The sequence below is a fragment of the Carassius gibelio genome, chromosome B4 (assembly GCF_023724105.1).
Source record: "Carassius gibelio isolate Cgi1373 ecotype wild population from Czech Republic chromosome B4, carGib1.2-hapl.c, whole genome shotgun sequence".
In the NCBI taxonomy this organism is placed as follows: domain Eukaryota; kingdom Metazoa; phylum Chordata; class Actinopteri; order Cypriniformes; family Cyprinidae; genus Carassius; species Carassius gibelio.
In genome coordinates, this window is record NC_068399.1 from 521,903 (window position 1) to 644,005 (window position 122,103).

The window sequence follows — 122,103 nt, forward strand, 5'->3', positions numbered from 1 at the left end:
CCTAGTATATTTTGCCTGGAAACGCTTCCAACATGCACGCGTGTCGCGTGAAAAATAGGCGTTGGTTCTATTTCTAGCATGCACGGGTTTTCCGCGCGTCTCACGCAGGCAGTTTGCAAGATCTAACCTGTTAACACGGGAGCCGAATTAAAAACAGACACGCCACGCAGTGTGTTGCTGGCCTAACGTCTCACGTCAAAAGAAAATCACCAGTCATTGGATGTGTCAATCATACATCAATTTAAATAAACATTAACATACAGTAATAATCATGAAATATTTGGATTGGGACTCGAGTGGACTCGGGCATAAGTCCGATTCCTAATATGTTCGAGTCCAAGTCAATACCGAGTCAAAATGCACACGAGTCCATGACAAGACTGAGACCATTAAAATACGGTCTCGAGACCGAGTCCAAGACCGAGTCCGAGTCTCGAGTACTCAACACTGATTTTTAGAACTATATCTCTATCGTTATCTTTATAGTTATCGTGCTTGGTGTGAACGGGCCTTTAGACAGCTGTTGATAAGTAACTCTGCAACTACATATCAACAAGCGGTCATTAGATTATAAGTATGTATGATACTGTAAATATATGCTAACACTTTATTTTGATGGTCAACCAACAGATAAACTGACTATAAGTGTCTCTGCAAGTACGTCAGCTTATTCTACCGTACTAGATTCTACCATTCTTGAGCATATTAATACTCTAATGAGAGTTAGTTGGCATGTAGTGGCAAAATTGCTTATAGTTGATTGATTAAGAGGACCATCAAAATAAAATGTAACCATATAAAACATTACATTTTTTTCAGTTGGAGTATTAAGCTCACATCAATTATTTAACATTAGCTCCACAGAAATACCCAAATAAGACATGATACAGTCCATTATACTGTAAATTAAGTAGATTTAATATGGTGTTCATTGTGTTATAAATAATCATAGTCTTAAACTTATAAACACGAATACATCATTTTTATGATGCATTATAATTGTTGTTATGATTATTCATGAGTTGATAGAATAAATTGTTAGATTTTTTAATAATGCATTATACATTCATTATAATGCCTTAAGAGTACCCTTATAATGTATTATAAAAAATGACAATGTTTTCTGACCTTAGATGCATTTAAACCTGTTGTAGGGGACTCCAACACAATATTAGGACACTTTACATAACATATGACCTGCTCTTTAATAACTCTTGTCTAAAGAAAAGTACACTGCAGAAAAATGTTCATCTTCAGAACCAGTTAAACCAGAATGATCTCAGGAAAACAAATGAAACCTGTTTGACAACTGGGTGGTTTCCAGAAAGCATATTTAAGCCAGCAAATCAGGTTTCAGGGTAACCTTAATTCAGATAAACTTCTCTGTGCTTCAGAGGTTTTCAGCCTATGTCACACATAGATTGTGTGCATTCATTCTAAATAATAATTATGATATAAAGCTATTCAGCCAAACTTTTTCAACCTCATATTTCACAGATATATATATATATTCAGAAGTACACAAACTACATGCATTGGACACTTTAGCGATGAGTTTTTGTTTAACACTTACAGTAAACTGAGGTAACAGAGTGTTCATGAAGTGATATTTCTCTCTCAAAGAGAGAGCACAAAGAAATACTGTTTGAGAATCAGACTCTGTGATATACAGTATAATGAGAAGAGCAGAGAATTCACACCATATGATAACAGCATCAGAATAAGAAGCTTTCTGTGATTGACTGAAAAAGACACACTTGATCATCTGTTTGATCACAATAAAGAGGTTTCAGTAAAATCATCAAAATGACTTTAGCACAGCATTAAAAAAGGACAAACTGACCAAATGACAATCATAAGACAACACACATACATAAAAACAACTAAAGAAAGATGAAACGCTCACCTAAAATTATATTTGCAGATCTTTCTTTCTCCTCTGAACTGTAACGTTGAATAGCAGCTCTGAAAATTCTTTCACTTCTAGCAGGAAGAGACGTGAGAATGAGAAGAACTCAGTCATCTAGACTCTCATTTGCTTTGTTATTCATCAGTTAAAATTTTTCATTCTCCTGAAACCATCCTGTACTTTGAACAAGTTGTTTGTGAATGTGCTTTGAATGTCAGAAGTGTTTCAAGTGCCATTCCAAAATATGTATAGCGTTGTGTAATGTTTGACTGGTGTTGGGTTTTCACAACAAAGGTGAATTTGTGATAGAAAAAAAGTATTTTTATCATTCAAAACATTTTGCTTTTCTCTAGATTTAGCTTATTTGATTTTAGAAATGACTTTGGCTCAGTTTGTGTAGTATCAGTGGTATAATAACTGGTATACCTATAAAATATATTGTATTTTAGCAAATAAAACTGATTTACAGTATCACGTGTAGAGTTCAGGGGCTGGATTCACAAAACATTCTTAAGAAGAAATTTCTTCTTAACTGCTGTTTTCTTCTTATTTTTTAACTTTAGAAAAAAGTTAAGAATATTTTGTGTTCCCAAAAATCTTATATATATCTTAAGAATATTCTTATCTTTTTTTCTTAAGATTGTTCTTAAGACAAAACCTAAGAATAATTCAAATTCTTGAAAAGAATCTTCTTAAAAATCATTGTAAAAAACTTCTAAATCTTAGGACAGCCACAGACTTATCTTAAACTCCAAACAATAATAATAATTTAATTAATTTATTGGGTTATTTCAAATTAATTCTCATATTTAATCATTATTACAACAGCTACGCGATGACTTGATTTAAATGTAAACATTTTCGGTCATGATTAGCCTGTGTGTGACGCTGCTTTTTGCTGGCTTCAAAACTCATTAGCAACTCTAAAATGAGTCAGATAGGGAGCTTCAATTGAATGAAATTAATTTTAGCATTGGCAGTATTCAGCGCATATGAATGCACAGGATGCAAATGGGCTTAAAGGGGGGGTGAAATGCTCATTTTCACTCAATATCCTGTTAATCTTGAGTACCTATAGAGTAGTACTGCATCCTTCGTATCTCCAAAAAGTCTTTAGTTTTATTATATTTATAAGAGAAAAATAGTCTGTGCCGATTTTTTACGGAAAAACACGACCGGCTGGAGGCGTGACGTGTGGGCGGAGCTAAAGAATCACGAGCGCCAGTAGGCTTTTGCGTTGAGAGCATGTGGAAGCTGTGACATTACCGTGAGGAAAAACCATCATCCAAAACAAACCATGGCTTACAGTCAGATTCAGCCGTTTATTTATGATCCAGAATCAGATCCAGAGGCTGAAACTGAACGAGAGCAGCAGCAGCAACGACTCGCTCCGAGCGGGGCTCGAACCCGGGTCTCCGGCATGGGAGGGGATGCACTAACAAGGAGGCAGAGATATTTGAAGCAGTTTTACTCACCACCTGCCGTTCCAACACACGATCGTGACCCTTTTTCGTTGGGATTGCATCATCCTTAAGAAATAAACGATACGCAAATCCGTCGTCAAACTGGGCCTTGTTTGTAAAACAAGCATCTTTGAAATGCAGGGAACAAACACAAACACTTTTTTTTTTTGGTAATCTGTGCAGGGTTGTCTTGCCCTCGCAACCAAAAACACACTTCTTTTGTGACATTTCGCTCTCGCTCTGAACAGTGAATGTCTCTGCTCTGCTATATATAAAATTCACAATGGTTTTGCTGTAATTATATAATAGACTGTAGTGTGACGCCCTACATGTCTGCTGTTACAGTACTGTTTTTAGTTGTGATTCACCTTTGCTGTCAAGGATCGTCAACGGCCCCAGTTTATTACTGTTTCACTTTCACAGCACGTTAAACATCCCTCTCTTACTTTATCTGGAGAAATTGTGCATCAGTTGAAAGTTTAAAGACTCTAGCTTCGATATTTGACCAATGTTTTGATAAAACATTGTTTCAGTGACAGTTAAATAGTAATTTATGTCAGGAATACAAAATAATAAATATGTTTGAGTAATTTTTAGAATAGAAAAAGCAGCGGTTTATTTGTGTTCACATAGACTCACTGAACAGCGTCAATCAGGGTTTATAGACCAAAGATGCATATCTGCGGAGATATATGGATATCCCTGCTAACACACGATGTAACAGTTACGTAATGAATTGGTAATTTTTGGTATTTCCTTAACTTACCAATTGACAACGTAACTACGACGTCGCATGCCCGTAATTTTATTACCATCACATTACTAACTCACAACGTCGTCGGCACTTCCTTCAAACGTAATAAGATAACCAAGAACGTCCCAGACAGGTCCTCTCTTCATAATATATTGGTAACTTCATGACTTACTGGCAATGTAACTACAACGCCATATGCATGTAATTTCATTACCATAATTTTTGTACGTTCTTTAAAAGTGTAATTAAACTTCAGACACAAGATTAAATGTTCCCTGTGAGATAAAATGTTTCTTTTCACCAAGTCAGAATATGGACATGCTATGACATACAGCGCGCACGCTTCCACAACTGACGCACCGCGCGCACAGTATTGACAAGAAGGGAAATACATTTTTCTGAGTTGTGAACTCCGTAAAGAGGCTAAAACCACTGATCTATAATATAGAACTGGATTGCTCATGACGTCATTAAAGTGAAGCTATATTGGTAATCCCTAGTGTGCATAAACGTTCCATTTAATTAATAGAAAATTGTATGATTTTAATGAAAAAACATCACCTAACAAGTCAGCGTTTATAAATCTGAAGTATTTCTGTACATTATTACAATGCAAACACACTAGGCATGTAAACACTTATTTTTTTTAAATGTCGGGAATTTCTCATACTTATTAAAAAGCTACGTTCATTACAGTAGTGATCATGAACACGATAAACATCAGACAGACATGACCTCAACATATAAAACAAATGACAAAGTGCTTATTCTGAAATCTGAATTTATTCAGAGAAATAACTGACTAACGTTATATACAGCATGGATTTAAAGACATAAAGCTTTATTTCCAAGATAGTATGTTAAGCTTTTAATTTCATTATAGAGCAATATTAACAACATAATTGTATTATTCATTGTATATATTCAAATTCATTTCCCATACTAATACGTTCATGTTTAATTATTCCTGAGAAATTATGTTCATAAAGAAATGTTCATAAAGAAAAATGATCAGTACTATTTCAGTTGGGTCTGTTCAAGGTCGGATCACATTCTCACCACAAACGAACCGCTCCAGAGTTCGTTTGAAAGCGTACCGAGACCACCTCTTCAAGCAGGTCTCGGTACGCTTGTTTGGTCCGCTTTTAGTCCACACCCGAGTGTGATTGCTGCTTTCTCACCTGCCCAATCGAACCGCACCAAAGGGGGAAACGAACTCTGGTATGATTCAAACGAACTAAATGAGGCAGGTGTGAAAGCACCCTAACATTTTGGAGAATCTTGTACAGACTCAACATATTTGGACCAAGTTAAACCTTCGTCAATCAGGACACCGAGAAATTTTGTTGAAGCCACTTGAGTAACTGGAGCTCCATCAATTTCCATACAAGCACGTTCTTTGGGGTAGAATTTATTAATATTATGAAATATCATAAAATTAAACCGCCCATTTATTTGGCTACATGGATCATTATACGTTTTCTGAATATTGTGTGCTAAATCAGAACCAATTTTGGTAAAGAAATTATTGAAGCCATTAGCTATATCAATAGGGTCTGATTGACACCTATCATAGTCCCTTATCTCTGTGGGTGCAGATGAAGCCTTCCTATTATGACTCAGTACCTGATTTATAATGTTCCAGGTTGATTTAATGTCATTTATAGCGGCAACCTATAGCTGCTGAGAGGCTAAGCAGCAGGAATAATCCTTGACGCGTTTTCGATCATTGCAAATCCCACAACATTTATTGGCTTGATAACAGACCAAGTAGAAACAATCAATGATAAACGGTCAACAGAAAGTGAGCATTCCCCGCTACTCACCCCCTCTCTACTACACCTAAACCAAACAGGAAACGCTACCAGGTATATACCCACTGATCCCACGTGACCAAACCACCTGGAAACATACACGCAAAATACAAAATAAAAGACAAGCGTTTTTCTGCACTTACATTCCAGCCCCTGATTATTATACATAAATCTCTAATAATCACAGACACAATCGAAATATGAACAATATTAACATACATTACATAATTAATTGTTATACATGATTTTCTTTTTTTGTTTTTTGTTTTTACAAAAAGGAAATGTGAGAAAATGTATGTGTGAAAATGTCCAGATCACTCAAAATGTTCATCATTGTAGCCGCATCAAGCAAAAAGTTGCACATTTCCTCAATGCAAAACTTGAGCAACTAGGTGATAAATGAACCCCGAATAAATGAACCACCATTCTGTATTCCTCCAGACTGCTGTTTACATTACCTTCTGGCCACCACAGAAATCTCAAGAGATCACAATCTTCTGGGTGAACTCTGATTTGATGGAACATGGCTTTAATGTCGGCCATTAGGGCAATAGATTCCAGTCTAAATCGTATAATCAGAATCAGAATCAGAATGAGTTTTATTGCCAGGTATGTTTACACATACGAGGAATTTGTTTTCGTGACAGAAGCTTCGCAGTACAACAGAATGACAGCGACAGAACATAAAACACATAATAAAATAATAAAAAATACAAATAAGTAGATAGTGAATGACAATATACAAATTGACAATTGTAGGTAGGTATATTACAAAATGCAGTTATGTATGTACATGTATATTATGTGCAAAATTTAAGAGTATACTAAGTATGTGTGTTAGATAAATAAGTGTATGTGTATATAAATATAAAGTGTAGTGTGTTCGCAGTTATTATCAGCTGTTCATAAGATGGATTGCCTGAGGGAAGAAACTGGTCCTGTGTCTGGTCGTTCTGGTGCTCAGTGCTCTGTAGCGTTGACCAGATGGCAACAGTTCAAAGAGGGAGTGTGCTGGATGTGAGGGGTCCAGAGTGATTTTGACAGCCCTTTTTCTCACTCTGGATAAGTACAGTTCTTGAATAGAAGAGAGGGTTGTACCGATGATTCTCTCAGCAGTCCGGACTACCCTCTGTAGTCTTCTGAGGTCAGATTTAGAAGCTGAGCTGAACCAGACAGTTACTGAAGTGCAGAGGATGGATTCAATGATGGTGGAGTAGAACTGTTTCAGCAGCTCCTGTGGCAGGTTAAACTTCCTCAGCTGGCGAAGGAAGTACAACCTCTGCTGGGCCTTTTTTACAATGGAGTCAATGTGAATGTCCCACTTCAGGTCCTGAGAGATAGTGGTGCCCAGGAACCTGAATGACTCCACTGCAGTCACAGTGCTGTCCATGATGGTGAGTGGGGGGAGTACAGGGGGGTCTCTCCTGAAGTCCACGATCATCTCCACTGTTTTGAGCGTGTTAAGCTCCAGGTTGTTGAGAGTGCACCAGACAGCCAGCTCTTTTACCTCCTGTCTGTAAGCAGACTCGTCACCGTCCTGAATGAGGCCGATGAGTGTGGTGTCGTCTGCAAACTTCAGGAGCTTGACAGCGGGGTCCATAGATGTGCAATCATTAGTGTACAGAGAGAAGAGCAGTGGGGAGAGAACGCAGCCCTGGGGAGCTCCGGTGCTGATTGTACCGGTGCTGGATGTGTATTTTCCCAGCCTCACTAGCTGTTGCCTGTGTCAGGAAGCTGTTGATCCACTGACAGATGGAGGTGGGCACGGAGAGCTGATTTAGTTTGGGCAGGAGGAGGTTTGGGATGATCGTGTTAAAGGCCGAGCTGAAGTCCACAAACAGGATCCTCACATAAGTCCCCGGTCTGTCTAGGTGTTGCAGAACATAATCCAGTCCAATGTTTACTGCATCGTCCACAGACCTGTTTGCTCTGTAGGCAAACTGAAGAGGATCCAGCAAGGGTCCAGTGATGTCCTTCAGGTGGCCCAGCACCAGTTTTTCAAATGACTTCATGACTACAGACGTTAGAGCCACAGGCCTGTAGTCATTTAGTCCTGTAATTTTGGGTTTTTAGGGATGGGGATGCTGATGGAGCGTTTGAGGCATGAAGGGACTTCGCACAGCTCCAGCGATCTGTTGAAGATCTGTGTGAAGATGGGGGCCAGCTGGTCAGCACAGGATTTCAGACAGGCTGGTGTAACACAATCTGGGCTTGGTACTTTTTTCCTTTTCTGCTTCCGGAAGACCTGGCGCACCGCATCCTCGCTGATCTGAATTGCAGGTGTGGGGGAGAGGGGGGATGCAGGAGGTGAGAATGGTGAGAGTGCTTGATTGGAGAGGTGTTCAGGATGGGTTGCAGGAGCTGTTAATGGTGTGAACGGTTGTTTGGAGAGGCATTCAGGGCTGGTTGCAGGAGTTGTGAATGGTGTGAATGGTTGTGTGGGGAGGCGTTCAGGGCAGGTGATGGGTGTTCTTTCAAACCTGCAGTAAAACTCGTTCAGATCGTCTGCCAGTCGTTGATTCTCCACAGTGCTGGGGGGTGGTGTCTTGTAGATGGTAATCTGTTTCAGACTTTTCCACACTGATGCGGAGTCGTTGGAAGTGAACTGAGTCCTTATTTTTTCAGAATAATTCCTCTTTGCCACTTTGATCTCTTTTTCCAGTGTGTATTTAGCCTGTTTATACAGGACATTGTCCCCCTTCACGTAAGCATCTTCTTTGGCCTGACGGAGCTGTCTGAGTTTTGCAGTGAACCACGGTTTGTCATTGTTGTAAGTTAGTTGAGTCTCGGTAGGAATACACATATCCTCACAGAAACTGATATATGATGTTACGGTCTCTGTGAGTTCATCCAGATCGGTGGCAGCAGCTTCAAAAACACTCCAATCAGTGAGGTCAAAACAAGATTGTAAATCCTGCTCTGCTTCATTAGTCCATCTTTTTACAGTCCTTGATACAGGTTTAGCTGATTTTAGTTTCTGCCTGTAAGACAGTATAAGATGAACCAGAAGGTGATCAGAACGTCCCCAAGCTGCTCGTGGAACAGAGTGAAATGCATCCTTTATTGTGGTGTAACAGTGATCCAATATATTACTGTCTCTGTTTGAACATGTAACATGCTGTCTGTATTTTGGCAGTTCACGGGAGAGATTGGCTTTATTAAAGTCCCCGAGAATGATTAAAACAGAGTCCGGGTGATGTTGTTCTGTCTCTGTGATCTGATCAGCAAGTTTCTGTAAAGCTGAGCTCACATGCGCTTGAGGATGGATGTAAACACTGACCAGAATGAACGAGTGAAACTCCCGCGGCGAATAGAACGGCTTGCAGTTAATGAAGAGTGTTTTGAGATTTGAGCAGCACGTCTTCTTTAACACAGTTACATCTGTACACCACCGTTCATTGATGTAAAAGCATGTCCCGCCGCCGCGCGATTTCCCAGTTGATTCTGCGTCGCGATCCGCTCTAAACAGCTGAAAGCCCGGCAGATGGAGCGCGCTGTCCGGTATGGTGTCATTCAGCCAGGTTTCCGTGAAACACAGAGCAGCAGAGCGTGTGAAATCCTTATTTGTCCGAGAAAGCAGAAGGAGTTCGTCCGTTTTGTTGGGTAGAGAGCGGAGATTTGCCAGATGGATGCTAGGCAACGGCATTCGAAATCTGCGCTTCCTGAGTCTGACGAGCGCTCCCGCTCACTTCCCCCTTCTGCGCGTCCTGAAGCATTTGATCAGCGCCACTGCTCCTCCGATAACAACGTTCACTAAGACGTCTGAATAATTGAAATCCGGAAAAACATCTTGTGGTGCGTTCTGCCGAATGTTCAGCAGTTCATCCCTGGTGAAAATGATGGCAGGAATATAACTAAAGACAGGACAAACTAACAAAAACCCAAAAACATATGCAGAGCACGTCACGGAGGCAGCCATCCTGTATCAACGCCAAGTACACTCACCAGTGAAAAGGTTAAGTCTGGACCTTGTAGAAGCTTGCTATTCAGTGATGTAACCTGATAAGAAGCTCCACAATCGAACACAACCCTAATCTTGTTTTTTTTTTTAGATGACATACACCGTGATGGGGTAAATACCACAGACGTCCATCACGTCTCTCCAGTTCAACCGCAGGTACCCTTTCTGCATAACCCTTACGGATCACATCCTCCATAAAGACAGTGTAATCTGCATGAAAGGAAGAATTCACTTTAAACCTTTTTTGAAGAGTTAAAGCACGTTATTCTGCAATTCTCCTGTTCATAGGCATGGCTACTTCAGCATTTATTAATGGTAGACCGATGTAATAATGACCATTAATCAGTCTTGCGGAATTGGACACAAAATTCATAAAATGCTGATCTTCTTTAGATGTTCCTACCATTTCTACATGAGCAGTCTCTGGAAAATCGGCCTTAATTTGCTGCTTCCACAGCTCTTCCAACTTCATTACTGCAATCCTATTCACAGTCACAGGAAGTCGGTTGGCAGCATCGTCTCTATTCATGCCTACTCCTTTAAGTGGTCCATTAACGGTCCATCCGAACAGGGTCCTTACAGCATATGGGCCATTATGTTGACTATGTATGAGCTCCCAAGGCTCCAATGCTTCTGGAACATTAGCTCCAATCAAAAGCTCAATCCCAGCATTAATCATAGGTAAACACATATGACTCAGATAAGGCCAACACTCAAGATCTTTCTGTGAGGCGATGTTTACTGTCGTCACGGGCATGATCTTCTGTGTATACACTTAAGGCAATGCACAGTAGTATTCTTGACTCAAGCCAGAAACCTCCAAGTCTTTCAGAACGTAGCTACCAACTGATTTATCTTGACTCATAGTTCTGAGAAGAATATTAATTCTCTTTCCAGGGAGGTTGAGCTTGTTCATCAAACTTTCCATACAGAAAGAAGGGGAACTTCCAGAATCAAGAAAAGCATACTTCATCACCACGCTGTTTCCCTTTTTTGATTTAACACACACTGGAACGATAGGTAATGCACAGTTGTCATTACCAGCCCCAGTAAGACCACTAGTTTGGAGAGAGACCATAGCACTAGCAAACACGCTGACTTGAATTCGTCTTTCTTCTCATTCAAAGTATCTACCTTCTCATGAGGATAAATGTGAAGATGACTAGGATGTTTAAGACTACATATATTACAGATACTTCTCTTTTTGCAGTCCCTGCTGAGGTGTCCTGTGTGCAAGCAGCCAAAACAAATTCCTCTCGTCATCAGAAAGTTCATTTGTTCTCTGTGACTTTTTCTGGTAAGTTTATTACAGACATCCAGTATGTGTTCACCGCTACAGAAGAGACAGATTCTGTTGGTTGACATCTTATGGTGTTCTTTTATTTCAGGCATAGCCGTGATAGTGGTTGCAAAACTGCTTCTAGTTTTTGGCTGACTTGCTTTGACGTTCATCTTCCTACCTCTAGTAGGCGACACATCCTGAATATTACCAAACACAGGGTCAGATAGAATTTTTACTTGTCTCTTGATGAAGTCCACAACATCAGAGAAGGTGGTTTGATTGTGGCGTCGCTCCTTTAACTCATATGCAACGACTCTCCATCTGTCTTTGAGTTTATAAGGAAGCTTTGAGAGGATAATTTGCATGTTAGTGGTGAGATTCAGCTCATTCATATAGTGAATGTCTTGCATAGCGTTGCAAGAACTCCTTACGAAAAGACCATACTCTTGCAGAGACTTAGCATCCTCTGATTTTATAGCTTTCCATGAAAGAGCCTTTTCCATATATGATGAAGCTATTTTTACTTCGTTGCCAAAGTTTTCCTTAAGCAATGCCTTAGCCTTTAAGTAACCTTGTGAAGGGGTCATGAGCTGGCAACTTCTAACAAATTCTTTCGGTTGTCCTCGTGTATATTGTTCCAGGAAGTGCAGACAGTCTCCTGGGTTGTCTGCCTTCTTTTCCACCACTTCCTCAAACGTGCGCATAAACTCATGAAAGAGCAATGGATCTCCATCAAAGTACTGTATTTCTCTTGGTGGAAGTGAAGACAAGTTATGCTGTTTAACTAATAAAGTAGCTATTTCATTCTGCTTACCCATAAGCCGAAGCATGCTTGCATGGCTCACATCATTATGAAAACTTAACCTTGGCCCGTGAGCATATTCAATATTCTGATTATCCAATGATGACATGTTTGGCAATGTAGATTGTGAAGGTTTCATTTTAGATCTTGTTGATGGTTGTTGTCCTGACTGAGATGGAGAATAATTTGAAATCCTTTGTGGGTAATTGACATGTGATGTATGCGTTACAGGCATGGACTCTGATGCCACTGGCACACTAGCTGAAGGAACAAATGGTTCCACCGTCGCATGAAGGGGTTTAAACGCAATCCTATCAACGGATAAATGAGATGCAGAATGAACGTCTTGATACACCTTTACTTTTGCCATTGACTCTGCTAATTTAGTTTCCAGTTCCAGTTTTTCCCTCCTTCTCCTCAACAGTTCCTCCTGTTCCTCTAAATCATGTTTCCTTTGCAGCATTTGTTGGGAAGCCAATAAAGCAGCCAGTTCTGCCTCAGCCTTAAGACGAATGGAGGATCGGCTTGATCGAGACCCATGTGATGTCGCTACCCAAGATCTTTTACGTCTTACAGTTGAAGCACTATCCATTGGTTGAATTTCATTTTCAAAGTTCCCAGAATCCATTCCTGCTTGTACATTAGAGGGCTGAGTCGTGGACACCACGTCAACAGAGGGTGAAATATCAGATGCACAAACCCCTTCAGATGTTGCATATATGGCTTCCCCATCACAGGCTCACAGATATTAGAAAGATCAGTGCAGGGATTCAATTTCCCAGTTTCAGTCGTCCATTGTTGAACGTCATCCACAAAGCCATTATAATGTTTCAAAATGGAGTCAAACCATTCATTTTGTTTATTTTGCCCCTCAAAAGGTAGTAGAGACAATACTCTTTTATGTAACACAGATGCATCATCCATCAGCAACTGTATCGTTTTCAACATTGAACAAGCTTGAGACGCATTGTCATCACATATCAGCTCTTTCATTGACCCAATCAAATTCTTCACTTTATTCACTTTACTCTTGCGATCCCTTTGCAAGGTTTCAATTTCAGCCACCAAGGCCTTTGCCATTGGTTTACGCTCTCGTTTGCTGCTATCAGCAGTGTGCTCCATATCCTCAGAATTCATTCTCGAACACTACGGACAATGTGAGCTCCGTTTCAAACAGCGTGCTCACAAAACCAAACAATGAATGAAGGTAGCGAGGTGGCACGCGAGAGCCCATAAACATGCAAGAGCAACACAAAGCTCGTTCAATCCAATGCCAATCCAACTTCAATCCAATGTAACAACTACAACAGCGTCTTCCACAACATCAATACAGCGCAATCCATTATAACCGCTGACATACCTCGTTTGCTGTTTGTATGTGCGTCGTGTCCGTCGATCCATTTCACGGTGTACGTCCGCCACAACATGCTGTATGCAGAAACAGCCGTTTCCAAGTTGCGTCCATAATCCAAAAGTTGTGTAGCCTTTCTGTTGACTAAGTATAGCGGCAACCTATAGCCGCTGAGAGGCTAAGCAGCAGGAATAATCCTTGACGCATTTTCGTTCATTGCAAATCAATCAATCAATCAATCAATCAATCACCTTTATTTATATAGTGCTTTAAACAAAATACATTGCGCCAAAGCACTGAACAACATTCATTTGGAAAACAGTGTCTCAATAATGCAAAATGATAGTTAAAGGCAGTTCATCATTGAATTCATTGATGTCATCTCTGTTCAGTTGAAATAGTGTCTGTTTTAATTTGCAATCAAGTCAACGATATGGCTGTAGATGAAGTGACCCCAACTAAGCAAGCCAGAGGCGACAGCGGCAAGGAACCGAAACTCCATCGGTGACAGAATGGAGAAAAAAACCTTGGGAGAAACCAGGCTCAGTTGGGGGGCCAGTTCTCCTCTGACCAGACGAAACCAGTAGTTCAATTCCAGGCTGCAGCAAAGTCAGATTGTGCAGAAGAATCATCTGTTTCCTGTGGTCTTGTCCTGGTGCTCCTCTGAGACAAGGTCTTTACAGGGGATCTGTATCTGGGGCTTTAGTTGTCCTGGTCTCCGCTGTCTTTCAGGGCAGTAGAGGTCCTTTCTAGGTGCTGATCCACCATCTGGTCTGGATACGTACTGGATCCGGGTGACTGCAGTGACCCTCTGATCTGGACACAGACTGGATCCGGTGGCCACGGTGACCTCGGAACAAGAGAGAAACAGACAATTATTAGCGTAGATGCCATTCTTCTAATGATGTAGAAAGTACGGTGTTATGTGAAGTGTTCCGGTTCCAGTTTACCTAATTAATGCAGCCTAAAAATCCTTTAACGGATTTGGATATTAAAAGCATATTAGTATGTTATGTGTATGCCAGGTTAAAGAGATGGGTCTTTAATCTAGATTTAAACTGCAAGAGTGTGTCTGCCTCCCGAACAATGTTAGGTAGGTTATTCCAGAGTTTAGGCGCCAAATAGGAAAAGGATCTGCCGCCCGCAGTTGATTTTGATATTCTAGGTATTATCAAATTGCCTGAGTTTTGAGAACGTAGCGGACGTAGAGGAGTATAATGTAAAAGGAGCTCATTCAAATACTGAGGTGCTAAACCATTCAGGGCTTTATAAGTAATAAGCAATATTTTAAAATCTATACGATGTTTGATAGGGAGCCAGTGCAGTGTGGACAGGACCGGGCTAATATGGTCATACTTCCTGGTTCTAGTAAGAACTCTTGCTGCTGCATTTTGGACTAGCTGTAGTTTGTTTACCAAGCGTGCAGAACAACCACCCAATAAAGCATTACAGTAGTCTAACCTTGAAGTCATAAATGCATGGATTAACATTTCTGCATTTGACATTGAGAGCATAGGCCGTAATTTAGATATATTTTTGAGATGGAAAAATGCAGTTTTACAAATGCTAGAAACGTGGCTTTCTAAGGAAAGATTGCGATCAAGTAGCACACCTAGGTTCCTAACTGATGACGAAGAATTGACAGAGCAACCATCAAGTCTTAGACAGTGTTCTAGGTTATTACAAGTAGAGTTTTTAGGCCCTATGATTAACACCTCTGTTTTTTCTGAATTTAGCAGTAAGAAATTACTCGTCATCCAATTTTTTATATCGACTATGCATTCCATTAGTTTTTCAAATTGGTGTGTTTCACCGGGCTGCGAGGAAATATAGAGCTGCGTATCATCAGCATAACAGTGAAAGCTAACACCATGTTTCCTGATGATATCTCCCAAGGGTAACATATAAAGCGTGAAGAGTAGCGGCCCTAGAACTGAGCCTTGAGGTACTCCATACTGCACTTGTGATCGATATGATACATCTTCATTCACTGCTACGAACTGATGGCGGTCATACAAGTACGACTTAAACCATGCTAATGCACTTCCACTGATGCCAACAAAGTGTTCAAGTCTATCCAAAAGAATGTTGTGGTCAATTGTGTCAAACGCAGCACTAAGATCCAATAAAACTAATAGAGAGATACACCCACGATCAGATGATAAGAGCAGATCATTTGTAACTCTAAGGAGAGCAGTTTCAGTACTATGATACGGTCTAAATCCTGACTGGAAATCCTCACATATACCATTTTTCTCTAAGAAGGAATATAATTGTGAGGATACCACCTTTTCTAGTATCTTGGACAGAAAAGGGAGATTCGAGATTGGTCTATAATTAACTAGTTCTCTGGGGTCAAGTTGTGGCTTTTTTATGAGAGGCTTAATAACAGCCAGTTTGAAGGTTTTGGGGACATGTCCTAATAACAATGAGGAATTAATAATAGTCAGAAGAGGACCTATGACTTCTGGAAGCACCTCTTTTAAGAGCTTAGATGGTATAGGGTCTAACATACATGTTGTAAGTTTAGATGATTTAACAAGTTTATACAATTCTTCCTCTCCTATAGTAGAGAATGAGTGGAACTGTTCCTCAGGGGGTCTATAGTGCACTGTCTGATGTGATACTGTAGCTGATGGCTGAATGGTTGCAATTTTATCTCTAATAGTATCGATTTTAGAAGTAAAGTAGTTCATAAAGTCATTACTGCTGTGGTGTTGGGAAATGTCAACACTTGTTGAGGCTTTATTTTTCGTTAATTTAGCCACTGTATTGAATAAATACCTGGGGTTATGTTTGTTTTCTTCTAAAAGAGAAGAAAAGTAATCAGATCTAGCAGTTTTTAATGCTTTTCGGTAGGATATGCTACTTTCCCGCCAAGCAATACGAAATACCTCTAGTTTTGTTTTCCTCCAGCTGCGCTCCATTTTTCGGGCTGCTCTCTTTAGGGTGCGAGTATGCTCATTATACCATGGTGTCAAACTGTTTTCCTTAACCTTTCTTAAGCGTAAAGGAGCAACTGTATTTAAAGTGCTAGAAAAGAGAGAGTCCATAGTTTCTGTTACATCATCAAGTTGTTCTGAGGTTTTGGATATGCTAAGGAATTCGGATACATCAGGAAGATAACTTAAAAAGCAGTCTTTTGTGGTAGAAGTGATGGTTCTTCGAGACTTGTAACAAGAAGTAGAATTTACAATTTTGGCTATATGAAGTTTACACAGAACTAAATAATGATCTGAGATATCATTACTTGGCTGAATAATTTCAACACTATCAACATCAATTCCATGTGACAGTATTAAATCTAGAGTATGATTTCGACAATGAGTAGGTCCTGAAACGTGTTGTCTAACACCAATAGAGTTCAGAATGTCTATAAATGCTGATCCCAATACATCTTTTTCATTATCGACATGGATATTAAAATCACCAACTATTAAGACTTTATCTGCAGCCAGAACTAACTCGGATGTAAAATCACCAAACTCTTTAATAAAGTCTGTATGGTGCCCTGGTGGCCTGTATACAGTAGCCAGTACAAACATAACAGGGGATTTATCATTAACATTGGTTTCTCTGGATAATGTTATATGAAGCACCATTACTTCAAACGAGTTATACTTGAAGCCTGCCCTCTGAGAAATCCTGAAAACGTTATTATAAATTGAAGCAACACCTCCCCCTTTGCCTTTTAGACGCGGCTCGTGTTTATAACAATAATCTTGGGGGGTGGACTCATTTAAAATAATGTAATCATCAGGTTTTAGCCAGGTTTCTGTCAAGCAGAGCACATCTATATTATGATCAGTTATCATATTATTTACAAAAAGTGTTTTCGTAGAAATGGATCTGATATTCAATAAGCCAATCTTTATCATTGGTTTATCCATATTGCATTTGTTTTTTATTTGTTGAACCTCAATTAAATTGTTAACCTTAACTTGGTTTGGACGTTTTTTGTATTTTCTAGTTCGTGGAACAGACACAGTCTCTATAGTGTGATATCTAGGTGAAAGAGTCTCTATGTGCTGAGAATTAACTGACCTCTGTGACGGGAGGCAGCTAGCAGACGGTCGGTTTAGCCAGTCTGTCTGCTTCCTGACCTGGGCCCCAGTTAGTCAAGTATAAACACTAAGACTATTTGCCATATTTCTAGACAGAAGAGTGGCGCCACCCCAGGAGGGATGAAGACCATCTCTTTTAAACAGGTCAGGTCTGCCCCAAAAGCTCGTCCAATTGTCTATATAACCTATGTTATTCTGTGGGCACCACTTAGACATCCAGCCATTGAGTGATGACAATCTGCTATGCATCTCATCACCACGGTAAGCAGGGAGGGGACCAGAGCATATTACAGTGTCTGACATCGTGCTTGCAAGTTCACACACCTCTTTAAAGTTATTTTTAGTGATCTCCGACTGGCGAAGTCGAACATCATTAGCGCCGGCATGAATAACAATCTTACTGTATTTACGTTTAGCATTAGCCAGCACTTTTAAATTTGCCAAGATGTCAGGCGCTCTGGCTCCCGGTAAACATTTGACTATGGTGGCTGGTGTCTCTATATAAACGTTCCATACAATAGAATCGCCAATAACTAGAGCACTTTCATCAGGTTTCTCAGTGGGTGCATCACTGAGTGGGGAGAACCTGTTTAATGTTTTGATCGGAACAGAAGAGCGGTGTTTTGACCCACGACTACGCTGCCTCACCGTCACCCAGTTGCCCTGCTGCAGGGGCTCTGCTGGAACCGGACAATGTACAGGAATCCCTGAGCTAGACGCATCCAAAGCCATATCTAGAGCCCTAACATTCTTACTGTCCTCAATTAAAGTTTGGATGCGTGTCTCTAATTCTGAAATCTTCTCTGTCAGCCTAACTGTTTCCCTGCATTTATCACATGTGAATCCCTCATCAGCGACAGAGATAGATAAACTGTACATGTGGCAAGAGGTGCAAATAACAATTGTAGGAGAAGCCATTACTCACCGTGCTTGATCAAATATTCTTACTGCGGTTGTTTGATGAACTTGTGGAAAACTGCAGCGTGAGAGAGGAGAGGAGAGGAGAAAAGAAAACGCTAATGACAACCTAACGAGTGCTAACGCTTTGCAGGTGTGCTGCAGTCACGGAAGATCCCACAACATTTATTGGCTTGATAACAGACCAAGTAGAAACAATCGATGATAAATGGTCAACAGAAAGTGAGCACTCCCCGCTACTCATCCTCTCCCTACTAAACCTAAACCAAACATGAAACGCTACCAGGTATATATCGACCGATCCCACGTGACCAAACCACCTGGAAACATACACGCAAAATACAAAATAAAAGACAAGCGTTTTTCTGCACTTACATCATTAGAGACTCGAATAAACTGGACGGCATTAGACTTTTTTTTAGTCGCCTTAATTAAGCTTGTGAATTGGTTCCTATATTTTTTGTATGTTTCTAGGTTATGAGAAGTAGGCTTGGTGACAGACTTGCAATACAACCGATTTTTCTTTCTAGATAATTTCCTCAGTTCACCGGTAAACCAGGGTTTGTCTCTAGCTACTTTGGATTTCACAGCTATCAGAGGAAAACTGGATTCCAGAGCAGAATTAAAGAGAGTCAAAAATAAATCATAGGCTTTAGCAGCATCCTGCAATAACATGATATTTTTAAGGGTGAAATTTCAATATTTTACATGCACATTATTAGTAATACAAGCTCCAAAGACAGAATGTATCATTTGAAAGACTGGTAAATGGTCAGACACGTCACACCATAACAGCCCTGATGACACTTATAGTCACTATAGTCACAGGAGAAAATATTATCTATGAGAGAGGCTGAGTGTGTGGTAACCCTGGTAGGTTTTGTAATTAAAGGGTAGAAATTTACAGAGTAAAGGGAATTAAGAAAATCATGTGTAGCAGTGTGATCAGCATGTAAGATATTCAAATTTAAGTCTCCGTGTAACAGACAGAGCTTATGTTCCTTTGAAATAATATCTAAGGTTGAATCAAGTGCATCAATATATCTGAAGCAGGTGGTCTGTAAATGCATCCAATCACAATGCTTTTCCCTTTAAATAAATAACATGAGGGTATTTCAACAAATAGAGATTCTACTAATGTTAGGTTGAAGTCATTACTTAAATCCTTTCTGAGAATAAAATTAAATGAATCTGACAAGTACAGAGAGACTCCTCCTCCTCTTTTCATTTCTCTACAAGAGTATATAGCATTATAGTGTGATAGAATATAGAGGTGTGATGTGTCATTATGAAGCCATGTTTCCGTAAATGCTAGAGCTGACAAGGAGTGTGATAAGGTAGATAAGGTTTTAAAGTGATCAAAGATTTCTCTGAAGCTACGTGCATTTACATGAATCGTGGAGAACGAGGTTTGATCAGAATGTGTAGGAGACAAGCAAGGCAAGAAATTAAACTGCTGTTCGGTATAATATTCACACGACAAATGAACAGAGTTCAGATAATTGTTATTGGAGTCAGGATTAAAAAAGGTTTCATAAATTCCAGAGTTGTTGTCCATGTTTAGATCAAATGGGTTCAGAGTCCATGAATCTATTACAGGTGCTGCGTGTTTCCAGTCACTTGTTATGAGACTAGAGTCAATTGATGTCATAATAAGGAAATGTTAAGATAGTACCTTGTAAGAACGACATCACTCCAAAAAGACTCACGTTCCACCAACACATCAGGGTTAATCCTTTCACTCAAGAAACCCTGAACAATCACCGTCAAGTTTTCCTGTTTAGTTACGTCTCTCAGCGTTTAGCTGATCAGTTCCAATTGTTCCTCCACTCTTTGCATCTGTGCAATTGTGGGCCCCCCAATACTTGCTTAGGTTGTTTTCAAAAGTTTAATTATTACGATAGATTAATGTGGTGAAATACCAACAAAGCCAGAGCTCCATTAAACAGCTGAGCTGCGTGCCGCCATCTTGGTTCCCACATCACATTTAGCTGTCATGTATAATAGCCTAATGTGAATGGTTTTTCCCCTCTGAAATTCTGTTTATTTAAAAAAAATTCGGGTTATCTAATGCAGGGGTTCCCAAACTTTTTAGCCCGCGACCCCATGATAAATGCGCTGCTGCCCCCCCCCCCCCCAAAAAAAAACCACCTCTCGTCGCGTGAAATGTACAGCAAATCGATTTTATGCCCAGTCTCAAAGCACACGAAGTTATATTTTATTGTTCTGCGTGCAAAATCAGTGTTACAATTCTGCATGAGCTGCTCGATATCCACCTGTTCTCTCTCGGAAAGTAACTGTGCAGCTATGTTGGGTTGGGTTGGGTTGGGTTGAACTCGTTCATTACTGGAACCAGTCGAGTAAGTCTGAGCTGCTCACACGCGTGCTCACACCCGTGCGCGCCACACACACACTAATGCTAATCCGCTAGATGTGTCACTTTATGCTTTCCATGGTGACGCGTCTTTGCTTGTCACGTGACATACCGCAGCAACAACAGAGCTGAATGAATGATCTGCTTTTGTCATTTTTCCTTTTTTATTCAAAATATTAACAAATTTGTTAGATATGGCATGAAATAGCTGATATTCCGATTGTCAAATATATGCAATGTAAGTGTTTTGTTGTTTAGACACCTTTATAACGATCGCGTTAGTTGAGCTGTATGCGCGATGGGCGCCGCCATCTTAGTTTGTGCCGCAGACGCAGTTCAGAGAATCAGATCTGTTGGATTTACAACACGTGAATTCATCCACTTCTCCCGAAATACATAAAAGTAAGTGGCTGGTGAACTGGGAGAATAATGGAGTAAACTTTAAAGTTACTTACACAATGTGTATCTGATATGAATAAAATGTGTCTAATTATAATGAAAAAGATTATTATTGCCTCTTCCTTTGACATCAGTGTGTATTTTACAAACTCTAAATGTATTGTTTTTTCTAGTACTTATATGTCTGAAACCTAAAATAAACATTATGTGGTTGAAAATACTGAAAAGTTGTGATGACAGCTCTGAGCGCACTTGTCTCTGGCTCAGCGCCAGCCAACTCGCGAGAGCACATTTGAATTTCACGTCATGCACTGACCGGTGTGGTCGTAACAGTTACACTCCAGGGACTAGCCTAGACTGATCACAACGGTGTGATCGTACGTGCGATGCGAAAGAGTTAAATTAATCGAAACAAAAATATATAAAGCCTATATCGAAATCATCTCGCGACCCCTGCGCCGGGTCGCGACCCCTACTTTGGGAACCACTGATCTAATGAAGGCATAAAACATTCATTAAATTTATCTTTTTATTAATGAAAATTAAGCAAACTTTATCTTTTGGTAAACAAAGGGGATTTACTATTAAAAATAAAACATGGAAGAAATGTTGTGTGATTATTCCTTAAATTTCATTTTAATAGTAGTAGTAGTAGTGGGCTATGTACATTCTGCTAAACAATAGTAATAGATTTTTGGCAAATACTTGTCTTTAAACTAAACCAGACTTTTATTTTGACGGGTTTACCTTTAGAATCAGAATCAGAATCAGAATCAGAATGAGCTTTATTGCCAGGTATGTTTACACATACGAGGAATTTGTTTTCGTGACAGAAGCTCCGCAGTACAACAGAATGGCAGCGACAGAACATAAAACACATAATAAAAGAATAAAAAATAAAAATAAGTAGATAGTGAATGACAATATACAAATTGACAATTGTAGGCAGGTATATTACAAAATGCAGTTATGTATGTACATGTGTATTATGTGCAAAATTTAAGTGTATACTAAGTATTGTGTTACATAAATAAGTGTATGTGTATATAAATATAAAGTGTAGTGTGTTCGCAGTTATTATCAGCTGTTCATAAGATGGATTGCCTGAGGGAAGAAACTGTTCCTGTGTCTGGTCGTTCTAGTGCTCAGTGCTCTGTAGCGTCGACCAGATGGCAACAGTTCTGTGTATGTGATACTACAGTCTATGATGTGATATGACGCTAGTTTTACTCAAATCAAACGGTCATATGCTCATGAAGTGACTCTCAGTGCAGTTCTGGAGATGTTCCTCATGTGTTCACATCCTCATTTAGTGAGATGACAGAAGCTGAAATCACCGCGAGCGTCACGCGCGCTTCTGTGTGTGTAATGAATGAAGCCACGCTACTGCGCCATTCATTAACACAGACGCGCAGAACATGCAGGATTCATATTTAAATAGACTTTTCTGGCTTAATATTTACAGATATTAGTCCATATCACAATTTGATGTGAGTGCAATGACCTACTTTTGATTAATTTATTCAAAATTCCACGTTAAACTGTAAATTCCGCGATTCCGTCCGCGTTTTGTGCATCGCGGAAATCATGCCTGCTGTTTCATGCACAGCACAGAGAAGGCAGACAAGGAAAGTGGCAGAATCAGAATTAAATATAAACAATATATCAATATGTACGATATGTCAAAATCCATATTGTGTTTAAAAAATATATCTATTTTAAATATCGAGATATCGCCCACCCCTACTAAATACATTTAAATTGATTTCAGTTGGTTATGTGTTTCAGGTCATCCTTACCATTCTGCTGTCCTGGATGTAAGGCCATGCTGGAACGGCATTTCTCGTTGTTGAAAGATTTGTGCAGCAGTATCCAGACATATAATGCCCTATTCACACGTGGAGTCAACGCCTCTCATTTACTTTGAATGGAGTGACGTCAAGCGTTGCCGAAATTAATCGTGGGTCCGTTGCTCATGGCAGAAGATGAAAACTTTTCCGTGCCAGAATCAGTCCGAACTAACGTCCTACAGTGGGGTCACTCATCTGTACTAGCTTGCCACCCAGGAGCGACTCGTACCTGTATTTTAATCAAGCAACACGGTAGTCCTTACTGTGGTGGACAGGTTCTCAAAGGCCGCACATTTTATACCCCTCCCCAAATTGCCCTCAGCGAGGGAGACAGCGACTATTGTCCTGGATCACATTTTCCGTATTCATGGCCTTCCGGCGAACGTGGTTTCTGATAGGGGTCCCCAATTTGTGTCTAAGTTTTGGGCAGAGTTCTGTCAACAGCTGGGGGTGACTGCTAGTCTTTCCTCCGGGTATCACCTGCAGACAAACGTTCAGGCTAAGCGTGCTAACCAGGATCTGGAGAGAGTCTTGCATTGTGTGGCGTTCGTAGAACCGTCATCTTGGAGTTCGAGATTAACAATGGTGGAGTATGCTCATAACTCAGTCTCATCTACGGGTTTGTCTCCCTTCCAGTGCTGTTTAGGCTACCAGCCACCCTTATACCACTCCCAAGAATCTCAAGAATATATATGGACTCCCAATCGAAGGGTTGTGGGTTCTAGTCTCGGGCCGGACGGAATTGTGGGTGGGGGGTAGTGCATGTACAGTTCTCTCTCCACCTTCAATACCACGACTTAGGTGCCCTTGAGCAAGGCATTGAACCCCCAACTGCTCCCCGGGCGCCGCAGCATAAATGGCTGCCCACTGCTCCGGGTGTGTGCTCACAGTGTGTGTGTGTGTTCACTGCTCTGTGTGTGTGCACTTCGGATGGGTTAAATGCAGAGCACAAATTCTGAGTATGGGTCACCATACTTGGCTGAATGTCACTTCACTTTTTTTCACTTTCATATATATATATATATATATATATATATATATATATATATATATATAAATAAACGTAAAAATTTCATACTAGCGCAAACACTTGTGTTCATGATCATATTAATAACTGTTTTTACTGTTTTAGAGCATATGTTCTGGTCGGCTCAAAGTTTGTTGCTTGTATGAATTCGATTTTGAAGAGTGAAGATGATCATGCTTTTCCTTTAATATATGCTTTCCGCAAGTTATTTTAATTAGGCTTAGGCTACTTTTAAAAAAAAAGTGGGGACAACAATATCGACCCTGACAAAAATGCCAAAAAAATCCACCCGCAAATCACGCATCTGTACCGTAAGTACATAAGTTAAAATACATTTTATATAAAAATTGAGAAATGACAAAAACATAGAAATGATGCAAAAACATCCGTACAAACGTGCGTTTATTTTAGAACCTCTGTGAATGAATCAACACAATACAGCCTAAAAATATCAAATAACAAAATGTACTGCTTGTAACATGACAATAATAATTAAACTTTAAATATTGAAGATCTTCTCGAACAGTAACAGTGGGCCTAATAGCGGCTGCAGCCTTTTGAATGAAAAATATTAAAGACGTAATCAGTTACAATATAAATAGTAATGAATAATAAGAAGAACTGATAATAAAACTAGCTACAATAAGTCAGATGCTAAGAGAAAAAAAAGCTTATATACCAACTATTAAAGCAGGTTTAAATCCACCTTGGTTTTCTAAGATTTTAAATTCTTTGCCAGAAAAACTAGCATGTTGACTTTTTCCGGTTTAAGCGAAGACCTAATTGGGGTTACAATGTTTCCAGCAGTGCTAAATATGCGTTCAGAAGGTGTGCTTGTTGCGCAAATGCACAGATATTTTTTTGCAATCGTAGCCAAGAGAGGATATCTGGACTCATTGTTGCGCCACCAAGCAAGTGGGTCATCGCAGGTATCGATAGTCTCTTCCTGCAAATAGCGCGTCAGCTCCTCACCGGCACGCGCTCTCTTTGGAAGAATAGTGGCCTTCGCTTTTCTTTTGCCGAGTAGCTGTGCGAGATTCATTTTCTTGGCAGCAGGTGCTGCGCTGGTTCCTTCCCCTGCATTCAGTTTGAGTGTTTTCTGGCTGATCTTCATGCATTATTTCTTCGATGAGTTCTTCTGTAACGTCTTCCTCCTCAAAATTATTCCTGTATCTAGGATCCAACGTAGTTGCTTTTGCTAGCATTTTTTGCCTTTCTAGATCTTTGTATTTGTCCTCCAAGATAGCGATCATCTTTGTTTTTAGTTTTTTTGTTAACTCGCTGTCTTCAGGAGAAGGGTCGAGGAGATCACAGGTCAGCAGTCTCAGCACAGGTCTAACTGATGACGCAGTAACAATCTTCTCGTTCGATAAGACATTGGTAAATTCCGCAACTGGTTTAAGTGCTGCGTTTATCGACTCGAGCACTGCAATGTCCTGCCGTGTCAGATTCAGGTGTTGGTGCTTTCGGTCATCCAGCACTCTTTTAATTGTGTGGGCTTGCTCCAGTACTCTCTCTATCATTTTTTGTTTGCTTCCCCATCGTGTGGGACAATCCTGTTGGCACGGATGAATAAGAGAAAACAAAATTATGATATATTATAGTGCTAGAGGTTGTTTCTGTAAATTTTCAAACAGACAGCCGACGCTCAACCTTAACTGACAAATTAACTGTTAAATTACGTTGGATAAATGTAGGCTATGTGAATGTGACCCCTTTAAAAATTCCAAAATTGTTTTCAATATTTTTTCAGTGGTTTAGTTTTACATATGATAAAACGAATTAAATAAATAATTATTTATTATAGGCCGACAGGAAACAAATTGTGGCTACTTAGGCCTAGTTATTGACATATTAACAATACCAAAGAAAAAAAAAAGTGGCACAAGTCTTTGCTTCATTTCATTTTTGTGACCATAAAAATTCTGGATCATTTAAATATTTTTTGCATAAACAGTTAAAATATAGACAAAATACGCGATGTCTCAAGCGCACACACATCATATCATATTGCTTTGAGAAATTGACATAACCTGATAATATTAATCAAATTGATTTTATAGCTAGTCATATTTTCAGAGATCTTGTTCCGGCAGGTAAAAAGAAAAAAAGGATTTACCAAGATATGACATAAGTGACCGTTTTGGTTTATAACGTCATTATCACCGGCATTCAGAATAGAGCGATTTAAATCCGAAAATATAATATAAAAGTATACTATAAAATTATATATAGGCTACAATTATAATATATAAATAATAACTATTGCTACCTAAATTATTTCAACTCACCAGTATCAAACTGTGCGTTGGTAGGTTTAAGGCCTCTAGTTCTTTTCTTTCAAGACCAGCAGTGGGCGAATGCAGTCACCAAATTTCGGCACAAACCCATAGCCCTGGATGTCCTCTCCTTCTCGGCTGACATTGAGTTTGTAACTGCCAGGTTAAGATTGTGGCCGAAACAATTCAGCCATGGCCATTCTAATTTCCTAACAGCAGCAACTATGTTGGCCCCGTTATCTGTCATGATGCATGCAAGATTTCTTTCATTTAATCTCCACTCTTTGAATGCGCTGCGGAGAGATTCTGCCAAATTATCCGCCGTATGACTTTCTTGTGTGAACGCAGTCTGCAAGCACCTGCTCTTCAACTCCCAATTTTTGTTAATGAAATGTACAGTCAGGCTCATAAACGGAGTCATATTAACGCTGGACCACATATCGGTCGTGGCGGAAAAGAAATTAAGGTCGTCTAGTTCCGCGATTATTTTCTCCTTGGTTTCATTTAATATTTGAGGAATGACAGTATTTGAAAAGTATTTTTTGCTCGGAAGTTCGTACTGTTTATCAAACGACTGAAGCATTTTAAGCTGACTAGCTGGGCGTTTGCGTTCAGAAGACATAAGTTGGGTATATGCGGCTGGGTGACATGACCGGAGATAGCTCTGGAGATTCGAAGTATTTCCCCTTTTAACACTTATTTTTTTCTCACAAAGCCTACAAATGGCTTCATCTAAATTGTTTGGTTCCCCTTTCTCGTTCTGCACGAATCCAAAATATTCCCAGATCGGCGATGTAACATTTGGTTTTCCAACGAGATCCATGGCTGAACTCGAATTTGATGAATTAACGTATACCAAAACGCGCCAGTATAAAGGAAACGCCATATATGGCAATGTAACGGAAAAGTGTGTATTAACATAAAAAAAAACATTTAAATCTGTAGGGAAGGGTATAAATTATCATTTCAACTGTAATTATTTTTATTAGCCTACACATGTACAAAAAACTGCACTTTATACTTATTATTTTGTTCAAACATTAACGTGTCTGTGACGTCACACTACCGCCAGCGACACTCCACCACCGCGGTGGTGCGGTTGTCATGTAGACCGTCACAGCCCTAATAGTAGCTATTTAACTTCCCTTCATAAGCGAATGATGATTCTGAGACAAAATGCACCCGTTGTCTATTTGCTAAAGCTTCAAATGCTACAAGGTCGTTGATAATGATGTGGTTATGTGGTTTCTAATAGCAAGGATGCTTAAAATTGAATAGCAGTGCAGTGGTAGAAAATACTTTTGTCATTTTACAAAAGATTACCTTTTTTTTCAATGTTTTGAACTTTGTATTTATAAAATAATCATGAAGGAAAAATTTGGCTCTCCAGAAATGCAAAGTTTTCTTCCCCATCATTTCTAATCTGGGGAGCGTTTCCCAAAACCAACTATGGTCACAAGTGCCATCATTACCAATAGAGTTCAGTGGAACTAACGACCGTAGTAAGCTAACTGCAGATGTGATTCACATCATTCATGTAGTCATGAGCAGAAGCACACTTTGGTCAGAGCGGCAATAATGTGATTAGGTGCATGTAAGTGTTTCCCAAGCAGCAAAAGCTTTGGTGAGCAGAAGAGACTTCTCTTGAAAACCATAAAGAAAAGATTCCAGATTGTAACTGGTTGTGAACATACATGAGCAACATTAACAAGATGATCCTCCCTTTCAGCTGCCAGAGAAGTATGTTGACAGTGCAGGCCCAGGATGAAGAAGAGGAGGAGGAACACATTTAACCATTTTCTCATAAGCTTGCCATGTGTTATAATAAAAACAATGAACATGACTACAGTAATATGCTAAATGTTATTAAAAGATTCCAGTTTGCAAGAAATCTGAGTTTCTGACTCTACACTAGAGGAACTCTTTTCTGAAGAAGATCAGGTGCTGAGAAGGAGCCTTGTTCTACAGCAAAACACTGCATCAAGCCTCCTGTCCTTCCCTCAGAAGAGCCTGTCTTCTGCTGCTGGGGTAAGAAACACCCTCTTCCTCTTCTCTATCAGCTGTCCAGCACCTAACTCTGCCTCCTCAGCACTGTCTGAAAGAGTCATCTCCACAGTCAGTAATCACAGATCACAGATTCTTCTGAGAAAGTCAGTACGCTCATTTTCTTTAAAACTGTTTGTTTTTTGGGGTGGGACAAACAATATAGGAGAGATGCTAGAAATCTCTATATTTTTAATTTTTCATATATTTACTCTTTATGAATGTTATTTTCTTTAATCTTCTAAGAAGCTCAAGAATTATGGTTCTTTGGTAATTGCAGTATTATTTAGGTTTTCTTCTGATAGTGAAGCAGTATTAAATACACATGACATGCAAGGAAAAAAAATTATAAATTGTGTGCATGATTTACTAATTCATTCCCTCGATAAAATGTGCAAATTGATCTGCTAAATCGTATGCACAATTTACTAATTCGTTCTCTTGATTTATAAATAGTGTACACGATTTAGTAAATCGAGGGATTTAAATAGAAAATCGTGCGCATGAATTAGCCTAAATTTTTTCCTGCATGCCGTGTAATTAAAACACATCACCACCAGACATTTATACCAGGAGCCTCAAATACGACGCTCAGGAAACAGTTTTACAATGTTGATTTGTGAATGAATGCAGTGTGTTTTTGTCTATTTTATATTAGAATTTAATGTTTTTGTATTGGTTTGCATTTCATGTATGTAATGAATGTATTTACTTTGAATCCCCTATAATTAGATTACAATTAGATTTCATAAGGTTTATTTTTTGCACCAGAGATGGATTGAGTTTGTTAGTTCTTTATGTATTTCAAGGTAATGGTGAGGTGAAAATACGTTGCTGCGACCAGTATGATCCGGTAATGTCAGGTCCTCATAATGTGCCAGTTTGGTCGTTAGGTTGTACTCATCACGTTCCACTATAACGTCGCCAAGACGGATATGGGAATCACAAAGTTTCGTCACTGGAACGTTATTTGGTATGTCGCTGCAACGAATATAGTCTGGTCCAGTTACGTCGTCACAACGTAACTGTAGGCTTGTTTGAGATGTGCCTCGTCTGAAATGTAGGCGAGAGTAGGCGACTGCAGTAAGGGGAGGGGTCAAAAAAGACCTCTGAAGTTGGACACTTCCTGAATCTCGCTCTTTTGTCACCTGCAAACATCAGCAATGGAGGAGATCGCGTTTTTTATCGCAGACGAAGTGGATGTAATCGAAATACCACTGTTTTGTCATCATGTGCAGATCACGTCCATAATATTTTCTGCAAACTATGCAAGTCAAAACTGTTTTGTAACAAACATTCTTCAGAATTTCTTCCCTTGTTTTAAGCCAGACCCTGACACTTCTCAGATTAAACCACACAAAGATGAGACATAATGGCTTAACAGTCCATTTAGATATGTATGTGTGCATTTATATTTTTAATGGGTTGATTGATTAATTCATACAAACATACAATAGAATAAAGTTAAAAAATTACAAGGAAGAATTCAAATTAAAAGAAAAATGTAATAAAATAAACGCATGTCCTAATTCTTAACTTGACTAGGCGTGTTTTGTTTTTGTTTAGTTTGCATGTAAATATAAATAAATGGGTAATCTAATTCTTAGAATAAAGAGAAATTGTATCAGTTGACACTCTCAGCCAATGAGCATGAAGCTGTGTCGTCAGTCAGTCGTTTTCCATCATGCTTTTGATCAGCGCAGTCGCTGGAGAGCAACTGCCCTCGACTGCTCAATCCGACACAGCCGCCTCGCCGTCGCCAGAGTTTTTTGGCACACGTCAGCATGACATCAGAGCAAGGAGCATGTAACTCAGACACTTTTCCAACCAGAAGGCATCTCGTGGTGATCACCAGTTATCGGTTCTGCGCAGATTTTGCTCATCTCAAACGAGCCTTGTGTTAGCTGGGAGCTTGTTGCTGTGGCGGCAGGCCTTCCCGGAGTCACTCATTAAACACAAGGCTGCCAACTCTATCGCATTCAGCGTGAGACTCACGCAATTGACCCAATTTTCATGCTCTCACGCCACAACCCATATTCTCACGCAGACTCGTGCAGCAGTGAGGGAAAAAAAAATCAAGCCACATGATCTCGCAAAGCAACGCGCAGAGAGACCACACACAGTGAAGTGAGTTTTTTGTGAGGGAAATACACAATTAATTCCATAATCTGTAGTCAGCCGTTCTCCCTCCCATCTGCACGTGTGAACGCAGGCAGGTCAGTGAGTTACAGGGCATCCAGTTTACACTAGTAACTAATAGGTCAATGCTTATATATAGTTTATATAGAATTAAGTTAGCATTAGCAGAGTTGTTTGTTTTGTAGCACTGAGCAGTTATTTTACATAACTTTATCATAAAAAAACAGTACAAAAGCATTTCCAGATGACAAATATCTGGACATGCTTAGTAGTTAATGTTAATTATTGTTTTCTAAAAACAGAATGTCAAGTCAACGACATCCCATATTAAAATGATTTTTATCAATCACAACTCATCAATCACGTCCAGATATTTGACTGGTGGTGGTGTCGGTGTTACCCCAAATGCTGTGACCATCGTATTCTGTGAACTGAACTCGATCACACAGCAGAATTGGGAACGCGAACAGCGTAATGTACAGGTTCATGGCACACGTTAACATTAAATGATATATACACAGAGCTGGTTAGATTACTTATAAATTGTAATCAGTAATATAATCTCTTAGATTACAAATTTTTGGTAATGTTATCTGATTACTTTTGGATTACATTTCTGCTTATTTGATATCACATATATTAAGTTTAGCCTAATCTTGTACTTTTTTGAAAATATGCTTAAAATATATATATGATGATGATGACTGGCGCCGATACAGGATGGCTGCCTCCGTGACGTGCTCTGCATATGTTTTTGTGTTTTTGTTAGTTTGTCCTGTCTTTAGTTATATTCCTGCCATCAGTTTCACCAGGGAAGAACTGCTGAACATTCGGCAGAACGCACCACAAGATGTTTTTCCGGATTTCAATTATTCAGACGTCTTAGTGAACGTTGTTATCGGAGGAGCGGCGGCGCTGATCAAGCGCTTCAGGACGCGCAGACGGGGGAAGCGAGCGGGAGCGCTCGTCAGACTCAGGAAGCGCGGATTTCGAACGCCGTTGCCTAGCATCCATCTGGCAAATCTCCGCTCTCTACCCAACAAAACGGACGAACTCCTTCTGCTTTCTCGGACAAATAAGGATTTCACACACTCTGCTGCTCTGTGTTTCACGGAAACCTGGCTGAATGACACCATACCAGACAGCGCGCTCCATCTGCCGGACTTTCAGCTGTTTAGATCGGATCGCGACACAGAATCAACTGGGAAATCGCGCGGCGGCGGGACATGCTTTTACATCAATGAACGGTGGTGTACAGATGTAACTGTGTTAAAGAAGACGTGCTGCTCAAATCTCGAAACACTCTTCATTAACTGCAAGCCGTTCTATTCGCCGCGGGAGTTTCACTCGTTCATTCTGGTCAGTGTTTACATCCATCCTCAAGCGCATGTGAGCTCAGCTTTGCAGAAACTTGCTGATCAGATCACAGAGACAGAACAACAACACCCGGACTCTGTTTTAATCATTCTCGGGGACTTTAATAAAGCCAATCTCTCCCGTGAACTGCCAAAATACAGACAGCATGTTACTTGTCCCACAAGAGACAGTAATATATTGGATCACTGTTACACCACAATAAAGGATGCATTTCACTCTGTTCCACGAGCAGCTTGGGGACGTTCTGATCACCTTCTGGTTCATCTTATACCATCCTACAGGCAGAAACTAAAATCAGCTAAACCTGTATCAAGGACTGTAAAAAGATGGACTAATGAAGCAGAGCAGGATTTACAATCTTGTTTTGACCTCACTGATTGGAGTGTTTTTGAAGCTGCTGCCACCGATCTGGATGAACTCACAGAGACCGTAACCTCATATATCAGTTTCTGTGTGGATATGTGTATTCCTACAAAGACTCAACTAACTTACAACAATGAAAAACCGTGGTTCACTGCAAAACTCAGACAGCTCCGTCAGGCCAAAGAAGATGCTTACGTGAAGGGGGACAATGTCTTGTATAAACAGGCTAAATACACATTGGAAAAGGAGATCAAAGTGGCAAAGAGGAATTATTCTGAAAAAATAAGGACTCAGTTCACTTCCAACGACTCCGCATCAGTGTGGAAAAGTCTAAAGAAGATCACCAATTACAAGACACCACCCCCCAGCACCGTAGAGAATCAACGACTGGCAGACGATCTGAACGAGTTTTACTGCAGGTTTGAAAGAACACCCATCACCTGCCCTGAACGCCTCCCCACACAACCATTCACACCCTTCACAACTCCTGCAACCAGCCCTGAATGCCTCTCCAAACTACCGTTCACACCATTAACAGCTCCTGCAACCCATCCTGAACACCTCTCCAATCAAGCACTCTCACCATTCACACCTCCTGCATCCCCCCTCTCCCACACACCTGCAATTCAGATCAGTGAGGATGCGGTGCGCCAGGTCTTCCGGAAGCAGAAAAGGAAAAAAGCACCAGGCCCAGATTGTGTAACCCCAGCCTGTCTGAAATCCTGTGCTGACCAGCTGGCCCCCATCTTCACACAGATCTTCAACAGATCGCTGGAGCTGTGCGAAGTCCCTTCATGCTTCAAACGTTCCACCATCATCCCCATCCCTAAGAAACCCAAAACTACAGGACTAAATGACTACAGGCCTGTGGCTCTAACGTCTGTAGTCATGAAGTCATTTGAAAAACTGGTGCTGGCCCACCTGAAGGACATCACTGGGCCCTTGCTGGATCCTCTTCAGTTTGCCTACAGAGCAAACAGGTCTGTGGACGATGCAGTAAACATTGGACTGCATTATGTTCTGCAACACCTAGACAGACCGGGGACTTATGTGAGGATCCTGTTTGTGGACTTCAGCTCGGCCTTCAACACGATCATCCCAAACATCCTCCTGCCCAAACTAAATCAGCTCTCCGTGCCCACCTCCGTCTGTCAGTGGATCAACAGCTTCCTGACACAGGCAGCAGCTAGTGAGGTTGGGAAAATACACATCCAGCACCGGTACAATCAGCACCGGAGCTCCCCAGGGCTGTGTTCTCTCCCCACTGCTCTTCTCCCTGTACACTAATGATTGCACGTCTAAGGACCCCGCTGTCAAGCTCCTGAAGTTTGCAGACGACACCACACTCATCGGCCTCATTCAGGGCGGTGACGAGTCTGCTTACAGACAGGAGGTAAAAGAGCTGGCTGTCTGGTGCACTCTCAACAACCTGGAGCTTAACACCCTCAAAACAGTGGAGATGATCATGGACTTCAGGAGAAACCCCCCTGCACTTTCCCCACTCACCATCATGAACAGCACTGTGACTGCAGTGGAGTCATTCAGGTTCCTGGGCACCACCATCTCTCAGGACCTGAAGTGGGACATTCACATTGACTCCATTGTAAAAAAGGCCCAGCAGAGGTTGTACTTCCTTCGCCAGCTGAGGAAGTTTAACCTGCCACAGGAGCTGCTGAAACAGTTCTACTCCACCATCATTGAATCCATCCTCTGCACTTCAGTAACTGTCTGGTTCAGCTCAGCTTCTAAATCTGACCTCAGAAGACTACAGAGGGTAGTCCGGACTGCTGAGCGAATCATCGGTACAACCCTCCCTTCTATTCAAGAACTGTACTTATCCAGAGTGAGAAAAAGGGCTGTCAAAATCACTCTGGACCCCTCACATCCAGCACACTCCCTCTTTGAACTGTTGCCATCTGGTCGACGCTACAGAGCACTGAACACCAGAACAACCAGACACAGGTCCAGTTTCTTCCCTCAGGCAATCCATCTTATGAACAGCTGATAATAACTGCGAACACACTACACTTTATATTTATATACACATACACTTTATTTATCTAACACACATACTTAGTATACACTTAAATTTTGCACATAATACACATGTACATACATAACTGCATTTTTAATATACCTACCTACAATTGTCATTTGTATATTGTCATTCACTATCTACTTATTTGTATTTTTTATTCTTTTATTATGTGTTTTATGTTCTGTCGCTGTCATTCTGTTGTACTGCGGAGCTTCTGTCACGAAAACAAATTCCTTGTATGTGTAAACATACCTGGCAATAAAACTCATTCTGATTCTGATTCTGATTCTGATTCTATATTAGGTAAAAGGTAAAAGAACTCACACAGCGATGACATTTCGATCCATCTCAAGCGAGTATTATGAGTATTTCAAAAAGTAGTTTACTCTAATAACAAATACTTGAGTATTGGAATCTGATTATGTAATCTATGTGACGAGTGGGGCAGGGTCGAGAGCCGGTGGAGATGAGCGACACCTGCTCGACCCACCGGTCTGGAGTCCCACGGAGGAGATGGAAGGATATAAAACAGGAGCGACAACAGTGAAGGACAAGAGAGGACCAGGCCTGGCAGTCGTCCGTGAGGGGCTGATGCGCTGTTTTGTGTTTATTTTGATTATTAAAGTTTGAATTGATTGTCTGGCGGTTCCCGCCTCCTCCTTCCCGAAGATTATGAAGTTTGTACATCGTTACAATCCAGATTACATGTAATCCGTTACTACCCAGCTCTGTATATATATATATATATATATATATATATATATATTAGTCTAAGTGTTATTTCACACAGAAAATATATATGCATGTGTGTGTTGATGTAAAGAAATCTTTTTTGAACAGTTAATTTGCCGCACATGATCAGACTGTAGAGACACGCTCATACAATGTGCACGGGCGTCAGGAACCTGTACACTGTTTACATACCCAGTTCTGAGTTCAAGCCAAACAGTGACAACAGCGCCTACTATGGTCACAGAATACGATTGGTGTAACATCAGTGTGGATAAATTCAAATTTTCTGTTATAGCATGTTATCTAAAGTGTCAGGGTCAGCCAAGACAGCCACTTGTTTTAATATGGGCAGCTTATCAGCCCTCCAAGAAGTTCTGTGACCCTGAGAAGCAGCAGGAAAAGACACAGGAGGAACATGAAGGTCTATCTGAGACTTTAGAGCAGGAGACAGTTGAGTCCTCGGATAAAAGAAGAGAGACGAGGGCAAAAGATTAAAGCCCAGAGCGGAGCTGCATCCTATCAATGCTCCTTTACAAATTAAGTGTCAGAAAAAGGGCCCTTCATAACAAAGGGGACACTAAGTACACATTATTGGTGCTCTGTATGTAGGATAGAAAATACCTGCTGTCACCAGGGAAGAGCAGATGTTACTAGGCACACTTCTTCTGTCGGGGCAATGACTGCTCAAGAAATAAAGGTTTGTAATGCACAGTGGTGTTATGTCTGTATTGTGGAGGGTCATTTCCTAATGAGTTTTGGATTTTTATATGGCATGTGTCTATTGAATTCTACTTGACATCAATGCAACTGTATTTTGCAGACAAGGCAGAATTAAAAATTGCTGTGATGCTTGCAAACCATAACATACCACTGGCTGTCACAGATCATCTGGGGCCACAGTGTTTTTCTAAGATTCTACTGCACAGGAGTACAAATGTGCAAGAACCAAGACCGTCTGTATAATAAATCAATCAGTTGCTGCACATTTCAAAAACGCTCTGGTAATGCTGAAAGAGAATCCATACACCCTCATTACAGATGGCTCAAAAGACGCAGGTAGGAAAGAAATGCATTTACATCATGGTATCCACGGAGTTATAGCCATATTTTTGAAGAATCTGAGTTGCCTTTACTATGTTTGTTTGGTTTTCCTTAAGATAATGAGCAAATTATTTTGTCAATGGAAGAGAGAAGATGAACCCCCTTACTGTGCGTAAACACAGGGGGTTCATCTTCTCTCTTCCATGATGATGTGAACAAGGTAGGCCATCGGTTCCTTGATATGTGCACAACAAGTGGGACGAGATGTGGCACAGCAGACCTTACCTTCCAAAAGATTGATGGACAATTACAAGAAAATTATATTCCATGCTCAAGAATTCTACAGAAAAACAGTAGTGTTTATGTACATGGCTGCATGTGTCATATTCTACACAACACTGCAAAGCAAGCAGGTTTTTCCTTTGCTAAGGTAAGAGAGTAGACTGAATATATGTTTAATATATGAGTGATGTACAGATGATGGATTTATTAAAATTATTTTGTTATTATACTTAATACTCTTCTGCTAATGCAAGGATTTTGTGTTTGTATTTTTTTCCACACCAAGCCACACCCCTCCATAAGCCCCGCCCCCAAAATCTCACTCTAAGCTGAACTCAAAAGTTGGCAGCCCTGTTAAACATGGAGGAACGACTGATGTTGTCAGTGAGCAGACACCCGGAGCTATACTGACACAAGTATAATACACAAGTTCATATTTTTTGAGTCGTTTATCGACCGGCTGCCTTCCCACCATTTTTTTACAACTATTTTCCCCCTAATATAGCCTACAGCTACTCTTCGCTAACAAGATAATGTGTTTATTCAGAGGATGTGTTCAGGAAAAAGTGGAAAAGCCTCGAATGCTCGATCAACATCAGCCATCTTGCTAACAGACAACCGCCTAGCACTTGCATTCAGAATGTTCAAGCAGCAAACAAGTCACGGTAGACGCTTCCACAGCAGCAGAACTGTACAGATGCTGGACATCCACACACCATAGCACAGTATTATCAGACAGCACTACACCTCCATAACAATGTGCATGACTCAATACTACTCAAATAATAAAGCACTCACCTGTCACTTGTATATAAAGTCTGTGCTTCTCATTCCATGACCCTTTACTCGTATTAAAATAACTTGTGCTCGGTGCCAGCTGTCAGCCAATCATAAATGCAATCTTTGAATTGGTGCACAAAACCATTGTTCGTCAATTCAGTTTAAGTAGTTATCCTTCAGTTATTCCTCTTTTGATCATTTCAAAACCACCTCTTGATGTACTGTGCACTGTGGGTTTAATTCTGGGCGTGATTGTATTGTACAATAGTAGGTTATTAATGTGTGCAATATGCATTTTTATTAAACACTGACAAATAATATTTACAATTTTATGTGGTGTGTAGTATGTAACTTTTTTTAATATTTACAATTAATGTATGAATTTACTTTAATACGAATGTGGGAAGAATAAAAAACAATGTGCAATGCAATGTATCAAATCCATTGTGAAATAAAACTGCAAGTAATTCTACAATTTATGAAAATGTTATTAGATTTGTGTTGGTAAATTATATAAAGAATTAAAAAGTTAAGTACTTGTGTTCATATATTAAACACTGTAGGCTATAATACAATAAACAGACATAGATGTCTGTATATATTGTATGGCCTGTTTAATATGAATCCTGCAGGAATGTCTCTGTCCTCCATGATCCCTGCACAGCACGCAGCTTTCCTTCAGGAATCCCTGCAGGATTTATTTTATTTTATTTATTTTGTAAGAGCGGGACTTTTATTTTGATGGGGTGTCGTGACGTCACAGGACTGTGCCGCGCTCCTGTGATTTGGCTAAAGAAAGGTTTGTTTTTAATCGTGTAACCTGTTTTTATATACAGTCTATGCGTGTAACTTAAAGAGTTTAAATCAGTGCAGCTCGTTTGTGTTATAATAAGCTTTTTAATGAATACGTTATTTTCTATTGTTAGATTATATCTACTAGCGACAATGAACAGCTGTTAAGAGTTAAGCACGGAAAAGAAGCGGTTGATCATGAACACTGTTTGGATCGAAACATTTAATGGATTTAAAAACATTTACTCAAAATATGCAGAAAAGAGCTGTCCGTGACTAGAGTACAACATCTTTTCATATCTGTTGTTAATTTACATGATTGATAATAAACTGTTTTTACAGAGATGCATATAATAATAATCATGTTTAATGCTTTATCTACTGATTCTATAGTTTATTACAGATTATGTCTGTTGTTTTCTGAATTTGCTAGTTTTGAGTGTTTAGACGCACACAGAGATCTGTCTGTTAATTATTCTCATCTCAAACACAGATAAACTCATGATACTGTTATAAAGATGGAGTTCATTAAAGAGGAGAGTGAAGACGTGAAGATTGAAGAAACAGTCAAACATGAAGATACTGAGGAACAAACAGGTCTGTTTCATTCTCATAGTCTCATCATGTTTACTGCATGTAACTCATGATGAAATGAATGAGGTTGCAAAAACAATAACAGAAATAACATTAGAAACTGGGAGAAGAAGCACTTACTGGCAGAATAGTAGCAAACAAGCAATTACTGAAAGAGAAAAACTGGAACGCCTGAAATTTGCAAAAGAACACAAGAAATTGACAAATTTCAATTTTTCAATTAATTTATAGAGCGCTACTGAAGATGGATACCGTCGTAGACCAAATGTGCTGTACAAAATAACCATTAACAGAACTGAGACATAGACAAGATCATAAATAAACAGCAAGACCTAAAGCACAACGAATACAGATCATGAATAATAAAATAGATCAGATAAAAACGATTAACCTAGATTTAAAAAAAAATGTACAGTGTCACGGATGATTGGGTATTCACTCAGACTCTAAAAAGCACTGTGGACCGATCAGGGCTCTGTAGTGAGACCATTTCATTTGCTGAGCCAGAGCCGATCCGCATAATTGTGTTTGTGTTCAGGGAGCATCAAAGGCAACTTAAAACCTGTTTGTGTAGCGCTGAGTAATAATACATCACTGACATATCTGTTGAGTCCCTGAATACTTTCATTATAGCCTTATAAACGAAGAGTAGACTGTGCAGTGTAGTGAGCTTTACTATGATGGACCTTTGAGAGATTGTGATGAGCTAAGATGAGTGACAGCTTTCAAAGATTATTAGCCTGAGAGCTTGCCAATGTGATTTAAACTGATTAAATACAACAGCTCAATAACAAGAAGTTAATATTAAGTAACTTACACTGAATACTTCAATTTATAATTGTTTTAAGTATGACAACTGAAAAAAAAAACAGCTTCATATTGGGCTCCTGCATGACCCTACATTAAACACTGCGATCATACTTTTAAACTGGGGCTGTGAATCTTTCGGTAGACAGCGATTAGATTCGATTCAGCATTCATAGGCGAGTGCAATCCTGTAATAGTGGAGCGTGTGAAAGAGAAGCATGATTCAAGAACACTGGTCAAGGTCTCCATTAATTTGTGCGTGTATTAATTTAATGTGTATATATTTTGAAAGCATTGAATTGCTATAGAAATCGCGATTCATTCAAGATATGTCTAATCAATTGTTATTATTATTTTTTATTTTTAGCATTAAAATAATGCCAAATTCATAAGGGAATTCAAATAGTAAATATGTAATGCGGCAGACACGATCACTTCAGTGCCTCTGTTCAAGCGGCATGTGAACCCATTATATCTTTCTCTTTACTTCTATAGTATGATGAAATATAAATGAACATCAAAAGGTAGACTATTTTATAAGAGAGCCTACAGGGGCCCACAACTTATTGAAATGCTTCATGTAAAAGCTCATTCAGTGTTTCAAACTACAATAAACGTGTAAAGCTTGTAAACATTGCGACGTAACAATACATTTACCTTAGAATAACCATTTAGTGTCCATAAGTTCATCAGTCAGCTAGAAAAATAAATATTAAGAGCATTTTTCTGTATTTTTGTGCTATTGCACATTAATATTTTTACTTAAGCTTTTGTCTACGTGATATAAAAGAAATGCAAGCTAAAGACAAAATCCAACTCCTATAAAATATAATTTTTCTAATAAAGAAAAACCTACTCGTTGTGTGAAAGACACAACGTTTATAGGATGCACTGAGGAGGAGCTCAAACTACACTCAGTGACCAAGTGATACTTGGTACAGTTCTGTGTAATAAATAATTCTTGTGTGACTGTGACTGTATATTTCTATTTGGAAAAGATGTTTAGTTCCCACTTAAACCTTTTAACCTGCACCTGGATGCCGGCCTGAACACTCTTTGTTTGCAAGTGTCAATGTTTACAAATAGATTAAATGAAACGGGACAAAATTAATCTTGACAAACTATGTATCATTATACTGGGGAACTGGACTGTTTCCCAGTGGTACAAATTCCTCTTTTCAGATGAGAGCTAGTTTCGTATTTCGTTTGGAAACCAAGGTCCTAGAGTCTGGAGGAAGGGTGGAGAAGCTCATAGCACAAGTTGCTTGAAGTCCAGTGTTAAGTTTACACAGTCTGTGATGATTTGGGGTGCAATGTCATCTGCTGGTGTTGGTTTATTGTAGGGTGACCACCTGCTAATAAGCCCAAGGGGGGACAAGGGGTATGTTTCTGAGGGACAATGTGAGACACTGCCTTGGGCCCCCACCCCACGGGCAGACTCACTGATAGTGGTTAACCCATTTCTAGCACATACCACCTTACATGGTATATTAATAATGCCCTATTCCTCTAAACATGTGTAACTGCTGATGTATGCTCATGACAGAATTGACATATGCACTTCCACTTACAATTTACTTTAGCTCATATAAAGCATTCACGTTGAACAAGAGTGAATGAATTGTCCAGTTTTTTTTTCTCATGTTTTTGTAATATCTGGGAAGCCAGAATGTGCATGCATCAACAGAAACGTTTTTTTTTTTTTAAGCGAACCGTGCAATCCCTATTACCTCAATAATCAATCAATTACAGGCCTAAAACAATCATGCCCGAGCAGACGGATATTAGTACATCTCATCACACCGGCACCTGCGTCTAAATCAGTTGTATGGTCTGGTTTTCAGTCTAAAACAGCTGCGTCAAGTATAAATGTCCCGTCTGTTTCGGGAGGTGCGCGCGCAGTCAGCGGAGGCTCACACCTGTTTTTCTCAGTTTTTGAAAAATCTTCGCGATCGACTTAAAATGCTTCCAAGATTGACTTGTTGACCGTGATCGACGGGTGGCTGACTCCAGATATAGATGAGTGACCAACTTTTTTTGAGCAAGCATTGATAATGCGTGACAGTCTCTCAATTTGTGGGACACATGAATTGGGATTCAAACGCTGTGCGCGCATGCGCTACGCTGGACGGGTGGTCACCCTAGTTTGTGTTTTTTGAAACAGAAATCTTGGAGCACTTCATGCTTCCTTCTGCTGACCAGCTTTTTGAAGATGCTGATTTCATTTTCCAGCAGGATTTGGCGCATGCCCACACTGCCAGAAGCACCAAAAGTTGGTTGAATGACCATGGTGTTGGTGTGCTTGACTGACCAGCAAACTCACCAGACCTGAACCCCAGAGGGAATCTATGGGCTATTGTCAAGAGGACAATACAAAACAATGCAGATGAGCTGAAGGCCACTGTCAAAGAAACTGGGCTTCCAGACCACCTAAGAAGTGCCACAAACTGATCACTTCCATGCCACGCCAAACCAAGACAGTAATTCAAGCAAAAAGAGCCCCTACCAAGTATTGAGTACATGTACAGTAAATGAACAAACTTTCCAGAAGGCCAAAAATTCATTTAAATGTTTTTTTTTTATTGTGTGAAATATGAGTCCCGATAGTTTTTTCATGTACGTACAGTAAGGGAGGGATTGGCAAAATCACACATGTAGTAAATCAACCTGGACACTAGAAACATACAACAACCTTTAGGAACATGAAAAAAAGCCTTTTGGGGAGTTTTTATAGCCATAATTGTGTACTGTGTTTGTGTATAGGGGTATATATACAAACCCGATTCCAAAAAAGTTGGGACACAGTAAAAATTGTGAGTAAAAAAGGAATGGAATACTTTACAAATCTCAAACTTATATTCTATTCACAATAGAATACAGATAACATATCAAATGTAGAAAGTGAGACATTTTGAAATGTCATGCGAAATTCTGGCTAATTTTGGATTTCCAGAGAGCTACACATTCCAAAAAAGTTGGGACAGGTAGAAATAAGAGGCCAGAAAAGTTAAATGTGTATATAAGGAACAGCTGGAGGACCAATTTGCAACTTATTAGGTCATTGGGAACATGATTGGGTATAAAAAGAGCCTCTCAGAGTTGCAGTGTCTCTCAGAAGTCAAGATGGGCAGAGGATCACCAATTCCCTGAGTTTCTCAGAGAAAAATTGCAAAGAGTTTGAAGTTATCATCATCTACAGTGCATAATATCATCCAAAGATTCAGAGAATCTGGAACAATCTCTGTGTGTAAGGGTCAAGGCTGGAAAACCATACTGGATCCCCACGATCTTCAGCTCTTAGACAGCACTGCATCACATACAGGAACATGATCCAGAAGCGCAGATGTTTTCTCTGGGCCAAAGCTCGTTTAAAATGGACTGTGGCAAAGTGGAAAACTGTTCTGTGGTCAGACAAATCAAAATCTGAAGTTCTTTTTGGAAAACTGGGACGCCATGTCATCCGGACTAAAGAGGACAAGGACAACCCAAGTTGTTATCAGCGCTCAGTTCAGAAGCTGCATCTCTGATGGTATGGGGTTGCATGAGTGTGTGTGGCATGGGCAGCTTACACATCTGGAAAGGCACCATCAATGCTGAAAGATGTATCCAAGCTCTAGAACAACACATGCTCCCATCCAGACATCGTCTCTTTCAGGGAAGACCTTGCATTATCCAATATGACAATGCCAGACCACACACTGCATCAATTACAACATCAAGGCTGCGTAAAAGAAGGATCCGGGTACTGAAATGGCCAGCCTACAGTCCAGATCTTTCACCCATGGAAAACATTTGGTGCATCATAAAGCGGAAGATGTGACAGAGAAGACCTAAAACAGTTGAGCAACTAGAAGCCTGTATTAGACAAGAATGGGACAACATTCCTATTCCTAAACTTGAGCAACTTGTCTCAGTCCCCAGACATTTGCAGACTGTTATAACAAGAAGAGGGGATGCCACACAGTGGGAAACATGGCCTTGTCCCAACTTTTTTGAGATGTGTTGATGCCATGAAATGTATTTTTATTACTTATTTTTCCCTTAAAATGATACATTTTCTCAGTTTAAACATTTGATATGTCATTTATGTTGTATTCTGAATAAAATATTGAAATTTGAAACTTCCTCATCATTGCATTCAATTTTTATTCACAATTTGTACACTGTTCCAACTTTTTTGGAATCTGGTTTGTATAATGCGATGCACTTGCCTCAGATGGGGCCATTCTATTGACAGACCACCTCATTCACCGACAAAAACCTTGTTAACTCCACTTGAGCTTGTTTTTCATATCGCCTAATATTAAGTGCAAGTGTCTGATACAATACCGACACTGACGACACAGCGTTGTTTAATTATTGTTTCCCCCTTTTTCTTTTTCCCCATTTTAGTAGTGCGCCATGAAATAGTTTTATTTGTCAACATCCACAACAGACATCATATTGTGTGTATTTGGTTGCTTAGGATCAACAAACTAGGGATGCAACGATACCACTTTTTCAAAACCATCTGATCCGATACCAAACATTCTAAGTATCTGCCGATACCGATACCAATCCGATTTCAGTGTTTGTTTATTTGTTTATTTTTTTACCTTCAAAACTAAGGACTGTTCATATATCACTTATTCATTAAAATGTATTTGTTTTAGGTTAAGAAAGAAATACCAAATCTGACCGCACATTACTTGATGAAAAAGGGGAAAACATAAGAGATATATGATGCAATCTACAGTATGGCAGACAAATTTATTAAGAAAAGATGATGCAATAACAAAATTTATTTATTTCCCTCATTATAAACTTGAAAGCTGCGAGCATTTTTAAACCATGCAATATAGCTACACACAGTCCCCCGCCGAAATTTAGGACCTGATTAAATATAACTATTATACAGAGATTTGTAAAATAAAATTCTAAATATTTTTAGGCCTGAAAAATGGTTGTTTTAAAATTGCATGCCATTACCATATTATTCATGACCTTACAGACCCTAAAAGCAACTGATGCACGCTCTTAATCACTTAAACTAGTCCACCAATGTGATTGTGCGAATGCTCCGTTACCGTAATCACATGCCGAATCACATACCCCACTTTTTTCCGGGACCTCAAAATTTACAAATTAAGCACTGCTTTGTACATACAGTAAGGGAGGTATTGGCAAAATCTCACTTGTAGTAAATCAACCTGGACACTAGAAACATACTACAACCTTTTAGGAACATAAAAAAAATCATTTTGAGGACTTTTTATAATCATAATTGTGTACTCTGTTTGTGTAAAGGGGTATATATATTTATATAAAAATTCACCTATAGTAAGAATTGTCCCTTCAGCAGCCTTGATGAATGTGTAGCGAATATCTTGTGTAACTTGCATTAATACTCTGGGTTCATCTGCCTGTCTATAGTTTGCTTCATTAGATTTTGTTTTTTTAATACATATGACGGAAACAGCATGAAACCTTGCACGTTACGTTTATATTCGACATAACTGGATATAGTTTGCATCATTAGTAAGGTGTAAGTTTGGACTTCTTATATCACTGCATTAGTTCACTGAGGCGCGTTATGCACTTTTCACGTTACGCGTCTATGGGAATCCTGGAGTGGGACGTATGAGGGGAACCCCTAGTATTACAACCCAGCATCACACAAGCCATACAAAGTTAAGGAAACTAAGCACTAGGGTCGGGAACTGAGAACCAGTTCTTATTAAAATGGTTCTGGTGTGGCACGTGATCAAGCGCTGTGAGCAGCCTTGAGCTGGTTTTCTGACAATTCGTCATTTCCCATAAAGGAAACCAAACCAAATAACAGAAACGCCACCTCTTCAATTACTGAGCACATTTATCTAATAACGTACACTCCACATACGTGCATGCTGTGTCGTGTCTTTAACTGCCAAACATATGTTTCCAATGACTGTATGCACGCTCGCGCCTTTGATCACTGTGTACGTTGTTTTGTTTAACCGTACGTGTACTGGCAGCGCACAGCACCTGCCTCCACTAAATTACATTATATTTTCCCCCAAACTGTCATTAATATACATACTGACGTCAACTTGGACCACTAAATAAATAGAGTGCTATTGTTATGTAAGTATGAGTGTTAAATTATTTAGTGTACAGGTCAAAATAAGGGCTTTATGGAGTGTGTGTATTCATGTTTTTAAGTATAACAGTTTATATTTCATTAATTTAGGGAAATGAACAAGTGTCTTAGCCCTCAAGGGACTATTTGGCCAACCAGCTTAATCCTGTTTAAAAAGCAAAACGTTACTGATATTGTAAAAAACATAAACTTTGAAGCAAATGCTAGTTGATGGACTAGCATTACTCAACATTACTTACTACCTTCCAGCAGCACTACATTCAATGAAGGTAAAATAGTAATAGCATAATAGTTTTGTATAATTTGTATAGTGTAATATATATGGTGAAGTTTAACATTGCCAACCTTTAAATTAAGTTGACAATAAGTAATAAACAGTATTGAGTAGTTGAGCAATGTGATTTTTTCTCTTACCACTATTTTTTTAAATAGTCGTTTAATGATTGTAACTGAAATGGAATCGGAACCATAACCGTTAGGCAGAACCAGAACCGGAAAATTTCTAATGATTCCCAACTAAGCACAAATGTAAACATCAGCTTTTCCTCATATACAGTACATACTTGCCCTGATTATCATAATTTCTATTTACCACCTCCTCCATTCCTGCAAATCAGTTTTTATAAATGACTGCTGGAGATAGGCAGTAGAGCACCGATGCATGTTCCTGCAGCTCCTGGATGTGAAATGCTGAATTTTCTGCCGAATTTGAACCACTGAATTTGTGGAAGTGAATTTGTAAAGTAAAATAAAATGGACTGAAAATTCCTTGTCGAATAGTATACCTCATATTTTTAAACCGACTGAATATTGTGGAAGCACAGATGTGACGTGACATTCAGCCAAGTATGGTGACCCATGCTCAGAATTTGTGCTCTGCATTTAACCCATCCGAAGTGCACACACACAGAGCAGTGAACACACACACACACACTGTGAGCACACACCCGGAGCAGTGGGCAGCCATTTATGCTGCGGCGCCCGGGGAGCAGTTGGGGGTTCGATGCCTTGCTCAAGGGCATCTAAGTCGTAGTATTGAAGGTGGAGAGAGAACTGTTCATTCACTCCCCCCACCCACAATTCCGTCCGGCCCGAGACTAGAACCCACAACCCTTCGATTGGGAGTCCGACTCTCTAACCATTAGGCCACGACTTCCCTAAACAGAGCTGTGGCTGTGAGAGGGGTCGTTCAGTGGAGACCACTCCAAACCCAGCTCTTCAACCACCTTCGAGAGGAGATGGGATAAGTTGGTGATCCATCTTGGCTTCGGAGCACTGGGCGCAAACGACGGCAAGGGGGCGAGATCGGAAAACCAAACCCAACAATCTCCTCTGTGTCCAAAGCTGCCTATGACATACTGTCATCTGACAGCTTGTCGTCGCTTACCCCAAATTAAACCAGGTCTCTTGAGCTGGCAGAGGGACACAGGTCAGGCTGGGAAAGAGCCTCTGCTGCCGAGCCAATGGTTAGTTTTTTAATACACTGCATGAACCAGTGGCCCTGCACTGTGTGATTGAAAAAGGCTTCAGTTCAGGAGAAAAAAAAGGCTTTTTTCCATAGCATCTTTAGTAACATGGAGAAAAAGTGAACTATTGACAAGGAACTTTTGATTACTTAATGATATCACCACATTTAATTTAATTCAGATACAGCATGTTAAAATCTACATAATCAACTTTAGAACATAATCGACTGAATGTCAAATAAGACAGATATGAATAATGTTCCTTGAGCAAATTTTATTCCGTTAATTTTTATCATTAATAGCTCAGGAGAATTTCCAATTAAAAACTTTTTTCCCCCTGAAAGTTCAGAAAGTTTTCTTTCAAACTATACCAACCTTTTTAATCGCCTTGCTTGTTACTTGTGTGTATGTCACTTAGAGAAAAAAAACCTTCAGTGAGGCAAAATACCTTTAGGGCTTAAATGATTAATAATTTTATCTAGAGTTTCAAATGTGTCTGGTTTTGATTTAACGTTGTGACCTTACAGCTGCGAGTATATGCAGTGGTAATAGTCATTTTGGTACCCACTGAACTTTTGGCATTTGATGTTTTACAAGTTTGTCTAAAAGAATTCATATCTTTGTGCCAAGGTGATAACTTGTATTCCTTTCTGTTCACTCTAGACCTGATGGCGCTGAAAGAGGAGAGTCAAGACCTGAATGAAATGGAAGAGAAATATCATGACCTCAGGGCTGGAGAAAAATCTTTTAGTTACTCACAGACTCATAAAACAGAAACTACAAACCTTAAAGTCCAGATGAGAGTTCACACTGGAGACAGTCCTTTCATCTGCCAACACTGTGGAAGGAGTTTCGATCTAAAAGAAAGCCTTAAAAGTCACTTTAAAATCCACACTGAAGGGAATTTGTTCATGTGTTCTCAATGTGGAAAGAGTTTTACACAGAAAAAAACACTCAATGTCCACATGAGGATTCATACTGGAGAGAAGCCTTACTCCTGCAAACTGTGTGAGATGAGCTTCAGACGAGGAGAAAGTTTTAGGTCTCACATGAGAGTTCACACTGGACAGAGCCCTTTCACCTGCCAACAGTGTGGGAATGGCTTTAATCGAAAACAAAGTCTTAAAGTTCACTTAAAAATCCATGCTGGAGAGAAGCCATTCATATGCTCTCAGTGTGGAAAGAGTTTTACACAGAAATCAACCCTTAATATCCACATGAGGATTCACACTGGAGAGAAGCCGTACTCCTGCAAACTGTGTGGGAAGAGTTTCTCAGTAAAAGGAAGTCTTAAAATTCACATGAGAATTCACACCGGAGAGAAACCTTTCATTTGCTCTCAGTGTGGAAAGAGTTTCAAACAGAAAAAAGAACTTGAAGGCCACATGAGAGTTCACACTGGAGAGAAACCTTTTGATTGTGATCAGTGTGGAAAGAGTTTCGGACATAAATCACACCTCAATAAACACATAAGGATTCACACTGGAGAGAAGCCTTTTACTTGCCAAGAGTGTGGAAAGTGCTTCGCAGTTAAAGAAAACCTTAAGACTCACATGAGATTTCACAGTGGAGAGAAGCCTTACAAGTGTCCTCAGTGTGGAAAGTGCTTCACAGTTAAAGGAAACCTTAAGACTCACAGCAGAGTTCACACTGGAGAGAGAGGCCTTACAAGTGTGTTCAGTGTGAAAAGTGTTTCAAAAATAACACATGCCTGAAACGGCATTTGCAAACGCATTCTGATAATAAACTTCCGTTGTCCTCAGTTAGGGCTGTAGCGATAACTGCAATATTGTAATACCGCGCTATTGACAATCAAACCGCAGAGGAAAGATAGCAACCGCAGTGTTCAGTTTTTTTTTTTTTTTTTTTTTTCTTTTTTCACTGTGCATTCAATGTTAAATAAATTAATGATACTATATGGTTCCGACTGTAATTTTCTCGCGAGCCGTTGTAGCTTTATGGTGCTTCGTTTGTTTGGAATAGGCCGGCTGAAACGATGGGAGGCGCTCAATCTCGTCCCAAAACCTAATGTCATGTCACCAGTTTGGAAACATTTTTGCTTTCAACCCAATGAAAAGGGCGAGCCAGCGAATATAGATGAGCCGATATGCAAAATTTGCAAAAAGGTTCCTGTGACGCGGCAATACATCTAATTTGAGGTCATCGGGACATTCTAAAACGCTTAACGTGAAAAACGCTTTACGTGGTGTAATGTAACAATACAGTGATATTAACAGACCGAACTCACTAAACATCATATTAATAAAGTATATTATCTACAAAAAATCAGATGATCCCTGAATATGAATGCAAGTCGTTTAATAACACGTTAAGCCTTTTCCTCTCATAGAAAACCATCATAAGGCTTAACGTGTTATTAAACATCTTATTTTTTTTATAGATAGTATACTTTATTAGTATGATTTTTAGTGAGTTTGGTATGTTAATATCACTGTCTTAGTACATTAAGCCATGTTAAGCGTTTCTCACGGTAAGCGTTTTAGAGTGTCCCCGGTCATCCAGCGCAGCTGCCCCCTCAAGCATCAGGTCACGGAGCAACATCAAACAGAACAGCTGAGACCGGCCGACAGTAAGAAGTAGCTGAAGCCTTTGCGAAATCTGTAAAATACAGGCGTGAAAGTAACAGGCATACCTGCTGAAGTCACGGACAACCTCCGCGTCAGTGCCCATACCCAAGAGAGCGTGAGCAGATAACGAGCTCACACACTATCTGCATGAGGAGTGCATCGACTCCTGAGCGAATCAAGTGTCCTGGTGGGCCAGTGGTGACGTGATAATCAGTCTAGATTTCCGCTGCTGTCCAATGTCGCGCGCAAATACGTGTAATACATGTTAGAACTCTTTGATTTCTTTAAAAATTTTACTGGAAAACGCATGTTTTTGTTGCTGTTTGGCGTTTAACAATAAACAAAAATGTTTTAAAACGTGTCTCTCTGTCAGTTAAAAAAAGCAACAATATATGCTACATAACTCAACGATAGAGCTTTGTTTGCAGAAAAATCAGGATAAATTAGGTATGTAAAAAAAAAAAAAATTACAGTACATTTATAATAAGTGATTATTTTTGAAATATTGTAGCTTGTTCAGGTCATCACTTTTGCGAGGAAACACATACCTATTCACATGCATGAATAGCCATAGACAAACTTGGAGAAGTAGCTCTGGTTAGAATGTTTTTCCGTGTAATGCATGCAGTTTTGTTTATTAACCGCTAGAGCGCCAAAATGTTGCTTTAAAAGAGCACTAATTGGATTCAAGTGTGATTAACATACATTTAAACTAAAAATAGGTGTATGCTGCTGTTTGGGAACTAGTTCTGGGAGGCAGTTATACATAAATACTTTGACAGACTTTGCTTGGGCATTTCCGAATGACCACAACAAAATTTCAGATGCTGTGGAACAAGATAAGTCTGCTGATTTGTCAGGATTTACAGTCTCATAGCGCAAACCTCACATGTCTTTTCTGATGTGCTTGAGGAAATTTATTTGCAAAATGAATTTCCATCTCCCATTATTCACATTAACCCTATAGCTGATCATCAAGCATAAATCCAAGGTTTCTGGCTGTTTTTGAAGGAGTTATGGTTGATGTGCCTAACTTGATGGTGAAGTTGTGATGAAACAACGGGTTTGCTGGAATCACAAGCAGTTCTGTCTTGGCAAGGTTGAGTCGAAGGTGATGGTCCATCATCCAGGAAGAAATGTCTGTTAGACAAGCTGAGATGCGAATAGCTACCGTCGGATCATCAGGATGGAATGAGAGGTAGAGTTGAGTGTCATCAGCATAGCAGTGGTATGAAAAGCCATATTTCTGGATGACAGAACCTAATGATGCCATGTAGACAGAGAAGAGAAGTGGTCCAAGAACTGAGCCCTGAGGCACCCCAGTAGTTAGTTGTTGTGACTTGGACACCTCACCTCTCAAGGACCTATCTGATAGGTTAGACTCAAACCACTGGAGTGTGGTTCCTGAGATGCCCTTTGCCAGTAGGGTTGATAGGAGGATCTGGTGGTTAACCATGTCAAAAGTAGCTGACAGATCAAGCAGGATAAGTACTGAAGATTTGGATTCTGCTCTTGCCAGTCTCAGTTGAATGTCCACTTCTGAAGCCTGATTGGTTGCTGTCAAGGAGGTTGTTCTGTGTGAGAAAGAAAGAAACTTGGTTGAACACAGCTAGATCAAAGTGTTTTGCAATGAAAGGAAGAAGAGAAACTGAACTGTAGTTCTCTAAAAGAGATGGCTTGAGGGTGGGTTTCTTAAGTAGTAGAATTATACACGCCTGTCTAAATTAGGGAAAAAAGGGAAAAACACCAGTGTGGAGGGAAGTGTTGATGATGTGAGTGAGTGCAGGTACAACTGCAGGAGAAATGGCTCGAAGGAGATGAGATGGAATAGGATAGTAGGATGTAGTAGTAGTAGTATTAGGATGATTAGAAAGGATGAGTTTGGAGACTTCTGCCTCAGAGAGTAAAGAGAAGGACGTAAATGAGTGTATGTTTGCTGATTATATGTGCTTGACAGGTTGTGGTGTGGAAAATTGTGGACTGATGTTTTTAATTTTATTAATGAAAAACATGGCAAAGTTGTCAGCTATTAGAGATGAAGCACGAGGGGAAGGAGGACAAAAAAGTGAGGAAAATGTTTTAAAAAGCATGTGAGAGTAATACGAATTGTTAATTTTGTTATGGCAGTATGTCGTTTTAGCAATGGAGACATTAGCAGAGAAAGAAGATAGGAGTGACTGATACACAATAAGGTCAGTAGTATTTTTGGACTTGCGCCACACCCTTTCAGAAGCTCTAAGCTTAGAACGGTGTTGGCGTAGAACATCAGATAACCAAGGGGCAGAAGGGGTGTTACGGGCTGGCCTGGAAGATAAGGGGCAAACAGTGTCTAAACAAGATGTAAGAGTGGAGCAGAAAGTATCAGTAGCACTGTTAGCATCCAAAGATGCAAACAGTTTAGGTGAAAGAAGTGAAGATGAAACCATTGCAGATAGCCGGGAGGGTGAAAGTGTGCGTAGGTTACGTCGAAAGATGACATGTGGAGGGGTAAGTGATGTGTCAGGGATCATGTTGAGGTTAAGAGTGAGGAGGAAGTGATCCGACGTGTGCAGTGGAGTAACCAGAACATGATCAGTAGAGCAGTTTCGTGTATAAATAAGGTCCAGATGGTTGCCTGATTTGTGAATAGCAGTAGTTGACCCTCAATTAAGATCAGAAGAGCCAAGCAGAGTATCTAGGTGGATGTTGAAATCTCCAAGCATAACTAGGGGAGTACCATCCTCAGGAAAGGTTGAGAGCAACACATCTAATTCATCTAAAAAGTTACCTAGTGGTCCTGGGGGTCGATAGACAACTACAAAATGTATTTTAAGAGGATAGGTAACAGTAACTGAATGAGATTCAAAGGAGCTGTTGATACCCAAAGATTAAATTTCCAATTATTAGAGATGAGCAGACCAGTACCTCCACCTAGTATTCACATGCTTGTTTATATTTTGTTTGTACTGCAACAAAAAAATAAAATAAAATAAAATAACTTGTTAAAATTTCACATAGACCTCAAAAATGGACTGGACAAAATTATTGGCTTCTTGTCAGAATTGTAAGAAATAATTGCTTTTCAAGCATGTAATGGTCCTGTCATTTGTATGTAGACACGTGGCAAGTAACTGGTGTGGGCAATATAGCAATCACACTTGCAACCAGTTAAGATTGAGAAAAGTTGACTCAACCTTTGTGTTGTGTATTACACTGAGCATGGAGAAAAAATAAAAAAAGTTGTCTATGGGTTTACAAGTCAATCTATAGAGACCTTAATGTAACTGTGTCCAATGTGCACAATATCATCAAGAGGTTTACAGCCCATGGCAACAAGTCAATGTAATCGGAAAGGATGACCTGTAGTGGGAATTGGACGGAAGTCTATGGACTGGAATCATGACCCTTAACCAAGGAGCTGCTGCTTTTCTGTCAACTCTGTTTTGGACATAGAGGACCTCTTGAACCACATGACCCCTGCTCTGGTTAGGGCTGCCTATATATCAATGGAAGCAATTTTGTACATTTTCTGTGCTGCTAGATTCAACGTATGTAGCAACATCTATATTGCCATCATTATAAACCGTCACTGCTAAAATCTTGCTTAGCTGTATGTCAAACTCTTCTACAAGGTAAAAGATCTCCTCTGCCACTATTTAACAGTTTGGGATTGGTACACTGTCCTGGTGTGGGGGACCTTCTGTTTTACACTGCCCTGCCTTGTGTAGAGCTCTGTAACAGTAAGATAGTGGTCCTGGCTGAGGCTGGTCCATCCATCTGATGTGATGGCCAGATTTGCCACGCCCTTCAACTCACTGAACATATTGGCCTTTTCAACATCTTACCAAGACAATCCAATTGAAATCAACACAATTTCAAATAAGTTGAGCGTAACAATTAGGGTGATTCTAAATTTTTTTTTAATTGCATGAATAACATTGATTCAGCATGACTTCGATGATGCCCTACACTGCACAGTCTAGTTTAGTTTAGTTTAGTTTAGTTTATTTGTTTAGCACATGTTTAGTACAAGTACAAAACTATGCAAGGAGGGAACGAAGCCACTCTAGGCTTGTACAGAGTTCCACTCCTGTTCATATTAACTCATGAGACATGCAGACTAAACACTCAAACAAAACAAAACAAACAACAAACGAAACAAAGCAAGAGCATAAGCAAAAAACAACAACAACAAAACAACAATACAAAACAATAGTTCAATAACATAAAAGATTTTATCTAGCAAGTCTAGATAAAAATACAATAGAAAAACAAAAAAAAAGCAAGCACTACCTGGAAAGGACTACATAAAAGCATCAGGCTAGCAATAGAAGTCTCTTCAGATGCTTTTTGAAAACCGAATAAGAGGACATTGATCGCAACGATGGGCTTAACTCACTCCAGAGCTTAGGACCTCTAAAAGAAATATTAAATTGATGTCTTGTAGTTCGTGTGTAAGGTAAGACAAAAGTATTATTGCTATGTCTAGTTTGAAATGAGTGTACATGTGAAATAGGGATAAACAAACTCTGAAAGGAGTCTGGTAGATCTTGTTTCCTATATATAGACTTATGCATAAATATACATGTTTGATAAATATTTACCTTATCAATAGGGAGAATTTTAAATTTATTGTAAAGGGGTGCCGAGGGAGCATATCTATTTGAATGAGAAATAAGTCTAAGATATTTCTTCTGTATGACTATTAATTTCTTCAGATAAGTAGGATAGGTAGCTGCCCAGACAATATTGCAATAATTAATGAATGGAAACAAAAAGCTATAATATAAGGTTAAAAAAGCTGAGGAATGAACTAAAGGACAAACCCTCCTCAATATACCCAACATTTTAGCTGACCTCTTAGATACGAAGTTAATATGGTTAGACCATTTAAGACCACTATCTATAATGACTCCCAAAAACTTGGTATGCTGAACCAATTCGATTTGAGTGTTATTAATAAAGATTTTAGATAATTCTATAGGATAATGTTTGTTAGTATTACAAAAAATCATAAAGTTGCATTTTTTTATATTGAGAGTAAGTTTATTCCATTGAAACCATTCCACAATGGAAGATAGTTCCTCATTGACCGTTTTGATTAAAATATTAAAGTCTTGGTGAGAAGCTACAAGATTTGTATCATCTGCAAATAGTACTGGAAGGAGTTTGGTACAAATCGTGGCCATATCATTAATATAAATTAAGAATGGAAGAGGCCCCAAAATTGATCCTTGTGGAACCCCAATCATAATTTGTGACTTCATGGAGGTATAGCCTTCCAGGTATACATATTGCTCTCTATTAGCTAAGTAGCTTCTAAACCATCTCAAGGCAACATCCTCCACTCCGTATCTACTAAGTTTAGCAATCAAAATGTTGTGATTGACCGTATCGAATGCCTTACTCAGGTCCAGGAAGACTCCAAGAGCAAATTTTTTATTGTCAAGAGCTGAAGAGATATAGTTCACAAGTTGAATGAGGGCATGCTCAGTGGAGTGTCGCTTCCGAAAACCATATTGATGTTTATATAAAATATTATTGGCATCCAGGTGATTTAATAATCTAGAGAAGACAAGTCTTTCCAAGATTTTCGATATACATGGGAGAATTGATATTGGCCTATAATTACCAAATTCCTTGGGGTCACCGGTCTTAAAAATTGGTATAACCCTAGCAACTTTCAAATCCCGAGGGACAATTCCAGTTTTCAAAGACAATGAGAGAATATGAGTGAGAGGTTTAATAATATAGTCAACTGTCTCTTTAATAAGAAGACTTTTAATGCCATCATGACCATGGGCTGCATTTTTAAGTGATAAAATAATATTACGAACTTCTTGAACAGTTGGTGGGTCAAAATTATGGAATGGAGGATACTGACCTTTAATTAAAGAACAGGGATGTATATCTGAGCCATTAATATTAGATGTTAGTTCAGAACCAATCGATATAAAAAACTCATTAAAACCATTAGCAATATCAACAGGGTTGGAGAGAACCCCCTTCTTACTGTTCATTACTACAGGGGCAGTAAATGGGGATTTAGTACGGTTCAGTAAGTGATTAATGAGGTGCCATGTTGTCTTAATGTTTTTAGACAATGCACTATTATATGCACTATTGTATGCACTATTATATGCACTATGTATGCACTATTAATGTCTTAATGTTTTTAGAAGCTTGTGCAAATTGATTTGAATAATAAGCTTTCTTTGCTTTTCTTACTAAAGATGTGAAGTGGTTTTTACATTTCTTATAATTTTCAGTATTAATGGAAGAAGGATTAAAAATAGACCTCCTATAAAGTTTATTTTTTTTCCGGGAAAGCTTTTTTAGCTCATCAGATATCCACGGCTTCCCCTTACAATATTTATTTCTGGATTTTATACTCATCAGCGGAAATGATAAATCTAAGGCCTTATTAAAAGACTTTAAGAATAAACTGTATGCACTATTAATGTCTTGTGACATAAGTACCTCATCCCATATGATATTGCCAGTGGCAGACTTAAAATGATCTATGTCTTTTCTTGAGAATTTACGATATTTATTTGGCCCATTCTTAGGATAACTAGACATTAATTGGCTGGATTGGATAAACTGAAAGACAGGAAGGTGATCAGAGATATCACACATCAGGAGGCCTGAAGTGACCTCAAAATTATAAGAATTAAACAAAATATTATCAATCAGAGTAGCAGATGAGGAAGTGATTCTAGATGGTTTTGTAATAAGAGGGAAAAAATTAAAAGAATGGAGTGCATTTAAAAAATCAACTGTTTGTGTTAAATCACATTTAAGTAAGTTAATATTATAGTCACCGAGTAAAAAACATAATTTGCTTTCTTTGGTTATTAACTCAAGTGTTGATTGAAGTGCATCAATAAATGTATTATGGTCTGAGTCTGGTGGTCTATAGATGCATCCGATCAGAATACTCTTACCATTGAATTGTTGACAAGATGGAATTTCAATAAATATAGACTCTGTATTAGTGGTGTCAAATTCTGCACTAAGATCATCTCTAGCACCAGCAACAAAGGAATTCAAAACATATAGAGAGACACCCCCTCCTCTTTTATTTTTTCTACAAGAATGAAATGATACATAATTAGGTAGGGGGAATAAAGAAAATACGTCATCAGTCAGCCAAGTCTCAGAAAAGGCCAGGACTGAGAAGGAAAAACTTAAGGTAGACAGAAAAGTTCTCAATTCGTCATGATTTTTAGACATACTACGAATATTCCAATGGAAAGTAGAGAAAAGATTTTTAGGAAATTTTATGGTTTGATGCAGTGAGTTTACTTGCCCTTCAGAGTAATAGTTACAAGACAGTTTTAATAAGTTTAAATTAGGTTGATTTACATCAGGATTAAAGAAACTATCATAGATGCCACAACTGTCTATGTTCTGCTCAAACGGGTTGAAAATAAGAGAATTATCATCAAAGATGGTCAAGTCAATAGAAGCCATAGAGCTTAAACTGGCGAGAGAATAGACACAGACTCACGTGAAAAAAACTGGTTGTCCCGTTTGAGATGGCCTCCTACTTCAAAAAAACTAATAGCTAAAGTTATCTGAATATTCCATCTGTCCCAGAGAATTGGATAATCATCGTCCACAATCGCTGACACACACAAAAAAATAAATAAATTAGTAGGTCCGCACATCCAAAGCTGATATTGTAACTCAACTCTAATCATCATTTGTAGAGGTTCAATTCGTCCATTTCCTTCACCATCACTGCTCTTTCCTCTTCTGGTGTTGCTCCAATCGTTCGGATATAAACTTTACCATTTCGAGACCAGGTTGCTTTGATCTTTTTAGCCTTTTTCAGTTGCCGCGCTGCATAAGCAATATTTCCGTTCTTCCTCGTTAAATGTTCATTCACAAACACTCCCGTACCTTTTAACTTGAACCCTTGTTGTAGCAAGGCGATCTTATCCTTTCTGTTGATAAAACGGATTATGATTGCCGGTGGGGTAGGTCTATTTTTGTTATTCCGAGGGAGTGTATGACAGGCTGAGATCTGATTTCTTTGAATGGGAATATCCTTACTACCGAAGAATTGGATAACCTGGACTTCCAGGGTCTCCGTCTCAGCAGTTGTGTCATCAGCATTGTTTCCCGCAGCGACATTGGAATAGGCACGGTGTCGTGTTTTCAATCCAGAGATAATCAGATCATCCAAACGGTAATATTGCTCTACATCATCCAGTCTCTTTTCCAATTCTTTGATCTGCTCGTCTTTCTTCTTTAGTTTAACTTCATAACCGCTCACCTGAGCTTGTAGTAGATTCACCTGTTTCGTGAGCTGCAGGATCTCCGTTTGTTGCGTTGCTATTTTGCCGACCTCTAGTTGGATTGAGGCCAGAGTCTTTATAATATCTTCCATATTGGCGATAATCGTAAACTTTGTCGTTGTTGTAATACTAAAGTATGCATATAAAGATGAGCTCAAGAGCCTCGGTTACATGGCTCTTTCTCACGGCTGCTCCCCATCTGGAGACAGTCTCTCAGTACACACCCAGAAATGTTGTCAGGACCCGGAGCTTTGCGTGCGTTGATCTTGCTGAGGGCTCTCCTCATGCTGTCTGGGGACCGCGTCATCACCTGGTCGCCGGGAGAAGGTGGAGTCTTCTGTGCAGTGGTGCTGTTTTGTTCCTCAAAGCGAGCTAAGGAATGCGTTCAACTGTGTTGTGTACAAACATTGTGTACAAACAGTAAAAGAGTCTATATAAACGTGGACAGATCAATGAAGAAGATTAATGTAAATGCTGAAAAACTCCATTCTAATATAATACAAATATTTTATTGTGTGATTCCCCCCACCCCACTTTGTAATTTTAATCTGTAAAGGTTATTATTTTAAATTTATCCTTAGACAAGCTGACTGGAAGCCCAGTGTCCAATCTCGCATCTGCAGCTGTCATTTTCCTGCAGGGGAAATGTTTTGTTTTTATCCATAAACGATGTTCCCACTGGACACGCATAAATTTTTTTCTAACATTTTTGAAAAAACGAATGGGCAATATTTCTCATGGAAAAGTGGATAAGTGTTCATACACAGCGCAGATCATAATGAGCGAGCATGGTTTTTTAAATAAACTTTGAGGAAGCTTGATGATGACGTTGATCTGCGACCATGGTGTGCTGTAGTCCGTTGATAGCCTCCCGTTAACATTTTATATCTGATGGCTTTATTTAAAATGTATACATTTTGGAGTAGTTTGTAAAGATTATCTTGATAGAAAAAACGTGTAAGGGTCTTAACTCTTTGTTGAACACAGATCTTATTTTTTGCAATTTTCCAAAAGTCTATGGGAAAAATGCATGGCTTTTCGATCGAGGAAACCCATGTGCCGCTAACTTCCGGGTTGTCCTACAAAGTGATGTCATAACTTAGGCACTCTATAGACATAATTTTGTCTATAACGTTAGTAACAAACTTTATTTAACCACTGTACAAGGTCAGTATCAGATTTGCAACAATGCTAATAGGCTATTCAGGGACAAAAGAGTCTTGCCCATATGACATTGATTTTTTTATATCCTTATAATTCCTCTTGTGCTGATGAACTGCCTTCAGCAACTAGTCTTTTAACAGGAACCAGGTTGCAGGCCAGTGATTTCCCAGTGCTAGCCTCACTGCATTGGATCCCAGTTAATCTGCAGTTTAAGGTTTTAATGTTAATGATAATAATGAATCTCTTAAGCTCCCAGATTCACAAACATTAAATAAATTTACAATTAAAATTTTACTCCTGATTGCTCTCTATGGAATATCAGATGCTCAAGAGGTACATTGTTTGTAGTAAACTCATTAATTTATCTTGCATCTAGAAACTGAACACATTCACTCTTAATGAGTGTGGACAAGGACTAACAGTCAAATGTGCTATTATAATTTTACCAATTAAAGGAAATCATTAGGTACAGCTTTAATCAGTTAAATATACTACATTTTATTATAAACAAAATTGCTCATATACAAGCGTATTGAAATCTGTAAGATCAAATACATATGTTCTTTATAAAATATTCAATATGTAACTTTTATTTCCTAAATCTGCAATTTATTTTTTCAATTAATCCTTGATTTTGTATAGAAATCTCTTGAATATGTTTTCTGTATGTTAACTCATTATTTTGAGCGGGACTTTTATTTTGATGGGGTGCCGTGACGTCACAGGTCTGCGCCGTGCTTCTGCATCTATGATTTGGCTGAAGAGAGGTTTGTTTTTAATCATGTAAAGCATTTAAATCAAGGCAGCCCATTTGTCGAACTTTTAAATTAATGAATTATTTTCGGATGTAACATTGTGATGTATCTAATACTGTCACTGAAAGTATTTAATTGACAGAAAAGCTGTGACTCCACACAGTTTGGATTTAAAATATTAATTATTTAAATAAATGTACAAATCTTGTCATATCAGTGCAAGTGAAAGTTGTTATATGATTGACAATAAATATAGGTATATAGAGACTTATGTTGTCATGTTTAATGCTATATCTATTGATTCTAAAGCTTATTTATACTGAAGATAATTTATTAACATTTAGGGGATCTGGGGAGTGACTTCAGTCTCTTTGGTCAAATGTTGTTTTTTCTTGAGGTTTATCATAGTTTTAATATCTGTGATAACAGCAGACTGAAGACACATCAGTGTAAATACAAGAACAGCACACACACATCATAGTACATATGTACATAGGACCGAGCGTAATACATAAATATTTTAATTGTATCTCTGCTCTTTATGATTTGCTAGTTTTGTGAGTTATTGTCTAATCGGGTCTTTAACTCTGACTACTGAACTAATCTGCTGACTACTGAACTAGTGTACTGACTACTGAACTAGTGCGCTGACTACTGACCTAGTGCGCTGACTACTGACCCAGTGCGCTGACTACTGACCCAGTGCGCTGACTACTGACCCAGTGCGCTGACTACTGACCTAGTGCGCTGACTACTGAACTAGTGCGTTGACTACTGACCTAGTGCGCTGACTACTGAACTAGTGTGCTGACTACTGAACTAGTGCGCTGACTACTGACCTAGTGCGCTGACTAGTGCGCTGACCACTGAGCTAGTGCGCTGACTACTGAACTAGTGCGCTGACCACTGAGCTAGTGCGCTGACTACTGAACTAGTGCGCTTACTACTGAACTAGTGCGCTGACTACTGACCTAGTGCGCTGACTACTGACCTAGTGCGCTGACTACTGAACTAGTGCGCTGATTATTGACCTAGTGCGCTGACTACTGACCTAGTGTGCTGACTACTGACCTAGTGCGCTGACTACTGACCTAGTGCGCTGACTACTGAACTAGTGCGTTGAGTACTGAACTAGTGTGCTGACTACTGAACTAGTGCGCTGACTACTGAGCTATTGTGCTGACTACTGAACTAGTGAGTGCGCTGACTACTGACCTAGTGCGCTGACTACTGAACTAGGTCGCTGACTACTGATCTAGTGCGCTGACTACTGAGCTATTGCGCTGACTACTGAACTAGTGAGTGCGCTGACTACTGACCTAGTGCGCTGACTACTGAACAAGTGCGTGCGCTGATTACTGAGCTAGTGCGCTGACTACTGAACTAGTGCGCTGAGCTAGTGTGCTGACTACTGATCTAGTGCGTTGACTACTGAGCTAGTGCGCTGACTACTGATCTAGTGTGCTGACTACTGAACTAGTGCGTTGACTACTGAACTAGTGCGCTGACTTCTGACCTAGTGTGCTGACTACTGAACTAGTGCGTTGACTACTGAGCTAGTGCGCTGACTACTGAACTAGTGCGTTGACTACTGAACTAGTGCGCTGACTACTGAACTAGTGTGCTGACTACTGAACTAGTGCGCTGACTACTGAGCTATTGCGCTGACTACTGAACTAGTGAGTGCGCTGACTACTGACCTAGTGCGCTGACTACTGAGCTAGTGCGCTGACTACTGAGCTAGTGCGCTGACTACTGAACTAGGTCGCTGACTACTGAGCTATTGCGCTGACTACTGAACTAGTGAGTGCGCTGACTACTGACCTAGTGCGCTGACTACTGAACAAGTGCGTGCGCTGATTACTGAGCTAGTGCGCTGACTACTGAACTAGTGCGCTGAGCTAGTGTGCTGACTACTGAACTAGTGCGCTGACTACTGAGCTATTGCGCTGACTACTGAACTAGTGAGTGCGCTGACTACTGAGCTAGTGCGCTGACTACTGAACTAGGTCGCTGACTACTGAGCTATTGTGCTGACTACTGAACTAGTGAGTGCGCTGACTACTGACCTAGTGCGCTGACTACTGAACAAGTGCGTGTGCTGATTACTGAGCTAGTGCGCTGACTACTGAACTAGTGCGCTGAGCTAGTGTGCTGACTACTGAACTAGTGCGCTGACTACTGAGCTATTGCGCTGACTACTGAACTAGTGAGTGCGCTGACTACTGAGCTAGTGCGCTGACTACTGAACTAGGTCGCTGACTACTGAGCTATTGTGCTGACTACTGAACTAGTGAGTGCGCTGACTACTGACCTAGTGCGCTGACTACTGAACAAGTGCGTGTGCTGATTACTGAGCTAGTGCGCTGACTACTGAACTAGTGCGCTGAGCTAGTGTGCTGACTACTGAACTAGTGCGCTGACTACTGAGCTATTGCGCTGACTACTGAACTAGTGAGTGCGCTGACTACTGAGCTAGTGCGCTGACTACTGAGCTAGTGCGCTGACTACTGAACTAGGTCACTGACTACTGAGCTATTGCGCTGACTACTGAACTAGTGAGTGCGCTGACTACTGACCTAGTGCGCTGACTACTGAACAAGTGCGTGCGCTGATTACTGAGCTAGTGCGCTGACTACTGAACTAGTGCGCTGAGCTAGTGTGCTGACTACTGAACTAGGTCGCTGACTACTGATCTAGTGCGTTGACTACTGAGCTAGTGCGCTGACTACTGATCTAGTGTGCTGACTACTGATCTAGTGTGCTGACTACTGAACTAGTGCGTTGACTACTGAACTAGTGCGTTGACTACTGAACTAGTGAGCTGACTACTGACCTAGTGTGCTGACTACTGAACTAGTGCGCTGACTACTGACCTAGTGCGCTGACCACTGAGCTAGTGCGCTGACTACTGACCTAGTGCGCTGACCACTGAGCTAGTGCGCTGACTACTAAACTAGTGTGCTGACTACTGAACTAGTGCGCTGACAACTGACCTAGTGCGCTGACTACTGATCTAGTGCGCTGACTACTGACCTAGGTCGCTGACTACTGAACTAGTGCGCTGACTACTGAACTAGGTCGCTGACTACTGATCTAGTGCGCTGACTACTGAGCTATTGCGCTGACTACTGAACTAGTGAGTGCGCTGACTACTGAACTAGGTCGCTGACTACTGAACTAGGTTGCTGACTACTGATCTAGTGCGCTGACTACTGAGCTATTGCGCTGACTACTGAACTAGTGAGTGCGCTGACTACTGACCTAGTGCGCTGACTACTGAACAAGTGCGTGCGCTGATTACTGAGCTAGTGCGCTGACTACTGAACTTGTGCGCTGACTAATGACCTAGTGCGCTGACTGCTGACCTAGTGCGCTGAGCTAGTGTGCTGACTACTGAACTAGGTCACTGACTACTGATCTAGTGCGTTGACTACTGAGCTAGTGCACTGACTACTGAGCTAGTGTGCTGACTACTAAACTAGTGTACTGACTACTGAACTAGTGTCTGACTGAGATGCACACAGAGATCTGTCTGTTAATTATTCTCATCTTAAATACAGATAAACTCCTGTGAAGCGACCGAGATCCTCGAGACACTGTTATAAAGATGGAGTTTATTAAAGAAGAGAATGAAGACGTGAAGATTGAAGAAGCTTTCAGAGTCAAACATGAAGATACTGAGGAACAATCAGGTCTGTTTCATTCTCAAAGTCTTTCTTCTTCATGTTTCTCTTTATTGTATTTACTACATACAACTTGTGACGAAATGAATGATGCCACAGATGGAGAAAAATAATAAAAGATATTTACAAAACATTTGTTTACCCATATTAAACCCAAAACCTATTTCTGCGTTGAAGGCAGTGAGAATCATTCATTTATCATTTAATTAATCATGAGTTAGGGCTGTAGTACTCGAGTCCGGTCTTGGACTCGAGTCCGGACTCGAGACATTTTTCTGTCGTCTCGGACTTGTCTCGGACTCGTTGAATTTGCACTCGGACTTGTCTCGGACTTGGCCATTGGACTCGCCAAGTCTTCTAGTTGGTCTCGACCGAGTCCAGCAAAAAAATAAAATAAAAAATTTCTCCTTCAAAACAAAACCACATTTGCATGATGTCGTGACTGAAAACGTGTGGGAAACGCTAGGCGCGCCGCTCTTCTTATTTCCAAAGCACTCTGTAATCTGCGCTTGCGCTCCAGTGGCGTCTGCTGTTGCTGGGCAACCATGACCCGCTCTCCATGATGACGCAGAAGTTTCAGCAAAGAATAAATGGAAGTCCAGCACTTAAAATCACTTGCAGTAGCTCTGCTAATAGATTCATTTAAAACATGGCTATCCTTGTACAACTATGATCATCTGTTTCTCCATCTTAGCTTTCAGTATTGTTCCGGGAAAGGATGTGCATGACCAGTGGTGCACTTACTGCGACCTGAAAAGTTTAGATGTTTCTAATTTAATTTTCTACCTGTTAGATTGTGTTTTATTTACGTCTACACCTAGATAGCCTTTTTTTTTTATCAATAAACGCATATTAATGTATAGCCTTATGCAACAATTACATATGTAAATTTTAAAAACTTTATATATGACATTACATTTTTACATTTTCATGTAACAGCCAGTATTTGTATCTGTAACAATCACAACATTTTTCCTATCTGCATTCGGATACAACATCGTACAGTTACTTGATAAGACTGTTATGACTTTTTATATATTTTTTCGTAGTTATCACTGAACAAGTATGTCGTGTTAAACTGAAATAATTATTAATTTCTAAAATAATATTTATCATGCAAGCAGAGAGATGTCATGACAAACGTTTAGTGATCATTTGAACACGACTGAATCCATTCAATGCACACATTCTCATTACGCAGAACACTTTGAGCGAGTCTTAATGTTAATGAACTTCACTAAACAGATGTGTGTGTGCCGCGCAAACCAGCAAAAGGTAAATATGCAAACATGTAGGACAAGTAGACAATGTATCCGTATCTAAGCTGATCATTAGCCTACTCTTGAGAGAGAACTGATTTGGTTTATGAGAGACTGAGACGCGCAGCGCGGCTGTTTGATTAGCGAGCACGCTGTGCTTATTCCATTCATTCGTATCATGGTAGCCTAAGCTTTCAATATTTGCCTTTTAAATATATACAAATAATATAACGTTTAGCTATGATGTATTATTATAGGTAAAATTACTCTTGCAACGCTCTGATTTCTGAGAGATAAACAGAGAGGCGACAACAATGCGGTGTTTGATTTGCGATCTTTTCACTCATAAAGTTTACATTCATTCACTTCTGGCGCTGATGCCCTGGCTCACCTGTTATCTAGCAAACACCAGACTGTGTCAGCTTCAGCCGAGTATTCAGGCAGAATTATTCCTTGAGCGTTATTCGTTTTTTAAGCCATTATCCGTGCCATTCCGAATAAGGTATTCGGCTTCAGGCACAACCCTAATTATTATATTACATATTTTATTTTTACATGCAACATAGATAAGGTCATATAGTAACAGCTCCACGCAATATTGTAATTCTAAAATTCACGTTGTACTTGCAAACACTTTGTATGCATTATGGTTAATGCATGCTGGAGTAGTCGATTGTTTCCGACAGAGCTCGACTAGTCACAGTATGACAAAAATATGGCTGTATTTATGTGCGCATGTCCAGTAGAGCCAAACGTATCCATTCTAGCCTTGCTGCACGCATTTGTCATATCCCGAGCTATGCGTGTGTCTGTGCACTGTGCCAATTAGGCATAGTCATATACATTTTTGACCACAGATATAATGTCAACAAAAAATAAAGTACATAAAAACTATTTGACCTTACAGTTCCAAACTTTGTTTGTTTATCCAAGTTTAGCTCCCAGGGTCGGACTGGGGGTAAAACCAGTGTTCATTACCAGGGCCCCAAAGGAAGAGAGGGCCCTTGAAAAGTATGAATCTGAAATATATATTTTTTACCTGGATATTTTCATGGGTGGGGGGCATGGGGGCCCATCAGGACTGCCTATGCATAGGGCCCAGGATCTTGTTTAACGCCCCTGTTAGCTTTAACCCTAATTATACACACTTGAACCTAATTAAGCTCTTACTAGACACACTAATCTTCCAGGTGTTTTAAGGCCAGTTGGAGCTAAACTTTTCAGGACATTGGCCATCCAGAATGTAGTTTGGAGACCCCTGTCCTACAGAGTTGTTACTTTGCACATGCTTTTTGATCATTACAAATAATAATGTAAAATGATTTTCTTAGAATAGGAGATATGCTTTCTCTCGCATCACAAACATTATCAGTAGTTAAGTATGTGGTCTTGAAGAGGACCCTTTTTTCTTTCATTTGGACTTGGTCTTGGACTTGGACTCGAAACTTTTGGACTTGGACTTGACTTGGACTCGAACCTCTTTGGACTCGGTCTTGACTCGGTCTCGACTCGGTCTCGACTCGGTCTCGACTAGTCCTGGACTTGGACTTGACTTGGACTCGACAAAGCCGGACTTGACTACAGCTCTATCATGAGTATCTAACACATACTTACATTTTGCTTGCACTGAATTTCTGTCCGTTTATCATTTCTGATATTCTCTGACATCACAAGAAAATCAAGAAGAACCTAGAGATTTGATTTAGTCCTCACACTACATTATGGCTGTCAAAATTGCTCAAATATGACGTTCGAATATTCCCTCTAAAAAATACACAAATATTCGAACTATTCGAACATCTGGTTGCGCATGTTGTCAATAACAGGCCAAAATAATACAAAGAGACATAACTACTTGTATAGATAGTCTATTTAAGTTTAAACATATATGAAAACGTATTACCTACACAAAAACAAGGAAATCAGCTAATGTCCAAGACTGCAGACCTCAAGCTCTCTCACCCTCACGTTCTCTGCGCATAACGGTTTAAATGAACAAACAAATTTTTGTGCAAGCAATTTAAGGTCGCGACTGTTGTCCCAAATATAGCAGGCTTCATTCAGTGATTGAAACAAATATTATTAATATTAATTGAAGTTTTAAAGCATATAGAACTGACATTGAATGCTTAGAGCGAGCTGTGCTGTGGTAAACGTGGAACTTTTCTTTGACATGAAACGATAAATAAATAAACCTCGGATCCATTGCTTGACAGAACTCCCCGAAGCCTGCCCCATCCGTGATACTGATCCGTCTCATGTCCTTACAAATGAACAAAATTATTTTATCCGTTATGGCCTCTTGTCGTGTTGCAGACAAAGAGCTTGTGGCGGGCGATGCAAAGTAACGTTAAGCGTCAAGACGTTACAAATGTTATGATGTAGTTCCACACATTATCCCATGCTCATTTTTGAGATGTGAACTCAGAATGCTTGTGGTCGAATGGTATGCTAACTGTATCTTAAATAGCTTGCATAAAACTTTATCTCGTGGGTCAACAATTTTACCTCATTTTCTCTGCTGCGGTCGAGTTGGGCTCTGCATTTGCTACCATCTTCCATGAAGACGCGTCAACTTTCAGCAGTGATGCTGTGCCAGACAGTGCGACTCTTGTGACCTGTCCCTAAACCCTCTGGCGCGCTAGCGCCCACTCGCAAAACAGACAACCACGCCTCTACTACTAGTGATGGGATTTATGGCTCTTTGAGGGGATCCGGATCTTCGCGATCCGTTCCTTTCAAAGAGCCGTTCAAAAGAATGGCTCTTTTGGCTCTTTTTAAATATGTAGTCAGTTTTAAGAAGCCAGCTTGGGGGCATCTCAGTTTATCCTGGAAATAATCACTGGGAGGTATTATGAGGTGAGATTTGTAGTCAAATAATTAAAGCTCAGATATCACACACCAATATCTGAGTTTGAATTATTCTGAAATATTGATTATTACCTCATTTCTCATGTGTCGACTATATTCCATAGGGTTGCACAAATCCCTCTGCTTAGACAGTGACATCATTATTTTGATTTACCTTTAGTACAAAGTGTGTGTGTGTAAAACTACGTTGACTTATGTTATTCATACAATACTTTACAGCTTTTACTACAAACACTTCCACACAAGAACATTGTTATCACACAAGAACATTTTGATAGAAAACTAATTTTTTTTTTAAGTAGATAAAATTAGAATAAATAAAATGGAAATGTCTACATACTACATACTATTACTACTGTAAACTTTGCAAATAGGACATCAGCCCCTTCAAGTCAATGAACAATAACAAAGTGGGCTGCAATGAATGTCTGTGGAAAACAGCTTTTAGTGAAACATTTCTATACAAGTACAGTATCACAAAAGAACATTTTTAATGATTTTAAAATAAGTTTTAAATGAACACAAAATGCAATGTAAATGCATGCACAACTAATAACTAATATCATCACGCTATAAAGGGTTGGCCTGCGCTGGGTGCGCCCCTCCCCCTATAACTGTTCTGTCTCCTGGAGGAGCTCATTTGTATGAACACGCATAGGAAAAAAGAACGATAGAAAGAACGGCTCCTCTCCAGTCGCGACTCGGCTCCCATCGTTCATGTTTATGAGCCGTTCAAAAGTATCGGTTCGTTCGCGAACGTCACAACTCTATCTACTACCGCGATCGTTTTTTTTTCTCACAATTTTTTTAATTCGAATACTAATTTTCACCTTCGAAATTCGTTTTTTTTTTTACTATTTGAATGCATATTCGAATTTAGATTATTCGTTGACAGCCCTACACTACATATAGTGTGACCCATTAAATATGACTATAAAAAATAAGTTCATAATATTGATAATATTATTGCACTTTATTTATTATTATAATTTTTTAAATAATGTAATAAAGTGTGGTACTACTATCTAAAATTAAAAGGGAGTGTTAAAAACAAATACAATTATTATTTAATACACACCATTGTTCAAGTTTAAGTCCACTGACGTTAATTTACTCTCCTGTCTGGTTTGTTTTTTTCGGCATTATAATATGTCTATATATCTAGATGAAAAAACCCTAAAATCACTTAATGTGAATTTGTTTACACAACATTCTTAATGTTTGAACAATTACAGTAGATATTATAATATTTTGTATTTTAAAATTGACCTGTCGAAAATCCTTTTACGTCAATGACTCATATACTAGACATGGCAGTCTCACTCTGAATAGTTCTGATTTAATTTCGGATAGATTTTATCTTAAGACGTTAAGACATTAAACACTTCATACCCAAATTTTACTCCATGAGTAACCATTATCAAGCAGACAATCTGATCTTGTTGCAGAAGGAATGGAGTAAGGACTTAAAATGTGACATTGACGAAAATGTCTGGGAAGATATTATTATAGACTACCCTTGAATATCTGAAATAGATAAAAAAAAAAAAAAATGCAATTTAATATTGTACATAGAGCTAATGTATCACTACAAAAATATAGCAAAGTAAATACTGTATCACCCCAATGTCCCAAATGCAGTAACGGTATCAGCTCATTGTCTTTGGGAATGTCCTTTGATTGCTGATTTTTGGAATGGTGTTTGTGACAATCTATCTATAATTTTTAACAGAAGGTTACAGCATCCCCAATTAAAGTGTTTACTGGGTGTCTTGCCCTCCTTTTTTTTTTGGAATACTCCAAAAGATGTTTTTAAACCTTTGCAGATGTCGGGGAGGGAATTAATTATGAATAAACAGGACAGGACAGAACCCCCTCTTATAAAGGAGTGGGTAATTCTGATTAAACAATCCATACTTATGGAAAAGATAGGATATATATTAAAAAGGTAAATACAATTCATTTCAGAAGCTGTGGGTAACTGTCTTGGCATTGATAATAAGTTTACTATGTACCCTTATCTGTCTACATGATGGTACTCTTTTCTCTCATTTTTTTCTTTGTACAATGTAAATGCTGTATACTTTAATGTATATGCAGATTATTTTGAAAAAAATTGTGGATAACTTTTATTAATTTCTTCTGTGTTTTGTATTATAATAAAACAATTGGTTCCCATGTTATATTATGTGTCCCTAATACCTGTGTACTTGCATAGTAACTTTATGTGTACATAATATGTAACAACAGTGTAGGTATACATTGGTGCATATTATCTACAGCTCTGATGTGTAGCTACACACTTGTAACAACCCACTGAATGGTATTTGTAAGTACAAATGTGTAACAGGACATTGGTAACAACACTTTTTGGTAATGAAAGTAAAAATGTGTAATGAAAGTGTTACACTTTATATTAGATTAATCATGTAATTACTCTGATGTTACACAGCAGTGGCCAGTAAGATAAGCTTTACATAAAAATTGTGGTTGGTGTCCAGATTGTTACAATTTATATTAAGTGGACAGTTCCTGAGGAGTTACTATGTAAGTACATTGGTATTACAGTTGTAGTGGACCGCACATTCCAGTGCCCAGTTTATGGTAGGGCCCTTCTCTGACCACAACAGTGGACAAAGGTTTGCTACATTTTAATTGGATCTTGGAGGACTAATTACCCAAAACATTTGTACCAGGAACTTTTTTCCCCCCATACCTGTTGCTTGCTGCGTTTCCACCGCGGTGTAAAGTACCGGGAAGATTAGGCAAATAGACTGGTGACGTAGGTCTGCGCACGTTTCTCAATACAAAGTACATTGATTTTGGACGTGCATCCTCGGTAGTTCAGACTTTGCACATTCGACTCGGGAGTGTGATGTCCGCGACGACGCAAATCCGGTAAATCTGTAAACAGCAGCGTACTTGATAACTTCAGTCAGCTCGTCTTGGCTACTGCAATTTTCCTCTCTGTATATTTACAATAAAACGTAATAGGATATCAAACACCTCTGCCTCCTTTCGTTTTCATTTAAACATAATAACAGCTGCAGAAATGTACTTAGTTCAGGGAAATGTGTATATATACACATTGTCATTACAATGAAACAAAATATTATATAAATTTGCCTTTTTTATTTTCATTTTAGCATATAAGTAAATTGAATACAGACCAAAGATAACCTGTTAGATTTACCGAAAAACAAATTATATTTTATGTTTAACCACTAAAGAGACATCAGAGCCAGCGGCACACATCAGAGGCTGCTTCTCAGCGGATAGATGATCACTGAGCTCTCGCTGATCACGTGGAGCTCACCGTCTCCGAGATCGGAGATAAATAGGCACTGTCTTTATAAATAAACCACAAGGTCCCTAGTTCCTGGGTAAAGTTCCTGTGGTGGAAACAGAACAGATTTGGTAACAGATACCAAACTCCAAAAACAGATGCCAAAGACTCCAGCTTTGAGGCAGCAACAGATACAACCATGTTCTGAACCTCCAGCCTGTGAGGAAAGAGATCATCTTCGTTAAGACTTCATTCAGAGTCTCTGTCCAGTGAGCACTGTTGGGAACGTTACTTTAAAAAAGTAATTAGTTATAGTTACTCACTAGAGTTAGTAACTGAATTACTCTATAATAAAAGTAACTCGTTACCAGGAAAAGTAACTATTTGCGTTACTGTAAAAAAACAACAACAAAAAAAAGTTGTTTTTGGCCACTAGCTTTGTAGATGCGTTTCACACATTACATGTACACATTACATGCACGTTCTTGCCTTTGACCACAATGAATTTGAAGTAGTGCTTATATCGCCACCTTGAAAATGCCAACTTTTCTTTGAATTGCTCCTGACTCACCATTTCTGCTGCTGATGCGTATCTCTGTGTAGCTGTTGCGTGTGTGTAGTGTGAAAAGTAATTAGTTAGATTACCGCTTTACTGAAAAAATAACGCCGTTACCTAACGCCGTTCTTTTAAACGCCGTTATTCCAAACACTGCCAGTGAGACATCAACAGATGCAGCATGTCCTAAGTCTCCAACCTAGAGAGACAAAGTGGATCAACCAAGTACTGAATCTCTAGCCCAGAGAGGCAGAAGACACACAGACATCTGCATAAGCTCTGGTGAGCAAACCTTCACTCCAAGGTACCTTTGCTTGCGTGTTCCAGATTTTAGGACCCTTTGGCGCTCCAGGAGATCGGCGTCCTCCAGTGCTTAATGTTCAAGGCTGTCGAAATGGATTCCTGCTCCTTTGCCCACTGCAATGCTACCAGCACAACCAGTGGATGACGTCACTTTTTTTTGCTTTGGCACAGAAACACACAGCATCTATCTTACATGTCTGCATCAACACTTACTGCGGCTACTGGAACCATGCCTTCTTTCTGTGCCTGAACATTTTTATGACAATACACAACGCTTTAATATTAAAAACTAAAAAACAGGTCAAATGGATTTTAGAAAAAAAAAATATTTTTAGCAATTTCGTAAGGTAGCTATCCTTCAAAGCTGCAGTAGGGAACTTTTGGAAAAAAAGGCTCACTTAGCCTGAAATTTTGAAAAATCACAGCTTACAGGTCACTCCCCCTCGCTCTCTGCTGCGCTAAAGCCCTCCCTCCACAGCTCACAGTTCTTAAAAAATGAAACAAATCAAGCAGGGATACTTACTTGTCAAGCGGAAATGTGGCTAACTCGGCATCTGTTTTAAATCCTTTCAGGACATGTAGCTCCCTCCACATCTGAAAAGCCGCTCCGATATTTACCCTCGTTTTATTTCGGACTCTATCAAATTCTTTCTTTTTGTTTTTTTTTCATCGTCATCTGTCTTTTTCCGTTTACCCGTTATTTTCTGAGATGGTGTCACGTGAGGAATTGAGAGGGGGGGGGGGTGATCAGCGCGCACACGAGCTTGATTGACACTCCTAAGACACTCCTCCTGGCTCTGATTGGTTGTTTCTTACTGGGAGCGGTGTATTTCTGCAAATGGCAATAGGACACTGGGAGGAGCCTGAGGGGCTTGATTTTTTCACAGATTATTTGTCTCATATTCTACTGTCAGGACATAATGACAGTTTTAATAAATATGTAAAAAAATATTTTTTAAGTTCCCTACTGCAGCTTTAATGTAAAAAGTCTGAAAAGTTGTTAATCAAAAAAGTGCATGATAAATAAAGATATTGTCTCTCAAAAGAAAGAGCTTACTTAATGAGTCGTCATATTTTCGAATCTTCTGCCTATTACCAGTATATGTTAAAGGATAACCTGGACCTTTGTGAATGAGTTTCAAATCTGACAGGGCTTTATTTAACGCTGTGGCAGTGGTATTCACAGTGGTAATAGTCATTTTGGTTGACTACCTATCCTACGTCTTGTTGGATTTTATGTTTTTCCTGTCTAAAGGCAATTTATATATTTGTGCCATTAAATTAGTAAACTAGTGATAACCTTTTTTGTTTCTGTTCACTCTAGACCTGATGGCGCTGAAAGAGGAGAGTCAAGACCTGGAAGAGAAAAATCAGTATGTGAAATATCATGACCTCATGGCTGGAGAAAAATATTTTAGTTACTCACAGACTCATAAAACAGAAACTACAAACCTTAAAGTCCAGATGAGAGTTCACACTGGAGACAGTCCTTTCATCTGCCAACACTGTGGAAGGAGTTTTATTAGAAAAGAAGGCTTTAAAAGTCACTTGAAAATCCACATTGAAGAGAATTTGTTCATGTGTCCTCGGTGTGGAAAGAGTTTTACACAGAAAAAAACACTTAATGCTCACATGAGGAGTCACTCTGGAGAGATGAAGCCTTACTCCTGCAAACTGTGTGAGTTAAGCTTCAGACGAAAAGATTGTTTTAGGTCTCACATGAGAGTTCACACTGGAGAGAGCCCTTTCACCTGCCAACAGTGTGGGAATGGCTTTAATCGAAAAGAAAGCCTTAAAGTCCACTTAAAAATCCACACTGGAGAGAAACCGTTCAAATGCTCTCAGTGTGGAAAGAGTTTTAGACAGAAATCAGCCCTTAATATCCACATGAGGATTCACACTGGAGAGAAGCCGTACTCCTGCAAACTGTGTGGGAAGAGCTTCATACGAAAAGATTGTTTTAGCTCTCACGTGAAGATTCACACTGGACAGAGCCCTTTCACCTGCCAACAGTGTGGAAAGAGTTTTAATCGAAAACAAAGCCTTAAAGTACACTTAAAAATCCATGCTGGAGAGAAGCCGTTCATATGCTCTCAGTGTGGAAAGAGTTTTAGACAGAAATCAGCCCTTAATATCCACATGAGGATTCACACTGGAGAGAAGCCTTACCCCTGCAAACTGTGTGGGAAGAGTTTCTCAGTAAAAGGAAGTCTTAAAATTCACACGAGAATTCACACCGGAGAGAAACCTTTCATTTGCTCTCAGTGTGGAAAGAGTTTCAAACAGAAAAATGAACTTGACGGCCACATGAGAGTTCACACTGGAGAGAAACCTTTTGATTGTGATCAGTGTGGAAAGAGTTTTGTATTTAAATCACACCTTAATCAACACATAAGGATTCACTCTGGGGAGAACTGTTTTATATGCCATCAGTGTGGAAAGAGTTTCTCACAGAGAGCAAATTTTGAGATTCACATGAGAGTTCACACTGGAGACAGACCTTACAAGTGTCCTAAGTGTGAAAAGAGCTTCACAGTTAAAGGAAACCTTAATACTCACATGAGAGTTCACACTGGAGAGAAGCCTTACAAGTGTGTTCAGTGTGAAAAGAACTTCAGATATAAATCACAGCTTGATCTTCACATGAGGAGTCACCCAGGAGAGAACTGTTTTATATGTCACCAGTGTGGAAAGAGTTTCTCACAGAGAGCTAACTTTGAGAATCACAGAAGAACTCACACTGGAGAGAAGCCTTTCAACTGTCCTCAGTGTGGAAAGAGCTTCACAATTAAAGGAAACCTTAATATTCACATGAAAAGTCACACTGGAGAGAAGCCATACAAGTGTGTTCAGTGTAAAAAGAGCTTTTCATATCAAAATAACCTGAAAAGACATATGCAAACTCATTCTGTAAATAAACTGCCATTGTCCTGACAAGAGGTTTAGAAGCAATTTCAGGAACCATCAAACAATGACTGTGTTCAATCTAATAAAAACATCACACTTATACATATTTAGGTCCTTTACATATAAAAGTAATTTAAATGTGAGACCCTGTTTGTGTTTTTTTTTAGAGTACTGTTACAAAAAAGCTGATTCAAGTGTGATTAGGAATACTTTATAAACTAAAAATAAGGAATTAAACTTTTAGTCTGTGAAGAAACACCAGATACAAGTGCAAATGCAATAATTAAATAGCATTTAAATAAAAACGGCCTAATGTTACTGGATGAAATGTTGAATCCATGAAGATGAAGGGTTTTTTTCAGCTTTTTATAATAGAATGTATATCTACGTTTAAGTATTGATAAAAAAAAAATGCTCTGTTCTCTCTTTTGATATACTGTTCACATATTGATACAAAACAAAATATTCTGGGGGACTTCTTTGTGAAAAGGCTCAAAATGCTACCGCTGGCAAAAATTATATTGGATGGAAAGAGTCAAAGTATGTTTCAAGTATAAAATCAAACACTTAAATAAGAACTGGATAGTATACTTAAAGTGCTAAAATAATATATAAATTGAAGAATTCCCTGTTAATATTGCAAATACAAGGTTTTCAGATCAATTCCCAACTGAGCCCATTTCTATAGGGAATTGTGAAGCAGATACAATATATGTTGACTTTGGTGATCTCATCATTCAAGGGCTACAAATGGAAGAAAGCTGAAAAACCAGAAAACTTTGAATAAAAGAATAATGAAGTTGATAAAAGAGTTGTCTGACTGTCTGGAGTTGCAAGCGTTAACAGATGACCTAGAATCGTTACAAATTAAAGCTGCAGCTAAAAGAAATGTTTCAAATGTATGTTTTTGATCTCACCTATTGTACCCCATAGCTATAGGTGTTGAATTTTGTGGTTCTAAGTTGACGTGATTAGCTTGTGCAGCAGGTAGAAAAAGGTAGGTGATGCATTTCGCAACAAAATTGCAGAATGGAACATCTACCTAGCTGTGTTACTTTGCTATACTAGCATGCAGGTGTGACCTGTGTTCTTAACCTAGGACAGGCCTGCAGCTATGCTTGAAAGGTGCGATGGATGGTTTATATATGACCAGATATGTTTGGCTAACCACCCCTGCAATGTTTCCACTCTGAACTTTTAAAACTATGTCTAGACTGTGATGAAGGTCATGTATGATGTGTGTGTGCGAATACATGTGATTACCAAATAAGGAGTGATGCAGGGGTTAAATGCAAATTGTTTGCAAGAACTATAAAAGGCCCGAGAGTATTGAGTTAGTGGCCGTACTCCATTGTGAACACTTCCTCACTGTTACTTTCATATTTTTTATTGCTTATGAGCCTTAACAAATGGCAATGTGATAAACCTTTATTAAAAGAAGAGTCTCTGAGTAATTTATGAGTAACATATTCTTCTGGAACTAAATATTCCTACTAAGCCTCAAGAGGCTCGACTCAGCAGAGCAGGTGTGGTGTCGGGAAGGAATCCTGGTCTTTTGGTCACATATCCAAGTCTCAGAGGTAAGAGCAGGGACAAATACTAAACACAAGCAATACTGGAACTTAAGGGGGAACAGATTGAATATCTGGAAGAAACATAATCGGAAAATACATGAGTAAATGCAGCACAAATGCTAAACACAAGCAATACTGGAATTGAAGGGGAAACAGGTTAAATATCTTGAAGAAATATAATCAAGGAAAAAGATCACTACAACTAAACACGAACAGTCTAGCAATGTAGTTTAGCAGGAAAATGGTTCCCATGTACCCATTTGGCAGTTTTTGTAACCTGTTTTTTTGGACAGAAGACGCTGTTTGCCCATCATCCTGTGCACAAAGGATCAAATAAGTTATTGTTAACATACATGATTTAATGTTTTAACAAATTTAATTGTCTTGCTTTAACCAATTAAACGAACTAAAACTCAATTAAATGTTATTTCATTTCCAAATTTTCATGAAATTATTTAACTTAAACATTAACGCTAACCTAAAGTTTAACACAATGATAAGATATTCTGAGATTTTAATTATTTAATAAAATGTCATACATCAAATTAACATAATTACAACACATTGTGAATATAAAGAATTTTATAAACAATAATTTGAAGTTTAGGTTAACTCAACTTTACATGATTAATAATATTATATTTCAAAAGGAAAATCAGTAAAGCAAAAGAAAGATGACAGGAAAGGAAAAACGGTACTCAAAGGAGAAGTTAAACGAGGCAGTTGAGGAAGTAAAAGAGGGAGCAAATTTAAGAAAAACAGCAAGACATTAACCCTCACAACCCTCATCTTAATTCGGCCCTGACAGTGTGGTGTCGTCTGCCGCTTCCCAGAAGAATCACACTCAGTCAGGGATTTTTCTCTCAGAAGAAAAGACTTTATATTAAGGAAAACAAAGCCGAGAGTTCCTTGCAAGGAGATCTCTCGAATGTTATTTGGTATCTCCTTATATACACTATATGGGGCGGTTCCACATAGTCAAACTTTTCCTTTATGCTCACAATTTTAATACCTCCCTAGAGAGGAGAGGCCCTCTGCTTGATTTATTCTAAAGAAAGGCCCTGTATGTATGTCTGACCATATGTTTCTCATCAGTTTTGTACATTCCAGCACGTAGGCAACTTTCTATTAGATTTTAGACCTATAAGATTTGAATAGAATAATAACTTGCAGCAAAAATGGCTAGATTCACATTGATTATATACTTGATTAATTAAAATCTTACTAATAAAAATCTTCCACATATTCTCCCCTTTGAGACTTAATAAGTCTCACATTTGATTATTCTTATCCAGAGTGCTACTCCATAATCCAGTCATATTAGTTACACTACCTAGTGACTAAATAAGTCACATTGTATTATCACCAGTGATTAGATTATGAGATTCCACTCTGAGGGATTACTGGACCAAACATCTCACTCCTTTTTTGACCAGGAGCGAGTAAAAGATCCAGCCTCCCTAATTCCTTTTTCTAATAGTACACAATGTTATAAGCGTGAGCGTGTAATTGGTTCAGCACTTGCCTGTGGTTATCACAGTTATGTATAAAAGACATAAAATACATACATTACATCAATATTTGAATATCACAAGATTATAAAAGTTGATCTTCAGTTCAGATACCTTATGTATCGTAGAGAGCCTCCCTGGGCCAAAGTTCAACTGGCACTTATATCCAGGGTATGGTTCACCCTTAGACATCTTCCTCATCCTCAGAGTCAATAGAACTATTGTCAAAAGTTTGCTCATTTAAGTTCAGTTTGTTTAGCCATCCTTCATAATATTCCTCCAGACTCCTTTCAATGATCCTTTGTTGATTATTCGGGACTTTTATCACTTCCATTTGCTTAACAGTAGCATAGACGATTAATGATCTTAATAAAGGTAATACACAGCAAAATAATAATCCTCCTATTAATATGGCAACTCCTAAAAACATTCCTAGTTTAACAAACCATGCTCCCCATGCTCCAAATTTCACATCAATCCAATCCCAAATGTGTTGGTCTCTTCCGGCATTTGCTGTAATTTCATTTTTTTATTTTTGTCATAACTTCACTGAAAGCTCCTCCAGGGGCGGTGTTATTTGGAATAAATGTACAACATTGATCTCCAAACATAACACAAACTCCTCTCTTGTCTGCCAAGAGCCAATTAAGAGCCTGTCTGTTTTGTCATGTCATTCTGCTTGTTGCATGCACTTGGTCGCCTAATAAGGTTAAGGCCTCATCAGTATAATTAATGAATCTTTGTTGATTATAATAGATATAATTTATCCACTCTGTATTTTTGTTTGGTGTGACTCAAAACCTCCTTTTATTTCATTTCTTGCCTTGAATTTATTAGGAATTCCTCTTGGTTGTCCAATTGAGTCTAAATATACATTGGGGTCTGGCTCGTATCCTCTTTTAGTTCTATTGTCTTCCTTGTTTGTGCTCTGTTCTGTTCCCCATTGTGCCATGCTAACTTCTTGAAGTAACCGTACTCTTACACATATACCTTTCCATCCAACTGGTAAAGAAGACAATAATATTTCACTTCCACAGATCCAAAAGAAATCTGCTATTATTAATGATTGGTCTTCATCAATTTCTATTGGAGGTAAGGCTATAGTTAGATTTTCACATTTTTCAGGTGCTATCTTACTTCCTTTAGTTGTTCCGAATGCTAAAAGTTCTGGAGCTATAGAAGGAACTCCTGATTTCCAAGAATTTTTCTTATCTATATACCAAATAATAGCACATCTTCCTTTGAATTTACCCACATCTTGGGTTCCTTTAGGTTTATGGAAACACTCATATTCTTGTTTATAATCTATGCTATACCATTTTGGAATCTCTACTTTCTGTTTTTACATTTTTATATTTTGACCGATATCCTAAAAATCCTAGGCATTCAGCAATACAATATGGCCTGGTAAAATCTGTTAAATGACAAAAGGTTCTCCCAAATTGGGCACATTTTTGGTAGTCATATGGATCTGGTATGGCTACTACTTTGTTTAATGGAGATTTGGAGCACAGCAAGCAATTTTCTTTTCCTGTTTCTTTAGCTGTAAAGGCTGCCCATTTATACCATTCATTGTTTTGGGCTGTATCCCATAATGCATCAATTTGACTTACGTCTTCATCACCTTGAACATCATAATCAATGTCTCTACGATTTTTGATTAGCATTGGTTCTGTTGAGTTGATCACATTGTCACTTTTGTTCAAAGGTTGTAAAGTCAATTGAAGGGAAGTCAGGTTGCTTTCTATCGGTTGAGTTTGAGTCTGCATTATGAGATTCATTAGGCATAGAATGGTCTTCAGACATGTTGTCAGACTTATTCTCTGTCCTCTCCAGTTTGTCTGACAGGAGGAAAGAGCTCTCGTCAGTTTGCACTTCATCATGTGTCTCTGATTCTTCCTCATTGCTCTCTCCTGTATTGTCTGGTTGTCTGCTTTCCTTTCTTTCTGCCTTTCCTGTGGGAACTCTAGTACAGTGGTTTAGATGATACCAGGTTGTGCTTCCCTCCACTTGGACTGCTGTTGGAGTAGCTCTCACCACTGTGTAGGGTCCTTCTCTCCTGGGCTCATTCCATTTTCTCCGGAATACCCTCAGATAAACTTGGTCCCCTGGAACAACTGGACAGGCCGTCTCCGATTCCTCACTGGGCTCTTTTCTTTTTTCCTGTAAATAGATAGCTTTATGTATGGCAGTTAGTTTCTTCATATAAGAGCGAAGTTCCATTTGTAATTGTTCTAGAGGCGGTCCTTTATAGGGACCTCTACAATATGGCACAGGCATGGGTCGACCCGTAAGCATTTCATGCGGTGTTACGTGAGTGTTCCTGTTAGTTTGCATGCGATAGCTCATTAGTGCAAGCGGTAATGCATCAATCCAATTAAGTTTAGTACTTTCACATATTTTGTTTATTTTGGCCTTGATAACTCCATTAACCCTCTCCACTAACCCTTGTGACTGAGGTCTATAAACGCATCCTAGTCTCTGTTTTATTCTTAATTGTTGCAACACTTGTTTCACAGTTTTTTGTATGAATGCCGACCCATTATCTGAACTTATTTCTGATGGAATTCCAAATCTAGGAATTACCTCTCTCGTTAGAAATTTAATTACCGTTCCTGCTCCTGTATTGCTCCAGGCGGTGAGTAAAACTGCTTCAAATATCTTTGCCTCCTTCTTAGTGCGTCCCCTCCCATGCTGGATTTAGCACAGGTATTGATTTTATGTTCTGGTTTGAGACTCAAACATGCTTCTCACCGCTGGAGTTTTTTTTTAAGCTCTAGTGAAGTGCAGTCAGAGATTTTACTGCTTCAGAATCTCTGTACTTTAGACAAGTCCAGTCTCTGTGAAACCAACCTCTTTTCTCCATTCACTTTGTATGTGCTTTATAGTGTGGATCATGGAGGAGAGATCAGGATTACAGAAGGACCACGAAAATGTACGTCTACACACACACACACACACACACACACACACACACATACACACAGATTTAAATTAAAATGTTAATTAAAATGTTTTCCAAAAAAAAGGTTTTACAAAGGAGGACATACCCAAAATATGGTTAAGTAGGTACACACACGCACACAAAATAATGTCTTATTGTGTCACATAAATGTCTGTTTCTGTCTTCAGGGGTCTGTTTTCTCACACTGGATCCAAACACAGCAAACACTCAACTCTCAAGCTGCTCTCGCTCCAGTTACTCATTCATACACAATGATATATAGACTCGTCTCTCTGTGAAGTCCATCATCAGGAGAATAGGAGTGTATGTGGATTACAGTGCAGGATCTCTGTCCTTCTACAGCGTCTCTGACACAATGAGCCTCATCCACACAGTCCAGACCACATTCACTCAGACGCTCTATCCTGGGTTTAGGATTGGTTATAAATCATCAGTGAAAATGTGTTGATGAATCAGAATAGATTAACGAGAGATTCTACCCATAATGCTTCGAGCTGCAATGTAAATCAGTAACAGTGAGATATTAGAGTCTCTTCATCACATTAAAACTGCAGCTGAACTGCTGTTTCTGAAGTAACATGTCAGAATAAATCCTCATATAGACAGTAAGATTAGTGTATTTTGAGTCCTGTTGACTGACAATGTGTTTTTGTGCTTTACTTATCCTACATTTGTGTTAGTTTGTTTTTATTTTTATTGTTGCAAACTGCATTGCATGCCACCTGAACCCAGCCTCAATAGAGTGATCCCTAATCAGAACAAATGGACATCTGAAAAGGGGGGAAAATAAAATACATGTGTATAATACTTAAGCTATGTAACACAATGTAACATCAACATTTTAACTTGATGTCTTGTTTTTATGCTTTCCAACTCTAAATAAAATGACATTTACCTGTCAAAAGATTCATGACTTCTTTGCATTTTATTTTTAACAACATCAGTTTTACACAGAATTTCTATGAACAACAAATTATGTCATTTAAATCAATAAAATGAATCCAGACACTCCAAACATATAGTAAAAGTAGCCAAAACAATAGAATTGTTTAATGAATGGCCCAAACTTGTGATGATAATCCTCTATATGGAGAAGGGATCAGCACAAAAGAATCACTGAGTCAAAACTGACAGGGCTCATTTCCCACGGTTTCAAGTAATGACATTATTAACAATGCTTTTGGGAAATACACCTAAGGGCTCGCAAAATGTCTAAATCCCAATCATTCTTCAGGTTTTGGTAGCCCAAAATGAATTTAACTAGCTAGAAATAAAAAAAAACATAGGCTGAACGTTACTGTGGACAAATCAGCATGATCAGCAAAAACTAGTAGCATATCGGGATGTAATGATTCAATAAGCTTACAATGTGATAAAATTCACAATACAGATAACACCATGCAATTTTCTTATAATATATATGTACAAAATCAGATTTAAGACTAATTCTAAATGAAAATGTGTCCTTTTATTATTTCTCAGACAAAATGTTTCATATTTCTTTGTGAAATTGAAATGTTAAATAGATGCTAAATACATGTTATTTGGATTGTATAATTAAATAAATTGAAGCAAAAACAGAATGGCCCGATTTTAGCTTTGTGAATGAAATACAAATGTTACTCTCTGACAGAAGGTGCCACTAATGTAACATCAGGTATTTAAAGGCTGCTACCCCTTTAAGACCTAATGCATGGATCCAATATACAGTAGGTGGACAACCAGAATGGGTAATACCACCGCATGTACCCCGCCACAGGGCCACAGCGTTAACTGCAAGTCAGTCGCATGTTAAAATCATTAGTGAAACTACCGCCAGGTGGCGCAAAGGGGCGGATTGCTAACTGAATGTAATTGTAAAATGTTGGTTTGTTAATAGAAATGAAAGGAGGAAGTAAAACAACAATAAATCATAATGTAACATTGTAACGTCCTTATTAATCAACCTCAGTCCTGATCAAAACTACCAAATGTTACAGTTTTTCTCAAATGCTAAAACACAAAAGTGAATCCTCTAGTCTGAACCAAATGACCAGTTGTCTAAACATTTACTAAATCTAGCCATCATTTTCCAATATCATAAACACATTTCACATGAACACACAATTCACAAAACACAATCCTCCATTCTCATAAATCTTAACACATTTTATTTTACTAAAACAAGAGTTGCAAAAGAACTCTGCTCATATTCTCAAATGAAAGCTCATGTGATGCAAAATGCTTGCCACAGTCAGCAATATTTGAACACAATGAACACACCTGGCATCATTCATTGCACACAAGAACTCAAAATTGAAGACACTTGTTGCTAATGCTGTGTCCATATGTATAAAAGCAAGTTCACAGTGCACAGTTTGCTGAAGATTCCAAACAAACACAATGGATGAAGGCAGGAATTTGAGTCAAAGGAGGGAGAAGAGCTGGCCATGGAAGAAGAAGAGCAGGCCAACGAGGAAGAGGAGAAGGTCCAGGAGGGAGAGCAAGACAACCTTGCCCCATCATTCCGGACGATATGAGAGCAACAGTCATTGATCATGTCATTGTCCATGGCATGAAGCAGGACTACGAGTCCGTCCAAAACTGAGTAGGTTCACCGTGGCCACCATTATCAGGGCATTCAGACAACACAACAGGTGTTGTACTCCATTGCTTTCTTTGTCGCAATACAATTTTACAAGCCTGTGAAAGTAGTCTATTGGTTTCAAATCAGTTGTTCCTGTATTGTAAAACATGTCAATTGACAAAACATGTTTCTTTCTTTAGAGTTGAAAGAATGCCACATAGAGGTGGGAGGGTTGCCATATTTACAGCGGCACAAGAAACCCTCATTGTGGATATGGTTCGTGAGAACAACCTCATCAGACTCCGGGAGATCCGAGACAAAGTCATTGCCGATAATGTCAACTTTGAGAGCATTGATGTCAGTTTGGCCACAATAGACCGAGTTCTCCGGTGCCAAAAGATGCGGACGAAACAGGTCTATAGGGTTCCCTTTGAGTGCAACTCTGTGCAACACAAAGACTTACGTTACGAGTATGTGCAAGTAAGTATACATACAATGTACGCTTCCACAAAACAAACCAAATCAGAGAGTGGTTAACCACCAACAGTAAAGACTTTTTAAACATCTGTCTGCCACACTACTCCCCTTTCCTGAACCCTATAGAGGAGTTCTTATCATCGTGGAGGTGAAAGGTTTATGACAGACAACCATACACTAGAGAGAACCTCCTAAGGGCAATGGAGCTGGCCTGTGTTGACATCCCAGTGGAGGCCTGGCAAGAGACAATATAGCCTGTGATGTGGATGAGGTGATGTGGCCTGATGCAGCTCAGTGATTGTGGTGTGAATAATGTAAATAAAAAAAACTTCACACCCTGATCATGTTTTCAAGAGTACTGTTGTGTGCAATAGATTATTTTTTGCATTGAGTTGTGTTAGAGTAGTGTACATGCAGAATTTACTATAGATTTATACTCTTCATATGAAACTCACAAATCTAAATGACTAATCCTCTGCAGAGATCTAAGAACATCCATTACTGTAAAGTTTCTAAAAATATGCATTGGCAGTTATGAAACAAAGAACCTTCCCACAAATTGAGCATTGTGTTTTCAATTGTTTTTCTGTAGTGTGTAATGATGTGTATAGTGTTTACATTTTTGAAAGCTTCAAGCTGCTCTTTTGGTGTGAAAGTTTGAGTTTTGAAGTGAGAAGGTGTGGTTGTGTTTATGTAACTTTAGAAAAGGGTGTTGTGTTTAGACATTGGGGAACATGGAGGAAACGTTTGTGAAATCTGTTTTAGCATTTGAGAACAACTGTAATAAAAAATAAAAAAAATCAAGATTTCAACTCTTTAAATGCCAAGTTCATAAATGATGTCACTGATTTGGTAAAAAAAAAAAAAAAAAAAAAGAGTTATTTTCAAGTAATTGTGGCTTGTTATTTTATTTTATTTATTTTTTTTACCTTTTATCAGTCTTGGGCATGTCAAAGATTAGTAAGAATATTGGCTTTGATCCATTTTTTTATTTTTCTTCAGCATTAATTGTTCGTGGCCGTTTCTGCCCCATTGACTTCCATTGTAACGACATTTCTGGATTGCAAAGCCATGACACCATAAAATAATGCATTCTTGATGGTTTGTGGTTTTCCCTGTTGGGAAGAGGTACATTTTTGTATTTTTTACAGTTGATCACTAGGTGGCACCATTAACCCTTTAGATTTTTTTTAAAAAGACGCACAAAATAAAACACTCAAAAACAAATGGCTTACACTCAGGACCAAGCTAGCCTCAATGAACATGACTACAGTATGGACGGGATACGTGAGGAATGTTTTGATGAATGTCTTGAAGAAGACATGCAGATGGCAAAACCACTGAGTGACCACACTTCGTTACCAAGTCCAAATCCCAAAAAACTGAAGAGGAGAGATTAATCAAAAGTAAGCATGGAAAGCATATACGATGCTATTCACACTCTGTCACAAAGATTTGAGGAAAGTTTTTTTATTTTTCTTATTATTCTTATTTTTCTTACTCAAATTATTCGTATTGTATTTTTCTAGTGCTCAAATAAATCACTTTTATGATGTCTAAGTTTCTGTCTAGTGTTTTATAACTGAAAAAAACTATGCAGTGGTATTTTTACAGACTAAATATTTTGTAGACGCCTTCAGTACTATTGGGAAATATATTTTCTTATATTTGGGGGGTGGGGGGGGGGGTGGCGTCTAGACATAGTCTGAGAAAAATATTTGCAGGAGTCTAATTTTTCATGATATCTTATTCAGATTTGAAATAGAAACTCATGAGACGTGGCTTTCAACCCAATCCTTTTCTAGATTGCTCCAGGACTCATTTCATGTATTTTTATATCAAATAAAAACATATTTAAGTGTGGTAAAAAAAAATTCAAGGCTCTTCAGGTTCTATAACTTTAAATATTTTTAAGCATTATCAAATCTGGTTGATAAAAAGTAAAGCCCAAAGGGTCTTCTTTCCAAGTATATTGTTATCACCTCTGGGACTGTTACTGTGAATGTCAAAGTTGTAATCTATGACAGATTGTTAATTCCTGCCTTATCCTATTTTTTAAGCACATTCAAGAGCATGTATTTTGTTTCATTCATAAGTGTATTGTTTTTAGTTCTTTAAATGTTCGAGGTTTAAAGAATAACATTAAGCGTAAGGCCATTTTTTATTTTGTAAGGAAGTTAAAGCCAACCTTATTTTGATACAAGAGACACATCCTAACAAGGTAGATGAAAAATTCCGGAAGCAACAATGGGGAGACAATATTTTGTATTCACATGGAACTTCTCATTCTGCAGGTGTGATGATTTTATTTTTTAGGTTTGTTGGGAAAATTATTGATTATAAAAGTTATGAAGTAGGTCACTGGCTAATGGTTGTGATGGAAGTATTTGATTTTAAAATGATTTTGATTAATGTATATGGGTACAACAACAGGTCTCTCAATGGAAATATGATGTTAAAGGAACACTCCCGACTTTTTGGGACTTAAGCTTATTCACAGTATCCTCCAGCTAATCTCTCCGCCCAAGTAGCCACTCCACCCAAGTAACGTTAGCTGTGCTCCTACGCCTAGTGAGAATATAGTTCCCAGTATTTATACAATTAAAAATGGTCTCTGTCTCATATAGCCTTGTTATTTGTACACGCTGAAAATGTTTGCATTATTTTGTCACTTATTGGGATTACTATGCTACCATTATCCATTTACATCGAGTCTTTGTGCTAAGCTAGGCTAGCAGTGGGTGCGTCAAATAACACTTACAGAACGCACAGAAATGAAAAAGGTATGTATGGACTTATCTAACTCTGGGGGATACTGTGAATAAGGTAAAGTCCCAAAAAGTCGGAGTGTTTCTTTAAAGTTAACTCAAGCAATCAAGGAATGTGTGAGTGAAACTTATGCTATGGATAGCATAATAATAGGAGGTGACTTTAATATAGCACCTAATTCTTGGCTTGACAGAAACCCTCCAAAGGGGTTACAACCAGAATATAATGACATGTTAAATAATTTTTGTTTGTTCAATAACCTGGTAGATTATTGGAGAGTGACACACCCCAACACAATGCAATTTACATGGATCAGCCCAGAAGATGCTAATTTATGTTCAAGGTTAGAAAATTGGCTTGTGTCTCCAAATATTACTAATCTTACACTAAAATATGATATTCAATTTCGGACCATTGTCTTATTGGGATGTCACTTTCAATAGTCAAACAATAAACAAAAATCGAACAATATTTGGAAATTTAATAATTCCTTGTTGCTGAACGAAGAATTCTGTAGCCAGTTTAGAATAATATGTCTTGAAACTAATGCCACGGATTTGTCAGATATAAGTAAATGGGAGTGCTTTAAATTTCGAGTAAAGCAACAAGCTATTGAAACTGGAAAGAAAATTGCTGACTACCGTAAACTTAAACAAAAGGAAATAGTTGAAAAGAAACGTTTATTATGTGGAAAACCTAACATTACTGTAGAAGAGACACAAGGGTTACACATGCTTCAGAAACAATTAGATGTTATATACTTGGAGAAGGCAAAAGATGCCTTTGTAAGATCAAAAGCCAAATGGATGGAGCAGGGGGAAAAAAACTTTTTTTTTAAGCCTTGAAAAACGGAGACAGACTAAAAAATGTATAACAAAATTAAATCAAAATGGAAATATTATTCAAGACACAAATAAAATAACAGAGGAAGTATATCAATTCTATAGCAACTTATATAAGAAAAAAATTCAGAGTGACGATTGTGATGCCTTTCTGAAAAGTGTAAACGAAAATGTAATAAAACTAACAGATGAAGACAAATTTTCACTAGAAAGAGATGTAACATTAACAGAAATGAAAACAAATCAAAAACAGTAAATCACCAAGCACTGATCGTTTATCTACAGAATTCTTTAATACTTTTTGGACAGATATTAAAAATGTATTATTTAATGCGTATCTTGATTGCATAAAAAAATGGTCAGTTATCCCCTACAATGAAAACTGGTCTGATAACCTTGTTGTCCAAACCCAAAAAAGACTTATTACTATTAGATAATTGGAGACCTATTACTCTACTTTACAATGATTATAAATTACTAACTTTGGTATATGCTATATAAAAATAAATAGACAAATTTCAGTAAGCTTTTATTAAAGGTAGACACATTTATAACAATGTGAGACTAATTATGGACGTTAGATTACAAGAGCCTTATTAATACAAAAAGCCTAATATAGTTTATTGATTTTTTTCAAGGCATTTGATTCTATTGAACATGACTTTTTACTGAAATCGCTCCAACTTTTTGGATTTGGCAACAACTTTTGAAAGGTAATCAGAAGGTTTTATGACCAAATATATAGTTATATTTTACTGCAATCAGACATCACCCCAAGAATCAATGTCTCTTGTGGAATAAGACAAGGGTGCCCAATTACACCAAAATTATTCATTCTCTGTACGCAACTTCTGGCCTATTTTATAGTAAATAATAAAGACCTTGAAGGTCTGTTGTTGACGGCTGTACTACGTTTGAGCTCCGTCACTATATTCTTTTCATTTACTATTTTTAACTTAAAAATCAATTTTATACATCATTGTTTCCGTTTATATAACGCGTGAATATATCCTCTATTGTATTCTACAACAAAAACAATCAGAGCGCCTCGCTATCACTAGTTTTATTTTGATCTCCCGGGTCCGCTATTAGCTTTTAGCCAGTTAGCATCAGCAAGCGTGGTTGCTGCTAACTGCGCTTACATTGCTAATACTCTATTCTCACACATTACCACTGCTGTACTCACTGTTACTTGCTTTAATGGCGGATGAATGTCTCCACTCTGTGCAGCTCGAGCTCGAGGCCGTGGGGAAGCAGATTCGCGACCTGGAACAGAAGCAGGCCCAGCTGAGAGAGCGGAGAGCCGCGCTGGAATCATCCCGGGCTGACGCTCACAAGTCCGGGGTAAGTATACAGCGTACTGTTAACAGTCCCACCACGTCTACTCCGTGTGTTTCTCTGCGCAGGCCCGGTGCACCCAGGACACGATCTTCCCAGATGTCCTTCACTGCGACGCCGGGACACCACGGACCCTGGGTGCATCCACAGCGGAGGACGCGAGCTGGGTCCCGGGCGACTACTTCTCCCCCTCCTGCCTTCGAGATCTCCATCCAGAACCGCTTCGCTCCCCTCCGCGAGACAGGACGCGACGCAGTGATCATCGGAGACTCCATCGTCCGACACGTAAGTGCTACGTTAGCTGAAGGTAAAGTGCACACTCATTGTTTGCCTGGTGCTCGTGTTCTCGATGTTTCTGCGCAGATACCCGCGATCCTAAAGGACGGCGAGAGCCCCAGAGCGGTCGTGCTTCACGCCGGAGTTAACGACACCACGCTGCGGCAGACGGAGACGCTGAAGAGGGACTTCAGGAGCCTGATCGAGACGGTTCGCAGCACGACGCCCGCGGCGACGATCGTCGTGTCAGGACCACTGCCCACGTATCGACGAGGACGCGAAAGGTTCAGTAGACTTTTTGCTTTAAATGAATGGTTGTTGTCATGGTGTAAAGAACAGAAACTGCTATTTGTTAATAACTGGAATCTTTTCTGGGAGCGTCCTAGACTGTTTCGCGCTGATGGATTACACCCCAGCAAAATTGGAGCGGAGCTTCTCTCTGACAACATCTCCAGGACACTTCGCTCCATGTGACTAGTAAGACAATTCTCAAATAACCATTATGATGAGTTTTGTTCTAACCGCTTAAATGCTAAAGGTACTTGCGCTGTAAAACCTATTAAGACTGTGTCTGTTCCCCGAATAGTGAGGTCAAAATATAAATATAATGTAGGATCTAGAAAAAATCTTATCGTTATTAAACCAGAAAAATGTAAAGTAAATGAACAAAAACAATTTTTAAAGTTTGGGCTCATAAATATTAGATCACTCGCACCAAAAGCAGTTATTGTAAATGAAATGATCACCGATAATAGTTTTGATTTACTCTGCTTGACTGAAACCTGGCTAAAACCAAATGATTATTTTGGTCTAAATGAGTCTACTCCACCAAACTACTGTTATAAGCATGAGCCCCGTCAGACTGGTCAACAATATATAGTGATATTCTCAATGTTACCCAGAAAACAGGATACAGGTTTAACTCTTTTGAAATACTTCTGCTAAATGTTACTCTGTCAGACATGCAAAAGAAATCTAATGTATCTCTTGCTCTGGCTACTGTGTATAGACCACCAGGGCTGTATACAGAATTCCTAAAAGAATTTGCAGATTTCCTCTCAGACCTTCTAGTTACAGTTGATAAGGCGCTAATCATGGGAGATTTTAATATTCACGTTGATAATGCAAATGATACATTAGGACTTGCGTTTACTGACCTAATAAACTCTTTTGGAGTCAAGCAAAATGTCACCGGGCCCACTCATCATTTTAATCATACACTAGATTTAATTATATCGCATGGACTCGATCTTACTGCTATAGATATCGTACCTCAAAGTGATGATATTACAGACCATTTCCTTGTATCGTGCATGCTGTGTATAACTGATATTAACTATATGTCGCAGCGTTACCGTCTGGGCTGAACTATTGTTCCAGCCACCAAAGAAAGATTCGCAAATAACCTGCCTGATCTATCTCAACTGCTAATTATACCCAAAAATACACATGAATTAGACGAAATTATTGACAACATGGGCACTATTTTCTCTAATACATTAGAAGCTGTTGCCCCAATCAAATTGAAAAAAGTTAGAGAAAAACGTACTGTACCATGGTATAACAGTAATACTCACTCTCTCAAGAAAGTAACTCGTAGTCTTGAACGCAAATGGAGAAAAACTAACTTAGAAGTTTTTAGAATTGCATGGAAAAACAGTATGTCCAGCTATAGACAGGCTCTAAAAACTGCTAGGGCAGAGCATATACACAAACTCATTGAAAATAACCAAAACAATCCAAGGTTTTTATTTAGCACAGTGGCTAAGTTAACAAATTACCAGACGCCACCTGATTCAAATATTCCACCAACGTTAAATAGTAATGACTTTATGAATTTCTTCACTGATAAAATAGATAACATTAGAAATACAATAGCGAATGTAGATTCTACAGCGTATAACACTTCAGTTTCATCCATCGCACCCAAAGATAAACTGCAGTGCTTTACAACCATAGGACAGGAAGAGCTAAATAAACTTATCACTGTATCTAAACCAACAACATGTTTATTAGATCCTGTACCCTCTAAATTACTGAAAGAGCTGTTACCTGTAGCAGAAGAACCGCTTCTCAATATCATAAACTCGTCGTTAACTTTAGGACACGTCCCAAAACCATTCAAGCTGGCGGTTATCAAGCCTCTTATTAAGAAACCAAAACTAGATCCTAGTGTACTGGCAAATTATAGGCCTATTTCAAATCTTCCATTTATGTCTAAAATTTTAGAGAAAGTTGTGTCTGCTCAATTGAGCACCTTCCTGCATAAAAATGATCTGTATGAAGAATTTCAGTCAGGTTTCAGGCCCCACCATAGCACAGAAACTGCACTTGTTAAAATTACAAATGACCTGCTCCTTGCGTCAGACCAAGGCTGCATCTCATTTCTAGTCTTACTTGATCTTAGTGCTGCGTTCGACACCATAGATCATGACATACTCATAGATCGATTACAAAACTATACAGGTATTCAAGGGCAGGCTCTAAGATGGTTTAGATCCTACCTGTCCGATCTCTACCATTTTGTTTACTTAAATGGGGAGTCATCTCATTTATCATCAGTAAAATATGGAGTGCCACAAGGATCCGTCCTAGGTCCCCTTCTATTTTCAATATACATGTTGCCCCTTGGTAATATTATTAGAAAATACGGAATTAGCTTCCACTGTTATGCTGATGATACTCAGCTATATATCTCAACGAGACCAGATGAAACTTCCCAATTATCTAAGCTAACAGAGTGTGTTAAAAATGTAAAAGATTGGATGACACACAATTTTCTCCAATTAAATTCGGATAAGACAGAGATACTAATTATTGGACCAAAAAACACTACACAGAATCTTGTAGATTACAATCTGCAACTAGACGGATGTACTGTTACTTCCTCTACAGTCAGAAATCTGGGTGTTATACTAGACAGCAATTTGTCTTTTGAAAATCATATTTCCCATGTTACAAAAACTGCATTCTTCCATCTTAGAAACATTGCCAAGCTACGAAACATGTTATCTGTTTCTGATGCAGAAAAGCTAGTTCATGCATTCATGACCTCTAGACTGGACTATTGTAATGCACTTCTAGGTGGTTGTCCTGCTTCGTCAATAAACAAGCTACAGGTAGTCCAAAATGCAGCAGCTAGAGTCCTTACCAGGTCAAGAAAATATGATCATATTACCCCAATTTTACAGTCTCTGCACTGGCTACCTATTAAGTTCCGTATCAGTTACAAATTATCATTACTTACCTATAAGGCCCTAAATGGTTTAGCTCCAGCGTACCTAACTAGCCTTCTACCACATTACAACCCATCACGCTCCCTAAGGTCACAAAACGCTGGACTTTTGGTCGTTCCTAGGATAGCAAAGTCCACTAAAGGAGGTAGAGCTTTCTCACATTTGGCTCCCAAACTCTGGAATAGCCTTCCTGATAATGTTCGGGGTTCAGACACACTCTCTCTGTTTAAATCTAGATTAAAAACACATCTCTTTCGCCAAGCATTCGAATAATGTATCTTTTTAACTGTGAGTGTAGTTGCATCTGTTCAAAGGTGCATTTTTATTCATTAACTTGGGTTAAACTAATTTTACTTTGTTGGATCAGCAGCTATGCTAATGATGTCTGTATTTTGTTTCTATGTTTTGCCACAGGATTTACATCCCGTGGTAACTAGGATTTACACAAGCTCCAGTCTGGATCCAGAACACCTGAGAAGAGATGATGCTGACCCTCAGAGGACCCCAGATGATGCTACCTTGAATCAACAAACAGAACTAACAATTATTGCTAAATGCGTGACTGAATCATATAATAACTTAATTAATAATATTGATAGTTCATCGTCTAGCTGACTACGTCTTATATTATTATTATTATTATTATTATTTTTTCTAAAATCCTGTTAAATGTGCACAAACTACTAGCTACTACTAAATATTGTAGAAACATAATTTTCTGTAAAGTTGCTTTGTAACGATTTATTTTGTAAAAAGCGCTATACAAATAAACTTGAATTGAATTGAATTGAAGGGATAAAAGTTTGCGACACCGAATTGAAAATAAGCCAATTTGATGACGATACAGTGATATTTCTACAGGACAAATCAATTCTTCACAAGGCTTTATATGCGATTTCTGTTTTTTCAAGGGCACCAGGCCCTTGCGTTAATCTAAAAAAAATTAAAATATTGCCCTTTTATGATTGCACTGAAACAGACTTGGAGATGATTCCAGTTAAGAATGATGTTAAATACTTGGGCATTCATTTACCTAAAAACTTGGCAATAAGAGAATCCAAAAATATAACAGAGAAATTTGAAGAAATAAAAAGAAACCTAAATCATTGGTTAACAAGAGACTTAACTATTTTAGGATGTAATCTATTGTCAAAATCATTTCTAAATTAATTTACCCAAGTTATTCTCTCTATATTAGTTCACAAAACATAAGAAAAGCAAATACTATAATTTACCAATTCATCTGGCGTAAAAAAATGCACTACATTGAGAAAAATCACAACTTGTAAAGGACTATAATAAATGGGGGTTAAAAACAATTGATTTTGAATCTATGGTTGGAGTTTTTAGAGTTAACTGGGTAAAAACCTTTTTAGATAAACCTGACTCGCTATGGTATCATATTCCCAAAAATATTTTTGATAAGTGGGAAGCTCAGAGGTTCTTTTAAAGTGCGATTTCGAGGTATCCAAACTGCCAGTAAAACTGTCTGAATATCATAATCATAAACAAGTCCTTCATTACTGGAAGATGGTATTTACTCATAATTTTACACCACATGGCTCCACAGAACAACAGAGTGATAACAATAAGTAGAAAACACTTTTTTTTTCAGAAATTGGTTTGAAAAGGGAATAATTTTCATCACAGATATATTAGATGAACAAGGTAATTTTCTTAGGTTTACGGATTTTAAAACAAAATTGTATATACAAAGTTTAATAAAGGATTATAATAAGGCATATAAAGCAATACCAACAGGCCTATTAAAGATGATACAAAACTATTTATATTATTCCAAGTCAAATAAATTTGCCTAAACTGCAACTAAACCAAATTCCCAAATTGTATTAGCAAAATATTCAAATGTAAACTATTTCATGATTTTTACCAAAATATAAAAATAAGGCATTATGATGATAAAATAACAAATAAATATATAAAATTCATGAAATGGCCTATACCTCCTAAAATTAAAGAAATGCTATTTAGAATTATAAATGGTCATTATCCAGCAGCAGCTATGCTTAAAAAGAGATTTGGTTTTGAAGTGGAGCCATGTGTGTTCTGTTCCCAGGAAGATGATACTATTGAACATTTGTTTTTGTCTTTTCCAGTGATACAAATATTCTGGCAAGATGTCATGAATTGGCTGGAAACAAAAATGGAGAGAATTACACAATTAAAGTTAGAGCAAATTCTTTTTGGTAATGAAAACCTTCCGAAGGAACTTTTTAGAATGTACAATATCATAACAATTATGGGTAAATACCATATTCATAAATGTAAATGGCAAAACAGAAATCCATCCCTAATGGTGTTTAAAATTGAACTGAGGGAATACTTTGCTTCTTTGAAACTTCAGAAAGGCTCCAGTGATAACATTTACTCGCTATGTGAAGATGTCTCAAAATACTTGTCATTATAACTTGTTAAGCTTCAGTGTAACTTTAATTTAAGAATATATGTTGACTGAGGACGATATATGTATGTACACAATTTTGTCATGCCTTATGGACTATAGTGCTTTTGCTTAATTTATTTTATTTTACATTTATTTGTATTTATTTTCTTTATCGAAATTTGTTTCATTTAATTTTATTTATATATGTTCTGCCCATAAGTCTTCCATTGATAGATTTAGAAAATTGTGTTTTGTAAATAAGTGTGTTTAATAAAAAAAAAGAAAAAGTAAAAAAGATCAGAAGTTTTAGATAGTCAGTTAAATAGTAGGCAAATTTTAATAATTCTTCAAATTAAACTGAAAACTCTTAATGGAATCCAGTCCTTATATGAAGATCAAGATACCTGACTTTGTTTATGACTGAGAATATGCTCTGGTGTTGGTGTTAAATTTATGAGCCGGAATCTTTTGAATAAAATAAATATCGATGTCTTTCTGAATCTGTATATGAACTTCTGTTTTGCGTGAATAGGACTTTTATTTTGGCGTGTCGGCATGACGTCACAAGGTTGCATCGCTCCCCTGCATCTGTGTTTTTGCTGAAGAAAGGTTTGTGTTTTTAATCATTTAAAGCGTTAATATCAATACTAATCGTTTTGCAGATGACTTTGAAATGAACTAGATATGTTTTAATGCAGGCTAGTGTTGTAATATATCTAATAACAGAAATGAGCGTAGTTTTTATAGTAAAGCACATCCACACACGAGTTACAGAAAAGATGCGTCTCACTTCACTCCCCGTAAAGTGCATTATAAACACACCACTTGCTCACTGTTATAGTAATGATAGAGTAACATAACCAATAAAAACCAGCTGAGCTTCAGTTAAATCAAATGACTCTTATGAACCAGTTCTATTTACTGCTTCTCGTCTAAGAAGTCCTGTGCGATTTGTCTCACAACTGTTTGTCAAGAAAGTAGACTGTGTTATTTTATAATTTTTGTGCGTTATCAGATTTAGACAGAAGAAAATTTGATGTTTAAATAGAATGTTTTATTTGGACCTGGAAATTTGAGGCTTTGCAAGTTGGGGTTTTGAGTTTGTGTTTATAGTTGTGAGGAAACGATGAATTGTGTGTTAGAAAACAAGAAAAAGCCTGACTGAAGAGTAGGGATGTAACGGTATGGAGATATATCACGGTTATAGTAACCAAAATGATCACGGTTATCACTATTATCATTAGCATTGTTATAATGTGCTGGAGATGTTCAAAAAGTACAGACACATAAATCACTTAACCAAGTTTTATACTTAAAAATCAACAAACAACGAATAAAAAGACTTTTAATTTGCATAATCACTAAAACATTAACATTACCAATGATGTCCTGATTTTAAATGACAGCTTGACTGACAACAGTTTAATAGCCATGTTGAGATATCTAATGTTAATATTCAAATATAGTTTTGAAAAAGTGTCATAAAGAGGTAGATTTCACATTGATAATTGATCAATAAATGAGTATATGTATTTCATCTGCTCCATAATAGGGATGTGGATTTCAAAAGTATTTGGCACCTGTCATTCTTCACATTTAAAAAGAAAAACCCCAATAGGCTTACTGACGATTTTTTTTTTAACACGAATTGATTTATTTAACGAAAAACTCGTTTGTATTAAATTGTTCAGCTTTGTTTTTTCAACATGCACTCGAATATTTATTCGTCATTATTTTCGCGGTGACACAGAAGACCATCTCACAACATATTGCTTTATAAATCTATTGCGTTTGCCGCTCAGAAACGTTCAGGTAATCATGCTGCACGTATCAGTAGTTCTCTGCTCCGGTGTTAGCGCTCACACTGCATGTGTACTGCACTAATTCAACTGAAGCGCGGATAAGTCAACCTAACCGGTCTTTGAGTGTAAGACGTGCTCATTCACGGTTCACATCCTTAGAAAATAATCGCACAGCCTTATCGATAATCAGTCATTAAATCAAGTAATCAAATAGTTGATTTGTTGACCGACTCCTTTACTAGTGCGCTGACTCCTGAACTAGGGAGCTGACTGAGACACACAGAGATCTGTCTGTTAATTATTCTCCTCTCAAACACACAGATAAACTGAAGCGACTGAGATCCACAAGACACTGATATAAAGATGGCGTTTATTAAAGTCGAGAGCGAAGACATGAAGATTGAAGAAGCATTTACTATCAAACAAGAAGATCCTGAGGAACAACGAATAGAGATGGTGTTAATTAAAGAGGAAAGGCAAGAGGTGAAAATCGAAGACGATTTTAGGGTTAAACGTGAAGATACTGAGGAACAAACAGAGATGGTGTTTATTAAAGAGGAGAGGGAAGAGGTGACAATTGAAGAAGATGTTAGAGTCAAACAAGAAGTTACTGAGGAACAAACAGGTAGGTTTCATTCTCAAAGTCTTATTTCACTCATGTATGCTTGTGCTCTAGTGTATTGAACACAAAGCCGTCAATAATGTCTTGTTAGTTTGAGCCCAAATCAAACCCCCAAAAATGATGGAAGAGGAACCTATACAAGCACAACTCTTGCAGGATGTTTTAGTTTTTTTCTTTAGTTGTCTAATACTTTTTAGATGCGCTGTTATTGGTAAATGCAACTGCTGTTTATGTCAGCTTTTAATATGTACAGTTTCATCCTTATTAAAGCTTTAGTCTTCGTATTTCTGGTGACTAACCATGGCTTTAATACAGTGGCCAAAGCAAACACAGAACCATGTTATTTAATGTGCCTGTAGCTTAACGATCTTTTGGGTAAACACAAGGGCTGCGCGATTATGGCAAAAATAGAAAATAATTTTGCATAAAATACAGTGCAATCATTTCAGATTGCAGGAAATGTAGTGTAATGAGTTCGGATTAAATTCAATGAACATATCTGCAATATATTTTGGTCCTAGGTCATTTAGTGACTTATATATGAGTAAAAGTACTTTAAAATCAATCCTAAATGTAACTGGAAGCCAGTGTAAGGACCTGAGGACTGGTGTGATATGCTCAGATCTTCTGGTTCTGGATGAGCTGCAGCTGTCTAATGGTGTTTTTGGGAAGGCCGGTGAGGAGCCCATTACAATAGTCCACCCTGCTGTGATAAAGGCATGAACTAGTTTCTCCAAGTCTTGGCTGCAAACAAAACATCTAATTCTTGCAATGTTATTTAAATGATAGTATGCTGATTTAGTTACTGCTTTGACATGACTACTGAAACTAAGGTCTGTCTCCAGAATCACACCAAGATTTCTGACTTGATTTTTAGTTGTTTGACCCCTAGAGTCAAGGTATGCATTCACCTTGAACACTTCATCTTTGTTTCCAAATGCAATGACTTCAGTTTTTTCCTTGTTTAACTGAAGATAGTTCTGGCGCATCCAACTATTAATTTCATCAATGCATTGACAGAAGGAGTCAATGGGGCTGTAGTCATTAGGAGATAAGGCTAGGTAAATCTGAGTATCATCAGCATAGCTGTGATTGGCAATTTGGTTATTTCTCATTATTTGACTTAGTAGAAGCATATACAGGCTAAACAAGAGCGGTGCAAGAATCGAGCCTTGTGGGCCTCCGCATGTCATGGACGTCCACTTAGACTTATGCTCTCCTAGACTCACATAATAGCCTCTCCCTTCTAAGTATGATCTGAACCATTTGAGTACCATCCCAGAAAGCCCAACCCAGTTTTCCAGTCTCTCTAGTAGTATGTTATGATCGACAGTGTCAAGTGCAGCACTGAGATCTAGCAATACCAGCACCGATATTTTGCCAGAGTCAGAATTTAAGTGAATAGAATTTATTATCCTTCTGAGCGCTATGCTGTAAAGCATTTGGAAACCAGATTGAAAACTATCCAGGTTTCCGTTTGATTTTACATATTTGTTGTGCTGATTTAAAAATTACCTTTTCAATTATCTTGCCTATCAAAGGAAGTCTCTAAGCAGTAGCCAAAAGAGTGCAAGGATGCTTTCACACCTGGTTTGCTTGCCTGGTCCCAAACCATAGTTTGATTGCTCCCCCCACCCTCGCTGTAATGCATTCATATTATTTTATTTTGGTTAGAACCAGAACCAAACTCTGATGTCAATCGAACCTAGGTGTGCACCAAAACATAGGAAAGCACCCAAAGGTTTGAGAAGAAAATATATCTAGCTTTGGCTAGCTTTACATTAAAAGCATGAAGACTTAATAGATTCTGTAGTGAATTTCAAGTTTTGTCTTCCGCCATATCAGCTCAGCTTTTCTGCATTGTCTTTTTAAACTGCTGTGGATTTTCTCCAAGGTGATTTTTGTCTACCCGTGTTCTTGCTGGCTTTCACAGGAGCAGTATCATCAATAACATTCTTAACTCTTGAGTTAAAGCAATCAAGGAGAAGATCAATAGAGTGTTAAAGATATAGTCTATATAAATAGCACACTAGTGTTGTTGCTAATCTCTTTCGGACAGAAACAGTTGTAGATTCAGCGGTAGCAGAGATCAATATATAAAAAAATACCTAAGTGATCAGATAGTGCTTAATCCTTAATAAAAAGGTTTGAAATGTTTAGACCCCTACTGATTGAGTAAATCTAGAGTATGTTACCCATGATTGTGTGAGGGTACACGCACATGCTGAATCAGGTCAAAAGTGTTTAAAAAAAGTTAAGCATTATCCTCCCACAGAAAAGAGTTACAAAGGAAAACATAACGTGGCTTAATGTATTAATGAAGTAATATTAAAAGGTACTTACTTGTGATGCAAACTATTTGTAAGTAAGCTTCACAGTATATGAACACAACATGCTCTTTTTCATGTTTATTATTTTTATTATTTTTAAGTGTTTGTATCCACCTTATTTTCCCCGTAGGAGCAGGTATGGCCATTTCTGAATTTAATATGTCTGGATTTCAGTCTCAGCTTTCAGCAATTAGCTGAAATCTTTAGAAGCAATTTTTTGAGCTTCAGATTGTTTTGCCACTTGATATTGCAAACCGATGTTTCTTATTATAGTAATTTAATGTGTTGTCTTGATTATAAACAAACAGGCTTGTAGAACAAACAATTTTACTGTTTATTGCGCTATTATATTTTCACTGTACCGTTTCATCTCTCACTGTAAAAAAAATTTATCTACCAATAACAACATTGATATCGATATTAGGATCAATCAGTAGCACTTTATTTTACAGTTCTTTTCCATATGTACATACTATGTACTTATCATAGTAATTACAATAACTATGTAATAACTAGGTACTAACCCTGAACCTACCCCAAAACCTAACCCTACCCCATGTAGATACCTTGTATTACCAGAACTTTCTTAGATAAATACACTGTAAGTAAACTATAACTACATGTACTGTAAAATAAAGTGCAACCGATCGATCCGACCAATCCTGAATGGTATGCAATAATCATTTTAGCTTGCTTATTGTGTTAGTAGTTGGAGACCAAAACCATATTTTGATTAATTGCTCAGCCCTAGGAAACACTACATAAAAGCTCTAATGGAAGAATAGTTTACACTGATCACATATAAGCCAACAAATACTAAGATTTGAAGTTTGCTGGTGTAGGGCTGTGTAAAAATCAAATGCAATTTTCATGTGTGTTATGGGCTGGTGATGTGCACACTCACGAGGATGAAGGAGAGCCAAAAAAATATTTTAATGGGTTATCCAGGAGACAGGTAAATAAATCCACATTAGATTAACGAATAAACATCAACAAGAACAGACAAAATGCCAAACAGGAAGAAGACTTTAGATAAGGCAGCTGATGAGGGGAAAACAGGTGGAGGAAGTTAACTAATAATGACTAATTAATTAAAAAGCCAGGAGAAAGGGAATCACAGAAAACTAAACAAAAACAGATCATGACCATATCAATGGCCATCTCGTCAGTAAAGGCTCTCCTTTGATTAGCAGTATATCTCTAGCGTGTGCATTCAGATCACGGTTGCCAGGTTTTTTTTCTTCTCAAAACTAGACTAATCACATTTTGAGGGAGTTCCCTGATAAAATTTCGTTCCAGGGGATAAAATTAGAGGTTCCCTTGGTAAAATTGACATTTTAGGGGCTAAATATCATGTTATTTGGATTGGTGCACCTTCAACCAGCGAACATGAAAAACAACTGCAGATTTGGCCAAACTGGTTCAGCTGGGCCGACATTTAAAACACAGAGCCGAAGTTAAAGCTGCAGTAGGTAACTTTTGACGCTCTAGCGGTTAATAAACAGAACTGCTTGCGTATTGCGGAAGAACGTTGTAGCCGGAACTACTCTGTTTATGTCTATGAAGAATCACAAAGGTACTGGGTTACTCCGCCGCGGTATCCCCGAAGCAATCTAAAATAGTCCGAATATAAACACTTATTATAGGTGCACCCTAGTGATTCAGGACAAGCTAAAAACACGGTTTGGAAAATGGATTCATGGTGTACTCGCTTATGTTCATTTTTCTACATTTTGAACACAAACAAAGTTACGGATCGCAGCTCTGATTGGTTGTTTCTTACCGGGAGCGGTCTGTAACTGCGAATGGCAATAGGACACTGGGAGGAGCCAGAGGAGCTTGATTTTTTCACAGATTATCTGTCTCATATTCTACTGTCAGGACATAATGACAGGTTTAACAGGTTTTTTCCCCCGAAATGTAATTTTTATCTGGGAACTCCCTCGAAGTGCAATTGGGATAGTTTTGAGAAACAAAGGGGGAAGCTTTTAGGTGAATCCATCATTAAACTCACGTAGATTGTAAAATGTCCAGCACAGAGAGCTGTATTGGGATCTTTACAGTGGTGGATGAAGTACCTACCTCAAAGTCACACTTAAAGTTTTATTTTTTATTAATTTATACTATTGTCTGAGGACCACTTATGACATTCTCAGGATTTTAAATTCAGAAATATCAAAAAGTAATTGGCTATTTTCTAACCTGGTTTTGAGTCCGGCTTGAGAAACAGTTTTTTTAGGCACAATAACACCCACTGCTATGATCTGATAACAGTTTTGCTTCGTAAACTAACTTTAAACTCCCCCATCAGTACGTGAGGGGAATTGTTTTGGAAACGTCCAGCGTCCAGTGTTTCAACCATATATGTTCGAGCCAGAGTCTGACCCTGAATTTCAAGACGATGAACCTACTTCACCTCAAATACCAAGGATGCTCCAGCCTGTGACCGCGTGGTTAGTCCGTTACTTCCAGTTTATTTGTTTAATTTTAGGTTGTACTAACTTTTTATTTTAATGTAACCAAAGACATTACAGAAAGTTATTACTCAAAATTAAAGTATTAACCAACAATGCGAAACTGATGTTTACTACATAGTTTATACATCTTGGATCTGACAAGTATATGAATACTTACCACAGTTATATTATAAAAAATAAAAATAAACTTTTTTATAAAAGCCTTTATTGTTCCATCAACATTTTCTGTAAATTGAAAAACATTTTTGTTGTCAGTTACACACTGCTGTCTTGTAAATAAAATAAAAATTAATCAGTTGCTATTGATAATCTGTAGGTGTACCTGTGAAAATTGTGCTGTTATGCCAACGGAAAAAGAAAATAAATGCTGTTTGGAGATTCCTCAGGTAAGTACAAGGCACACAATTTATTTTTTATTCTGTAATTTGTATGTGTGTGTGTGTGTGTGTGTGTGTGTGTGTGTGTGTGTGTGTGTGTGTGTGTGTGTGTGTGTGTGTGTGTGTGTGTGTGAATACTGGATTCTGATTGGCAGTAAAACAGTTTAACACACTGGTAGTTCCAAGTCTGTTTAATCACCATTCTATATAAATGCGCTACAAAGGTTTTTGCCCTTTCCTGGTTTTTTGTTTTGCTTTTTGCATAAGTCACATTTGAAAGATTCAGATCATTAAACTAGTTTTAATATTACACAAAGATAATGCAAGGAAATAAAAAATTAAGTTTTTAAATGATGATTTCATTTATTATGGGAAAAAAGTTGTCCAAACCTGCCTTCCTATAAGTGAAAAATTTATTGAAATCATGAAAGAGCTGTGATTAACCACATTATTTTAGAAAGCGGAGTTAAATTTCACTAGCCATGCACAGGCCTGATTACTGCCAGACCAGTTGAATCAAGAAATCACTTAAACAGAAACTGTCTGACAAAGAGAAGCATGCTTTCCTCCATGTCTCCCCAACGTGACGTCATCAACAAATTGCGTAAAAAAAAAAAAAAATTAATAACAAAAACCTAAAAAACTGGTCTTTAAGACCATTTTTGAGACATTTTAAAAATGCTATACATATCTTGAGTGATTTATGTACCCATTAATCGACAGTGGTGGTTAACCTGCAAACATGGACTTTAAAGAGCAACACATAACGCCGTGATCTAAAGAAATTCAAGAACAGATGAGAAAAAAAATTGTTGACTTATCAGTCTGGAGAGGGTTATAAAGCCAGCGAACCATGGTCAGAGCCGTTATCCGTAAATGGAGAAAACTAGAAACAGTGGTGAACCTTCCCATGAGTGGCTTGGCTACCAAAGAGCTCAACAACCACTCAACCAGGAGGTCAAGAATAAGAGACTGGCCAAAAACTGCATGGGAGAGCTCCAAGGCCAAAGCCACTGCAGACCAAAAAGAACACTTCTCACATTTACCAAAAAATATCTTGATTATCCCCAAGACTTTTGGCCAAATATTCTATTCAGTACACAAAAATGTAACTACAGCATGATTTAAGTTACTTTTTCTTTATTAACCCTTTAAAGTACATTCTATTCCAAGTGCAGCACACATGAAGTTGTCAACATGATGTAAATATTAAACAAATCACTTGTTACATTGTATATCTTCAATGCAATAGATGCAAAATCTACAACTACATATTGTACAGTCCTGTCCTGTGTTCAGAAATAATACAAGGAAATTAAAGGTTCAAACATCAAGGTAATTCAAAATCACTGAATTACTTATTAAGACTTAGGATGTAATTTTTTTCTGTATAAATAAGGATTTGCGTATTTTGCGAACCTGAGGGGTTGGTCACTGCATGATGATTAAAATTGCACAAATGGCCTTAAGCTATTACGCCAGTAAACTGTGAAAAGGAACATCACAGACAGCTCGCAGCATCATCTACAGGACATTTGAAGCGTTCAACTGAATCAAAGCACCAAACACGAGCAGAACGTGTTACTCCACCCTGTGACTTGAGTGAGAATTTGAGATTGGTGGTGCTGTAATTATATAATAGACTGTAGTGTGACGCGCTACATGTCTGCTGTTACAGCACTGTTTTTGGTTTCGATTCATTATATTAATATGCTGATTTGCTGCACAAGAAACATTTCTCATTATTATCAATGTTAAAAACAGTTTTGCTGCTTACTATTTTTGTGGAAACAATGATACCACTTAAACATTTGTAGAAGATTTAAAAAAGAGAGAGAAATTAATCATTTTATTCATTATGCATGAAAGTGATGTTCAAATTCATTAAAATGTATATATATTTTTACATTTTCAACATTGATAATAATCAGAAATGTTTCTGTAGAGTCAAATAAATTGTTGTGATTTTTAAAAGATCATGTGACAATAAAACCGGAGTACTTTTTGTAATTGTAATAATATTTCACAATATTTCGTTTTGTTTTTAATTTAATAATTTTTTTGTACTTTATTTTGATCAAATAAATTCAGCCTTGATGAGCAGAAATAGTTATTTTAAATTAGTTTAAAACTGTAATGTTTCCAAACTTTTAATTGTTAATAATAATAACAATTTTATATACTTTACTATAATATATTATATTGTTGTGATGTTTATTAAATGCTGATTTTTATTTTGTACAGGACAGTATGTATTTTAACTAAAACAGTCCATTCATGTTTTAAAACCCTCCAAAGTGTCTGATTTAAATTCTGCAGAGAAGAGTGGGCCAAAATTCCCCCACAGCGATGTGAAAGACTCATAGCCAGGTATCACAAACGCTCGATTCCCGTTGTTCCTGTGGCATTCACTCTTTCACGTAGTGCCAGGCAGGTTTGGACAGCTTTTTGCAACATGAACCATTCAGCTCATGCCAAGTCGTTTAACACTGTGAATGTCATCAGTTACGGTAACAACGCATCAGACTGCACCATCTAGATTTTCATAACTGAACTTTATGTATGTATGTATAATAAACAGAAGTGTATTGTTCTTGTTTTTTAGATTGTTAGAAGGATTAACCAGGTACCAGACACACTTACCTGCATAACCCAGCACCCAGGCTTTGAACCAGTTTGCCTAAATGTGTATTCACTACAAAATGCACTTAATATTTACAAAGCTGATTATGGACCCTTGAAACTCAAAGGAATAGAAAAGTAAGAGTTCTATCATTTCACACAAGTCCATTTAATCATTTTGTGTTCAATGCAATAGCTGTTTTGTAAAGCAGTCGGGTCATTACAATTAAAGCAAACAGCACACAATAGTATGTTTCAATGAAAACACTATTTCAATACAAACACAGCTGTAATGTTCAGTATGTTTTATTACAAATCAACAATATAAATATTAGAACACGAGTCACGTATGCAGAATAATAGAGATAACTAGGCAGATGTCTTTGTGGTTGTCTTTCCCATTAGGCGGTTCAGGCACTTGGCACACAGGAGTTTCGTGAGCTGGTGCTGGGGCTATCTGAGCAGGACGATCAGGGTGGATGTCCCGTCCTGTGTTGTGCTGCGTGTATGCCGAGAGTTTCCTGATGCTGCAGGCAGCGGTGCTGGGTTCAGACCCCCGCTCGACTGAACCTTCTTCCATGGAGGGTCTGTCACACTGGGCTGAGAGTGATTTTGTGGATCTCATGTAGGGAAGAGGGTCTGGGATTACTTTTTCAAAAAGGAAGTTCATCAGATCAATGACATTGACTGTAAAAATATAACCACACACAATTAATCTCATTTATGGTTTAGATTGTTTAGTTACTTAACTGTGAACATCAATAAATTCGTTTTACTTCCAATACCTTGCCTGTGACTTAAATGGCCGCATGTAGTATTTTACCTTTTTGGCTTTGGGAAACAAAAACCAATACATTTGCGTTCCAGTTGTTGTTTTATCCTGAAGATGATAAAACCTGCCAAATACAGTTTGGAGTACAAAACAAACTTCAGCAAAGGTAATAAAAACATCTTTATAGAGGTTAAAGTCATTAAATTACTTTCAAACACACCTCCACAACATTCCAAGGTAAAGATAAACCATGCTTTTTGGTGAAGTTTGACCGTGTACAAAGAAAATAAACGGAGAGATGCTACTACACTCACATGACCACACACACACACACACACACACACACACTCTTCATTTGCTTCTGAATTTAGGTCCCAAGGTTCCAGAGTTCCAGCTATGCCCTTCAAAGTGGGAGCCTTCTGTGTTTTCGGTTACACATTTACACATAATCTCTAACAAAGCAGTGGTGGCGGTACAGATAAACTGCACAATATCTTGTGATCTTCAACAGCATGTTTATTGCTTGCTTCTTTGATCCGGTTTAGCACCACTTGTGTTATTACTCTTCTCTGTCATATGTTTAGGAAAGATCCAGGATTACACTCCTACTGATGAAGTTCATATTCTTCAATGGAGGCTATGGTTTACGTATCTATTGATAGGCACATCCCAATATTTGGTGTTCACTGGCATTTATGTCAATAAAAGCTTTTATTTTAGTTAAACAGATATTATTGTTTCTTAAACTTTCAAGATATTACTTTAGTACTAGTTGGAGTAATAATGGGTATATATATATATACACACACACACACACACATATATATATATAAATATATAATGTACCTTAAGACGAGACACTGCAGGTGAATGGGGCAAAAAAAATAACTAATAGTTGTCACCTTACTTACCCAGTTGATTGATTACATTGATTATTGCAAAAAAAAAAATTGTATCACAAGTTTTCAAAAATTGTATGTTTAAATATGCAAATGAGGCATTATTTAATGAAATATGCGCTAATTTGCATAAATGTCTAGTACAAAAATCTGAACACTAGATGAAGTCATTTTCAAAAAATGTTTTAAATTTTTTTGACATATTAGAGTCAAATGTTTTTACTGAGGGAATTCTGGTTATCTTTTTTTGTCACTCCATAATTAAGAAAATACTTTGAACAGCCAGAAAATAATATGTTTTCACAATTTTGGGGGGAATAAACTAATTTGAAAAAGCACTTTATGAAAAACCAAAAAGCCCAAAATCTCAAAACTGACAGGTGCTTGAAAAAAACGATGTTTTTGCCTGCAGTGTCTCACCTTAAAGTGTAATTTATTCCAGTGATCGAAGCCCAATTTTAAGCATCATTACTCCAGTCTTCAGTGTCACATGATCCTTAAGAAATCAATATGCTGATTTATTATCAATGTTGAAAAATATTGTGCTGCTTAATATTTGTTTTATAACCTGTGGTACATTTTTAGGATTATTTTAATGAATAAAAAGTTAAAAACAACAGCATTTATTTAAAACAGAACTATTTTGTAACATACACACTACCATTCAAAAGTTGTGGTCAGTAATTTTTCTTTATTTTTTTATTTTTAAAAGTAATATCTTTATTCAGAAAATGTGTTAAATTGACAAAAAGTGAAATTTAACACTTACATTGTTAGAAAAAATATATATTTTGGATAAATGCTGTTCTTTTTAACTTTTTATTGATCATTGAATCCTGAAAAAGTATCACACAAAACAAATAGAATATTAATAGCAGCTCATCATAGAATTATATCTGAACGATCAGGTGACACTGAAGACTGGAGTAATGGTTGGTGAAAATACAGCTTTGATCATGGAAAAAATATATTTTAAAGTATATTCAATTAGAAAATCATTATTTTTAATTTTTAATATTTCACAATATTACTGTGCTTTCTGTATTTTTGATCAAATTTGGTTTTGAGCAGGCTTGATGATAATAAGAGACTAGTATTAATGTGTCCGAAATTTTGACCGGTACTGTAATCTAAAATCAGTATTTATATAACAATGTTTACATACAGTCTTCAATGTCAGTGATATTATTGATCTTAAACTACTAGGAGAAATGTGAAAGAATATGGGGACAGGGCAACAAGAACATTTGGGCCTAAAGTACAGTTGTTCAGCAGACCACCCTCTTCATACAGGATTACACTCCTACTGATGAAGTGCCATCAAAACCATGGTGGACTTGAACATTTGACCCTTTAAAAGAAAGATAAGACACGGATATAAGCTTTTCAGACATGTTTTAAGGATGTTAAAAAACAACAGTAAAAGAAAGACTTACTCCAAAGCAATGTTTGACTGTAAAGCCATTTCTGCCTGGAGCCTGTGAAAGCCCTCAGTCATTTGCAGCATTAACAGTGTAAGCTTTAAAAAAAGAAGAAAATACAGTTATGAAAGATATATGTACAGTGCATTTAATAATATTGTCCCATGTACTGTATCAGAGTGTCTGTGTGTATACATCAGGGGTCAAAACTTCAAGAACTAAGTTGTGTTGTCCAGGGAAATACCTTCTCTTCATCAAAAAACAAAAACGTTTTGCTAAGTTTCATCCTTAGCTTTGGAGAAAATGTGTGATGTTTAAATGAAAGCATCCTGCTGGATCAGATTGAGACGTTTCTCTAGCCTTCGTGCAGTCTCTGGAATGTAACCCAAATTAGACAAATGTAAGAAATGTAAACGTTTCTAGCTATAACTGATTATATTGCTACGGTATACAACATATAGACTCCTAAAAAACATTACAAAAGTAAAAAGTCAGTGAGAGACTACATCTTTGTAAATAACAATACTAAAAATGATAGCTAGGATATTAGTAGTAAAATGGTTTGCTTAGTAATTTGTAATATTTACCAAGACTTCTTGATCCTGTAGTACAAGGTCAATCTACCAGCCCTTCTTCAGTAGTGTCAATGTTCTGTAAAATCAAAGTAGTATTAAACACATATTGCACTTTTTAATAAAGAATATATAATTTTAGCTATAATATACTTCTTAAAGGTATGCACATGGTTAGTGTCACATCCACAGCTGAATGATGTTTCCTCTGTGATCGTGTCAAGGCTGATATCAGCGCAGGTCACACTGAATCCAGTCCAGTGACTATTCATGAGTGCATTACTCTGCATACAGATAAATGATAACAATGAGTGTAACTGCTTAATCAAATTGCAGTTAATAAGGAAATTAAATTGTCATCACATACTTTGATCGATATTTTTGATAAATGCAAACTCCTTCATCCTGGGCCGTACAGCTGGTCTGTGTTGCACTCTGGACTATTTTGACTCCGGGTGAAAAGTCCTAGGATAAACTTTCATGTTGAGCTTTACATACTCATTAAACTGTAAACCTTTTGAATTTCAAGGTTTACCTCTGGTTGCAGATGTTTCACCATGCATGAGGCATGGTAAAGACGAAGGTATCCCATCTGTTCAGTGTGCAGAATTTCCTGGTACATTTTAATACTTTTAGCTTCCATCTCTGCCATCTACTCAAAACATTATTTAACCGAATCAGTTATATTCATCAATCATGTATTATATTATAGAATACATATTAACAACATTAACATGATACAGTTAACTCACTGTGCATCCGAAAACACCACAGTTCCTTCCATCGTCTCTGTGCCATTGCTGTGGACCAGACACAGTCCAATCGTCCAAGGATGCAATATTTCTAAAAGCATCTCTGGGGAAAAAAAAGGTACTTTAGTATATAATGTAAATAATTTAATATTTTAATTGTATTACAAATGTATTATAATAACTTATTATACAATGATTTATGTAAAAATCATAATGTATTGGGCACAATTTGTTTGATTTGTAAAATATTAAGCAAACTTATTACAACCCTTAACTCATAGTTGGAGCAACTTTACAGCCTCAAGTATTTTTTAGTATGATGTGACAAGCTTTGATCATCATCTTTTGGCAATTATCTGCCATTCTTCTCCTCAAGCTCTTCCAGGTTGGATGGGGGCACACACACATTTTCAGATTTCACCAGAAATATTTGATTAGTGGCTGGGCCACTGAAGGACATTCACCGAGTTGACTATAAGCCACTCTTGCTGTGTGCTTAAGGTAATTTTCCTGTTGGAAAGTGAACATTCAATCTGATGTTCTGAATGCTTTGGATTGGGTTTTCATGGGTTTTTCGTCATCTAAAATATTGGTTACATTTAGCTTCTACTCTTGACAAGTCAATTCAAAATTTTAATGTAGTGCTTTTAACAATACAGATTGTGTCAAATCAGCTTTACAGTATCAAATAGGAAAATAGTGTGTGAATAATGCAAAATGTCACACTCAATTCGCAGTTTAAAGCAGCTCATCATTGAATTAATTAATTAATTAATCAGTTTAAATATTATCTATGCAATCAAGTCGATGATATTTCGGTAACACTTTATAATAACTGCACACTATTAATCATTAATTAAGCATTAGTAAACAAATAATTCATAATTTATAAAGCATTAATAGACAGTTATAAGCAGTTTATAAATACAGATATAAATGCTTTATTCTTAATTTAAAAGCATATCTGTAATGAGTTTAATAATTGTATTTTCATACTTTATTCATGATCAATTTATCATTTCTCAATGAAGTATAGCATTATTTACAAACCAGTTATTTAGGAGTTGCCAGTGATTCATAAGATCACAAGAAATGTAGTAAATTCAGGTAGTTATAAAGCATTTAGTAGTGGTCAGTTAACTATTTATGTGAGCTCATCTACAGTGAGGACTAGTTATGCCTTGTAAAGCATTTATAAAGGATATTTAAAGGCTCAGTTATCTTCTAAACAAAAAACAGAAACAAACACAACACAGTGATACAGAACATAGAAATATTAACAGCCTTTAAATATCATTTGTAAAAGCTTTACAAGGCATAAATAGTCCTCACTTTAGATGAGCTCACAAAAATAGTTAACTAACAACTACATATGTTTTATAACTACCTGAATTACAGTAGAAATACATGTTAATAAATCATTTATTAACACTATAAGTAACTATTACTATATGTCTGAATAAAAAGATGTATGAATGCACATTTAAATAGTTTATTAATCATTTACATACACTTTCTAAGTGATCTTATGAACCACTGACAACTCCTTAATAACTGATGTGTAAATAATGCTATACTGAATTTAGAAATGATAAATTGATCATTAATAAAGTATGAAAAAACAATTATTAAATACATTATAGATATGCTTTTAAATCAGGTATAAAGCATTTACATCTGTATTTATAAACTGCTTATAAATGTCTATTAATGCTTTATAAATGATTAATTAACTGTTTCCTAATGCTTAACTAATGATTAATAGCATGCAGTTATTATAAAGTGTTACCGATATTTCTGTAAAAGAAGTGTCCCCAACTAAGCAAGCCAGAGGTGACCGTGACAAGGAACCAAAACTCCATCAGTGGCAGAATGGAGAAAAAACCTTAGGAGACAGCAGGCTCAGTCTGCAGGCCAGACAAACCAACAGGTTGATCCATGCTGCAGCAAAGTCAGATTGTGCAGAGGACTAATCTGGTTCCTGTGTTCTTGTCCTGGTGGCCGTCTAAGAGACCAGGTCTTCACTGAGGATCTGTCTCTGGGGCTCAACTAGTTGTCCTTATCTTCGCTGGCATTTACATAGAGCTTATAATATGAAAAAAAAACACCTCAATCCACAGTGCAAAAATTTGGATCATTGACAAGTGGTACTCATCAAAACTGAACACCATGTGGCACTCCACATAGCTCTGAAACTGATCCCTTTCAACTTTAATATTAAACACTTGAAACACAACACAACTGAACCTACTGCAGAGCTTCACATATATGCTCTTCCAAACATCCTGATTGCAACCATCCAACTCCAAAAAACACAAGCCTCAAGTTCTCAAGATGAAGAGGAAACTCGTAACATCAAACCAAATATTCCAACATTCAAAATTCAGAAATCAGGCCAGAAGAAACACACAGGGAATAGCAGACGAGCTTCGAAAAGTCAAGTGAAGGTCCCCGACCAACCTTTGGGGCCCTGACCAGGTTGATCCACCCTAACAAGAATTGCCTAGAGGCAGCCCAAGCAATTCCCAAACATCCACGGTTCACACCCATATGTTAGGTTAGTGTTCTCAGTCCTTCAGTCTCTGCTGCAGAAAAACAGCCACACAGCATGAGGCTGCAACCACTACACTTTACTGCTGGGATGGTACTCTGCAGGTGATGAGAAGTACCTGCTTTTCCTCCAAACATGATGCTTGGATATTCAGGTTCATTAGAGAATCTTGTTGGGTTGTCATGCGTTTTCACTTAGAAGAAGATTGAGTCTGGCCACACAACCATTATGCCCAGATAGGTAAAGAGTTAAAGTGATGTTTGTCCTTCTGTAGGTTTCTGCCATCTGCATATATGATCTTGGAGCTTAAATAGAGTGACCATCAGCTTCTTGGTCACCACACTAATCAAGGCTCCTCTCCATCAATTGACCATTCACAAAGACCCCCCCTCCTTAGTTACTGTTGCCATCCCTGACAAACAATGCTGCTCTCACACTACACATATTCTCATGCAATGAAAAATACATTGCAACCCAAAGAGGAAATTGACTACACACCGACAGAGAAGACAGAGCAGTTTTCTTCTCGTGTGAAACAATGTCTTGGGACTCTCAGTTTTAAATTGTCATTTTTTAAAGAAATTCTAACAAGAAGTACCGTTTTGTGGCTCTTTAATGTTTTGTTTAATTTAAATTTATTTAAATGACATTTTATTAACAAGATTTGGAAGGAGCGCGTCAGATACTCAAGCCTAATCGACACAGGTGGACCATAATCAAGTAATCAATCCCATAGTATAAATATCGCTGACTTACCTTTATCCATTGACGGTTTATCAGCCTGCTGGTTCGCTTCAACTGTCACCTTATCACAGACCCAATTTTCCTATCAACGAAGAGAGCTACCGGACCAGCGATCATTCCTACGCAGCCAAACACGGCCATTGAGCACCATTAAGCGTCATCGCGACAGCTGCTCTCCTCGCCAAGTCACACGTCGTTGGCAATAGACCATGCAAGCTCCGAGCTCGCCTCGCTCGACACAACGATCGTGCCGCCCGAGACCGAGCTCTCCTCGAGCGCTAGATTGCAGCAGCAGGAATCCAACCAGTCTGGGCCGCACCCTGTTCTCACCGCAGCAAGCCTTTCTCATTTCCCGCCGCGTCTCAGCCTTTCACCGTGGCATTCTGGCCGAGTGGCAGTTTGAGGCCGCTTCCTCTAGCGGCGCAGACCAATACATTTTCAGGCGAAGATGCTAAAAACAGGTTCACGGCTAAAGTTCGTTAAACGACGTCATGACGCAGTTCCGTCTTTTTCTACTAGTGTTTTATGGCAGTTTTTGACAAACCAGCGTAAAGATGCATTACCGGCACCTGCTGATCTGGAGTGTGGAGTGCGCATAGATTTGGAAGACTGACACAAACGTAGTTCCATCGGATGATGATGCCACTTTTAACCATGAAGCCAAGGCATTATTTCCAGAGACTTCATTCACACTGAAATGTCCAAGACATTACATTCGCCTTACCGCGCACATTTAAACCTCACTGAAATGATACAGACATAAGTTCCATGATAAATAAAAAAAATAATAATAATAATTTTACATTTTAATTTCCATGCAAGTATTCTGGCAGGACCAAATTATTTAGGGACCTATTTCACCATTCACTGGCGGGATCACTCAAAATTAATCTAAAACGCATCTGCCCTCGTGTTTTGACGCAGGATAGCAAGTGTGAGTAAAATTTTGCCTTTTTAGGATCGTAATACGAAAAACAGGCAAGTAAATATCTTTAGAAACCACTTGGAAGCGAATAGCACATAACTGCTATTAACCCATTTGTTTGCAAGCATCGCCAACGGCCCCAGTTTATTATCGTTTCACTTTCACAGCACGTTAAACATCACTCTCTTACTTGATCTTGATAAAATGTGCGTCAATTGAAAGTCTAAAAACTCTGGCTTCGATATTTGACCAATATTTAGATAAAACATAATTTCAGTGACATTTATTTAGACATTTATTTTATGTTTTTACCTTGTTTTAACAAGGATTTATATGGAGACTGGCAACAGATGTCGGGCAAGAAGCGTTGCGGTTGCGACGCGCACGTAGTGCGGCGAGCTCGTTTTTTCCAGGTGCGTCCGCACTGCATCGAGTTAAAAACATCTCAACTTTTCAGAATGCCGCAAGCGCACCACAGGTCATGTAGCTTCCTCACCTTTTCCGTAACAACGTTGAAAGCTTAGCCAAGATGAAGGAACAGCTGATAGCTGTATGTGGATTTTTAAAGTAATTTAGTAGCAGAGCTACTACAAGCAATTTTTAGTGCTGCAAATCCATTGATCCATTGCTGAAATTTCCGCGTTTTCATGGAGAGAGCAGGTCATGGCAGATGTCATTCTCACTCACACGAAATAGCTGGGGTAAAGACTTAACGCAAAGGTAAAGCAAGAAAAGTGTGCTCCAGTACAGAGAACCAATTATTTTGGCATGGTGAATCGACCACGGTGCAGGCATATACGTCTCACTGCAATTGCGAGAGCGAGAGAAGGCTGGTCACTCAATATCAAGCAGTTCCAGGCTGCTGGGTCTGATAGAAGCTGCATCCAATGTGATAACTTTTGGCCTGCTGTATATGAAACCCCTACAGTGGTGTTTCAAGACCAAGGGGTTGTTCCTGAGTGGAAACCTGCTTTGCATGTTTAAGACATGTGAAGGAGACCTTAGATCTCATCTCAGGGCCTGGTGCAGGGAGCTCCTTGTCGCCGTGTAAGGCACCGATGGACGTGTCCCTTATTAGGACTAATTGAGATTAAGTGTTAGTGCGCACCAACAACAGTGGTGGTCTCCTATATCAACCACCAAGGGGGGCTGTGCTCATGCTGTTTGTGCAGGCAAGTGTACCAGATCCTTGTGTGGTCCCTGGGCAAACCTCTCTCGCTAAGAGCAGTTCACATTCATGGGCATCTCAATATGGGAGCAGACATCCTTTTGAGGCAGGGTGTTTATGACTCAAGAGACATCGCACTGTCCTCTCTGGTTCTCTCTGCTGTTAGTAGCCCCGTTCTGGCAAGGCCGGGTATGGTTCTTGGGCCTGATTTTTCTTTTTGATGGTACTCCATGTGAGGTTCCCATCAGGAGAGATTTCCTCTCACAGGCGGAGGGTGCACCCACGCACGGAGTTTGGAAGTTTTAGGTGTGGTCTCTGGGGAGGCACAACTCATAGCTTCCAATCTCTCAACTGAGTTTGTTGAGACCATCCTCCATCCAGAGCTCCCTCTATGAGAAAACTGTACTTTTTGGTGTGGAGACCAATGCTCGACCCAGCTAACTGCCCGTTTGGTACAGTTCTGGAGTTCCGCAGGGCTGTCTATCCGCAGGGTTGACCCACTCCACCCTAAAGGTCTTTGTGGTGGCCATTGAAGCCTACCACACCTCTTAGTTGACATTTAATGGAAAGAAACCCTCTTCTTACATGTTTCCTCTGCTTATGCTAAGTGGTGGATTAGGATGCCATTCCATAGCCTCGAGTCCTCCGAGCTCCCCTCTTCTTTAAGGGGTCAAGGCTAACTCTTCCAGCCTACTTTAGCCACTCCCGGCTCCCTTTTTTCTCACCTTAGTTGTGCTTGAAGCGTCACCACCGTTCCCAAGGCTCTCGGCCCTGCCCCTCTCGTCACTGTAACCTTGGATGATCACCATAAGAAACAGCTGGATTCAGTTAGTGCTAGCTTCACACATGCTCGTAACTTTAGCTCATCGGTTTTAAATAATGAACATGTCTGAAAGAAACAGATTTACATTTAGTGTTCTGGTGATTCAAAACTGCTGCAACCGGTTCTTGAATCGAGATCTGCTGTAGCAGTATGTGTAAGTCTGCTGAGCCGAGAACTGAGATCTTGAATAAACAGTCGACAAATCTAACAAGCTGAAGCATTTCTCCAGCATGTTTTAAAGGTTTCTACTGATTAACACAAAAACATTTACCTTCCAACATTTACATAATGTATATCAAATGTTACTAAATGAAACTAGCTGTTCTTGAAAATATATTGTTGATGAAACAAACATTTTGTTAGTTTAACAGTTTTATGATCCTTTCACTGGGTTTCCTATTGTTAAAAAAGTATTGATGCAACAGTAATTCTGTTAAACATGTTTCCAACAGGTTTTATTTTGTTACTCTTTCTGATGTTCAACAAAATACTTAAGGAAACTGCTTTTTGTCTTTTGTGTAAATTACAGGCTTGCTCAGTATCATCAGCTCATCGGTTCTCAGTATCAAACGTTTCCAACCTTAAACAGTTCTCACTTCAGTATGTGATTTGATCACATTCACTAATGATTTGAGTAAATAACTAAATAAAATTGTACCAGCTCGAGATGTGAACTGTTTTGAACGATTTAGTCCGATTTGGTAAACTGGTTTCGATAGGATCGAAAAGTAATTTGATCGCAAAAGCACAAATCACTATTGTTGACTGCATTCTACTTGTTAAATGCTGGTAACTGCTGTGTATTTTAATCTCCCATTCCCATTCTGAGCAAATGTAAAACCGCCTGATACCAATTTATGTTGAGACCAGTGGGATCCCAATCAAGTGCTCTATTGTGGGTTTTAAAAAGGTGTTGATAAGTAATTCGGATCTGTCTTTAAGAAAGCAAATAATTAACAATATTGTCAAGAGGTTCTGAGATTACATTTTAGTTGTTTAGTGGTTGAATTTAATGTGTTTTTGTCTAAAAGCTTTCATGTCTTGGTGCTGTTAAACTGGAGTTAACTTGCTTTTGTTTCCTTTCATCTTAGACCTGATGTCACTGATAGAGGGGAGTCAAGAACCGAATGTAATGGAAGAGAAGAATCAGTATGAGAAACGTCATTATTTCATAACTGGGGAAAAATCTTGTACTTACTCACCGACTCAAATAGAAAGTAGAGACCTTAAAGTCCAAATGAGAGTTCACACTGGAGGGAAGCCTTTCATTTGCAAAGAGTGTGGGAAGAGTTACTCACGAAAAATAAATCTTAACATTCACATGAGAACTCACACTGGAAAGAAGCCATTCAAATGCTCTCAGTGTGGAAAAAGTTTTAAAGAGAAAAGGAATCTTAGTGCCCATGTGACAGTACACACTGGAGAGAAACCTTACACCTGCAAACTGTGTGGGAAGAGCTACACAAGAAAAGAAAATCTTAAATTCCACATGAGTGTTCACACTGGAGAGAGGCCTTACACCTGCAAACTGTGTGGGAAAAGCTACAAAAGAAAAGAAAATCTTACATTTCACACAGGAAATCACACTGGAGATAAGCTATTTATATGCACTCAGTGTGGAAAAAGTTTTAAACAGAAAAAGTATCTTATTGGCCACATGACAATTCACACTGGAGAGAAACCATTTGTTTGTGATCAGTGTGAAAAGAGTTTCAGGTGTAAAGGACACCTTGATCTTCACATGAAGAGTCACTCAGGAGAGAACTGTTTTATATGTCACCAGTGTGGAAAGAGTTTCTCACACAAAGGAAATTTTGAGAATCACATGAGAGTTCACACTGGAGAGAAGCCTTTCACCTGTCCTCAGTGTGGAAAGAGCTTTACAGCTAAAGGAAACCTTAAGATTCACATGAGAATTCACACTGGAGAGAAACCTTACAAGTGTCTTCAGTGTGACATCAGTTTCACATATCACACAGACCTGAAACGGCATGTGCAAACTCATACGGGAAAGAAACTTCAAACCTCATGTCATACTGAGGGGAATGGCAATTTCGACAATCATCTGTACATTCACTCTGATGAAGGACAATTCAGTTGTGATCAGTCTAATTAAAACATCACATTAACACATTCATACTCCATTATTATTTTAATATATTAGTAAGATTTAAGTAGTATGATTTCGTCTAAAGGTTGAATATATGTTTGTATGATCAAAAAATGGGAAAAATGGGTCTTGTGTAAGTTCTCTACTGAGAAGTCTTACTCTCAGTAGCGTAAGACTTCGACATATGGATGCACACCTGTCTGTCTGCAGGTAACGGTTTTAGAAAAACACTTAAGAAATAACTTGTGAAATCTTTGAAAACAGGTTATATGTTGCAGATACAGAATGGTGTGAAGAGGGCGACTCTCAAGACAACCTCCTGGATGGTTGGGAATTGAGACCCAAGGGACTTTATTTCCGTATCTCAAGAAATGTATTACAAGTACCTTCATAAGCTGCTGTGAGCTTTGCGTGTTATCTCTTTGCTCACAGACTTCGGCTGTGTGTAAATTGATCAATTTCTCTGCATAGAATTGAAGTCAAGACAGACTTTTCTTTTGTTTCACTCTTTGTCTTCACAATTGTTTTATTTCTTAATTGGCTAGAAAATCTACAACAGCACATAAATATTTAATCATGTTTAAAAGGTGTTTTTTTTTTAGTGTGGAGGCACTTGAAGAAATATTCAGTTGTGTTGGCAGTGGGACAGGTCTGTGGCAGTGTTTTCAGCACACCATTCAGATAATTATGTAACAAGTTTCGGGAGGGGCGTCAGATACTTATCCTAATCAACACCAGTGGACCACGATCAAGTAATCAATACCACAGAATAAATACCTCTGACTTGCCAATATCCATTGACATTTTTTTTCAGCATTTCTTCTCCACCCCATCTTCTCACTTCAAGTTCATTTTACAACTATATGGAGAAGGGGGGTACTCTGGGTTCGGGCCATACCCGAGCTCGGAGCCCTTACCCGGACAGCACACCAAATATGCATTTCCATACCTCTGTGCATTATAAGCGTGAACTCGTGAAAAATGTCAAGAGTGCTTGTTAGAGACACAAAACTTTTATTATTATACTATACTATATTACCAACAGAATCCAAATCATAATTTAATTTAAATAATAAATTTTTTGAGCGGACCTAACTGTAAGATAAAATAACGGTCAAATAACTGATAAAAACATCCAGCAAACCTGCTCTGACGTCCCAATCTGAATCAAATCATCTGCGATACACACTTTGATATACAATCTGAATCTAATGATTTGTGATTCGTGATACGTGATCCGATTGGAGCGCTTCGAAACAGTGAATCATTTGCGATGCAGTGGTTTAACCGATATTCTGAGTTTCAAAAAGTTTGTTGTGTACTTTGCTTGCTTTCTCTATATAATTTGTTGTTTGAATAACAGTTGACATTAAATCATTACAGTAGGCCTAATGTGGGCCTACAATGTTTTTATTAAACTGAGATCACACTAAATACAGTTTCCGTTGTATTAAAAGCATTTCATAAAAATTTCAATACATATTTATATATAAATAAACTCACATGACAACAGGGAGGTGATGGTGCTGTGTAAATAGTTACTCCAACTTCTGGTTGTTTTTCTGAGATTATAAATGGCCAGTTGGCACAAGATATTACAGACGTCCCATGCTAAAATTACATTTCACCATCTACTCTTTTAAAACTAATCCCATCTGAATAGGGCTTTGCAGTAGGGATGCAACAATACCACTTTTTCAGAACCAATCCAATATCTAAAATTCTGAGTATCAGCCGATACGGATTTAATATCAGTGTTCTTTTTTTACCTTTAAAACTTAGGAATGTATACAATTTACTTCTTTATTAAAATTTATTCATTTGAGATAAAGAAAAATACAAAATCTGCCTAAATGTTACTTACTTAAAATACAAATAAAATTAAAAATATGAGATAAATTTTATGCAATCTACAGTATGGCTGACAACCTTATTAAAGAAAACTGTCTCAGGTTACGCATGTAACCATAGTTCCCCGAGTAGGGAACGAGACAATGCGTCCTCTAGGGGTTGCTTTGGGGAACACCTCGTCGTGACCCATGTCTGCATACATTAAAAAAACACTAACTTGTTGGCCGGCGACAGCCTCCGACATCATTACCGGCGTGACTATAAATGAGCACCGGGAGAACACGTCATTATCTTTCGTCTGAAGCTTGCGTCCGAAGCATGGCAGGGAGCTAGAGGACACAGTGTCTCGTTCCCTACTCAGGAAACTATGGTTACATACGTAACCTGAGACAGTTCCCTTTCGAGGGAACTTTGATCATGGTGAGCACCAAGTACCATCTCTACCATTTCCATGGGAGTTGGCCCTGGGACGTTAGACGGCTGTCTGTGACAGTACCCCTTTCGGCCAAAAGGCCTAAGCTACATATCCAACTTAATAGTTAGGGCCTCGGCCCAGGGTAGAGCTGGAGGCTTGGAATCAGGAAAGATTCCTTTAAAGGGATACAGCTAAGAAACTAGCATTTCTCCCCAGTCTTGCCTGTCACACAGGGGCTACCGCTGGCTTATGCATAAGCTTGCTGAAAGAGCTGTCTCTACAGTTCTCTAGTAGCAACACCCTGTTTAGATAGGTATCCGAGGATACATAGGTGGAGTGGTGCCCAAGATGAACGGGGCTTTTACCAACTCAAGAAAGGGCATGAAGCAACCGCACGAAGCCCTCACCATATAGGATTTTAGAAAGAACGCAGAATACTAGCTTGCGAACTTACCACAGTGTGGATTTCAGAAAGTGTGCAAAGACTTCACGTGCACACTTACCATAGCATGGATTTTCAAATACTGTTCTAAGGAGGGGCTCTCGTGGCACTCTGATAGCTCATAGATGGAATGTTGCATCGCAAAACAGAATGATTGAGAGTCATCAACTCAATCTGTGGAAATAATACTGGAGTGCCCTGGGAAAAAACAGTGAACTCAGTCTCCCGAGCTCAGAGTAGCGCGCTCATAGGCGACCGTTTTTTGGAAAAAGGGGAGCGCTGCTAAATTAATTCAATTCAAGTTTATTTGTATAGCGCTTTTTACAATACAAATCGTTACAAAGCAACTTTACAGAAAATTGTTTCTACAATATTTAGTAGTAGCTTATGGTGACTGTGAGTATGTGCACCTATGACAGGATTTTTTGAAAAATGTATACAAGACGTAGTCAGCCAGACGATGAACATTATTAATATTATTAATAATTAATAATTATCATATGATGCAGTCACACTTGTGGCAATATTTGTTAGTTTGGTTTGTTGATTTAGGGTTTGCATCATCTGAGGTCCTCTGAGGGTCAGCATCATCTCTTCTCAGGTGTTTCTGGTTCCAGGTGTTCCTTACCACGAGAATCACCCAAATAGCCCCTCATGTTGAGGGAAGTGATGCTTGAGGTGTATAAACAAACACACACTGGCTGTATGGAGCCCAAGGAACCAAGGTCTAATCATCTCAAGAAAGGGAATGGAATGGAGCACGTAACCCTTATCGTACAAGATTTCAGAAAGTTTGCGGAGACTTGCGTGCAAACTTACCACTTGTGGATTTTTAGAAAGTGTGCAAAGTGTTCACGTGCACACTGACCACCATGTGGTTTTGAGAAAGTACACAAAGCTTAGCGTGTATACTTATAGGTTCCTAAGCATCGCAGAGGCGCTGAATCACACGGGAGAGGCAAGCTCAATTTTACAAACCTCGAGTGAGGGGAGCATCATCTGAGGCAGCATATACAAGAAGACTTCTGTAACTGCCACCTCCACTTCCTGCTAGATGCGACAGCACCCCTAAGCGGCCAGGAGACCCCTCGGGGGGACCTGCCCGGACATCCATGAAATTCCCTGCAGTGCTGTGCCAGGCCTGATGATCAAGGAGGCTCCCTCAGATACCTGTGATCTCAGCCGCCTAATACCAGAACATGAAGCCGGATGGCTGGTGCTGGCAAGTGTTCAGTAAACACTGAGCACTGCAAAGGAAACTCACAGACACGTAACCACCAGCAATTAAATACACATAAGTATATACAGAGAGGGTTACATTTACATACCCACCCTCCTGCGCTGGAGCCCTGCTCAAGGGGCGCCTCGTTTTAGTCTGGACCTTCAGTCAGGTGGTTGCTATGAACATAGAACCATAAAAACATTATAGGTCCAGCATAGGAGACTGTTATGTGAGAGGTTTCGACCTAACCTCGATCAGGTGGAGAGCTGGTGGTTACAGGGGAATTAGGAAGGGGAGAATAAAAGCGGAAGTTAAAAATCCCCAAAGGGAACGAGTAGATACCTCGGTATCACTCCGATTCGGATGAGAACACTGCCTTGTCTAGATCATACCCCTTAGGTTCTGCTTACCTCCTCATGACCCTCGATTCCTCTAACCCCTGCCTGCAGTTGGGGGAGGAGCGTGAGTTGTGACACTAGCCTTCTGTGCCCATCTTTGATCCTCAGATCGAGACAGGCCAGGACCCCTATGTTGTTTGGGCTCAGACCTGGACCTTCGTGGGACGAAGGATCTGAAAGCAGCAGACTGCGCCTTCATCTCCCTGAACTTCTTAAATCGCTGTCTCAACGGAAATAGCGAAAAGCTCAGAAGGCCAAACCTAAGCATCGAGCAGAAAGCATTTTCTTTCCTCCCGATGTCTGCCAGGTTCATCCACAGATGTCTCTCCGCTGCCACCATGGCTGCCATAGTCCTGCCCATGGTGGAGGTG

At 38.5% G+C, this 122,103-nt stretch overlaps 3 protein-coding genes across 12 annotated transcripts; all 3 read left to right on the forward strand.

Annotated features, from left to right (window-relative positions):
* Positions 1-37,785: 37,785 nt before the first annotated feature.
* On the forward strand, positions 37,786-75,288 carry LOC127956156 (gastrula zinc finger protein XlCGF8.2DB). 8 transcript variants are annotated; one of them, XM_052553896.1, is made up of 3 exons: positions 37,786-37,841; positions 38,328-38,431; positions 72,897-75,288. In XM_052553896.1, the coding sequence occupies exons 2-3, from the start codon at positions 38,353-38,355 to the stop codon at positions 74,504-74,506; spliced, it is 1,689 nt and encodes a 562-aa protein (XP_052409856.1). In that variant the 5' UTR covers positions 37,786-37,841; positions 38,328-38,352; the 3' UTR covers positions 74,507-75,288. The 8 variants fall into 8 exon arrangements, 6 of the variants coding, with proteins under 6 accessions (XP_052409856.1, XP_052409857.1, XP_052409858.1 ...); XR_008153502.1 differs by lacking the exon at positions 72,897-75,288 and adding an exon at positions 41,468-44,727 and having other exon boundaries at positions 37,806-37,841; XR_008153503.1 differs by lacking the exons at positions 37,786-37,841; positions 72,897-75,288 and adding exons at positions 37,854-38,102; positions 41,468-44,727.
* Positions 75,289-88,146: 12,858 nt separating this feature from the next.
* On the forward strand, positions 88,147-92,651 carry LOC127956171 (uncharacterized). 2 transcript variants are annotated; one of them, XM_052553931.1, is made up of 2 exons: positions 88,147-89,274; positions 92,448-92,651. In XM_052553931.1, exon 1 carries the CDS (start codon positions 88,384-88,386, stop codon positions 89,269-89,271), a length of 888 nt encoding a protein of 295 aa, XP_052409891.1. In that variant the 5' UTR covers positions 88,147-88,383; the 3' UTR covers positions 89,272-89,274; positions 92,448-92,651. The 2 variants fall into 2 exon arrangements, with proteins under 2 accessions (XP_052409891.1, XP_052409892.1); XM_052553932.1 differs by having other exon boundaries at positions 92,471-92,651.
* A 2,310-nt stretch (positions 92,652-94,961) lies between these two features.
* On the forward strand, positions 94,962-118,751 carry LOC127956162 (gastrula zinc finger protein XlCGF57.1). Of its 2 annotated transcripts, XM_052553910.1 has the most exons (6): positions 94,962-95,046; positions 96,561-96,864; positions 101,503-101,644; positions 101,985-102,054; positions 104,651-104,805; positions 105,073-105,449. In XM_052553910.1, exons 2-6 carry the CDS (start codon positions 96,603-96,605, stop codon positions 105,233-105,235), a joined length of 792 nt encoding a protein of 263 aa, XP_052409870.1. In that variant the 5' UTR covers positions 94,962-95,046; positions 96,561-96,602; the 3' UTR covers positions 105,236-105,449. The 2 variants fall into 2 exon arrangements, with proteins under 2 accessions (XP_052409870.1, XP_052409869.1); XM_052553909.1 differs by lacking the exons at positions 101,503-101,644; positions 101,985-102,054; positions 104,651-104,805; positions 105,073-105,449 and adding an exon at positions 116,386-118,751.
* The last annotated feature ends 3,352 nt before the right edge of the window (positions 118,752-122,103 follow it).

What these genes read in the sequence shown, in the direction of transcription:
- LOC127956171 (XM_052553931.1), top strand. Translation starts at nt 88,384, where the DNA reads ATGGCGGATGAATGTCTCCACTCTGTGCAGCTCGAGCTCGAGGCCGTG.
- LOC127956162 (XM_052553909.1), top strand. Translation starts at nt 96,603, where the DNA reads ATGGCGTTTATTAAAGTCGAGAGCGAAGACATGAAGATTGAAGAAGCA. An exon ending in AGTTACTGAGGAACAAACAG is followed by an intron (nt 96,865 to 116,385) that starts GTAGGTTTCATT and finishes CTTTCATCTTAG; the next exon opens with ACCTGATGTCACTGATAGAG.
- LOC127956156 (XM_052553894.1), top strand. Translation starts at nt 63,222, where the DNA reads ATGGAGTTTATTAAAGAAGAGAATGAAGACGTGAAGATTGAAGAAGCT. An exon ending in AGATACTGAGGAACAATCAG is followed by an intron (nt 63,307 to 72,896) that starts GTCTGTTTCATT and finishes TGTTCACTCTAG; the next exon opens with ACCTGATGGCGCTGAAAGAG.